The following is a 144,179-nucleotide window of genomic DNA, read 5'->3' as shown; positions in this document are numbered from 1 at the left end:
AAATGGAACTGGTCACACTTTAAAAGGATTGACGTATCTGCATAAAAGAATTACAATAATAAATAACCACACAGACACTTTATGTTTCATAAAATATATAATAAAATACAACAATCTCTAAAGTGTTCATCACCACAAACATACACTAGCACACATTGCATTCATATTAAATTATGTTTATGACATATTTAGATTTAAATTAATCAAATTACTGAATTAACAAGAATTAATTAGAATCCAGGTGAAAACCCACTTCGGTCAAAACCCCCTCGGTCAAAAACCCCTCGGTCAAAACCCCCTCCAGTCAAAACCCCCTGCAATAAATAGTCAGACGGTCAAAACCCCCTCTTATTATTATTGTTTGGTATTTATAGTGGTAAAGTTGGTATAATATTAACATAGATGAATAATTGTTTTAATCTCTTTTGAATAATTATCTGAAATATATTTATTTATGTTGTTATTTAGTGTATGTTACACTACATAGACTTTAGGCTTTCAGTGAAGCTACTCATAGACTTAGAATTGTAGTTTTTACAAAATGTTTGATCTTAGAGATAGATGTAATTGGGAAGCCTAGGAAAACTACTTATATAATATAATAGTATAATGAAAGAACTTGATAGTAATTTGCAATATAAGGAAAGAACATGATAGTAATTAGCAACAACAACAACAACAGCTTGATCTTGGCTAGCTACTGCAGGGATTAATGTAATTGGGAAGCCTTGAGAAATCCTTTAAATAATATAATGAAAGAATTTGATAGTAATTAACAATCTCTGTTACTTATGTGATCTTAGCTATTGAAGGGATCTTAGCTATTGATGGGATTAATGATTGAGCAGTTATTTTTGAACATGAAAGTAGAGTACATGCAGCAAATGTCACATGGGATACTACAAGAAAATGGTTAGGGTCTGGTCTATTAATCATTCATTCTGTGAACAACCATGTCTAAGCAGTCTAAGCTCTTGAATTTGTGCACAGCCCGCCGAGATGGTGCTAAGTCAATGGAGGATACTCTCAAAGGCATCGGACACTGCATCAGAAAAATGGAAATAGATCTAAATGCGATCTAATGGATTATGACTTATACAAAAGTCTATGCAATCAAATGTTATAATATGCAAGTGTGAATAAATATTTTGGGTATTAATTATTTTGTCATTTCTTATAATTATTTCCTAAATAAGGGGGTTTTGACTGGAGGGGGTTTTGACTGGAGGGGGTTTTGACTGAGGGGGTTTTGACCGAGGGGGTTTTGACCGGAGGGGGTTTTGACCGGTCACCATTAATTAATATTACACTGTACAGTTTATAAAATTATACAGAAATATATAATAATTACTTGTTATAAAGCATGATTTAGTCAATTACATTTACATTAAAGTAGGTGTTATTATAGTGTAGCCAAACAATAATTAACCTAACTATAACTAAGCTTAAATCTTCCCTGTGGATATCTTCAATAAATGAATCAACATGAAGTGTTAACTCCAGAAGAGCAAACTATAATGTGGATCACAATACCAGACGTAAACCAGTATTTAAGAAAGCAGAGAACTGTAATAAGCTATCAATTCATACAAGAACACTTTGCGCAGTGGCAATACCGTCGCAGAGAGCCTGGTAAATCGTTTCAAGTTTTTGCTTTTTTCGTTTTGCCTTTTGTGTATTTTCAGTTTGTTTTTGTGCCTCTTTGTCATCCCCGAACCAGTGCTATCCTTTTCCACCCAGGATGTCCGCAGTGGATCAGAGCAACAACAACAACGCACCTGCTCAGGCTGAGCCTGAAAGTGAGTACAACCACCCGTTATACTTACACGCCCCTGGGTTCACCCCACCCCTTACTGGGGAGGAGATCTGTAGGGCTCTGGGCTCCGTCGTAAGACACCTGATAGCGGCCGTACCCAAGGGGAGGAACACTTGGGAAATTCACCTGGACTCCCAAGAATTGAGAGACAAGCTAGAGCTGACCGGTCTCGCAGTCAGAGGACGCGAGTTTGAGATCCTGCCCCGTTTCCCTGGGGGCACGTGGGTTAGACTGAGGGGTCTGCCTCTCACCGTAGAGAACAGCTACATAAACGAGCTGCTGAAGAAATACGGCACTATTGTCGTAGGAGCAAGTTACTCTACGTGGCGTAACACCCACGTAAAGACGGGGGAAAGGACCCTAAAAATTGATATTTTAAGGGACATACCCACCAGACTACAAACGTGTGACCACGAATGGTTTACTGTGAAATACAGAAACCAACCAGAGCTGTGTTTCAGCTGTGGCAAGCCTGGCCACCATCGATGGGATTGCCCCAATAGACAATTTGAGTTTAAGGGTATCGATCAGGACGGGCAGGAGGGACAGGCCCAAGAGGACAGCACCCCCCTCCCACTCGCCCCAAACCAGGAGGAGAACTTGGTGATCGACACGTCAGAAACACCAGCGACGGCCCCATCAGAGGAGGAAGAAGAAGGAGAAAGAGAAAGTGAAGGAGAGGAAAGCAGGAGAGAAAGAAAGAGGAAAGAAAAGAAAGAAAAGAAGGAGAAAAAGAGGGATTTGTCATCCTCTGCGGAGGACGTGACACCGGAGAAAGCGTGCCACACGCTCCCTCCCCCAGCCCCTTCCAGGAGCAAGGGCCAGAAGTCCGCGAAGACCTAGGTCTAGCGGTCTCCACCCCACCCCCTCTTTCCTTACCGACTCGGGACTGCCCACGGACTGCGATTCACGAACACCCCCCTAAACCTAGCTTACGTTGACGACATGGACATGCCCCCGGACCACCCCTTTTGTGTCTTCGCAATGCGACCAGAGATAATAATAAGTGCATTCAGTTTGTGTGTTTTCAGTGTTTTCAGTGTTCCTTCTTGTGTTTCTGTGATGTTTCGTGTTCTGTGTTGTCTGTGTGTGTGTTTTTTCATCGTTGGAGTCATACTGTGTTCCACTGTGCAGTCGTGTGTAAATGTGTTGTTTCTATGTGTGACCAACCCAAACGTGCGCGAACCTATGTTGTGTGTTTTATATATTGTGTGTTTTCATGTGTTTTTTGTGTTACATCACGGACACGACCCCGGCCACCACCCCACCCTGCGGCCTGTAAGGCCAGGGCGAACGTTGGACTTGGTGTCCCCCGGGGTCCCCGAGACAGGACCCGTTGCGAAATGTATTGTGTATATGTATGTTCATGTTCTTTTATTGTTATATTTGTTTCATGTGTTGTCAAACTCTTGTCATAACCATTACTATTATTATTACCACTACTATCATTATATGCTTAAAAGCTGGCAGTTATCAGCACCCACTTGAAAATTGGCACACTAAACGTGAACGGCTTTGTGAATAATGACACAAAGCGAGCCCTTATTCTAGATTTATTAAATACCGAAAAAGTTGACATAATCTGTTTACAGGAAACTCATTTCAATGATAAAGATAATATCAAAAAACCTATTAAAAGAATTTAAGGGGAAATTTTATATCAATTCATGTAATGTCGGCCGAAAATGGGGGGTAGCTATTTTATTCAGAAAAGGTTTAGAAATAAAAGTAATTAATTCCCTTAAAGACGCGGAAGGGCGAGTTCTAAGTTTACTTTGCCAATTTAAAAGCCAGGTTTTTAACGTAGTTAATCTGTATTGTCCAGTGAACCCATGCCAAAGGGCTGAGTTCATTGCAAGCTGTGTAAATTACTTCTTCACAATGAATGACCAACGAACCGTGACTAACCGCATTCTGTGCGGCGACTTCAACTGTGTGGACAGCGTAACGCTTGACCGGACAGGCTCTAAGAAGCAGGAGCTTAGGGGCACTATAGGGGTTAAAGAATTAAATAACATTATAAACGAACATGCACTAACAGACGCATACAGATACTTATACCCAAACAGAACCTCTTACACATACCACAGTAAAGCTTATAAAACATACTCTCGCATCGACCGAATCTTAATCTCAGGGCAGTTTATTGCTGGCCTGAAAGAAGCTGGTGTAACTCAGTGCGTACATACTGATCACAAGCTTGTTTGGGCTGACTTTACCTTCGACAAAAACAACAACGGACCAGGACTATGGGCCTTTAACAATAGCATTCTGAAAGACAAAAACTACGCTAATTTAATAAATGATTTTTGGCAGACGTGGAAAACAAAAAAAGGGGATTATGAGGATCTGTTGTTATGGTGGGATTTGGGTAAAGTAAAAATAAAAACTCTGACCAAGGACTATTGTAAACGAAAACGCAGGACTGAAAGGACGTACATATATAACTTAAAACAAGACGAAATTTTCTTAACACAACTAGACGAGTTAGGACACTTGGATGATTACTCTGAATTATTAAATGTACAAAATAAAATTAAAAACTACGAACAAATACAATTACAGGGTGCTAGAATTAGGGCCAAGGTCGACGAAATAGAACAAGGTGAAAGATGCACGGCGTACTTTGTAAACCTTGAAAAACAAAAAGCCAATAACAAATCCATGGACTCCTTAATAACTGAAGACGGTAATTTAATTAACACACAACAAGAAATTTTAGAAGAAACTACTAAATTTTACAAAACTTTATACACTTCAGAAAAGACAGACGTCTCGGCACAAAACTATTTATTAAACAAAATGACAAAGACGTTAAACGATGAAGACAGAGATGCATGCGAAGGGGAAATAACTCTTAACGAAGTCTCATCAGCCATTAAATCTTTTGCCAATGATAAATCGCCTGGATGTGATGGATTGTCTGCAGAATTCTACCAGAATTTTTTCGGCCTTATTGGTAGTGATCTGGTAGAAGTAATTAATGATGCCTTTAGCAAAGAAAAATTAACCTTCACCATGAGGCGCGGTGTAATTGTTCTAATTTGGAAAGGCAATGAAAAACAACTTCTAAAAAATTGGCGCCCGATTTCGTTACTAAATTGCGACTACAAAATTATCACAAAAGTTCTGGCCAGTAGAATTCGAGATTTCTTACCAAAAATTATTCACCCAAATCAAAAATGTTCAGTAAAAGGCAGATCAATACATGACGGTGCGTCATTGATAAGGGACTTAATAGAATACGTTAATCGTGAAAATTTACCGGGGTTAATTCTTTCTCTAGATCAAACTAAAGCTTATGATAGAGTAGAGTGGGATTTTTTATTTAAAGTACTCAAAAAATTTAACTTTGGTCCAAATTTCATTAAAAATGATTAAGACTTGTTACACAGATATTTCATCTGCGGTAAAAGTCAATGGACATATTTCAAACTATTTTAACTTATCTCGGGGTATTAGACAGGGATGCCCGATCAGCACAGTTTTATATATTTTAGTAGCAGAAACTTTAGCGGAAGCTGTTCGGGAAGATACAAAAATTAATGGAATAAATCTACCTGATGGCTTCGTTAGCAAGTGGGTGGGATACTCAGACGACGGCAACGCGACCTTATCAGACCTAGACTCAGTTAAACGATTGTTTAAAGTTTTAAATATATACGAACGTGCTTCTGGAGCCAAAGTCAACCTTCAGAAAACCACTGGTTTCCTAATGGGGAGACTTAGGTACGAGACAGATACGCCTATTGATATAAGATGGACAAACAAAAAAAAATCAAAATTTTAGGGTTTTATTTTGGTAACGTAGATGTTTCAGCCGATAATTGGGAACCAAAAATTCAAAAAATCAAAACTATTTTAAACATTTGGAGTAATCGTAAATTAACCTTACATGGCAAAGTAGTAGCAGTAAATTCGCTTGCCACCAGCGGCATTTGGTACTTATCTAACGTTTTGGAATTACCGGAAAAATACGCTAAACAAATCGATAAAATTATTTTTGATTTTATTTGGAGTTACAAAAAACATTTTATATCAAAAGAGCAACTTCAACTACCTAAGGAGTTAGGCGGGTTGGGTGTCGTAAATATTCGGCTAAAAATCAAAGCACAAAGAATTAAATTTGTAAGTAGATTTTTAAGCCTAGAGGGCGATGGCCACTGGAAATCTTTAGCGGATCACTTTTTAGGCCAATACAAAAACTTAAATATTGAAAGACATGTTCTAAAATGTAAAATTATAAATAAAAAAGCTAATTTCATCTCAATGCCGAATATCTACAGGGAAATACTATTAACATGGAAGGACCTTGACATTACTAGAGACACTAACAGCTACCAACAGATAATTTATGAACCGATACACGAAAACCCCTTTATATCCAACAAAACATATACAAGTATACGTAGAGAAAGACTAAATTTAGTCAAAGACATTTGGGACGTGGGGACGAACGACTTTTTGGACTTCGCTGGTTGCTCAACTAGCGCGGTATTTTATCGCCAATTAAAAGACCTACAGGACAACTTTTCGCGGACATTATTATGGACGCTACAAAATGAAGACCCCTTTGATGGTGACTTAGACGCCATCTTTCGTATCAACGTAGGTGACACGAAAAAAGACGTGACAGACGCGAAAACTAAAGACATATACGCAGTCTTGTTATTAAGAACTTACAAAGATGCATCATTTAAAACCAGGTGGAATATAGCCTTTAATGAAACCATAAACTGGCAAAACATTTGGAAAACATTAAATTCAGGTTTCATTGAAAATCCCGACTATGATTTAATTTATAAAATGATTAGAAACGTAATTGCAGTCAGAAAACATCTATATGACTGGAAGATTGCGACCACTCCGGAGTGCCTTGTGTGCAACAGAGTGGACTCAGTCTTCCATGCCTTTTTTCACTGCAACAAAACAAAACTATTCATAAAGCAAATTGAACCGATCTTTAAAAAACTTTTTGGTAACAATTTCCGTCTGAATCCGTATGCCATGATTTTCGGCATAAAACATAAGCCTGGAGATTATGCATCGCAATTGGGAATTTTTCTCTGGAGTAAAGCGATAAGGGTAATATGGACAACCAGAAAATTACTAGAGGGAGATAAGCCATGTAATGAAATGGCTCTTTTCAAACATTTAATATATTCAAGGGTCGAAGTAGAATATTTCGCCGCCTTAGAGTGGCCAAACAGAAAAGAAAAATTCCTAAATCACTGGTGCTTCAAGGGGGTCATCGCATCGTGCAATGACGCCCTTGACATTACATATAAACTATGATAAAGATTGGTAAATTGCACAAACTGTAGAACAAAATAGACCTGGACCCCCCGGCTTGTAGCTTTGGAGGCCAGGTCCGTCAACCAGGTTAAGATATTATAAATACACACCACCTAAGTCACACACACTAATAATATAAAGAAAACAAAAACACAAACATGCACTAACTAAAATGTATATTATTTTGAAACAAGCACTGACACTCATATGTAGATTTTTATTGGCCACATTCAAGGAGAACCTGGTTTATTGTAAATAAGGAGGCTTTATGAAATAAATGGGGCACCCGGCATGTTCGGGACCTGCCTGAAATTTAAAAAAAAAAAAAAAATAAGCTATCAGTTCATACAAGAACACTAAAACCACATCAGCTTACACTGTACCCAAGCTAGAAACAATAGGACAGACGCGGCGCCTGGGTGATAGTGCTATTGTTACTAAGTTGTGCAAGGTGTCATACATGCTTGTGCGATTTGTAACAAGCCAGGATACCTGAAAAAACCGGCCTCGGTGGTGTCGTGGTTAAGCCATCGGACTACAGGCTGGTAGGTAGAGGGTTCGCAGCTCGGTACCGGCTCCAACCCAGAGCGAGTTCTTAAGGGCTCAATGGGTAGGTGTACGGCCACTACACCCTCTTCTTACCCTGTACTTACCATCCTGTAGTCCGATGGCTTAACCACGACGCCACCGAGGCCGGTGTCAGGATTAAGGACAGTTTCATTCACGACTATTTCGAGCGAAACGATTGTGGTCACGTGGTGTCAGTGAGATTTTAGCAAGGTTGGCGATATAAACACTAACGTTAGGAACACTGACATTGCTTGGTTTAAACAGTATTTGTTCGCAGATCATATTTGGGATTGGCCAATAGGCAAGTGCCTATATTAAGACCTCTCCCTACATTTAACAAACTCCGCCTGTTACCGACCACGGTCGGGCTGCTGGTGCTCCCTTGCACCCACAGTTTTGCAATGAGACAGGACATGAGAAAAAGGTGTGTCCACAGAGACAAAGACAAGGTGAGAGGGATGTATGCAGTGTTATTGCGAACAAAGACAGTGTGCAGAAACAACACAGAGAGAGAGAGAGAGAGAGAGAGAGAGAGAGAGAGAGAGAGAGAGAGAGAGAGAGAGAGAGAGAGAGAGAGAGAGAGAGAGAGGAGGGGGCGAAGACAAAAGAAAAGCAGTAGAGCGTGACAGCAGTGGACAAAGAGCAAACACACAACGCCGGCGGAAGGTAGTAGAGCGTGACATCAGCACAGATAGCGACACTTTTTTTTTTAGAAGAAATGTTTTATTTAACGACGTCTCGACACATTTTATTTACGGTTATATGGCGTCAGACATTTGGTTAGAGGAAACCCGCTGTCGCCACTTCATGGGCTACACTTTTCGATTAGCAGCAAGGGATCTTTTATATGCACCATCCCATAGACAGTATAGCAAATATCACGGTATTTGATATACCAGTCGTGGTGCACTGGCTGGGAGATAGCGACAAGGACAAAGATAATGGGGAACCGATACAGAGTGAGAGTGACACAGACACAGATGTGTTCACATCATCACGACCTGTGACATCGAAACGCAGCCAGTTGACGACAGAAACAACTAACACCCGTTGATTCAGGATGCCCCAGACAGCCCGTTTCAAAACGTTTCAGAACACAACGACTGAAGTCAGATGAGAGTGAGAGTGACAGTTCTAGCAGTGATAGTGGTCAGAGTATTTATTTATGCGGAATTAAAGGTACAAATGATGTTTTTAAAACAAACACAGGAAGAACAGTTACAGAAGAACTATTATCCTGTTCAATTATTTAGACCCAAAGTTTTTTTGCAAATGTTACGTTTATTTCCTATTCGATATTTGTTTTCTTTGCATTTACATGAAAACAAACGCAAACCCCGACAGGTTTTATATACAAATCATCATATAAAATGCACGTAGTTGACTTAATTCCACTTTTTAAAAATCTCTGTATGTTCGGAATGCACGTTATTTCTCCTATAAATAACTAAGGTCATTTGCATATCAAAAGCATCATTCTATAGTGCGTTTCAAACTAATGTTCGGTTCTATCGTCCTATCCGCACAAATCGTAGTATGACCTATATTTAAGAAAATATCTGTAAACATGAAGCAGGCGCGGATTCAGGTGGGGAGTTCAAGTGACAAAACCTCAGTTTGAAAAAAAAATATGTATCAAATATTATAATTATATTGCGGAATACACAAGCGCGCGCGCTGAAGGGAGATATATACATACAGAGAGAGAGAGAGAGAGAGAGAGAGAGAGAGAGAGAGAGAGAGAGAGAGAGAGAGAGAGAGAGAGAGAGAGAGAGAGAGAGAGAGAGAGCGAGAGAGAGAGACGTCATTATGTAACGACGCACTCAACATATTTTAATCTATGGTTATATGGTTATAGGGAGAGAGAGAGAAGAATATGGTATGCATGCGATTGGTGGAGGTGTGACCCTCTGCACAACCCCAACCCCACTTAAGGCTTCTTTTGTATATGGAGCGGGACGTAGCTCAGAGGTAAAGCGTTCGCTCATGGTAGGTCGACTGATCGATCCCACATGGTGGACCTATTGGGTTGTGTCTAGTTCCAGCCTGTGCACCACAACTGATGTATAAAGGCTGTGTTATGTGCTATCCTGTCTATGGGATGGTGCATATAAAACGTCCCTTATTGCTTATCGGAAACAGTGGCCCATGTGGCGGTAGCGAGTTTCTTTCTCACTGTCATAATGCTCCTTAACCGTTTTGTCTGACGCCACATAAACGTATATCAAATTTTGACGTCAAATTTCGTTATAGTGGTACTTTTTAGGAGTCTTAACCGAGAGGTTGGGATAAAATTTAACAGAAATAAAAGAATATCTTACGTGGGTCGTTAAAGGTTAATGTGGCCTGCTACACTTTTTGAGACGGGGCGTAAAATAAACTAGTCCAGTGGTAAAGAGATCGGTCGGTCTAGGAGTGATCCCTGTCGGTGCATCACGACTGGTATATCAAAGGACGTGGTATATACTACCCTGTCTGTGGGGTGGTGCATATAAAAGATCGCTTCTCGGCCTTTTGGACAGACTATCGGATTGCTGATATAGATTGGAGATAACAGTTGGGTATATTGTGAGTTGAAGTTTTATTGTGGACTTTCATTGATTGTAAAACACCTTGGTGTGAGATGTAGGCCTACATGGAGTCAGCCATTTTGGATTGTTGTGTGCGACTTCTGCCATTGAGGAGCGACTTTTGCAGACCGTTGAAGTGGTTGGAGGTGAGAGACGCTGTTGCAGATATGATACCTGAAAAGAACGTAAAATCTATTGGTCAAATGCAAGGTTATTGTGACTGGATAGTGGAATTCAGTGACTGATGTTTTAAGTGAATTCGTAAATGCGTGTCAATTAGTCGTAAACGAACGTGAGATCGTGATTGGCTCAGTCTTTCTGGCCGTTTTCGATACCAAGTATCGAATATTCGAAGGCCGTATACATTGGTTACCCGTCAGGATTCATTTCATTTCATTTCAACTTATTTTCGTGCTTATATTCAATTAAGGTTCAAGCACGCTGTCCTGGGCACATATGTAGTAGCATCATCGTTTTGCAATAAATGACAACTGCATTGTTTTGGGTTAAAGGCTCTTTAATGGCTGACAATAGATTCCATTTTTATATATCACCCTGTAACAATATAATTAAAATACAATATAACAATACATTCATTATGTATACATAAATCTCAGGATACACAATACATAATATTCCATCATTTAAATAATAGTATTTAACATGACATGACATATAAAAGTAATTAATACACAATACGTCTTATGATTATAACAGATATAGTTATAATACATACATACATAATATACATTATCACTCATATGTCCAAATAATGATTTAACATATGTCTCCATTATAACAAATTACAATACACAAGATATTCTCAATCATGTGAAATACATACATGTCCTGAAATAAGAATTATATTATAAAAATACATATGCAAATATATTACATACGAAGTATGTGACACCAGGGCAAATGGAACTGGTCACACGTAAAAGGATTGACGTATCTGCATAAAAGAATTACAATAATAAATAACCACGCAGACACTTTATGTTTCATAAAATATATAATAAAATACAACAATCTCTAAAGTGTTCATCACCACAAACATACACTAGCACACATTGCATTCATATTAAATTATGTTTATGACATATTTAGATTTAGATTAATCAAATTACTGAATTAAACAAGAATTAATATTACACTGTACAGTTTATAAAGTTATACAGAAATATATAATAATTACTTGTTATAAAGCATGATTTAGTCAATTACATTTACATTAACGTAGATGTTATTATAGTGTAGCCAAACAATAATTAACCTAACTATAACTAACCTTAAATCTTCCCTGTGGATATCTTCAATAAATGAATCAACATGAAGTGTTAACTCCAGAAGAGCAAACTATAATGTGGACCACAATACCAGACGTAAACCAGTATTTAAGAAAACAGTGAACTGTAATAAGCTATCAATTCATACAAGAACACTAAAACCACATCAGCTTACACTGTACCCAAGCTAGAAACAATAGGACAGACGCGGCGCCTGGGTGATAGTGCTATTGTTACTAAGTTGTGCAAGGTGTCATACATGCTTGTGCGATTTGTAACAAAAAGTAAAGTTTGTTTTATTTAACGACGCCACTAGAGCACATTGATTTTTGTATCTTATCATCGGCTATTGGACGTCAAACATATGGTCATTCTGACACTGTTTTTAGAGGAAACCCGCTGTCGCCACATAGGCTACTCTTTTTACGACAGGCAGCAAGGGATCTTTTATTTGCACTTCCCACAGGCAGGATAGCACAAACCATGGCCTTTGTTGAACCAGTTATGGATCACTGGTCGGTGCAAGTGGTTTACACCTACCCATTGAGCCTTGCGGAGCACTCACTCAGGGTTTGGAGTCGGTATCTGGATTAAAAATCCCATGCCTCGACTGGGATCCGAACGCAGTACCTACCAGCCTGTAGACCGATGGCCTGCCACGACGCCACCGGATTTGTAACAAGCCAGGATACCTGAAAAACCGGCCTCGGTGGTGTCGTGGTTAAGCCATCGGACTACAGGCTGGTAGGTAGAGGGTTCGCAGCTCGGTACCGGCTCCAACCCAGAGCGAGTTCTTAAGGGCTCAATGGGTAGGTGTACGGCCACTACACCCTCTTCTCTCTCTCACTAAACAACTAACAACTAACTCACTGTCCTGGACAGACAGCCCAGATAGCTGAGGTATGTGCCCAGGACAGCGTGCTTGAACCTTAATTGGATATAAGCACGAAAATAAGTTGTAATGAAATGAATGAATACCTGAAAATAGTAATCAACTTTGTCATTAAGAATAAAATAATTAAAGGTACACAATCTGTTGCAATTCATTACCTGTTTATGGAAATAAAATAATTAATTACATGAAAAGAAATAAAACCAATGCATTAATATAAAACAATAATTATATACAAATATCCACAAGTCAATATTATTACACATACCTCAGCTATCCAGGGCAGTGGGTTAGTTGTTAGTTGGTTAATGGTTAGTGAGAGAGAAGAGGGTGTAGTGGCCGTTGAGTCTTGCGGAGCACTCACTCAGGGTTTGGAGTCGGTATCTGGATTAAAAATCCCATGCCTCGACTGGGATCCGAACCCAGTACCTACCAGCCTGTAGACCGATGGCCTAACCACGCCACCACCGAGGCCGGTAATCGCCAGATAGTAAAGTATGACACTTGGGATTATAATACCGTAGTTCAGTATGTATGTATGTATGTATGTATGTATGCATGTATGCCCACAAATGACTGTCAGGTCAGATGTCGGGAATTAACGTGCTTATATCAATTTAATGTTCAAGCACGCTCGTTGGGGAGAGTGTTAGTAAAAAAACCAAATAAAAAAAAATAATAATAATAAAATTAAAAACGTTTATACAAATGATTAGATAAAAATACTAATTAATGGTTAAATAGGTGATTCTGTGATAAATGCTAACACTGTGATTGGCAGGTCAGAATTAATTAGTCATGTTGTTGATATTAATTAGTAACTTGCTTTTATATATCTGGCTCATGTATTATTACTGCAGGAAGTAAACATAATTAAGACCTATAGCTATTGGAATTACCTACTCAAACAGCTCAAGTCAGTCACGTGTACTAGAAGGCCCATAGGAATTTTATTGTAAAGTAAACATGACTCGGATAAGGGGGGCGAAGTAGGACACCTGCTGTGCTTAATAAACTCATATTTACACTTTTCTTCCATTTTGTTATCTTTTATATCTTTAAAAAAAAAAAAAAAAAAACTTTTTTTCCCTTGACTTTTTTTTCTTTGGACCTTTTTTTCCTACTGCTTCTTATACTGCTCTTCTGTACAAGACAATGCAGCTCGCAATACCCATTTAATGAACTGATGCCACACCGTGCAATATTCATGGGACAAGATTTTCTGTGTGTTGTAAGGAACAGAGAGCCACGGAGACAAAGACAAGGTGAGAGGGATGTATGCAGTGTTGTTACGAACAAAGACAGTGTGCAGAAACAACACACACAGAAAGAGAGAGAGAGAGAGAGAGAGAGAGAGAGAGAGAGAGAGAGAGAGAGAGAGAGAGAGAGAGAGAGAGAGAGAGAGAGAGAGAGAGAGAGGGTGGGGGGTGGGGGCGAAGTCAAAAGAAAAGCAGTAGAGCGTGACAGCAGTGGACAAAGTGCGAAAGGTAGTAGAGCGTGACATCAGCACAGGTAGCGACAAACAAACAAAATGTTTTATTTAACAACGGATTCAACACATTTTATTTACGGTTATATGGCGTCAGACATATGGTTAAGGACCACACACACAGATATTGAGAGAGGAAACCCCCTGTCGCCACTTCATGGGCTACTCTTTTCGATTAGCAGCAAGGGATCTTCTATATGGACCATCCCATAGACAGGATAGCACATACCACGGCATTTGATATACCAGTCGTGGTGCACTGGCTGGGAGATAGCGACAAGGACAAAAGACAATGGGAAATCGACACAGAGGAAGAGCGACACAAACACAGACGTGTTTTCATCATCATGACCAGCGACGTCGAAACGCAGCCAGTTGACAACAGAAACAACAACACCCGTTGATTCAGGATGCCCCAGACAGCCCATTTCCAAACGTTTCAGAATAACTGAAGTCAGACGAGAGTGAGAGTGACAGTTTTAGTAGTGATAGATCACAACGCGTATACTTACCGGTTCGTTCCGATGTACCTGTGAGGCGTGGTATGTGCTATCCTGTCTGTGGGAAAGTGCATATAAAATATCCCTTGCTGTTTTAGGTTAAATGTAGGGGGTTTTCTCTTATGACTATGTGTTAGAAATACCAAATGTTTGATATCCAATAGTCGATGACTATTTAATCAATATGCTCTAGTGGTGTCGTTAAGCAAAACAAACTTTAACTTTAAGTGGATATAAACACGAAAATAAAGTCAAATAAATTCCTAAAACATTGTTTTTCGTTTCACAGCACCACTAGAAGGAAGTGTTTTAGTTAACGACGCACTCAACACATTTTATTTACGGTTATATGGCGTCAGACATATGGTTAAGGACCACACAAATACTAAGAGAGAAAACCCGCTGTCGCCACTTCATGGCCTACTCTTTTCGATTAGCAGCAAGGGATCTTTTATATGCACCATTCCACAGACAGGATAGTACATACCACGGCCTTTGTTACACCAGTTGTGGAGCACTGACTGGAACGAGAAATAGCCTAATGGGTCCACCGACGGGGATCGATCCTGGACCGACCGCGCTTCAAGCGAACGCTTTACCACTGGACTACGTCACACAACACCACTAGAGCAAATTGATTTTATTAAATCAAGCCGTGTGTGCACAAATGTACGCGGCGAAGGGGTGGGGTGGGGTGGGAGGGGTCTAGACTGGCAAGTCATACTTCCTCGGAAAATATATTCACAAAAATAGGAAAATTTGCTTGAGCGTGTGTGTATGGGTGTCTACCCCAGAACTCCCCCCTCCACCCCACCCCTCCCACAGACAGGACAACACATACCACAGACTTTGATCTACCGGTGTAGTTGTTGTTGGGGTTTTTTGGGGGGTTGGGGGAGGGCATTAGTTGTGACGGGCAAAATCCCAATGGGTCCGCCGAGGTTGTTGGATTCTACGACCCCGAGCTCCTTAAGCGAGCGCTCTACCGACTGGGCGAAATCCCAGGCCAAGCTACAGGCTAACCTCTACAAGCTCCGCACTGACGAGTGATTATTCTAGGATCGATCCCCGTCGGTGGGTCCACTTAGCTATATCTCGTTCCAGTCAGTACAATAAAACTGGTATATCAAAGGCAGTGGTAAGTGCCACCCTGTCTGTGGATGGTGCATATAAAACATATCCCTTGTAACTAATTAATGGAAATTAGCGGGTTTCCTCTCTAAGACTACGTTTTTAAATTACCAAATGTTTGACATCCAATAGCCGATGATTAATAATTCAGTGTGCTCTAGTGGTGTCGTTAAGCAAACATTTTGCATCATGATCAAGACCATTCCCGCTGAAGGGCGTATGTAGTTATGTGAGGTGAAAATAGATGGCTACAGATCGCAGTTATCTCCCCATTACATTTTGGTTGACCGACCAGTCTGGATATATATCCGCGCAGTAGTCTGCTGTTAGACTGTGATTAGTTCATGGCAGACAGCTTTGAAGTGGCAACTATTAGACTGACGTTGACATGTGGAAAGCATGAAGTTTGCAAACATGTGCGACTGTTAACAATGAAGATTTTGTTCTGGTAATTCCAGCACATACAAATGCAGCACTTTTTAATGTAAAATGGGTGTACTCCGGCCAGGTTTAGTGGGTGTGTTTGTTTAAACCAATATCCTGGGAGAAAGAGCTGCATGACAGGGGTTGTCCTTTTCGGGGTATGTTGGCCTCAGGCAGGCAAATGTGCATAATAAAATTCCATGGACATACATTTAATAAAAATGCAATATATCCACTAACGCAGTGGTCAAAACACACATGAAACAAAAAATTAATTAACTTTTTAATTACTAACAGAAACATACTATAGTTTTTGATAATTTCTCTAAGATATAAATAAAGAATATCAAAATCTCTTCCGAAACCTGTTTTCTCTTTACATATGAAAGAAGCCTGTATTTAATTTCGCTATTATACTTATAATATATGCAGAAAATACTGACTATAACTGATATTTGTATTTGCCGTATAAGTTATAATTTGTGGGTGTTTTCAGTAATTACCAGCCTTTGATATTAACGAGAATTTGGCTTTTGACGCCAAATTTCGTTATAGTGGTACTTTTTAGGAGTCTTAACCGAGAGGTTAGGATAAAATTTAATAAAAATGAAAGAATATATATCTAGGTAATCTTTGAAGCTTTGTGCAGCCAGGTACAGTTCTGGTGACGGAACGTAAAATAAACTAGTTCAGTTGTAAAGAGATCGTTCCATGCGAGGTCTGTGATTGATTCCCGTCGGTTGGGCTATTTCTCGTTCCAGTCAGTGCGCCACGACTGGTATATCAAAGGCCGTGGTATGTACTACCCTGTCTGTGGGGTGGTGCATATAAAAGATGGCTTCTTGGCCTTTCGGACAGACGATCGGATTGCTGATATAGATTGGAGATACTAGCTAGGTATATTGTTAGTTGAAGTTTTATTGTTAACTTTAATTAATTGTAAAATACCTTCGTGTGAGATGTACATCGAGTCAGCCATTTTGGATTGTTGTGTGCGACTTCTGCCACTGAGGAGCGACTTTTGCAGACCGCTGACGTGGTTCTTGTTGAGAGACGCTGTTGTAGATGTGATACCTGAAAAGAACGTAAAATCTATGAGTCAAATGCAAGGTTATTGTGACTGGATAGTGGTATTCAGCGACTATGATGTTTTAAGTGAATTCGTAAATGCGTGTCAATAAGTCGTAAACGAACGTGTGATCGTGATTGGTTCAGTCTTTCTAGGCGTTTGCAGAACAGAACTTTATTACGCTCATGCCGTTACACAACGGCATTTGAGGAACATGATATATACTATTCAAAAGAAGAAACGCAAAACCACATTGTCGTAACATTTGGAGAATTGATTTAATTATTGAATGGTGAGTCCGATAATTACCAAATGTTGCAGGATTGTTCACACTTCACTCTAGTCCACTGTGAGTAAGTGATAGGACACACCACCAAGGTCAAGGTCATCTGGAGTCAATACCGGGTGTGGCCTCCGCGTGTGTTGACAACTGCCTGGCACCGCCTGCCCATTGAAGCAACCAGAGTACGGATGACGTCCCGGGGGATGGTGGCCCACTCGGCCTGCAAGGCTGCTGCCAGCTCGGGCAGGGTCTGGGGCTGTGGTTGTCGCTGTCGGAGGCGTCGGTCCAACTCGTCCCATAGATGCTCAGTTGGGTTCAAATCCGGTGATATCGATGGCCAAGGAAGGACATTAATGTTGTTGTTCTGTAGGAAAGCCGTTGTGAGACGTGCTGTGTGAGGCCTGGCATTGTCATGTTGGAACACTGCGTTGGCGTTGGCCATAACTGGAACGATGTGTGGCCGGAGGTTCTGGTCAATGTAGCCCTGTGCATTCAGGTTGCCCTGCACGTGGACCAGGTCAGTTCTGCCAGTGTGTGAGATGGCTGCCCACACCATGACACTACCCCCGCCGAATCTGTCCACTTCCTGCACGCAGTTTGCCGCATAACGTTCACCACGACGCCTATACACGCGACATCTTCCATCATGACGTCGGAGCAGAAATCGGGACTCGTCACTGAACCACACCTGTCTCCATCGCAGTTGAGGCCATTGTCGATGAATCTGGCACCACTGCAGTCGGAGTCGACAGTGTTGTGGTGTTAAGATGACACCTCGAACTGGACGTCTGGCACGAATTCCTACCTCACGTAGGCGGTTCCGTACGGTCTGGTCGGATATCCTGCGCAAACCTGGTATTGCTGCGGCTGTGGAGGTGGCAGTAGTTAATTGTTCCCGAAGGTGGCGTATCCGGAAGTAGCGGTCCTGCCCGGGGGTAGTGACCCGTGGTCGACCGATCTAGGGAGGTCACGTGTTGATCCATGTTGCTGGTAACGGTCCCACAGTCTGGAGATGGTGCTTGGGGACACATGGAATGCCCTGGCAACGGCCGTTCTGGATTCGCCTGCGTCTAGTCGGCCGATGGCATTGTTTCTCTGCGGTTCACTGAGACGTGGCATGTCCTGGATTGTCAACTGTCGGCCAGATATAGAGGCCAGGCAAGCGAACACCCTGCACTGTTATACTGTCGGTGTTCATGTTGCACGTGCAGACAACGCACGTGCAGTGGTGACATGGTTTGCACGTGGCTGCGTTTTTGCGAATATTCACATTTTGGAACTTTATTGTACAGTAGCTGCGTTTTATCGAATGTAACCGTGGGAATGTGTTTGGGACATGCAATGACCTTATATTCACAAAGCATGAACCGGTAGGAAACACAAAATCGGAGTTATAACCCATTTGTACCCTTTTGCGTTTCTTTTTTTGAAGAGTATATAAACTGTAGTGACAAGATTTTTTTTTTTTTTTTTTTTATATTTCAGGCAGGTCCCGAACATGCCGGGTGCCCCATTTATTTCATAAAGCCTCCTTATTTACAATAAACCAGGTTCTCCTTGAATGTGGCCAATAAAAATCTACATATGAGTGTCAGTGCTTGTTTCAAAATAATATACATTTTAGTTAGTGCATGTTTGTGTTTTTGTTTTCTTTATATTATTAAGTGTGTGTGACTTAGGTGGTGTGTATTTATAATATCTTAACCTGGTTGACGGACCTGGCCTCCAAAGCTACAAGCCGGGGGGTCCAGGTCTATTTTGTTCTACAGTTTGTGCAATTTACCAATCTTTATCATAGTTTATATGTAATGTCAAGGGCGTCATTGCACGATGCGATGACCCCCTTGAAGCACCAGTGATTTAGGAATTTTTCTTTTCTGTTTGGCCACTCTAAGGCGGCGAAATATTCTACTTCGACCTTGAATATATTAAATGTTTGAAAAGAGCCATTTCATTACATGGCTTATCTCCCTCTAGTAATTTTCTGGTTGTCCATATTACCCTTATCGCTTTACTCCAGAGAAAAATTCCCAATTGCGATGCATAATCTCCAGGCTTATGTTTTATGCCGAAAATCATGGCATACGGATTCAGACGGAAATTGTTACCAAAAAGTTTTTTAAAGATCGGTTCAATTTGCTTTATGAATAGTTTTGTTTTGTTGCAGTGAAAAAAGGCATGGAAGACTGAGTCCACTCTGTTGCACACAAGGCACTCCGGAGTGGTCGCAATCTTCCAGTCATATAGATGTTTTCTGACTGCAATTACGTTTCTAATCATTTTATAAATTAAATCATAGTCGGGATTTTCAATGAAACCTGAATTTAATGTTTTCCAAATGTTTTGCCAGTTTATGGTTTCATTAAAGGCTATATTCCACCTGGTTTTAAATGATGCATCTTTGTAAGTTCTTAATAACAAGACTGCGTATATGTCTTTAGTTTTCGCGTCTGTCACGTCTTTTTTCGTGTCACCTACGTTGATACGAAAGATGGCGTCTAAGTCACCATCAAAGGGGTCTTCATTTTGTAGCGTCCATAATAATGTCCGCGAAAAGTTGTCCTGTAGGTCTTTTAATTGGCGATAAAATACCGCGCTAGTTGAGCAACCAGCGAAGTCCAAAAAAGTCGTTCGTCCCCACGTCCCAAATGTCTTTGACTAAATTTAGTCTTTCTCTACGTATACTTGTATATGTTTTGTTGGATATAAAGGGGTTTTCGTGTATCGGTTCATAAATTATCTGTTGGTAGCTGGTAGTGTCTCTAGTAATGTCAAGGTCCTTCCATGTTAATAGTATTTCCCTGTAGATATTCGGCATTGAGATGAAATTAGCTTTTTATTTATAATTTTACATTTAGAACATGTCTTTCAATATTTAAGTTTTTGTATTGGCCTAAAAAGTGATCCGCTAAAGATTTCCAGTGGCCATCGCCCTCTAGGCTTAAAAATCTACTTACAAATTTAATTCTTTGTGCTTTGATTTTTAGCCGAATATTTACGACACCCAACCCGCCTAACTCCTTAGGTAGTTGAAGTTGCTCTTTTGATATAAAATGTTTTTTTGTAACTCCAAATAAAATCAAAAATAATTTTATCGATTTGTTTAGCGTATTTTTCCGGTAATTCCAAAACGTTAGATAAATACCAAATGCCGCTGGTGGCAAGCGAATTTACTGCTACTACTTTGCCATGTAAGGTTAATTTACGATTACTCCACATGTTTTAAAATAGTTTTGATTTTTTGAATTTTTGGTTCCCAATTTTCGGCTGAAACATCTACGTTACCAAAATAAAACCCTAAAATTTTGATTTTTTTCGTTTGTCCATCTTATATCAATAGGCGTATCTGTCTCGTACCTAAGTCTCCCCATTAGGAAACCAGTGGTTTTTCTGAAGGTTGACTTTGGCTCCAGAAGCACGTTCGTATATATTTAAAACTTTAAACAATCGTTTAACTGAGTCTAGGTCTGATAAGGTCGCGTTGCCGTCGTCTGAGTATCCCACCCACTTGCTAACGAAGCCATCAGGTAGATTTATTCCATTAATTTTTGTATCTTCCCGAACAGCTTCCGCTAAAGTTTCTGCTACTAAAATATATAAAACTGTGCTGATCGGGCATCCCTGTCTAATACCCCGAGATAAGTTAAAATAGTTTGAAATATGTCCATTGACTTTTACCGCAGATGAAATATCTGTGTAACAAGTCTTAATCATTTAATGAAATTTGGACCAAAGTTAAATTTTTTGAGTACTTTAAATAAAAAATCCCACTCTACTCTATCATAAGCTTTAGTTTGATCTAGAGAAAGAATTAACCCCGGTAAATTTTCACGATTAACGTATTCTATTAAGTCCCTTATCAATGACGCACCGTCATGTATTGATCTGCCTTTTACTGAACATTTTTGATTTGGGGTGAATAATTTTTGGTAAGAAATCTCGAATTCTACTGGCCAGAACTTTTGTGATAATTTTGTAGTCGCAATTTAGTAACGAAATCGGGCGCCAATTTTTTAGAAGTTGTTTTTCATTGCCTTTCCAAATTAGAAACAATTACACCGCGCCTCATGGTGAAGGTTAATTTTTTCTTTGCTAAAGGCATCATTAATTACTTCTACCAGGTCACTACCAATAAGGCCGAAAAAATTCTGGTAGAATTCTGCAGACAATCCATCACATCCAGGCGATTTATCATTGGCAAAAGATTTAATGGCTGATGAGACTTCGTTAAGAGTTATTTCCCCTTCGCATGCATCTCTGTCTTCATCGTTTAACGTCTTTGTCATTTTGTTTAATAAATAGTTTTGTGCCGAGACGTCTGTCTTTTCTGAAGTGTATAAAGTTTTGTAAAATTTAGTAGTTTCTTCTAAAATTTCTTGTTGTGTGTTAATTAAATTACCGTCTTCAGTTATTAAGGAGTCCATGGATTTGTTATTGGCTTTTTGTTTTTCAAGGTTTACAAAGTACGCCGTGCATCTTTCACCTTGTTCTATTTCGTCGACCTTGGCCCTAATTCTAGCACCCTGTAATTGTATTTGTTCGTAGTTTTTAATTTTATTTTGTACATTTAATAATTCAGAGTAATCATCCAAGTGTCCTAACTCGTCTAGTTGTGTTAAGAAATTTCGTCTTGTTTTAAGTTATATATGTACGTCCTTTCAGTCCTGCGTTTTCGTTTTCGTTTAATAGTCCTTGGTCAGAGTTTTTATTTTTACTTTACCCAAATCCCACCATAACAAAAACAGATCCTCATAATCCCCTTTTTTGTTTTCCACGTCTGCCAAAAATCATTTATTAAATTAGCGTAGTTTTTGTCTTTCAGAATGCTATTGTTAAAGGCCCATAGTCCTGGTCCGTTGTTGTTGTTTTGTCGAAGGTAAAGTCAGCCCAAACAAGCTTGTGATCAGTATGTACGCACTGAGTTACACCAGCTTCTTTCAGGCCAGCAATAAACTGCCCTGAGATTAAGATTCGGTCGATGCGAGAGTATGTTTTATAAGCTTTACTGTGGTATGTGTAAGAGGTTCTGTTTGGGTATAAGTATCTGTATGCGTCTGTTAGTGCATGTTCGTTTATAATGTTATTTAATTCTTTAACCCCTATAGTGCCCCTAAGCTCCTGCTTCTTAGAGCCTGTCCGGTCAAGCGTTACGCTGTCCACACAGTTGAAGTCGCCGCACAGAATGCGGTTAGTCACGGTTCGTTGGTCATTCATTGTGAAGAAGTAATTTACACAGCTTGCAATGAACTCAGCCCTTTGGCATGGGTTCACTGGACAATACAGATTAACTACGTTAAAAACCTGGCTTTTAAATTGGCAAAGTAAACTTAGAACTCGCCCTTCCGCGTCTTTAAGGGAATTAATTACTTTTATTTCTAAACCTTTTCTGAATAAAATAGCTACCCCCCATTTTCGGCCGACATTACATGAATTGATATAAAATTTCCCCTTAAATTCTTTTAATAGGTTTTTTGATATTATCTTTATCATTGAAATGAGTTTCCTGTAAACAGATTATGTCAACTTTTTCGGTATTTAATAAATCTAGAATAAGGGCTCGCTTTGTGTCATTATTCACAAAGCCGTTCACGTTTAGTGTGCCAATTTTCAAGTGGGTGCTGATAACTGCCAACTTTTAAGCATATAATGATAGTAGTGGTAATAATAATAGTAATGGTTATGACAAGAGTTTGACAACACATGAAACAAATATAACAATAAAAGAACATGGACATACATATACACAATACATTTCGCAACGGGTCCTGTCTCGGGGACCCCGGGGGGCACCAAGTCCAACGTTCGCCCTGGCCTTACAGGCCGCAGGGTGGGGTGGTGGCCGGGGTCGTGTCCGTGATGTAACACAAAAAACACATGAAAACACACAATATATAAAACACACAACATAGGTTCGCGCACGTTTGGGTTGGTCACACATAGAAACAACACATTTACACACGACTGCACAGTGGAACACAGTATGACTCCAACGATGAAAAAACACACACACAGACAACACAGAACACGAAACATCACAGAAACACAAAAAGGAACACTGAAAACACTGAAAACACACAAACTGAATGCACTTATTATTATCTCTGGTCGCATTGCGAAGACACAAAGGGGTGGTCCGGGGGCATGTCCATGTCGTCAACGTAAGCTAGGTTTAGGGGGGTGTTCGTGAATCGCAGTCCGTGGGCAGTCCCGAGTCGGTAAGGAAAGAGGGGGTGGGGTGGAGACCGCTAGACCTAGGTCTTCGCGGACTTCTGGCCCTTGCTCCTGGAAGGGGCTGGGGGAGGGAGCGTGTGGCACGCTTTCTCCGGTGTCACGTCCTCCGCAGAGGATGACAAATCCCTCTTTTTCTCCTTCTTTTCTTTCTTTTCTTTCCTCTTTCTTTCTCTCCTGCTTTCCTCTCCTTCACTTTCTCTTTCTCCTTCTTCTTCCTCCTCTGATGGGGCCGTCGCTGGTGTTTCTGACGTGTCGATCACCAAGTTCTCCTCCTGGTTTGGGGCGAGTGGGAGGGGGGTGCTGTCCTCTTGGGCCTGTCCCTCCTGCCCGTCCTGATCGATACCCTTAAACTCAAATTGTCTATTGGGGCAATCCCATCGATGGTGGCCAGGCTTGCCACAGCTGAAACACAGCTCTGGTTGGTTTCTGTATTTCACAGTAAACCATTCGTGGTCACACGTTTGTAGTCTGGTGGGTATGTCCCTTAAAATATCAATTTTTAGGGTCCTTTCCCCCGTCTTTACGTGGGTGTTACGCCACGTAGAGTAACTTGCTCCTACGACAATAGTGCCGTATTTCTTCAGCAGCTCGTTTATGTAGCTGTTCTCTACGGTGAGAGGCAGACCCCTCAGTCTAACCCACGTGCCCCCAGGGAAACGGGGCAGGATCTCAAACTCGCGTCCTCTGACTGCGAGACCGGTCAGCTCTAGCTTGTCTCTCAATTCTTGGGAGTCCAGGTGAATTTCCCAAGTGTTCCTCCCCTTGGGTACGGCCGCTATCAGGTGTCTTACGACGGAGCCCAGAGCCCTACAGATCTCCTCCCCAGTAAGGGGTGGGGTGAACCCAGGGGCGTGTAAGTATAACGGGTGGTTGTACTCACTTTCAGGCTCAGCCTGAGCAGGTGCGTTGTTGTTGTTGCTCTGATCCACTGCGGACATCCTGGGTGGAAAAGGATAGCACTGGTTCGGGGATGACAAAGAGGCACAAAAACAAACTGAAAATACACAAAAGGCAAAACGAAAAAAGCAAAAACTTGAAACGGTTTACCAGGCTCTCTGCTATGGTATTGCCACTGACAAGATAGGGTTTACAGGAGACAGTAGAACAATGATATTAATACAAATGCAATACAGTAATAGAGACAATCGTATAATACAAATACAATAGAATAATAAAGACAATAATAAAATACAATTAGAAAAAAGTAATGTAATGTCACATTATTGTAATTACTACCACAATGTGCTAATCAGATGCTCACACATATAATGTATACTTGGGTAGTGATAGAAATTGTAAATAATTATAGGCCAGTGTTCTTCTAGAGTACAATGGTATTAATACAAATGCAATACAGTAATAGAGACAATAGTATAATACAGATACAATAGAATAATAAAGGCAATAATAAAATACAATTAGAATAAAGAAATGTAATGTCACATTATTGTAATACTACCAACATGTGCTAACCAGACGCGCACACATATATATTTATACTTGGGTAGTGATAGACATTGTAAATAATTATACCGGCCTCGGTGCCGTCGTGGTTAGGCCATCGGTGAACAGGCTGGTAGGTACTGGGTCCGGATCCCAGTCGAGGCATGGGATTTTTAATCCAGATACCGACTCCAAACCCTGAGTGAGTGCTCCGCAAGGCTCAATGGGTAGGTGTAAACCACTTGCACCGACTAGTAATCTATAACTGGTTCAACAAAGGCCATGGTTTGTGCTATCCTGCCTGTGGGAAGCGCAAATAAAAGATCCCTTGCTGCTAATCGGAAAGAGTAGCCCATGAATTGGCGACAGCGGGTTTCCTCTCAAAATCTGTGTGGTCCTTAACCATATGCCTGATGCCATATAACCATAAATAAAATGTGTTAAGTACACTTCTTTGTAAATAATTATAGGCCAGTGTTCTTTTAGGGTTTACTGCATTTATCAATAATTTACATAATTTCTTGAGAACACTTATTTTGCTATTCGTCATTAGTTGTTTAAATTGCAACGTACTTGGTTTATTATAATAATATGGCTTAAGCAAATGTTTACGGGAGTTAGTGAAATAAGTACATGTGAATAAATAGTGAAATTCGACTCCAATGTCATTATTAGGGTCGGAACGTAACCCAGTGGTACAGCGTCCGCTCGATGCGCGGTCGGTGTGGGATCGATCCGCGTCAGTGGGCCCATTTGGCTATTTCTCGTTCCAGCCAGTGCACCACGACTGGTATATCAAAGTCCGTGGTATGTACTACCCTGTATGTGGGATGGTGCATATAAAAAAATCCCTTGCTGCTAATCGAAAAGAGTAGCCCATGAAGTGGCGACAGTGAGTTTCCTCTCTCAATATCTGTGTGGTCCTTAACCATATGTCTGACGTCATATAACCGTAAGTAAAATGTGTTGAGTGCGTCGTTAAATAAAACATTTCTTTCATTCCAATGTTATTATTGTTACATAATGTGCACGTTCGATCTTCTACTGGGTGGTTGTTCCAGCGTCCTGTTTCGATTGGTAAGTAGTGGTTAGATGTTCTAATATTTTTCTAATCTAAGGTTTTGTATAAATATAGTGTACGTTTTACCTCTTGATGATAACGCTATGTTACTATTCCATTGTTGTAATACAGTCGTTTTGTCTTAATTTTACTTGCTTAAGAAGTATTTTTATGGATGAAAAGTTCCGTGACATCCAAACATTTATCATGCCTAGCTGGTTAAATATATCTTCGACTATTTTTATCCATGAATAACTATATCCATTAACAGAAGAGTCGTGTAATATTAATTTATGCAGTAAAAACGATGCATTTGTTTGTTTACCAGATACGATACGCGCCCAAAACTTTATAATTCTTTGTTGAATAATTAATTTAAGGGGTCTTCTTCCTAGGACTCCATATAACATGAATAGCAGGGTGCTTTTTTTTACTGTTAGGGTGTGTCTTAAAGGAATACTAAAGCAAGGCTTTTGGACTGGTATGCATATTCAATGATACATAATGCATATTATTGCTGAATATCAAACAAGTATAACCGTATAGTTAATTAATAAAACGGTTAAGTATTTATGTATGTATGCCCACAAATGACTGTCAGGTCAGATGTCGGGAATTGACGTGCTTATATCAATTTAATGTCCAAGCACGCTCGTTGCGAGCACGATTTCTGACTAGAGCCAGAAACTGTACTCGGAACGAGAGGGGTGGGGGAGTGTTTAAAAAAAAGAGAGAGAAGGTTTTCAAAGTTAAAAACGTTTATACAGATGATTAGCTAAAAATATGTAATTGATGGTTAAATAAACTCTATTTACAAAGAAGTTAAAAGGGTTTAAATAAAGGGTTAAAAAAGGTTTCTACAATGATTACGTAACAAGTAGAATATTGACAATAACGTATGTCTGGTTAATGTGGTATTTATGTCGGAGGAGAGTAGAAGGGAAGGTCCGCCCCATTTGTAATTCATTTCCCTACGCCCTCCCAACCACCACCTCCACCATAATGTAAATGTTAGAAATTGGAGATTAAAACGGTTAAATGTGACGGCTGTTATATATAACGGGCCCAGCTATTTTGTACCATCCCAATGAATACACCCTCTGGCGAGCTGGTGGTTACGTAATACCTAACGTGGAGAACTGAAGAAACAAAACATACCTGATTTGTGCGGATGCATCGCAATGTCCTGTAATAATATCCATCCCAGTAACACAGCAACGTGTATATGTGGTTTATTTTTTAATACTAAATAAACCACCATTGTCAAAGTGTTGAAATAACTGTATTATGTTTTGTACATAAATTAACCCACGTACTGAAATAATAGTCGGAGTGTTTTCTTGGTTAATTGGTCTTTTCTTTCCGTGGCCTGTACCTGTGGTTCTTGATTCGACGGTCCCCAGACACACTAAAAAGACGTGCCTCTTTTATTAAGATCACAGGGTATTGTGTGATAACCTCAAATCGTAATGGGCATTATCAGCCGTCCTGCTTTATTACTGTAAGTAATTCTGTAAAAGCCTTGATTAAGTAGACTTTCCCATCTAAAATCACAAAACTGACCAATTACGTAGTCCCAAAGAAAAGAAAACTATCACTTGTGTATCGTGAGTGATTGTTTTTGCTCGAACGTATCCTACCAATAGGCCTAATAATATGTATTTTTTCTTTGGATTTTTTAAAAAAAAAATACTATAACTCCATTTCGTTATATTGATATAAATTGAAATACATTTAGTTAAATAGGTTATTATACTATCAAGTCATCTATGTTGTTTTACAAGTCAGGCTGATGAAAGCGAAGCGCCTTGTCGTAAATTAAAGCGTTTGTTTACACTGTGCATAGAGAAGTTGGACGGAGCTAATGTCACTTCGCCCCAAGCTATACCACCGGACGTCACAAAAACGAAACAAATGGCTGTCCCCAGTTGGCAGGAATAATCATTGGTTTTTTATTATTAACTCTACAATTACGCGGTTTTCATTTGTTAAAGTGTCAGTATGTGTTGGTGGCCCGGGTATGCATCTTAGTCCACCTTTAAGAATTTTATATGAATATTTTCAATGATATCGATGTTTTCGTAACCCCATAATTCGCATCCGTATAAGATAATCGGGAGTATAATGGAGTCAAATAGTTTTAATCTGCATAACAAGTATTGAATATTCGAAGGCCGTATACATTGGTTATCCGTCTGTATCAAGGACAGTTTCATTCACGTCTATTGTGGTCACGTGGTCTCAGTGAGTTTTAGCAAGGTTGGCGATATAAACCCTAACGTTAGGAACATTAACATTGCGTCCCTCCACTCCCCTTCCCCCACCTTTCCTGTCATGGACGGAGGAGCCGGCCAAGGCCGGCTCTTGTGCCCACGACAGGCGTGCGCTACAACAGCTTGTTCTGAATGTGCACGTAAAACCCTATGACATGACATGACATAACATTGCTTGTACAGAAGAGCAGTATAAGACTATACCACACCGTGCAACATTCATGGGACAAGATTTTCTGTGTGTTGTAAGGAACAGAGAGCCATTGCGTTTGTTTTTCAATGAGACAGGACATGAGAAAAAGGTGTGCCCACTGAGGGAAAGACAAGGTGAGAGGGTTATGGCCCGGGAAGTAGATAAACTTGTATAAATGGTCCTAAAATGAATTCTACGTCGCGGGACTTGTTGATGTGCACCAGTTAGGATCTATCTACGTCCCGGTACTCGTTAATTGCCCTTTTACCTGGTTGACGGTGTGTGCAGTCAAAAGGTAACAACGAACTAATTCTGGACCACAGTGCGGTTATTAGCACTAAGAATTCATGCTGGTTATGGAAGGAAATGTTTTATTTAGCGACGCACTCAGCACATTTTATTTACAGTTATATGGCGTCAGACATATGGTTAAGGACCATACAGATAGAGAGAAGAAACCCGCTGTCGCCACTTCATAAGCTACTCTTTTCGATTAGCAGCAAGGGATCTTTTATATGCACCCTCCCACAGACAGGATAGTACATACCACGGCCTTTGTTACACCAGTTGTGGAGCACTGGCTGGAACGAGAAATAGCCCAATAGGGCCACCGACGGGGATAGATCCTAAACCGACCGCGCATCAAGTGAGCGCTTTAGTCACTGGTTATGTTCAATCTGATTAAAATTAGCTCTACTGGTCTACCAGTAGATCTAATAGCATTGCGTGGACTCCCATGTCCAGGTGACATTTCATCTATAAATAACAATTTAAATATCGATCCATTACATTTCGCCTTTTATAGCGTTATTTGGGAGCATACACATTCTAAAAATATCGGGCGAGATTATTTATGCAATAGGCGAACTTGTTGGTCTGTTTCAACATTGAAAGAACAGGGGGAAAAGTGCAGTAATAAACTTTGGATTGTATACTAGTATAAATAGATTTTATGGCTATACCATCACAGTTTTGGGTGTTTTTTCCGTCTTGAAACGAATTTTATATAAACTTTTATATTGAAATTAGTTTCTGGCATACTTTGTAATAATTCAACCGAATCATTTCGTATACCCTCGGCATAACCTCGAATGTTTTCAAATTGTTTTCAAATCACTGGCATGATTTTGTAAGTAAGGTTTTGATTGGTCGAATGAAAGGTTAACTGGACATGAGTTCCAACGGGCTGCTGTTAGATCCACGTGTAATAGTGGAGTTAATTTAATTAGATTGTGGTTATGTTGTAGGCCTACGTATTACAAATAAATAAAATAAAATACATTTTAAAATGATATACAATAATATCGGCTCCAACCTAAGTTTTAACGGCTCTGGTGTAAATTTGTCTGTCCGTCCGTAGTCGGCATGCAGTGTTGTTACGAACAAAGACAGTGTGCAGAAACAAGAGAGAGACAAAGGTAAAGACAGTAAAGCGTGACAGCAGTGGACAAAGAGCGAACACTCAACGCCGGCGGAAGGTAGTAGAGCGTGTCATCAGCACAGATAGCGACAAAAAAAAGAGAGAAATGTTTTATTTAACGACGCATTCAACACATTTTATTTACGATTATATGGCGTCAGATATATAGTTAAGGACCACAGAGATAATGAGAGAGGAAACCCGCTGTCGTCACTTTATGGGCTATTCTTTTCGATTAGCAGCAAGGGATCTTTTATATGCACTATCCCACAAACAGGATAACACATACCACGGCCTTTGATATACCAGTCGTGGTGCACCGGCTGGAAAGAGAAATAGCCCAATGGCCCCACCGATGGGGATCGATCCTAGACCGACCGCGCATCAAGCGAACGCTTTACCACTGGGCTACGTGGCGCCCTCAACGCCAGAGGAATGCAGTAGAGCGTGACAGCAGCACAGACAGGGAGATGGACAAGAGAGCGACACAGACACAGACGTGTTTGAATCACAACCAGCAACGCCGAAACGCAGCCAGCTGACAATAAAGTCATATATCTGTGGAAAAAAAAAACCGTAGACCTATTTCTATGCAACATCGGTATCCGACAAGGACAAAATCTGTCGCCCGTCCTGTTTTCCCTTTATCTATATGATCTAGATAATTACTTAAAAAAACAAAATTGTGCTGGGGTATCCCTGGATACAGATGAAACGTTCTATAAAACAGCTCTTTACTTTTTTATGTTTATTATATGCTGACGATGCTGCGCTTCTCACATCAAACGCCTCTGGCTTACAACAATCTCTAAATGTCTTTTCACAATATTGCAATAAATGGAAACTTAAAGTAAATGCAAGTAAAACTAAAATAATAATTTTCAGTGGCACCAGTAATGTCTATAAGAAAGTTTTTACATTTGGAAATGATGTGCTTGAAAATGTAAAAGAATATAAATACCTAGGTCTTACTTTTACCAAACTAAATATATTTAATACAAGCAAAAAACCCCAGCTAACCTAAAAGGCAACAAAAGCAATGTACTTTGTTCTGTTTAAATCTAAAGACAATAACTTTTCAGTAGAATGCAAATTAAAACTATTTGACGGATGCGAAATGTGGGGTTACGAAAACATCGAAATCATTGAAACTATTCGTATAAAATTCTAAGACACACCCTACCAGTAAAAAAAAGGCACCCCGCTATTCATGTTATATGAAGAACTAGAAAATTAATTATTCAACAAAGAATTATAAGTTTTTGGGCGCGTATCGTATCTAGTAAACAAAACCAAATCATCGTTTTTACTGCATGAATTAATGTTACACGACTCTTCTGTTAATGGATATAGTTATAAATGGATAAAAATGGTTGAATATATATTTAACCAGCTAGGCATCAAAAATGTTTGGATGTCACGGAACTTTTCATCCATAAAAATACTTCTTAAGCAAGTAAAATTAAGACAAAACGACCAGTATTTACAACAATGGAATAGTAACATAGCTTTATCATCAAGAGGTAAAACGTACACTATATTTATAGAAAACCTTAGATTAGAAAAATATCTTATTATATTACCACAAACATTTTGGGCTATATTACTCAAATTTAGAACATCTAGCCACTACTTACCAGTCGAAATAGGACGCTGGAACAACACCCCAGTAAAAAATCGAACGTGCACATTATGTAAAAATAATGACATTGGAGACGAATTTCACTATTTATTCACATGTACTTATTTCACTAACTCCCGTAAACATTATTATTATAATAAACCAAGTACGTTGCAATTTAAACAACTAATGACGAATAGCAAAATAAGTGTTCTCAAGAAATTATGTAAATTAATAAAAGAAATTATTGGTAAATGCAGTAAACCCTAAAAGAACACTGGCCTATAATTATTTACAAAGAAATGTTTTATTTAACGACGCACTTAACACATTTTATTTATGGTTATATGGCGTCAGACATATGGTTAAGGACCACACAGATTTTGAGAGGAAACCCGCTGTCGCCACTACATGGGCTACTCTTTCTGATTAGCAGCAAGGGATCTTTTATTTGCGCTTCCCACAGGCAGGATAGCACAAACCATGGCCTTTGTTGAACCAGTTATAGATTACTAGTCGGTGCAAGTGGTTTACACCTACCCGTTGAGCCTTGCGGAGCACTCATTCAGGGTTTGGAGTCGGTATCTGGATTAAAAATCCCATGCCTCGACTGGGATCCGGACCCAGTACCTACCAGCCTGTTCACCGATGGCCTAACCACCTGGGGGGACTGCCTGTTAGTTACGGGAAGCTGTTAAGAGTACCGCGTCGCTTACACCGGATCACGGGTAACTGTGACTTTGGTGTATGGCGACGCGGTCAATCAGAAGAGGAAGGGAAGAGGGACAAGAAGGAGGAAACGTGCGCCAGGGTCAGCACAGGGGGGAACAAAGCTGGCGGCTCAACCGCCAAAGGCGGTCCCGTCTGCGTCGCCACCCCCACCCCCACGACCCTACAAGCCAGCTGTTTCAACGCAGACTGACCAGCTCGACGAGTCGACGCCAGTGTTGGACACCGCAATATGCGAGACTCCACGGCCGGCGTCTTCCGTTCCATCCCCTCCGCTTGTGTCCTCGTCGAGACCCCCACCCCCTGGGGACTCCGCAGCGACCAAGCCAGATGTTGGTGTTGCGAAACGGAAGGCCGTCACTCCTCCGAGTGACCAGCCGGCCAAAGCCCGGCCTTCCGCCTCCGCCCGAGGCAGGGACTTCTCCGCCTGGAGTCTCGCAGTGTCGAAGATAAAGGGCCAGCACTCGAAGTACTTAGTCGGGGACACACCACATACGGCCTCACTGCCGGGAGGCGTCATCGAAGGATCCTTCAAGCGCTTTCCAGACGGCACTGAGGTCGGGATCCACGACATGGAGCTAGGGGACGGGACGTTTGGACTTGTGGTGACGTCGCGCCGGGATGGACTCTACAGACAAGGAGTTCTCTTCAGAGAAATGGACAACAACACCGTCCATAGAGTCCTGAAGATCATCGCCGGCGCCATTACGTCCAGCTAGCCAAGACCTTGCTAGCCCACCGGTGGAGGAAACTGGTGCCGCAGTTCAACGCGAAGCACTTCATCTCGTCCCCGTAGTTGCCAACCGTTCCAAAGGCATAGTCGGACTTTAAACATTTTGGCCGGCATTCAAAATTTTATTCTATTTTATTTTTTAATTTAATTCTATTTATTTATTTTTTTTTTATTTGTAAACAGTCCGACGCACTTTATTTTGGCAGCCCGTCTAAAATGCTCAAATCACCTTAAAACCCTTTCGGTCGAGCACTCTAATTTTATTATTTGGACTTAATTTTTTGTCCAAACATGAGTAGTATGAAATTAGCTCATTTTGGGTTTAGGTCTTTGATCTAACAACTAAATTCGTATTCCAAATTCCGCCCACCTTAAATCCCCCCCCCCCCCCCCCCCCCCCCCCGGCCTGGACCATATAGATTGGACTTTAAACTTTTAGACCTCCGTTCAAAATTTTATGTCGAAATTACTTTCTTTTGTTTTAATATTATTAAATAGTCCGATCCACTCTTCTTTCTCTTATTTATTTTTGGACGGTCCTTCTAAAATGCTCCAAATTATATAAATATTCGGCCGAGCAGTCAATTCTTTTTTTTTTTGGCTTGTAATTTGTTTTTGTTTTTTTGTTTTTTTTAATTCTATTAACTTTTTTACTAATTTTTTTTCTTCAAAATTCTGCCCATTTTCAACTCTATCCCCCCCCCCCCCCCCCCCCCCATCCCGAGTCAGGCCACCGATCTTATCGGAGGTCGGACTTGGGATGGGCGTGTTCGAAACCCTAGTGGTATATGGGCACGTTAAACTAGTTATCTATCTATCTATCTATCAAATCACTGGCATGATTTTACAAGTAAGGTTTTGATTGGTCGAATGAAAGATCAACTGGACATAAACTACAACGGGCTGCTGTTAGATCCACATGTAATAGTGGAGCTAATTATAATTAGATTGGAACGAAAGTTTCAAAACAAACAGATGAAGGAATGTGTCAAAAGATGTGATCGACTGTTAAACCTAAAAACCGGACGTTAAGAACAACTGTGTCAAGGAATCCAAGAAGGATAAACGAGTGATTGGTTTCAAGAACAGTTTGCCAAAATAGACAGTGATTAAAAAAAAATTAATGTAAAACGTGTATACTTTACCGGTTCCATCCGTTCATGAGAGGCGCAGGGATGACTGAACTCACTGTTGTTTTTCTTTGTTATTTGTAAATAGACACAATAAAAATTTAAAACGAAAAAACCAAACAAAACCCAAACAGCCTTTGATATTAACGAGAATTTGGCTTTTGACACCAAATTTCGTTATAGTGGTAAATGTTTGGAGTCCTAACCGAGAAGTTGGGATAAAATTTAACAAAAATAAAAGAATATCTTCAGTGGATCGTTGAAGGTTCAGGTGCGGTATCAGGTAGTTTGGCCCACATTCCCGTTCACCCCGAGTGGTTTCACCCCCATACCAAGTCGTTTTTCCCTCTGAAAAGGGTCGTTTCGCTCTCGTGGGTTTTTGTTTTTTTGTTTTTCTTAAACGGGAATAAGGGCAAAACGACCCGGATTCGTTTGTGCGGCCTGCTACACGGGGCGGGAAGTAACAAACTAGTCCAGTGGTAAAGAGATCGTTCGATGCGCGGTCGGTCTGGCATTGATCCCCGTCGGTGGGCCCATTGGGCTATTTCTCGTTCCAGCCAGTGCACCACCCTGTCTGTGGGGTGGTACATATAAAAGATCTCTTGCTGCTAATTGAAAAAAGTAGCCCATGAAGTGGCGACAGCGGGTTTCCTCAATATCTATGTGGTCCTTAACGATATGTCTGACGCCATATAACCGTAAGGAGCGGAACGTAGCTTAGTGGTAAATCGCCCGCTCGATGTCCGGTCGGTCTGGGATCGATCCCCGTCGGTGGACCCATTGGGCTATTTTTTGTTTCAACTGCCGTTACAAAGGCCGTGGTATGTACTATCCTGTCTGTGGGATAGTGCACATAAAAGATCCCTTGCTGCTAATAGAAAAAGAGTAACCCATTAAGTGGTGACAGCGGGTTTCCTCTCTCAATATCTGTGTAGTCCTCAACCATATGTCCGACGCCATATAACCGTAAATAAAATGTGTTGTGGGCGTCGTTAAATAAAACATTTCCTTCCTTCCATATAACCGTAAATAAAATGTGTCGACTGCGTCGTTAAATGAAACATTTGTCTTTGGTTATATCACATATGAAACAAAACATTAATTATCGTTTTAATTACTAACAGACACATACCACAGTAAATAGAGAATATCATAATCTTTTCGAAACTTCTTTCCACTTTACATATTAGAGAAGCTGGTATTTAATTTTGCTATTTTAATAATAAAATATGCTTAAAATACTGACTATAACTGATATTTGTATTTGCCTTATAAGTTATAATTTTTGAATAGATTTAACAATTACCCGCCTTTGATATTAACGAGAATTTGGCTTTTGACGCCAAATTTCGTTATAGTGGTAAATTTTGGAATCCCAACTGAGAGGTTGGGATGAAATATAATAAAAATAAAAGAATATATTCAGTGGATCGATGACTGTTTTTGCGGTTCGCTACGCATTTGCGGGGCGGGACGTAGTCTAGTGTTAAAGAGATTCCTCGATGTACAGTCGGTCGGTGGGCCTATTGGGTATTTCTCGTTCCAGCCAGTGCACCACGACTGGTATATCAAAGACCGTAGTATGTAGCCGTAACTGTACGAGACAGGGAGGGGAGGCAACTAAAACGATATAGATATTCTAGCAAAATGAGCTGGCCTGAAACCTTTTCACCGCGTATTTCCATCATTCTACTCACAATGTTAGTTGTAATTCATGTAAAAATACACAGTGGTTCACTTGTAAACCTATATATCTGTCTGGCAGTACAGCTAATACGTAATAAATGTTGTTATCCAGATTATTACTTCTTCTCTTTTTTAATTCGAGCAAAAATTCAGCCTGTTCCCTTACAACAATAATTGTGGTCTATGGCCAAATTGTTTTTTTTTTTATGCCAACTCAGCAGGGCCGTAGCTAGTGGGTGGGTGGGTGGGGTGGGGGGGGGGGGGGGGGGGTGGGGGGCAAGAAAAAAATTCGGAAAACATTATTTTCTTAACCGTTTAAGGAGTTTTAGACTGTTAACTACCCAGTTGTCCCGCACCCCAACAAAAAAAGCCTAGCTACGGCCCTGCTCAGACATCAAGGCCCCGTTCCACGAAGCGATTTTAGGGCAAAGATCACCTTAAGTTCGTAAGGTAGTTATACACTGAATGTGATCTTAGTGATAAGATCGCTTCGTGGAATGTGGCCCCGGGCTAAAAATAACAGAAACTTAAAGAAAATCATGTTTTTAACAGTTTTAGGTATGCATCTGCCCCCCCCCCCCCCCCCCCCCCAACCTCCACCCCACACACAAAATCTTTACTTACGGCCCAGTACAATTTATCATAGGCATGCGGGCTCCCATTTTTGTAGGGGAGCAGGCTGGATTTTGCCCGAATTAAACGAATATGCCCGAATCTGGATAACAATATTTATTCATATTAGCATTACTACGAAATAGCTACCTGTAAATGTAGTGCTGCAAACGTCTTCGTTTTATTTAGCATATTTTGCCCGATATTTGAAGATTTTCTCCAGCACTAGGGGGCAGTTGTACCCCCTCCCCCCCCCCCCCCCCCCCGATCCCCCGTCTCATACGCATATGCATGTTATGTATTGTTCTTTAGTAATAAAATTATTGTATGTGATGTGATGTTACATTTGAAGGGTCCACATGTCACATTTTTGGCAAAGTGATATATTTTTTTAATTGTTAAAGTTAACAACTGCAATCGTGGACTATTTATACCTAAGAAACCATAATTTATCAACTTTTCACTGGTGTAGGAAGCGGGGAGGGGGGGGGGGGAGGGCAAGGGGACCCCACTTTTCAGATACTTTGCTTTATAATAGTGTAAAAGTGTGTAAATATAAAATTGTGCCCCCCGCCCCCACTTTTTGGCACCTTTCTACGCCACTGCTTTTAATGACCTACCATAATTATAGGTTTTTAATTTAGTGTGTGATTGTGACATTGACATACAAGACAGTCATAACACTATCTGTTTGGACATCATAGGTTATTCCACCGGCCTCGGTGGCGTCGTGGTAGGCCATCAGTCTACAGGCCGGTAGGTACTGGGTTCGGATCCCACTCGAGGCATGGGATTTTTAATCCAGATACCGACTCCAAACCCTGAGTGAGTGCTCCGCAAGGCTCAGTGGGTAGGTGTAAACCACTTGCACCGACCAGTGATCCATAACTGGTTCAACAAAGGCCATGGTTTGTGCTATCCTGCCTGTGGGAAGCGCAAATAAAAGATCCCTTGCTGCTAATCGGAAGAGTAGCCCATGTAGTGGCGACAGCGGGTTTCTTCTCAAAAACTGTGTGGTTCTTAAACATATGTCTGACGCCATATAACCGTAAATAAAATGTGTTGAGTGCGTCGTTAAATAAAACATTTCTTTCTTTGTCATAGGTTATTCCCGTGGACCCTTCCTTGTACTTGAGAATAAAAGCGCGCGAGGCAGGGTCAACTGCCCCCCCCCCCCCCATCCCCACCCCACCACCCCAGTGTTGGAGCAAAAATAATCACAACCCCCTACAAATATGAGAGTCCGTACACCTGTTTATGAAATGAATTGTGTGAACTTTGTTTAAAGGAAACATGTCACGAGACCATATTATAGCTCATTTTAAAAACAAAATGATATAAAAATAATATACAAATAAGTATATAACAATAAAATACGCGTAGTTAACTTAAAATGAAGAAATTACGCCAATCAGTATCAAAGTACGATTTATGCATATTTATTTGTGAGCGTTCGGAAAAAAAGGGAAGTGACGTCAGAGCCGCTGAAGGAAACGTCAATGATTAATTAAATATGGCATATACAAACATAGGATTTGGCATGAGGATACATCTCAGTACGATGTATTTAAATATGTTTAAACAAAATAATAAAATAATTTAAATAATGATTTTAATCTTCACAAAAACGTTCCTCATCGCCCACAGCCCCAAAGTAACACGAAGTTCAATACAAAATAAACCACTACTGTCGGTGTCGAAATAGCTATTATGTTTCATCCACGGGCTGACTTGAGAATCGGAGTGTTGTTTTAGTTAATTGGTCCTTTCTTTCTGTGGCCTGCACATGTGATTCCTGATTGGCAGGTGTATGTTGCAGGGTATCGACCAGGTAAGTGATTTACCGGCCTCGGTGGCGTCGTGGCAGGCCATCGGTCTACAGGCTGGTAGGTACTGGGTTCGGATCCCAGTCGAGGCATGGGATTTTTAATCGAGATACCGACTCCAAACCCTGAGTGAGTGCTCCGCAAGGCTCAATGGGTAGGTGTAAACCACTTGCACCGACCAGTGATCCATAACTGGTTCAACAAAGGCCATGGTTTGTGCTATCCTGCCTGTGGGAAGCGCAAATAAAAGATCCCTTGCTGCCTGTCGTAAAAAGAGTAGCCTATGTGGCGACAGCGGGTTTCCTCTAAAAACAGTGTCAGAATGACCATATGTTTGACGTCCAATAGCCGATGATAAGATAAAAAATCAATGTGCTCTAGCGGCGTCGTTAAATAAAACAAACTTTACTTTTTTAGGTAAGTGATTACCACTGTCTAGACATACGTACAAAATACTTGCCAGTTTTTTAAGATCACATGGTATTGTGGCGTAACCTGTCGCGACTATAGTACAATGTTAATGGACATTATCAGCCGCCCTGCTTCATTACTGTAAATAATGCTGTAAAGCCTTTGATTAAGTAAATCTAAAATTACAAAACTGACCAATTACGTAGTACCAAAGAAACGAAAATGATCACATGGGTATCGTGAGTGGTCGTTTTTACTCTAACGCACCCTACCAATAATAATATGCTGCTTTTTTTTAAGAGAGAAAAATACTATAACCCCATTTCGTTTTGTTGATACAAATTGAAATATATTTAGTTAAAAAGTTGATTATACTCTCAAGTCATTTATGTTGTTTTACAAGTCAGGTTAATTAAAGTGAAGCGCCTTGTAAATCAGAGCGTTTGTTTACACTGTGCATACAGATTTCATTATGTACAGCCCGAACATGAAAAATGCGATATTTTCGAAAAAAAAAAAAAAAAATGTTTGTCCTACATTTATATTTCTTACATATCTTTGTTTAAAAACCGTAGTTTTGTGCACCCATATTTAAAATTCTTTTCTGTTTTCCTTTTTTGTAAAATTTTATCCCAACCTCTCGGTTAGGATTCCAAATATTTTCCACTATAACGGAATAAGGCGTCAAAAGCCAAATTCTCGTTAATATCAAAGGCCGGTAATTGCTGAAACAGTTTCAAAAATTATTACTTATAAGGAAATTACAATTATCAGTTATAGTCAGTATTTTAAGCATATTTTATGATTATAATAGCAAAATTAAATACCAGTTTCTTTATATATGTAATGTCAAACAGCTTCGGAAGAGATGCAGATATTCTTTATTTATATCTTAGATAAATTATTGACATTTGTGGTATGTTTCTGTTAGCAAGAAAGAGTTAATTAATTTTTGGTCTGATGTGTGATTTGACCACAGCCTCAGCTTGTATAGGATATTTGTACAAGTTTCACACACTTTCGCCTTTGATTTGAACAATGCCTCAGTTTGTATAGGATATTTATACAGGGTTGTTTTTATTTTATTTATTTACTGTTTTTGTTTTGGTGACGCTGGATGGTTTTGTTTTGTGTTTTCGTAAGGCTGGGAATTTATTATCATTAAAAAAAAAAATTGGGGGTGGGGGTGGGGGAAGTAGATCCAGGTAGGGTGGTCTGTACAGTGTGCTGTGGCCAGCGAAATTTTAAGGTCGAGTCATGCTACCTCGGAAATATATTAAAAAGAAAACATCAACAACAAAACAGCCTGGTCTTGGGGTAGGGGAGAACCCTTTTCTGCTTAAGGACACATATTCAATCACCACCTCCGCAAACCCGCCATCACCCCCACTAAATTAAAATGTACTCCCATTGACAAGTGCGCATGTGCGACTCACATAGTCATATTCAAGGTTCCAATGTACCAAATCAATTCTTATTATCGATAATGTTAACGTTTACTAATACAACTTTTTATACTGGGTAAGCAGTGTATCAACAGTACAAACCCAGGCAGTACACCAATAAAACGTGTGGCACCTCACATCTAATTAATTTATGGTGTGTTTTTTTTTTTTTTTTTAGCAACCTACATTTTTATTTATTATTATTATTATTATTATTATTATTATTATTATCATTAATATTATCATTAATATCATTATTGTTGGGGTGGGTGGGTTGTTTTTTTTTTTTTTTGGGGGGGGGGGGGGTGGGGGGTGGAATGGTTGATTTGACGCTTATAACAAATACAAGTGTATTTATTTATTGGCAATGGAAAATAGTGTTTTCATAAATAATCAATGTCATTTCGACCCGCAACTGTTAACAGTTTACTGCGTAAATATTTCACGGTGCACCTCGAACTTTGAGATACAACTTTCTTCTTTGGTACAATGCAGGGCCTGAGGTAACCAGTCAATTTGTACCATAGTCATTTCGTACCTAATTTTACTATTTCGTACCCAAGTCATTTCGTACCTTAGTCATTTCGTACCATAGTTATTTGGTCATTTCGTACCCAAGTCATTTCGTACCATGGTTATTTCGTACCATGTGTGTTTGGTCATTTCGTACCTTGGTCATTTCGTACCAAAGTCATTTCGTACCTCAATCATTTATTGTGCAGCTTAGTTGAATGATAGATAGTAAAATGTCGAATTAATAGTTTAAAAAATAAATATTAGGTTAATGCAACCATATTGAAGCCCCACCCTTTAATAAAGAAAGAAAGTAAGAAAAAAAAGATGATATAATACTTTCATCTCCTCACGTTTCCGTTCATCATTATATTAATGGGACATTCCGGAGTTTGCTGTATTATAAGATGTTTCTAACTAATAAAATATTTCTACGATTAAACTTACATATTAAATATATTTTCTTGTTTAGAATATCAGTGTCTGTATATTCAGTGTGTTTCTGGTCGTCTTAATATTTGTAAGAAGCCCAAACTGGATTTTGTCTTCAAATAATTCCATACGTACGAAAAAAAAATATTTTAGGAAATAAAATCAAATTTAACCTAGTACAAATATTAGAACGATCAGAAACACGTTTAATATACAGCCACTAATATGTTATGCAGAAAAATATAGTTGGTATGTAATTACAATCATTAAACAGTCTCTGTTAGTCGATAACAACTTTAAAATTGCAGCAAACTCAGGAATGTCCCCTTAATTACCAACGAGCACCATGTGTTAGAATAACATATCAAGATCTTCTAAGACAAGCCGATCTCAGAAAAACCTTAATTACTCATGAAGACCGTGTGTTACAAGGCATGTTTACACTTCAACGTTTATTCGTCAACAATAAAATTAAGCAGTGGCATACCATGGCAAAAATAAGATACCGAGTACGAAATGACTATGGTACGAAATGACCAAACATTATGGTACGAGATGGTAAAAAGTAGGTACGAAATGGCTATGGTACGAAATGACTGTGGTACGAAATGAACAAAGCACTATGGTACGAAATGACCATAAACTATGGTACGAAATGGATGGTACGAAATTACTAGTAACCGGGCCTGATACTAGATGAAATAAAATTGCATACATTTTTAGCCGATATGAAACAAATTTTTTTTCCACAACCAACACACTCACATTTATAACCAATCAGGACTTGTGGTGTTAACTTCTCTATTAAAAGTTCGCTGCATCTCGAACTTTGACCCAGCTGGAAATTTTTGGTTTAGTGCTACCTATAGGGTTACGCTTCATATTAGATTATCCACGATTCATAGTGGTCGGCCATGTTGGTAGGCTGAACATAACATCAAAGCTATAAATTTTGTCGAATGTATCGTCCTGAACCAATGTAATGCCGACTACTTGTGGCATTGTTAGTTGTAATGCACGCCACGGGAGAGATAATAAACGGTTTTTTAGGCTTCCTAGCATAATCACGCGTCAGGGTGAAAAAACTCAAGAGAAAAGTGAAAGACGAAGGAGGCTTTGGCTTCGCTCTATAAACCGGTCAGACCTAGGAGAGAAAACATTGGACCATTTGAGAGTTTGTTCTGATCATTTTATATCTGGTAAGTTGTAATTATGTTCAAAACTTTGTTCAACCAATAATTATAATACAATTGCAAACAATTTTAATGCGAGCCTCTGGCGGGCATAATACATTAGGGTTACGCGTCATACTAGATTACCCACGATCCATAGCGGTCGGCCATGTTGGAAGGCTAACAAAGCGTCAACACCTAATAATAGCTAGGCCTAGTTGTCGAATCTTTTTGTTAGTTTTCATTCGTCCTAAACCAACATAATGCCGACTACTTGTGGCATTGTCAGTTGTAATGTCCGCTACGGGAGTGACAATAAAGGATTTATTTTTATTAAAGGCTTCCTAGCATTATCACGCGTCAGAGTGAAGAAACTAACGAAAAAAGTGAAAGACAAGGCGGCTTTGGTTTCAGCTATAAACCGATTGGACCTAGGACATGTCCTATTGATTTATCTTATAATAAATACTGAGTTCAAACCCAGTTTTTGATAAAATTGTGTTTGTGTGTTGTGCCCTTACAAATGTGTACCCATCAGTTGTTACATTTGACTGAAGAATGGAAATCCCATCACACACCTGTAAATATGTTTTATTACTATTAGGACAGTTACAATTGGCATCTGAATACCCCTGGAAAAAAATACATTCATAACAGATTCACTTGAAAAATAATTATTTCCAAAAAGAACTCTATATATTAACAAAAATAATCCTCCAAACATGTTTGCAGTCACTGTTGAAAATATTGGTAATTTTCAGGCATTGATTAGTGAATAACCCTAGCTGCACTGTAGCCCGAGTACTCTGACTGTAAGAGAGCTAGACAGACATTTGGACAGTTATACGCTCTCATTACAGTCAGAGATCAACCTATGTATATTTTTGGCAATTCCTGACAACCAAAAAGTTGGCAAAGATTCCCGCTCTAATACCACACCAATCCTATGTTTGACGTCAAATACCTTTACATCGATCATTTTCGAGTTAACTGATAAAAAAAAAATCCACATATTAATCACTAATACACATACTACAGAAAGAAATCTGACAGCACCTACATTCAGCTACGCTTCGTGATACTCCGTCGCCATAATTACAAAGCTCGGCGATCTATTTCAAGACGTAGATCACATGATTGCACACTGGGCGATTCCGCCTTGTGCAGCAGTTACAGGGGCCGTCTCATACCAAGCGACGTTACAACATGGATTAGTTTCTTTTTGTGTTTCTGCGATGGGATGTGCATGCTGTAAAGAACGTTTCGAGGATAAAAGTGGATGGTTGTGTAGAACAGGAATTTGTACACATTCAAAGGTGAACCAATGCACCAGAACTGGTCAGTGGCCGTGGTATGTGCTGTCCAGCCTGTGGGAAAGTACATATAAAAGATCCATTGCTAATGTAGCGGGTTTCATCTCCAATACTCATGTCAGAGTTACCAAATGTTTGACATCCAATAGCTAGTGATTAATAAATCAATGTGCTCTAGTGGTGTCGTTGAACAAAACATTTCAATATTTTTTAGTTTGATCTGAATAGCAAAACAACTATAATTATTTTGCAAGATAAGTTTTAAAGATCGAATGAGCTATGCACCGATTCAGTTTTGATTTTGCAGTAACAAGCATTGCCATCCGTCCCCTTAACGCCTCGGAATACATCGTATGATACCCCATCCCCTCAAGAGCGTTACGCAATTGTTGGAAAAAAAACCCACACACACTACTACTGTACTAGTGACTAATTCATAAAAAATAAAATAATCAAATTAAATTACTACTTACTTTATCTTTCATAAGAGGAGGCAATACGTAGCACATACTTTTGCCGTATTCTGTCGATAACACCCCAAATGTATCCTTCAAATTCAAAATGGAATCAATAATCTGTAACTGTTTTGGTTTAATGACGTAATTCAATCCAAATTCATCCAAAACGGCATTGGCCAACTCTTCCATGTTGTAACGTCGCTTGGTATGAGACCAGTGTGCGATCACGTGATCTTCGTCTCGAAATAGATCGCCGAGCTTTGTAATTATGGCAACGGAGTATCACAAAGCGTAGCTGAATGTGGGTGCTGTCGGATTTCTTTCTGTAGTATGTGTATTAGTGATTAATATGTGGATTTTTTTTTTTATCAGTTAACTCGAAAATGATCGATGTAAAGGTATTTGACGTCAAACATAGGATTGGTGTGGTATTAAAGCGGGAATCTTTGCCAACTTTTTGGTTGTCAGGAATTGCCAAAAAAAAACATAGGTTGATCTCTGACTGTAATGAGATCGTATAACTGTTCAAATGTCCGTCTAGCTCTCTTACAGTCAGAGTACTCGGGCGGGGAGGGGCGAAACATGTTAATGAACTAGGTAATGGTGCAAGAAATATTGGTCGCCTGTGTTCTACCTAGTACTTGTGCATAATTTTTTTTAAATATTACCACATGAGTGTTCCAAAACCTGCCCAGTTTTGGAACAGTTTAAAAAAAAAAAAAAAAAATGTCCTTCACCAAAAAGTAAAAATTTCATTATATTCATTTAATAAACACCATTCAAAATACACCACTAGAGCATATTGTTTATTAATCACCGGCTATTGGATGTCAAACATTTGGTAATTTTTACAAAGTCTTAGAAAGGAAACCCACTACTTTTTTCAAGTAGCAAGAAACGTACAAAATCAACACTTATCTGTTTATCCTGACAAGTGTAAATCTACTGGGGGGGGGGGGGGGGGGGGGGGGGGGGGGGGGGGGAGATAAAATGTACCTCTGTGTATTGTTCAATGCATCTTCATTTCGAGCAATCAAAACCGATGTCCATGTACTTGAATAAAACAAACCAGTTATTTGGACAGGTGACAATATTGTGCTTATTTCTATTGCTGGCAAGGAATATTTTATATGTACCATCCTAGAGACAGGATAGCACATACCACATCCTTGTGGTGCACTGGCTGGAATACGGAATAGCCCAATGTGCCCACAGACAGGGATCGATCCCACACTAGACAAGCACTTTACCACTGGACTACATCCCAGACCCTATATAACAAAAGTAATGACACCTATATAGGTGCTGACAAAATAACTAATCGCAAAAAAAAAGTGTTGTTAAATTATAATCATCATAACTGAATTTAACTCTTTTTTTTTCTTCTCACTTTTTGACTGTGTACACGTTTCGCCCTCCCAGGGCTCATCAGTGCAGCTTGGGTTTCTTATCAATTAGTATTGATAAGAAAATTGCAGACGTGTTTTTTGGTGAGTTAGTCATACTTTGTAATAAGTACACGTATAGTTCACATAGTTTTATAATTAAATTCAATGTTCATAAATCCATCACCAGTGATACTAAATACCTGTACATGTGTACAGTAGTTTGTATTTGAAAAGTTATTTTCTTTTAGTTTTATTAGCACATTTCACTTTCTTCACTGCCACTCCCTTCCTATAGTCAATACAATACCACTTTCCAGTGGGTGCTTTAATTCCACACAAGAAAAATGAAACCATTCAAACGGCTTGTGGAGAGAGTGCTGAATTGCATGTGATCATTGGTGAATCATTAGCAGAATCATCGCAAATACCATATAGTGCTGGATCTTCATCTAATTTGTCAAGAAGCTGTGACCTGATTGGTTCGAAATCTATGCCAGTTTCAACATTAATCACTTCTAACTCTGTGACAGTAATGTCCTTAACGAGTAACTTGCAGTGAGTAATTATTTCAGACTTGGATGCAGACTGAAAGGATAACAGGATATTTGGGTTAGAGTCCCTTTGGAATATAGCATTCATTGTACTCTCTTGTTACAGCCAAGCATGCTGGTTTTTCACCTTAATTGCACTGAAAAATACATCCCACTCTACTGATGTGGCCCCATGAATTTCCTTTTTTTAATGAGCTGTTGATTCTGTTGCTTTTTTCGGTGGAGGCTGATCTACCTGCTCATCCAGCCGGGGTTTTTTTAAGTTCTTGAAGTGAAGTTAATGTTTTTAAGTGGTGCATAGTCAACAGAAGTGATGCAGGCAACATTCAATAGGCTGGTTTCTGTGTCACAGTGCTGCTTTCCCGTAACCTCACACTGGCTTCAATATAAAATAACGTGGATGCCACATGAGAAAATGATGCGCCAAGTCCTTCTTTACAATTACAATGGACACAAAGAACTTTATCAGCTTTACCGAAAATAATCCACGAATAAAGCGATGTGTCACTAAGTCATTGTGAATGCATCACCCTTGCACGTATCACATGGACTGAATCATGGATGTAAACACCAACATCCCTCACCCAACCACACACAAAACGGTCATATGCATCCAAACTTTTATAATTCTGTAATATAATAAGTCCTTCAGCGTATAAAAAGGGCTTGGCTAAAAATCAGGTAATTTATCAGATCTGTGCACGTAAATGTCGGATAGAACTGGGGGTCCTGAAGCCATTTTCCACAGGCAATTTTGTACGAATCCTGCTTCCAAATATATCAAGTTTTTTCCATATCTGCTCTTTGCCGTCTTATCCTGTGTATCAAAATAATCCTGCATGTTATCAAAATAATCCAGTGTCTACTAACAGTTAAAAAAAAAAATATTTAAAAGGAGTTAAGTTATAAATCTAACTGCGAAGCTCGTATTTGTATACAACAGTGAAACGCTATTGTTTGCCTTCCACAATGGCCGGCCGCACAGAGGTATGGGTAATATTGCTATTCTTAGCACATATCGCGGAACCCTCTATTGACGATACCGAAATACACGAGGGTAATAATCTCTTTATCATATAAGCTCAAACTTAATACATGTTTTTTAAACTGTACACGCAACTTTAATTCCAGTCTGCCATTACTAGATATTCAAATGACGTAAGAATATGTGACGCGGTGTATTTTTGAATGGAAATGATGTCAAACTCGAATGACGTCATTTTGGATGTCCTTACATCAAAATAAAGTTATGCCTACGTTTTTAGTTTTCTGAACACTGGACAGCTTTCAGTGTCAAACTGCCATTGAAATGTAGGTTTGCTTAAATATCAATAAACCTAGTGCCGAGACCTCGACTAATTTACATCTAATTTGCAAAGTTATCAAATTCTTAAACTAATTTGATTGCACTGAAAATGTAAGATATTATATGATTATATATATATATATATAAACACCATCAACGTCCCAAACTGCGTTCACCTAATGACAAAAACACGAATACGATATTTGAGGAAATACTATTCTACATTTTTCAGCTACAATACGTGAAAAAAAAAATTGCAATCAAGTAACGTAAAAAATCAACAATGTGGATGTAAAACAAATCCATTCTAATAAATAAAAGTGAAACACCCTCCGTTAAAAAGGAAAGGGTACGACGTTTCTAACTGCGTTCAGGTGCATGCGTTTTCAAAAAGTATCTTCCTGCGCATGTGCGGTTCATCATTTTCCATTTTTACGGCAACTACATGAAAAAATATATGTTTCTTCATTATGCACAGTTGCCGAACACTTAATTTATTAATTGTTTTAAAGGAAAACTTCAATTTATCAAGCTTTCTGGTCCGGTCCGAGTTTTATCAACACACATCGCTCAAACTTGATGTCAATACTGATAGGCATTACGTTCATACCTGCGAATAGTTTATAAAATATCATTTTCTTTAATGAATTGATTCGAAATTAACACAATTTATATACTCAAAATTATTTACAACTGTTATGAATGGATTATGAATACTATTCACTACAATAGAGGCACAAAAATGTGGCATATCTTTTGCAGATCGAATATAATAATTGAAATTGTTTTCTAACAGCAGGGGTCTTAAAAATCGGAAAAATTAAATACTTCGGTCTTGTTGATCTGGCACGTGAGAGGTCATGTGATACGCACCGAATATTAATTAATCTTTCTCCATTTTAAGTCAATTTTTACGAGTCATGTGGACCTGATATCGGTAATTCTAAGGAATAAACAAAAACGACTTGGTAAAATTAATGGTTTTAGGGGTTTATAAAGTTTTGTATTTAGATACTTACTTTTCTCAACTTATTGTTTATAAAAATGTTCCTGAACTATGAAGAAAAACCTCATAAATGAACGACATGCCGATGACAACAAATCGGATGCTGATTGCGCGAACTGTGCACGAGAAAACAAAGTGAACGGAATTTGAAACATAACGCAGTTAGGGATGTTGACTATATATAGCCTATAATATACTGTTCTGAGTATTGCTATAGCCTATAATATACTGTTCTGAGTATTGCTATAGCCTATAATATACTGTTCTGAGTACTATTGTATATTTGAGTATTGCTATAGCCTATAGTCCTAACTTTGTAATTTAATCATGTTCATAGATAATTTTTAAAAACAAAAGTTCTCTTTATTCTGGTACAAAATCAATAATGAATTTTATTAAAATGACATTTTGTTTTAAATTTAACACCAAAAACAGACAGCGGTAAACACAAACTCTTTAAAGGCGCTCAATCACCGATTTAGTGGGCCTTATTTCTCTAAATATGGATTATAAATGGAAATTACATTCATTTGGAATACCAAACCTAGTTACTGTATGATCCAAAACATTTTGATTGAACTACGATCGAGGGAATTCCATGATCGAGGGAATTCCATGACACGCTTCATGTTTTAAATTTGGAAGTCTTGTGAAAAGTCATAAAAATACGGCAAAACAGACTCGTAGTGATGAGGCTGTATATACAACAACCGTATAATATATTTTATAATTTTATATAAACAACAACCGCGTTGTATAGAGACTTGGTAAATGAGGGCCGGCTATATAATAAAATAATAATAAAAAAATATTATTTCATGATGAAAATAACTGAATATGCTGAAATAAAATAATATACAGTTTGAACATGAACTCACCATTTATTATTATCATTATTATTATTATTATTATTATTATCCTCAGGCGCGTGTGCATGGAATTTAGCAGGGGAGAGAGTCTAGCTGGTTACAACGCTATAGTGCTTGGTTCGAAACGTATAACATGTTTTCCAGCGTCACAAATGTGGCATACAACCAGCCAGTCGTTTTTTTTCATTAAACGTTTGCAAATTATTTTGACTGATTCGCAAAGTGGTTTAATGTACAGCATAAAAAACAACAAAAGAAAACAAAAAAAAACGCCAAAAAACCCCCAGTATAGGGGCCTACTGTCGCTTGTTTTGGCGTACAAAGGTTGGCTTAATTATTACTTAATTCAGTTCTACATGCAGGAAGAAGTTCAGCCTGCCGTTTGTGTGTGTGTGCACGCACATTATTAATCTTGCATTTTTATAGACACCCCCCCCCCACCCCCCGATAAAAATACTGCCCCCGCCACCCAAAAATGTAGTAGTAGACTAATAATAATAATAATAATAATAATAATAATACTATATTATTATTATTACATGTATTATAATGTTGGTAAAATCACGTCGCGGTGGGGGCTGTTGTTACAGAAATATTACATAAATTTAGAGGGGACCTGGGAGTGGTCTCAGTGTTACTGGTATAAAAAAAAAATGTATTTTGAGTTTTATTACCCCTTGAAATTTTATTTGTGGTAAAATCAACTTTAATTTTTTTTTTATTACGTAAGGAATGAATGAATGGAATGAATGAATGTTTAACGACACCCCTTATTACGTAAGGAGCCTCAAAATTGCAATGGGAGAAAAATTATTAAGTTCAAGTCCTGTTGTTAGTTTGTGTACTGTCCGAAGTTAGTTTCTCTTTCAGATAATTACCTCAGCAGCTGATAATTTGTAATTTTTATTTTTATTTATTTATTTATTTATTATTATTAATTTTTTGTTATTACTGTAGGGGCAATATTACGTTGTTCGAAGATTCATATACCCCCCTGTCCCCCTGTTGAGAAAACGCACTGTTTGTACAGTAATTAGTATGTATTCCTTCTATTCCAGATGGTTCAGTAATATGGATCAATCAAATACTTATTACGTTGTTCGAAGATTCATATACCCCCCCTGTCCCCCTGTTGAGAAAACGCACTGTTTGTACAGTAATTAGTATGTATTCCTTCTATTCCAGATGGTTCAGTAATATGGATCAATCAAATACTTATTGTCTATATACATTTTTGCTGTAAATATAGCCAGCCTCCGCTAACGAAGGCTATATACATGGCCGTCGTATATAGTCACATCGTATATAAACGCCGTCTAGTTCAGAGTATTCTTTCAAAATGTAACAATTCCTATCCCAAGTCTACTGTTATGGCATATTTTGGTCTCACTACACAGATCTTACATGAGTCTATACAAATATGTTCATATACTTACCATTTGTGACACCCAATAGCCGATATGTATTTTTGTGCTGGGGTGTCGTTAAACAAACATTCAATCAATCAATCAATCACTACACAGATCACTTCCGGGTGAGAGTTCATTCATCACGGTCCACTATAGTTCCTAATTGTGACACATGTTATGGTTCATATATTCACTTCTAGGAAATGGTGAAGAATTAAAACAATATGTATGTTTAATGGCAAGCCGCCTGGCTGTATTTTGCCCATGTTATTTTGTAATATTGTGCATCGACCTTTTGGGACATAGGTATACAGTGCAAGTGACAACCGGAGTGAATCGGTTAATGAACCACCTGTTCTTCGCTTGAAGTTGGGCAATTTAACATGGGTTTCAATGGCAGATGACATCTGTGTAGTGAGACCATAATGTAAAACATGAAATTACTGTTTATCCCCAAAAATATATGTTTAGCAAGCCAAAATTAAAATGTACTAGTGTAGCATCCTTATAAAATGTAATTACATAGATGTGGATTTGAGCCAAGCCTATTTGGGTAAATATTGCAAACATGTCAATTTTATTTATTTTTATTATTTTTATTTTATTTTTATTTTTTAGGGGTGTGTGTCAAAATGTATATTCTAGTATTCTTACATGCAATAAATAAATTGATCTGAGTGTCTAACACTGAGTTTCTCATTGTAAAAAGTCAAAATTCAAGATCACAAGGTCAATATCCAAATTCACCCTAATTTCTGTGATTTTGTGTATAATAAATTTTTTCGAATGTACAGTCATGGTGACAAACAGTTTTGATGGTATTGTGAATATATAACATAGTATTCTACTATGAAAGTAGAATTGGTATTTGCCATTAATAATAATAATTATGTGGATCTTCATGCTGATATGTACAGAAAAAAACTGGATTTCAACACTTCATTATGAAACAGTTGTTGTCCATTGCAACAATTGATGAAAACTAATATTTTTAATGAACTAACTAGATAATTAGCTTCTTTATATGTTCCCCATATCAGAACTACCAACAAGGTCATACATTACCATAGTGGCTGCTTGATTGATGGCCATCTATTGTGTGGACGACCAAGGAGTAACAATGTGATATGAAGTTTTATTGGATGGTATGGTGCATCTATCTTTGGTGTATTGGTTAGAGTTAATAAGTTACACGGCTCTAGTATAGCTTGTCATGGTGTAAATGACCCAAATTATCAAATTGACTTCAAACCAAGTTTGACAAAATCTGTCACTAGACTTTACGGTCTCACTACACAGATCACTTCCGGGTGAGAGTTCATTCATTCATCACGGTCCTATAGTTACTAATTGTGACACATGTTATGGTTCACATATTCACTTCTAGGAAATGGTGAAGAATTAAAACAATATGTATGTTTAATGGTAAGCCTTCTGGCTGTATTTTGCCCATGTTATTTTGTAATATTGTGCATCAACCTTTTGGGACATAGGTATGTATGTTTAATGGTAAGCCCTCTGGCTGTATTTTGCCCATGTTATTTTGTAATATTGTGCATCAACCTTTTGGGACATAGGTATACAGAGCAAGTGACAACCGGAGTGAATCGGTTAATGAACCACCTGTTCGGACCGGTACTACAGCCAGATGCGGTCATATAGCAAAAAACTGAGACTGAAATGTTCTCAATTTTGGAGTGAAAATGAATGCTCCAAATAGCCATTATTCTTCTCTGAATTATGGACCGTTGACATAATTCAATTATTTTTATAAAATATCAATAATAAGTGGAATATACTGGTTATGTAGATGGTTTAATAAAGTACTTTTAGGTACAAATCCAATGTATAAATTGTCATATAATACTTTGTTGGGTCAATAATTAGGTCAGCCATCCGTGACAGAGCGCCTTTAAACTACACGATGTTGGTTTGTAAGTGTCAAGTTATCCAGGGCTAACTCTGGCTCTCGCAAAATGTGAATTTTATTTTAATTTGGTGAAATAATTACATGTAATAATTGACATTTTAAAGAAAATAACTGTTGATTTCTGCAATTTTTGAAGTTTATAATAGACAATTTGGCGAATATATGCTCACCCAAAGCTAGCCCTGTCATCCAATAGTATTGTTCATTGGACCAATCCATGATCATTTTTCAGTGAGAAATTATTTTTATTTTTCCTGTTATGGGTAATACATCTATTTAGAGAATAACTAACGAGCTACAAGGAATTATGAATTATCTGTCCCGAGTGAATGAATGTAAACCCGAGCCTTTGGCGAGGATTTTACAACATTCATTCATGAAGGAAAGATAATTTGTGACTCCTTGTAGCAAGTTGATTATTCTCTTTATTACCCATTGTCAATTTTAACTGATTTTTAATGTAAAAAATCCTCTGCAGTCTACAACAAAGCCATCAGCCATTACGTCATATAGTATTTTATTACCCATACGGGCTCAAATATACAGGGTAATATTTTTTCGATCTCTGCACAGTGTGCAGATTGCTTCTACAGCCACTGATTGGCTGGCTTAAAAATCACAATGTTTGGTTGGTTGCTTGTCATGGCCGGATTACACATACGTTATACGTCATGAGTCAGATTACACATACGTTATACGTCAGATTATACGTCATGAGTCAGATTACACATACGTTATACGATATACAAAGATTTACAAAAACAAATGGACTCGCTTGTTTCGTAAACATGAAATGGTATATTTTCATAACCAGCGGCTTTAGTAATATATAAAAATAATTATTTTCAAATGCAAATACAGTCGTATTATTTTGTACTGTAAACATTTGGCTGTAAGAAGAATGCCGTTATGCTATGACGTCACTTACATTACGTCAGGTAATGTGCGTAAGATTATATGACGTAATGGCTGATGGCTTTGTTGTAGACTGCAGAGGAATCTTTACATTAAAAATCAGTTAAAATTGACAATGGGTAATAAAGAGAATAACCAACTCGCTACGAGGAGTTACGAATTATCTGTCCCTCGTGAATGAATGTAAAACCCTCGGGTTTACAACATTCATTCACTCGGGACAGATAATTCATAATTCCTCGTAGCTCGTTAGTTATTCTCTAATGTAAGTGACGTCATAGCATAACTGTTCTTTTTACAGCTAAATGTTTGCAGTACAAAATAATACAACTGTATTTGCATTTGAAAATAATTATTTTTATATATTACTAAAGCTGCTGTTTATGAAAATATACCATTTAATGTTTACGAAACAAATGAGTCCATTTGTTTTTGTAAATCTTTGTAGATCGTATAAGGTATGTGTAATCTGACTCATGAATGGAAACATTATATGAATGAAAGTGAAGTTCCGGCCATGGCAAGCAACCAACCAAACGTCGTGATTTTTAAGCCAGCCAATCAGTGGCTGTAGAAGCAATCTGCACACTGTGCAGAGATCGAAAAAATATTACCCTGTATATTTGAGCCCATATGGGTAATAAATATATATATATTTAAGAATTGACCGCAATTATTTTTTGGTTCATGCAAGTATGAACCGAAAAAACTATGTACGATAAATTGTTATAATACAAAAGTGTGCACATCATTTTTGTCGGTTCATACTTGGATGAACCGAAAAATAATTGCGGTAAATTCTTATAATTGAATTTATATGCATACTTTAACAATACATAACTGAATTTATTTTGTTTAGCTTTATAAATACGCCTGTAGTATTGTTTTTGTAAACTTCATTGATACTTATGTCGCGTAAGAATGCAAATGTTCATTCACTATTATTTGAATCAGGTGATTTGTTTTGTAAATGACATCATTTCCTCTAGCTTTTGTGCATTTTTACTGATCATATATTTATATTGGAAGAAATTGTCCTATTTGTGTTTAGTTTATATTTTATGAATGTGAATGTGGACATTATTGGGGGCCCCAATTGAATGAGCGCCAAAGGCGCGAGGTATTTCGGGGGGGGGACAAAATTCAAAGGTTATTTGCCTGTTACTGTAACTCTCGCAGTTAATCTCGATCTGTTAGTCTCGCTACAACGTTTACATTCAGTCGAGATGTAAAGGTTATCCCCCCCCCCCCAAAAAAAAAAGAGCCAAAATTATTGCTGGCCACCCACCCACCCCCGTGCTACGGGCCTGTAATTTTCGCCAACAGCTGTAGAACATTGCTTACAAGTAAGTTAACAAGCGTGAAGTATACTACATTATTTCTTTGGCCACCGACCAAGTCTCATGTCATGATTAGTGAAGATTTTTGTTTTTTTAAACCAGTGCGTATAGATCTACATCATACATGTCTACTCTGCTATAGCATTTTCCATTAATTTATTGTATACATTTTTTTGTATTGCTATTGTAGCTTTCACGTTTGTTTTCTGCAATATCTAAATATTATTGCCTGAATAATCCGGCTTGTTGCACTAAAGTAGTACGAGCCAGTGGGGGGGGGGGGGGGGGGGGGGTGTAGTAGGTGTGGCTTACATTTTTCGGTTCATTGAGATATGAACAAAACAAAAGGAAGCACCTCTGGGCCAATCAGATTGTCATAAAGTGTATACACGCAAAGAAAATTTAATTTATATATATGTGTGTGTGTGTGTGTGCCTATGAACATTTAGCTAGTTATAGGCAGTATAGGCCTATGTTTTAAGAGACCTATGGTACTAAAAATTAAATTTCAATTTCAAAGATATCTGGTATCATTATTATATTCAAGTGATCATGGATATGTATCAACCCAAAAAAGCTTCCTTAAAAGACCCTAAACATTCATTTATTTGTTTATTTTTAAAACATTTGGCAAGTGATAAACACAAAGTTTTTCATTTATACAGGGCTTCTAGATTATGGTAGCCCCACTCCCATGGCTAGTGATATTCATTGTTGGGCTAGCAAATAACTACTATTACCATGCCCAACGGCTAGTGAATTATTTTTGGTCAAATGTTACAGTTAAAGTCTTTTAAGAATATCCATCCCCCACCCTCAACACCCCCAGTGTTAGTTTTTTAAGAATATCCATCCCCCACCCTCAACACCCCCAGTGTTAGTTTTTTAAGAATATCCATCCCCCACCCTCAACCCCCCCAGTGTTAGTTTTTTAAGAATATCCATCCCCCACCCTCAACACCCCCAGTGTTAGTTTTTTAAGAATATCCATCCCCCACCCTCAACACCCCCAGTGTTAGTTTTTTAAGAATATCCATCCCCCACCCTCAACACCCCCAGTGTTAGTTTTTTAAAGCTATGTCTCTCTCTTTAGATGTTATATCCGACTATTACTATTAATTAGTAAAATTGTATTAACTTAAAGTAAAGTACGGCTGGTGAATTTTTAATTGTGGCTAGTAAATGTTTAAAACCACTAATCCCATGGCTAGTCGATTTTATAACAATTCTAGAAGTCCTGATTTATATATTAATTTTTACTCCTTTTTTTTCTGTTTAGGAAATCCATCAACTCTGTATGATGACACAAATCCAGACTGGATTCCAACCATCAATCTGGGATATGAACACACAACCGATCACGGTCAAAGATACACTCGCATTCAAAACAGAAAGGAGACGAAGCGGATGAAGGAAGCGGCCATGACCCTTGTTTCTCTGAGTTTGTCACTCGCAGAAGGCACAAATTATACACGTCCAAATTCTACTCCCAAGTTGAGCGAGAAAATAACAGAACTCTCAGATTCAGAAAAATTGAAAGGGGCACTGTCACAAATTTCTGAACTGAAGGTAGAAAATGAAAAATTGATTACCATATGAGTGGTGTGTGCTGCCCAGTCCTGGAACAGTTTAAAAAAAAAAAAAATTATATTCATTTAATAAACACCATTCAAAATGGAGGTTTTTTTTTTTTTTGTTGGGGGCTCCCTCGTCCTTCATGTTGTATCAGCAGGTTTCTTCTGTTACATCTCTCACAAATGTCCAACATATAATAGGAATATTTGGATAACCGATGTACAGAGGACAAAGCAGTACCTACCAATGGATTACTATAAATGAAATTTTTTTTTACTTGAGTACTCACCAGGCAACATATCAAGTATTAATTAATACGGCTGCAAAACATTAAGATGCATGAAAGAATTTTAAATACCCAGGCCCGTACGCAGAAATTTATATGGGGTGGGGCATAATCGACGGCCGGAGTTGCTAGGAGGGTCCGGGGGCATGTCTCTCCCCCCCCCCACCCCCGCCCCCGAATTTTTTTTAAATCTAGAATGCAGGAGATGCATTTTCCTGCATTCTGGGAAGTAAATTTGAAATGTTTCTTTGCCTCGGTTCACATCGTGGGACTATTTTAACTTTTTATACACATCAACGGATGGACCTGGGCACCCCCCCCCCCCTTCCCCTGATACCAACCTCTATTTTTTTTCGTTATCTGTGTAGCAAAGTAAAGTTTGTTTTGTTTAACAACACGTGTTAGTATGTGTGTGTGATAAAGGAATGTCAATGAATACCATAAAGCTACACATTAGTGGTTAAACTTTTAATTTTTGTTTGTTTTTTGTTGTTGTTTTTGTCGGTGGTGATGGTGGTGTTGCGTTTGCTAAACGAACTGGGGGGGGGGGGGGGCACTTATATAGATTGTTCCCCGGCATTGAAAAGTGAGGGGGACACGTCCCCCCTGTCCCCCACCGATCGACGCCCATGCTCATGTGAACTAAGCAAATGTCAATTGGTCATACGATTCGGACATCGCAAAAGCAATAAACGCGATGCACCGCGGGTGAGGTTTTTTACAGTCGTGATTACAAACGAGTATAATTTGTAATAAGTACACGTGTATATATAGTCGACATAGTTTTATAATTAATTCAGTGTTCATAAATCCATCATCAGTGATGGTAAATACCTGTACATGTTGTGTACAGCAGTTTGTATGGTAAATACCTGTACATGTTGTGTACAGCAGTTTGTATGGTAAATACCTGTACATGTTGTGTACAGCAGTTTGTATTTGAACCGTTATTTTCTTTTATTAGCTTGTTTCACTTTCTTCACTGCCACTCCCTTCCTACAGTCCATACAATACCACTTTCCAGTGCGCGCTTTCTTCACTGCCACTCCCTTCCTACAGTCCATACGATACCACTTTCCAGTGCGCGCTTTCTTCACTGCCACTCCCTTCCTACAGTCCATACGATACCACTTTCCAGTGCGCGCTTTCTTCACTGCCACTCCCTTCCTACAGTCCATACGATACCACTTTCCAGTGCGCGCTTTCTTCACTGCCACTCCCTTCCTACAGTCCATACAATACCACTTTCCAGTGTGCGCTTTCTTCACTGCCACTCCCTTCCTACAGTCGATATAATACCACTTTCCAGTGCACGCTTTCTTCACTGCCACTCTCTACCTACAGTCGATACAATACCACTTTCCAGTGCGCGCTTTCTTCACTGCCATTCCCTACCTACAGTCGATACAATACCACTTTCCAGTGCGCGCTTTCTTCACTGCCACTCCCTTCCTACAGTCAATACAATACCACTTTCCAGTGCGCGCTTTCTTTAATTTCATACAAGAAAAATAAAACCATTCAAATGGCTTCTAGCTGGGGACACTCCACTGAATCGCTTGCGATCATTCGCAGTGGCGAATCCAGAAAATCCATGGGTGGGTGGGTGGGTGGGGGGGGGGGGTGTGGTGGGGGGGGGGGGCAATGACATGAGGCGGAATGCCAATGGAACTTTGGGGAAGGTTTGGAGGGGATCGTAAAAAAAATGAAAATTAATATATAATAAAATTATAACTGTCGCAAAATTTAGAGGGAGGGTGTGTGCCCCTGCCAAATCCCCCGATCCACCTCTGATTCGTGAATCATTTGCATCATCATCACAAATACAATATAGTGCTGGATCTTCATCTGATTTGTCAACTGTCAAGCACCAGAAGTTGATGGATCAGTCGACAGTTCTGGTACACTGGCTTCGAGCAAAGTACTCCAAGGTTCTTCATTTTCCACATTAAAACTTGTGTCAAGTGACTGCACAGCAGTTGATACTTTTTTGGATGCTTTTTTTCTTCTCGCCAACTGTTTACTTTTGTCGACCTCGTTAGTGGTATCTGTCAAGGTAGTACCTTTTCTGCTGAAAAGCTGACCCACAAGTTCTGGCAATATGACATGGGTAAAAATCTCTGTTGACTTGGTTTCCCAAAGCTCCAGACTAAAAAAAGAGAAAGAAATGTTTTATTTAACGTGCACTCGACACATTTTTATTTACGGTTATATGGCGTCAGACATATGGTTAAAGGGACACACCCTAGTTACGTTTATTTGTTAACCATTACGGCGTTGTTTTTCGCTATTAAACCCCATTTTTCACAAATAAAATTGCACTTTACTTACATTTTATTATTTAGAATGCACATTTCCATTCACCTGAAGTGCTTTTTGGTAATCCTGATGTTTGTAAAACCACGAAATGCATTTTTTGCATTTTTTCACAAAACGTTTTGTCGAGAAAAAACCGTTAAGCAAGCGAGGTCCAATCTATTTTTAATGTCACAGACGTTGGTATATCACGTGACCGTTATCATTTTGGTTCGGTTTTCTCGTGCACGGTTCGCGCAATCAACATCCGATTTGTTGTTGTTCATTTGTGAGATTTTTCTTCACAGTTCGTGAACATTTTCAGAAACAATAAAGTTCAGACAAGTAAGTGTCTCAATACGAAACGTTACAAACCCTTAAAACCAATAATTTTGCTAAGTCTTACGATATCTGGAGAGGGGATACAATCAGGACAGAACAGTTGGAACATGTCCAGGAGAGGTGAAACGAACGCACCCCAAGTCTGTGAAATTTGTCGTGACGTAGGCATTGTTATGCTTCTACCGGTGACATCAGAATACTAACTTTCAAAATTATTTCAAGCAATTGGGACATGGGGATTCCCATGGTATTTATCGATATAAAACCTGCTTTTTCACTCCATTTGATAAAAACGTGATCTAAGTGCGTTACAGGTTTGTAGATTAACCAAATTATAATTTATTTTCGCTGGATGGAACTAGGGTGTGCGGCTTTAAGGACCACACAGAGTTTGAGAGGAAACCCACTGTCGCCACTACATGGGCTACTTTTTCCGATTAGCAGCAAGGGATCTTTTATTTGCGCTTCCCACAGGCAGGATAGCACAAACCATGGCCTTTGTTGAACCAGTTATGGATCACTGGTCGGTGCAAGTGGTTTACAACTACCCATTGAGCCTTGCGGAGCACTCACTTAGGGTTTGGAGTCGGTATCTGGATTAAAAATCCCATGCCTCGACTAGGATCCGAACCCAGTACCTACCAGCCTGTAGACCGATGGCCTAACCACTACGCCACCGAGGCTAGTACCAGATTATAAAGTCACAGTAATCAAAATTACAAACCTGCAACTGTGACTGCACTTGGTATAAATGTGAATGGTTTCTTTTCAGCTGAAGACTCGTCCACGTCCCTTTTCTAAGGGAATACATCCTGAAACATCTCGCGAAATGCGATTTTAAGCTACGCCCTTTTTCATAAGCCACGCCCCATGTCACAAACCAGTCCGCAGGAAATAAACATAAATATGAACGAGTAGGTCTAATTCCCTAGTAAATTATGTCGAATATTGATCTGTGTTATTGTAACGAGCATTTAATAAAATATTAAGTAATACAAATCAGTTTTATAACTGAGCGTTTTTCAATGTTTTTTTTTTTCTTCTAATCTGTACTTCCGATGTTTTGACGTACCTACGTAGTGACGTACATACGGTAGTCCGATATACCTGCCGTCAACTCGGCAACTGATTTTATGACATGTACCGAACTACAAACAACGCTGTAAAGTTAATCGTTTGTAAACGTGACACAATATTAATAATACGTGAATAATATAATATATCGCATATAGTTTGTTTTTTGTTGGGGGTGGGGGGGGGGGGGGGGGGGGGGGGGGGGGGGGGGGGGGGGGGGGGGTAACGTCTGTATCAGATATGTAAACATGAATATATACTGAACAAAAAAAGAAACTTCCGATTTGTACATATAGTATTTGTTATGTTAAAGAATTCATTGTGTAATGAAATTATATAGGTAGTATTAGCCTTGAGCTGTATTATCAGGATTCATGAATTTTATCGATTATTTTTGCACTGTTTATCGTCAACAACGTGAAATTCAATTTGCACGTGCATGCATGGTTTGACATGTCCCGTGTAGTATTCGGTCAATTTGTTTTACTTGTCTTACTGACATTGTTGTCAAGTGAATGAAAACGCTTCAAAATTTGTAACCAAATTAACGTTTTTTTACATTGTAGCATTTTTATTATGCCAAGAATACCCAATAATTTACGCGAACGGGCGTTTTGCATGCTTGATGCTGGCATGTCGACAGAAGACGTTGCAAGGCATGTTGGGAGTTCTAGTCGAGCAATACGAAATCTTCGCGTAAGATTTCGAACGACAGGAAGCACCAACGACTTGCCACGTAGTGGACGTCCGCGTGTTACAACGCGTGGTTAAGACCGCTATATTATGAACACGCATTTGCGCATTCGATTCCAAACTGCCACTGCTACTGCTGCTAACGCACCTGGGCTTCATAATAACCGAATCAGTGGGCAAACTGTTCGTAATCGTCTGCGGGGGGAGAACGGTTTACATGCACGACGTCCTTACGTCGGATGAGTTTTAACGCAACGTCATCGTCTAAATCGTCTTAATTGGGCACGTGAACACACTCGTTGGATACGGCGACGCTGGAATACCGTTCTTTTTTCGGATGAATCCAGATTTTCTTTACAACGTGGTGATGGCAGGGTGCGCGTCTACCGTAGGAGAAATGAACGCTATGCTGACTGTTGTGTTCTTGAACGAGATCGTTTCGGGGGTGGGGGGTTCTGTCATGGTCTGGGCAGACATTGCCCATGGTTATGGTTCACCACTAGTCGTCATTGATGGCAATTTAAATGCTCAACGTTACCGCGATGACATTCTCGCTCATCACGTCATTCCTCTGTTCCATAACAACGCCAACATCTCGATTTTTCAGCATGATAATGCCACCTCTCATACAGCTAGAGACACTGTAAATTTTCTTAGGACAAATAACATTGATTTCATTGATGACTGGCCCGCTAAAAGTCCTGATCTCAACCCCATCGAGCATGTCTGGGATAGTCTGGACAGACGATTGAGGCGTCGTCCCAACCCACCCGCTAACGTCAACGAACTTCGTCAAGCGCTCATTCAGGAATGGAACAATATTCCACAGGCAGAAATCAACACTTTAGTCAATTCTATGCGCCTGCGAGGCACTGCAGTTGTCAATTCAAGAGGTGGTCATACCCGTTGTTAAGTGGGGTTTTTTTTTTTAAACCCCTACCACACTTGGTCAAAATTTCTCCCAGTTTCTGTTAACCTATGGCCACGATTTTTGCACCAAACGATTCATCACGGAACACTCTTTAAACGCATATATAACAATTATTCCCCCGGTTTGTTTTCATCAAGTTATGTCCAAGCAAAGTTAGCGGAAGTTTCTTATTTTGTTCAGTATATATATATATACAGTATATGTAAAAATGAATATATAATCGTGGGGGTTAATTAATAATCTACCACCTACAGGTACGGTGAGGGTTAAATGAACTAACAATGAGGTACATGATATTTGGCTAATGTCAGGGCTTTAGATTGCACCAAAGCTGTACATGTACAATATGCTGCTGGGGTAAATTTTGCAAAAATGATAAACTTCAGATTTCAATTTTATCAGGGTAGATTTTCCATTTTATATGTAATGTTAATTTCAGCTAAATAAATGCCTTCTTATGCAGACACTGAAAATTAAATATGAATATGATGGATTAATCCATTATCTAAATGATCAGGGTATATTTACAATTTGTTATTTGTAATTTTTATTTTTATTTTTGTAAAAGTGGGGCGGGATATAGCCCAGTGGATTAAGCATTTGCTTGATGTGAGGTAAGTCTGGGATCAATTCCATTGGGCTATTTCTTGTTCCAGCCAGTGCTCCACAACTGGTGTAACAAAGGCCGTGGTATCTACTATCCTGTCTGTGGGATGGTGCATATAAAAGATCCCTTCCTGTCTGACACCATATAGCCAGAAATAAAAATGTGTTGAGTGCATCGTTAAATGAAACATTTCCTTCCTTCCTTTATTTTTGTAAAAATATACCGGGTATGTGAATAACCTTACTGTATGTTTCCTATCCGTGCTAGGAATAGTTGTAGGAAAATGAGACACTTAAGAATTTAATAGGCTGTATTTTAGAGTACCTTAACCACCAACAGTACAAGATCATCCACTTAGGGTACTTTTTCCTTAGACCGGCCTTGGTGGCGTCGTGGTAGGCCATCGGTCTACAGGCTGGTAGATACTGGGTTCGGATCCCAGTCGAGGCATGGGATTTTTAATCCAGATACCGACTCCAAACCCTGAGCGAGTGCTCCGCAAGGCTCAGTGGGTAGGTGTAAACCACTTGCACCGACCAGTGATCCATAACTGATTCAACAAAGACCATGGTTTGTGCTATCCTGCCTGTGGGAAGCACACATAAAAGATCCCTTGCTGCTAATCGGAAAGAGTAGCCCATGTAGTGGCGACAGCGGGTTTCCTCTCAAAATTTGTGTGGTCCTTAACCATATGTCTGACGCCATATAACCGTAAATAAAATGTGTTGAGTAGTGCATCGTTAAATAAAACATTTCTTTCTTTCTTTCTTTTTCCTTAATATGGTATATTAATTTATGTATTTGTTAGCTATTGTATATTTCAGATAAGTAAACACTTTATGTAGACACCAATAATTAAATATGTATATCCATTATCTAACTAATAAGGGTAGATTTTCAAATTATAACAAGTTATTATTTTTTTCTATTTTTATTATTACCATTTTTTAATATTTGTGAATAAACGTACTTTATGTTTACTATCAGTACTAGGGATAGTTCTAGGAAAATGAGACACTTAAGATTTCAATAGGGTGGATTTTATGGTACCAAACTACCGAGGGTACAAGATCATCTACCGAAGGTACTTTTCCCAAATATGGTATATTAGATTACTTATTTGTTAGCTAATATATATTTCAGCTAAGTAAACACCTTCTTATATAAACACTAATAATTAAGTATGTATATGATGGATTAATCCATTATCTAAATGATCAGGGTAGGTTTCCAAATTATAAGAAATTATTATTATTATTATTATTATTATTATTATTATTATTTGTTTTAAATATATGTGAATAACCTTACTGTATGTTTACTATCAGTGCTAAGGATAGTTTTAGGAAATTGAGACACTTAAGATTTCAATAGGGTAGATTTTAAAGTACCTAACTACCGACGATACAATATCATCCACCGAGTGTAGGCCTACTTTTTCCTTAATATGGTATATTAATTTAAGTATTTGTTAGCTATTGATTTCTCGTTCCAGCACGACTGGCATATCAAAGGCTGTGGTATGTACTACCCTGTCTGTGGGATGGTACATATAAAAGATCTCTTGCTGCTAATCGAAAAGAGTAGCCCATGTAGTGGCGACAGCGGGTTTCCTCTCAAAATCTGTGTGGTCCTTAACCATATGTCTGATGCCATATAACCGTAAATAAAATGTGTTGAGTAGTGCATCGTTAAATAAAACATTTCTTTCTTTCTTTCTTTTTCCTTAAAGGGACACGCCCTAGTTACGGCTAGTTGTTAACCATTACGGCGTTGTATTTCGCTATTAAACCCATTTTTTTCACAAATAAAATTGCCCTTTACTTACATTTTATTATTTAGAATACACATTTCCATTCACCTGAAGTGTTTTTTGGTAATCCTGGTAATCCTGATGTTTGTAAAACCACGAAATGCATTTTTTTTATTTCTTAAAATGCCGCGCGCACTCGAGAAAAAACCGTTAAGCAAGCGAGGTCCAATCTATTTTTAGAGGGAATCTTCCTGTGTAAACGTCACAGACGTTGGTATACCACGTGACCGTTATCATTTTGGTTCGGTTTGTTTTCTCGTGCACGGTTCGCGCAATCGACATCCGATTTGTTGTCGTTTGCTTGTTGTTCATTTGTGAGATATTTCTTCACAGTTCGTGAACATTTTCAGTAACAATAAAGTTCAGACAAGTAAGTGTCTCAATACAAAACGTTACAAACCCTTAAAACCAATAATTTTGCTATCTTACGATATCTGGAGAGGGGATACAACCAGGACAGAACAGTTGGAACATGTCCAGGAGAGGTGAAAGGAACGCACCCCAAGTCTGTGATATTTGTCGTGACGTAGGCATTGTTGTGCTTCGAGCAACATCTACCGGTGACATCAGAATACTAACTTTCAAAATTATTTCAAGCAATTGGGACATGGGGATTCCCATGGTATTTATCGATATAAAACCTGCTTTTTCACTCCATTTGATAAAAACGTGATCTAAGTGCGTTACAGGTTTGTAGATTAACCAAATTATAATTTATTTTCGCTGGATGGAACTAGGGTGTGCGGCTTTAAGGACCACACAGAGTTTGAGAGGAAACCCACTGTCGCCACTACATGGGCTACTCTTTCCGATTAGCAGCAAGGGATCTTTTATTTGCGCTTCCCACAGGCAGGATAGCACAAACCATGGCCTTTGTTGAACCAGTTATGGATCACTGGTCGGTGCAAGTGGTTTACAACTACCCAATGAGCCTTGCGGAGCACTCACTTAGGGTTTGGAGTCGGTATCTGGATTAAAAATCCCATGCCTCGACTAGGATCCGAACCCAGTACCTACCAGCCTGTAGACCGATGGCCTAACCACTACGCCACCGAGGCTAGTACCAGATTATAAAGTCACAGTAATCAAAATTACAAACCTGCAACTGTGACTGCACTTGGTATAAATGTGAATGGTTTCTTTTCAGCTGAAGACTCGTCAACGTCCCTTTTCTAAGGGAATACATCCTGAAACATCTCGCGAAATGCGATTTTAAGCTACGCCCTTTTTCATAAGCCACGCCCCATGTCACAAACCAGTCTGCGGGAAATAAACATAAATATGAACGAGTAGGTCTAATTCCCTAGTAAATTATGTCGAATATTGATCTGTGTTATTGTAACGAGCATTTAATAAAATATTAAGTAATACAAATCAGTTTTATAACTGAGCGTTTTTCAATGTTTTTTTTTTTTCTTCTAATCTGGGTACTTCCGATGTTTTGACGTACCTACGTAGTGACGTACATACGGTAGTCCGATATACCTGCCGTCAACTCGGCAACTGATTTTATGACATGTACCGAACTACAAACAACGCTGTAAAGTTAATCGTTTGTAAACGTGACACAATATTAATAATACGTGAATAATATAATATATCGCATAGTTTGTTTTTGTTTTGTTGGGGGGGGGGGGGGGGGGGGTAACGTCTGTATCAGATATGTAAACATGAATATATACTGAACAAAAAAAGAAACTTCCGATTTGTACATATAGTATTTGTTGTGTTAAAGAATTCATTGTGTAATGAAATTATATAGGTAGTATTAGCCTTGAGCTGTATTATCAGGATTCATGAATTTTATCGATTATTTTTGCACTGTTAATCGTCGACAACGTGAAATTCAATTTGCACGTGCATGCATGGTTTGACATGTCCCGTGTAGTATTCGGTCAATATGTTTTACTTGTCTTACTGACATTGTTGTCAAGTGAATGAAAACGCTTCAAAATTTGTAACCAAATTAACGTTTTTTTACATTGTAGCATTTTTATTATGCCAAGAATACCCAATAATTTACGCGAACGGGCGTTTTGCATGCTTGATGCTGGCATGTCGACAGAAGACGTTGCAAGGCATGTTGGGAGTTCTAGTCGAGCAATACGAAATCTTCGCGTAAGATTTCGAACGACAGGAAGCACCAACGACTTGCCACGTAGTGGACGTCCGCGTGTTACAACGCGTGGTTAAGACCGCTATATTATGAACACGCATTTGCGCATTCGATTCCAAACTGCCACTGCTACTGCTGCTAACGCACCTGGGCTTCATAATAACCGAATCAGTGGGCAAACTGTTCGTAATCGTCTGCGGGAGAACGGTTTACATGCACGACGTCCTTACGTCGGATGAGTTTTAACGCAACGTCATCGTCTAAATCGTCTTAATTGGGCACGTGTACACACTCGTTGGATACGGCGACGCTGGAATACCGTTCTTTTTTCGGATGAATCCAGATTTTCTTTACAACGTGGTGATGGCAGGGTGCGCGTCTACCGTAGGAGAAATGAACGCTATGCTGACTGTTGTGTTCTTGAACGAGATCGTTTCGGGGGTGGGGGGTTCTGTCATGGTCTGGGCAGACATTGCCCATGGTTATGGTTCACCACTAGTCGTCATTGATGGCAATTTAAATGCTCAACGTTACCGCGATGACATTCTCGCTCATCACGTCATTCCTCTGTTCCATAACAACGCCAACATCTCGATTTTTCAGCATGATAATGCCACCTCTCATACAGCTAGAGACACTGTAAATTTTCTTAGGACAAATAACATTGATTTCATTGATGACTGGCCCGCTAAAAGTCCTGATCTCAACCCCATCGAGCATGTCTGGGATAGTCTGGACAGACGATTGAGGCGTCGTCCCAACCCACCCGCTAACGTCAACGAACTTCGTCAAGCGCTCATTCAGGAATGGAACAATATTCCACAGGCAGAAATCAACACTTTAGTCAATTCTATGCGCCTGCGATGCACTGCAGTTGTCAATTCAAGAGGTGGTCATACCCGTTGTTAAGTGGGTTTTTTTTTTTTAAACCCCTACCACACTTGGTCAAAATTTCTCCCAGTTTCTGTTAACCTATGGCCACGATTTTTGCACCAAACGATTCATCACGGAACACTCTTTAAACGCATATATAACAATTATTCCCCCGGTTTGTTTTCATCAAGTTATGTCCAAGCAAAGTTAGCGGAAGTTTCTTATTTTGTTCAGTATATATATATACAGTATATGTAAAAATGAATATATAATCGTGGGTTAATTAATAATCTACCACCTACAGGTACGGTGAGGGTTAAATGAACTAACAATGAGGTACATGATATTTGGCTAATGTCAGGGCTTTAGATTGCACCAAAGCTGTACATGTACAATATATGCTGGGGTAAATTTTGCAAAAATGATAAACTTCAGATTTCAATTTTATCAGGGTAGATTTTCCATTTTATATGTAATGTTAATTTCAGCTAAATAAATGCCTTCTTATGCAGACACTGAAAATTAAATATGAATATGATGGATTAATCCATTATCTAAATGATCAGGGTATATTTACAATTTGTTATTTGTAATTTTTATTTTTTATTTTTGTAAAAGTGGGGCGGGATATAGCCCAGTGGATTAAGCATTTGCTTGATGTGAGGTAAGTCTGGGATCAATTCCATTGGGCTATTTCTTGTTCCAGCCAGTGCTCCACAACTGGTGTAACAAAGGCCGTGGTATCTACTATCCTGTCTGTGGGATGGTGCATATAAAAGATCCCTTCCTGTCTGACACCATATAGCCAGAAATAAAAATGTGTTGAGTGCATCGTTAAATGAAACATTTCCTTCCTTCCTTTATTTTTGTAAAAATATACCGGGTATGTGAATAACCTTACTGTATGTTTCCTGTCCGTGCTAGGAATAGTTGTAGGAAAATGAGACACTTAAGAATTTAATAGGCTGTATTTTAGAGTACCTTAACCACCAACAGTACAAGATCATCCACTTAGGGTACTTTTTCCTTAGACCGGCCTTGGTGGCGTCGTGGTAGGCCATCGGTCTACAGGATGGTAGATACTGGGTTCGGATCCCAGTCGAGGCATGGGATTTTTAATCCAGATACCGACTCCAAACCCTGAGCGAGTGCTCCGCAAGGCTCAATGGGTAGGTGTAAACCACTTGCACCGACCAGTGATCCATAACTGGTTCAACAAAGACCATGGTTTGTGCTATCCTGCCTGTGGGAAGCACACATAAAAGATCCCTTGCTGCTAATCGGAAAGAGTAGCCCATGTAGTGGCGACAGCGGGTTTCCTCTCAAAATTTGTGAACTTGCTCTGGGCTGGAGCCGGTACGGGGTTGCGAACCATGTACCTACCAGCCTGTAGTCCGATGGCTTAACCACTGTGCCATGGAGGCCAGTTACACACACTCACACAGACACGTATGTATGTGTGTGTGTGTGTGTGTGTGTGTGTGTGTGTGTATGTATGTATGTATGTATATGTATATTCAAGGTAAATGAACTTTCAGTGGTACTTTATTCAAATCTATTTAATACAAATCATATTTATAAAAATAAAGAAACAGAAATCTACTCTGATCACTTAGATAATTGATTAATTTTGTGTCTACAAAAGTAGATTTTTACTTTGAGGAAATACACATTAGCCAAGAAGTGTGTAATTTGTTAACTGCATCAGTTGATGACTTCATGTGTACTTGGTAGTGAGATAATATATTTATAATCCAACCTACTGAAATCTTAAATTTATCATTTTCCAAAAACCTACCGTAACTAATGTTGTGTTGTTATTATTTTTATTTAGGACTATTGTTATTACAAACAATTATAATTAAAAGTAGTGGACAACATTTTTCTAATCGTTTTGACCTGTTTCTTGCCGTCAGTTCGTGTTGACATCCCCATCTAGTTGCTGCAGTAGAGAAGTTCGCCTCAACTGGATAGCAAATGGATCTCAACAAGCTCATAGATGGCTTCTTATTTGAGGTACTACAAACTGGCTTCATTAGAGAAGTTTTTGCATTTACCATAGTTTGACATCCAATAGCCGATGTATTTTTCGTGCTGGGGTGTCGTTAAACATTCATTCATTCATTCGAAAAGCTGTGACCCAGCCGGTCCGAAATCTATGCCACAGTTTAAGGACCACACATATTGAGAGGAAACCCGCTGTCGCCACTTCATAGGCTACTCTTTTCGATTAGCAGCAAGGGATCTTTTTTATATGTACCATCCCACAGACAGGGTAGTACATACCACGGCCTTTGATATACCAGTCGTGGTGCACTGGCTGGAACGAGAAATAGCCCAATGAGCCCACCGACGGGGATCGATCTCAGACCGACCGCGCATCGAGCGGACGCTTTATCACTAGGCTATGTGCCGCCCCTAAGTTCTTTCTGATGATGATGATGCTAACTAGTTTAACGTGCCCATATACCACTAGGGTTTCGAACACGCCCATCCCAAGTCCGACCTCCGATAAGATCGGTGGCCTGACTCGGGATGGGGGGGGGGGGGGGGGGGGAGTGTGTGAAAATGGGCAGAATTTAGAAAATAGCAATTAGTAAAAAAGTTAATAGAATAAAAAAAGAAAAGAAAAAAGGTTACAAGCCAAAAATAAAAAGAATTGACTGCTCAGCCGAATATTTATATAATTTGGAGCATTTTAGAAGGACAGTCCAAAATTAAATAAGAGAAAGAAGAGAGGATCGGACTATTTAATAATATTTTTAAAAAGAAGTAATTTCGACATAAAATTTTGAACGCAGATCTAAAAGTTTAAAGTCTGATCGATATGTCCACGCGAGTGGCCTCGTTAAGGCCGTTTGGGTGCACAGCTTAAAGGGACGAGATGGGTTGCATCCCGTCAAGAAAACCCCTAGATTGACAGTCGATAGACGTTGAAGGTGTAGTGCTGTGCTGAAATACAGATCTTGAGAAGCCGGATCCGTCTGAACGAGAGAGAGTATCAGACTAGGGTATAGTCCAGTCGTCATGGTTTGGTATAGTGGTGCGGACGGGCCCGACTCCGGAGGATACGAGATGGTATCACTATAAAGCAAGGTAAAGTCTAGAAAAAGAGTAGTACAGGCTCGGACATGTAGAGACTAAACGCGAACAACCGTGGCGTTCTGCAGAATGGCCGTCATACGAGTCACGAAAAAACCCAAGTCGACAGTCAGACGGAGAAATGACGTGGAGGCAAGGAATCTCGCTAAAAAAGAATCCAACCTGGTGGTGCAGGCTGTCGAAACGAGAAGCGTTCCAGCGTTCAATCAGTTCCAACGGCCGCATACATCCCAGTACAAAACGTCATTTCGCTGACAAAAACAACGAAATGAAGGACCCCCAAGTCGAGCACACGAAAGCACCTGCAGTGTGCACAATGCGAAACCAACACGTCTTACCGCGTGGAGCTCCAGACTGGGAATCTTTCTTTCTGAAGTGAAGTGAATGTTTTTAAGTGGTGCATAGTCAACAGAAGTTCGTGATGCAGGCAACATCCAGTAAACTGGTTTCTGTGTCACAGTGCTGCTTTCCCTTAACCTCACACTGGCTTCAGTATAAAACAACTTTGGATGCCACATGAAAACCATCTTCATAAATAAAGGCTAATATTCGTTCCTCGTATTCAGCCTTGATACATGTCGTCAAGAAATCGTGCCAGAAAATGCTTAAATTTCATTGGATGCGATGAGATCTGATTGCAACGAATTGCAACGCTCCTTATAGATTCCCTTGTTATTGTAAACAAAGATGGCAGCGTCAGCGTCCGGCGGTTAATTTTTGATATTGCTTTCAAGATTGTCACATGTTACCGATGCTGTGATTGGTCAGCGATGTCATCGTGTTAGGGACATAATCGGTGTTACAAATTTTCTTCCAATAGAGGGCGCTAGTAGTGGATATCAGTAATCTTGACTACATGTATCAAGGCTGAATACGAGGAACGAATATTAGCCTTGATTTATGAAGATGCATGAAAACATGATTCGCGAAGCCCTGCTTTACAATTACAATGGGCACAAAGAACTTTACCAGCTTTATCGAAAATAATCCACGAATAAAGCGATGTGTCACTAAGCCGTTGTGAATGCGTTACTCTTGCACGTAGGGGCGAGCCATAGCCCAGTGGTACAGCGCTCGCTTGATGCGCTGTCGGTTTGGGATCGATCCCAGTCAGTGGGCCCATTGCGCTATTTCTCGCTCCAGTCAGTGCACCACGACTGGTACATCAACGGTCGTGGTATGTGCTATCATGTCTATGGGATGGTGCATATAAAAGATCCCATGCTGCTAATCGAAAAGAGTAGCCCATGACGTGGCGACAGCGGGTTTCCTCTCTCAATATCTCTGTGGTACTTAACCATATGTCTGACGCCATATAACCGTAAATAAAATGTGTTGAGTGCGTCGTTAAATAAAACATTTCATTCCTTCGTTCCACTCTTGCACGTATCACATGGACTGAATCGCAGATGTAAACACGAACATCCCTCACCCAACAAAACACAAAACGGTCATATCCATCCAAACTTTTATAATTCTGGAAGTCCTTCAGCGTATAAAAAAGGCTTGGCCGAAGAATCGGGTAATTTACCAGATCTGGATACGTAAATGACGGATACAACTGGGGGTCCTGATGCCATTTTCCACCGGCGATTGTGTACGGATCCTGCTTCTCAATATTGTATATAATCCAGGGTTGTTTTCTTTGTTTACATATCTGCTCTTTACCGTCTCATCCAGTGTATCAAAATAATTCTGCATGTTATCAAAATGATGCAGTGTTTACTAACAGTAAAAAAAAATATTTAAAAGGAGTTAAGTTGTAAATCTAGCTGCGAAGCCCGTATTTCACAACGAGCGTGTGAGAGAGTATTTTTAACATGCCCATATACCACTAAGGTTTCAGGCATGTCTGTCGCGGGCCAAGTCTGAATAGCCAGTGGCTTGGTCCAGGACAGAATACAAATAGTCGGGCAGAATAAGGGTTATACCTTGAACTAGGGTACATACGATGTTTTATGATGGTTTTAAGTGATTTAGGGTCTCCTGATTCAGAAACTGCATGATAACACTTTGTCATCATTGAGCAAATTTTGTGACGGTCATTTTAAAAGCACCACCCCAGGCTGAAAAAATACTGGGTTTTTTTCTGTTAGGCCCATTGCGTTATGCTATAATGTTTTATTTGTACACGATTATTAGAAGACCCATACCTATTTGGATACCTTTTACAAATACTAAAGAAAAATAAAACAAAACAAACAACAACAACACTATAGCAACATTTCAAGGGCGTTTGCCGACGGCCATTTTGGTTTTCAAAATGGCCGCCATTTAAACATTTCTTTTTACAATATTACTGCACCCAGGCAAATAAAACAATTGTTTTAAGTTATATACAGGTAGGTGGGCATGCTTTCACTACATAAGCAAGACTATTTCTAATCTGTATTGTTCAATATGAAAATGGTAACAGTTTGGGTGGAGGATTTTCACAGGAGAAAGTTAAAAATAACAGATTTAAAAATAAAAATCCCAATTTAATCTAATTTACACCTTGCAAGGAACATGATATTTTGGCATAGTTTTTAAAATTAAATATTGATTTTATTTTAACTAATGTCTATAATATACTTTAAAAAGTATTGCCATGCATTTATGCCAGAGTAATAGTCTATACTTATATTAAAGGGATTGGACTATCCTCAGTTTGTAGCCGTTTCAAAACGTTTTCGACAAATAAATTATTAATGCATTATTAAAATTAAAATTATCTCGATAATCCATGTATTTCTGGACATTATAATGTTTTGTATCTCAATATCTATTTTTGCCTAAAATCATTTCAAAGGTAAACATAATTTTTTACAACGGCCAAACGAAATTAAAAAAAAATTGCAACCAAAGGTCATTCCAAATGTATTTATTCATATAATGTTTTATATAAAACAATTTAAGGTAAAATAGTGTTTAAAAGCACCTGAAAAAGCAGGATGTGTGTTTATTTGTTGGGGCAGGCTGCACGGATCTGGATACCAACGTTTATTTATATTTGCATTACTGCCAAACAGAGTACAAGTAATATTGTGGTTAAAATTATGGAAATACATGGTGGACACATTTCAGGCTAGCTCATTCTGCCCGAATACCCCTATTGTTTTTGCCTGAATTTGATGGGTTTTCTCCAGCACAAGGTGGGCAATTAAATACGGTACAGATTAAATAACTTTGTTAACAATAGGGACGTTTTCCTCTAAATAATCTGATATTTTAAAAATACTTATGGTTCCTTGCTTGAAATATCGTTCAGTGCACATCCCTGAGCTGATTCAGAGGTACTTTCATTTAAGGAAGCTGTATAAAGGTTTTAAGCGTATGGCTCTATACATTCGCAACTTTCGTAACCTCTTTTGGAATCTGTGAAGAAATACTGTTATCGTCTTTTATATGCTAATGGAAGATTCGTAATCATCATGTTACATACACTCTGTCAATCTTCATACTGGTTATGTGGATTACTGGAACCAATTTTCGTGAAAAAAAGTTTGGTTTAAATGGTGAAGTCTCTTTAAAATAACCACTCAATTTGAATTGACTGCCTCCTACTTTGAGACATATTTTACGGTGAAATGTGATATTCATGTATGAAACCGGCCTCGGTGGCGTCGTAGTTAGACCATCGGTCTACAGGCTGGTAGGTACTGGGTTCGGATCCCTGTCGAGGCATGGGATTTTTAATCCAGATACCGACTCCAAACCCTGAGTGAATGCACCAACTAGTGATCCATAACTGGTTCAACAAAGGCCATGGTTTGTGCAGTCCTGCCTGTGGGAAGCGCAAATAAAAGATCCCTTGCTGCTAATCGGAAAGAGTAGCCCATGTAGTGGCGACAGCGGGTTTCCCCTCAAAATATGTGTGGTCCGTAACCATATTTCTGACGCCATATAACCGTAAATAAAATGTGTTGAGTGCGTCGTTAAATAAAACATTTCTTTCTTTCATGTATGAATGACATTACTGTCATTTTCATCATGCATAGTTTGAGGCTTGTTGCACGTCCTATGCCATATATTTGCAGACAATGCTGCAAGTTTACTCTGCTGTTTAACATGAGCAGTTATCCCTCATTGAATGAATGAATGAATGAATGTTTAACGACACCCCAGCACGAACAATACATCAGCTATTGGGTGTCAAACTGTGGTAATGCAAACAAATAAGGTGATGATCAACATCAATATAAAAATTCAAGATTTAAATAAAAACAGTGTAAAGAACTGTGCAAAAATACAAATATCACAGATAGATACTGACTTTTACTCAGAATTTCAATTTGTGCTGTATTGGCCATTCTCAAAGAGAATGTTACACCCCTGCACCACGGTGAGGTTACAGCACGTGCAGGGGCAGTTATTCCTGAAGCAAGCATTTGTAGCAGTGCATGCACGTGTCATTACTTCCGTAAGCTCTGGTGGACCACTGCATACACGCCAGTACAATGACTGGGTATGTTGTTTATAATTTCGGATATATTCACATTCAGTTCTGGTGATCGGCAGCTTTTCACAGCATGCCTTGTGTCACGGGGATTCTATAATACCCGTAACTGAATAAAACACGATTGTCCAAATATCTCTCCTAACTGTATATCTATTAGATCTCTCTGTAACAGGCGGTATATACCCGCTTTGGCTCGTCTCTAGGTATGATCAGAGATACGATCTTATATAAAGTATATATTATTATAGCACGTTTAGTTCACTAGAAAACACAACAAAAACACAATACACTTTGGAATCTGTATTAACCTACGCTGACAAATGTACAGCCGCAGTAGTTAATTAATAACAACAATAATAATAACCCAGAACTGGTCAATTAATTAGTTAATCTCTAGGTGTCTAGTTTACACAATATGCTAATCACTTCACCGTGACACAACACCCACACGTGTGATAATTGAGAAACGCTTCTAGGGGAACTTAATTAATAAAGGAATTACAACACTATTCCTAACTGGTTAATTTTTAATTAACCCTTAACTACTCATTCAGTAACCTTGTAACACAGAATTAATACTGGTATGTATCACAATAAAGACAATAACCTACAGTTTACCTAGGTCTTCTAGGATGACTGGCTAAGCTTTATATTACCAAATACTCGTATAATGTTAGAACAAAAAGTCTACGATTTACTTCGTCAGATGACCGAAGACACTGTCTAAAGAATATTGGTATAATACAGTATTAAAATATTTAAAGTCACATCAATCACATCAAGGTTATACAACAGAGCACATATAATATTTACCAAAGTCCTGTCTGAACTAATATAGATCGTTCAGTGGACGGACAGCGATCCCCTGGAGCCTTCCTATCGTTTCTCCTCGATATCTAAAAAAAACTCGCTATTTATTATAAAACAGAATATCGCCTGGGGGTACAAGGCGGTCCTCCCCCTATCAAGTGATATATCCCCAACTCCCAGAGACGCATTTTTCTCTTTGATCGCCAGACTTACTGACGCCTTGGTCGCCAAAATCACGGTCGCCGAAACCGCACTCGCAGAGGTATTACGTAACTACTGGCCACATGGCCTCCACACCTGCTCTGGGTGTGTATCAGACGACCGTCGCGCAAAGGTATTACGTAACAAGTTGCCCATCTGGGCTTAAGTGCAATTTGGAACTGCACACGGCCTCTAAAACAATTCATATCGCCTCAGGCGAAAACAAAATTAAGAGCATGTACCGTCACACCTTGTAAATTTGCTAGCTTAATGTGCTCAGCCAGAGCAGGATAAGTAGGAGACTGACCTTTGATTCTACTACTTGGGAAGAGGATATATTTCAAGTGTTTCATACAAATGTTACATTGTTTCGTTTTGTATAGCAAACTACCAAATCGTTGTTGTTCATGTATACCGCGATGTACCTTCAGACCAACGCTGTGTTTCAACAGTACTGATACAGCCCTTAATAAATAGGCAGCTGTCTGTGTTACATCATGTGATGTCATATACTGCAAGTACCTGGACAGATTGGTCTCCTAAGTGTTGTTCGATGTTTTCAGCTGTGGCAGTAATGTTAATCACTTGACCGTAGGCTTTTGTTTTGTAAATTTGAACAAAATATTGCCACTTCCAGCAGAAGAATACCAGCAATGCAAATATATTAGTATCGTCAGACACCACTTTCTGTGTGTGTTTTTTTTGTCTTGGTGACAAATCTCTCCAGTTCCTTGCAATGCATGCTGTTATAGGATGTGACACCATCACCTACTACATATATATCAGTAATGTTGAAGCATGATGTTGGTCTGGAGGTACTGGGAGAACAAGACGTAAACTTTCATGACCTGATCACAGCTGAACAGCGGGTTGCTATACAAGACGAAACTTCGCCTCTTCCAATTGCTAATGACGTCATTGTCTATTTGATCCCGGAAAAAGAATGTAATTAACCAATCACAATACCGAACACACTCCAGTCAGTTTACAATAGCAATACAAATGACCCCGCCCTCTACCAACCCTGGTTCTCTCTTGCATCTGCCATTGTAGGCGGTCCCTCCTCCAACACACCCCAAACCCATTCCCTGTCCTGGACGGAGGAGCCGGCTTGGGCCGGCCCCTGCATCCATGGCAGGCATGCGCTACAACAGCTTGCTGTGAATGTGAACGTTAAACCCTATGACTTGCCCTGACCTGATCAGGATCTGAAAAAAAAGAAGAAAGAAATGTTTTATTTAACGACGCACTCAACACATTTTATTTACGGTTATATGGCGTTAGACATATGGTTAAGGACCACACAGATTTTGAGAGGAAACCCGCTGTCGCCACTTCATGGGCTACTCTTTCCGATTAGCAGCAAGGGATCTTTTATTTGCGCTTCCCACAGGCAGGATAGCACAAACCATGGCCTTTGTTGAACCAGTTATGGATCACTGGTCGGTGCAAGTGGTTTACACCTACCCATTGAGCCTTGCGGAGCACTCACTCGGGATTTGGAGTCTGTATCTGGATTAAAAATCCCATGCTACGACTGGGATCCGAACCCAGTACCTACCAGCCTGTAGACCGATAGCCTAACCACGACGCCACCGAGGCCGGTAGGATGTGAAACAACTACTTGCGATCGAATGTGCGAAGCGCACACAATTTTAGGGGATTTCGAACAACCACAGTCATGTACCAAACTGTTGTTATTTAAAGACAGTACTAGAGCATTGATTTATTAATCATAGGCTATTGGACGTCAAACATTTGGTAATTTTGACATATAGTCTCAGAGACGAAACCCGCTACATTTTTCCATAGATAGCAAGGGATCTTTTATATGCACCGTCCTACAGACAGGATAGCACATACCACGGCCTTTGATGTACCAATCGTGGTGCACTGGCTGGAATGAGAAATAGCCCAATGAGACCACCGACGGGAATCGATCCTACACCGACCGCACATCAAGCGAGCGCTTTACCACTGGGCTACATGTCTCTGGATAGCCATTGACTTGCTCCGTTACAGAAAAAATTAAAGGGACAATTTTGAAATTTACATCCAAAACCTAAATAGTGGCCTTTAAAATTTTGATGCGCATCTCTAATTAATATAATTAATTTAAAAAAAATTCTACTCATTAAATTTGATCGCTAGATTAGATCGGGCGGTCAAAAAGAAATTAGATAGATAGATAACTAGTTTATCGTGTTCATATACCACTAGGGTTTCGAACACGCCCATCGGTGGCCTGACTGGGATGGAGGGGTTGAAAATGGATCGAATTTTGAAAATAGCAATGTGTGTGTGTTGACGTAGGCGGAATTTGGAATACGAAGTTAGTAGTTAGGTCAAAGACCGAAAGGAAAATGAGCTACAAAAATTTAAGTCCAAACAATAAAATTAGAGTGCTCGACCGAAAAGGTTTTAAGGTGATTTGAGCAATTTAGACGGGCTGCCAAAATAAACTTCGTCGGACTGTTAAATTTAAAAAAAAAAACCCCATAAAATGTTGAACTGCGGCCGAAATGTTTTAAGTCCAACTAAGCCCCAAAAAGGAGGTGCCTGTCCCGGAAATGGTCATTGGCGAAGTTAGAGGCTTAGGTCTCACTACACAGATCACTTCCGGGTGACAGTTCATTGATCACGGTCCACTATAGTTCCTAATTGGGACACATGTTATGGGTCACATATTCACTTCTAGCAAATGGTGAAGAATTAAAACAATATGTATGCCTTCTGGCTGTATTTTGCCCATGTTATTTTGTAATATTGTGCATCGACCTTTTGGGACATGGGTATATAGCGCAAGTGACAGCCGGAGTGAATCGGTTAATGAACCACCTATTCGGACCGGTACTACAGCCAGATGCGGTCATATAGCAAAAAACTGAGACGGAAATGTTCTCAATTTTGGAGTGAAAATAAATGCTTATATAATGTATGTTTGCAATGGTGTATGTTGTTAGTGCCAACGAGAACCCGTTCTATGGGCAATCTTCGCTTGAAGTTGGGCAGTTTAACATGGGTTTCAATGGCAGATGACATCTGTGTAGTGAGACCTTAGTCCGGGGTGGGCGTGCCTGAACCTCTGTGGATATGGGCACGTAAATAGAGTTCCCATTCCCATTGCCTGTCCTAAAAGAGGGTGCGCAGCGGAACTCATGGCGAGTTGATAGGATGATCGGCTCGGAACCTCGGGAAGAAGTGCGGCAGGTCGATGTAACACTCTCCCCGAAATAGTGCTGAGTATTCTTCCGGAAGTATCAGCTTGATAATCCGATGGATGATTGGATTATCCATGTCTGCCCTTCAGCAAGCGTTGCCGGTACATACCGTTCCGCTCCGCAGTCAGGTAGAAGGTTCGACTTCCCTCGACATACTGGAACTGGTACCGCCCTTGACCAGATGGTGTTGGTCTCCAGCTCTTTGGGACGAAGGGGCCTGGTAGTTGAGAGGTCGCAGTGAACTCCCCCTTCACACACTCGCGGTACCGTCCAGGAAGCTTGTTACGGGCGATCTGCCAAGTCGTGGGCTGTGTGTCCTGGACCGGCACCTTCCTCTTCTTGGCTCCATAGCAGCTGTCGCAACAACTTGTGGAGGTGCCGGTGGACTGGTTGGTGTGGACATCACTCTTCCGGTCTCCATCGGCGAGGTTCTGCAGGGGGAGGGACCATCACTGCCGGTTTAGCCGACAGCTTTAGCCGCCCTCTCCCCCCCCACCCCACCCCCCTTTTCGGTCCTGGCGTCTGCTGCTTCCGAGTAGTGGGGGTAGTCATGACGTATGTCGTAGTGACGTCATAACCCACGTTTTAAAATCTTGTCAGTCGCAATCAAGAGCAATCAGCCAATCAAAATGTTTCTTGCGCTTTATTGCATGATGTTTGTATTATCGTAATATTCAGCTCTTGTAGAAATGTAGTTCTTACTGGACGGCACATAGAAATCAAATAGCAACGGCACAAGTCAATAAAATTACTTGCTTCTTTATTGTTGGATTTGAACCACTGGCTGTAACGATAAGGTAAATATTTTATAAGTTATAGTTGTTACTCCACATAGATTGTCAGTGGCGGATCCAGAAAATCCATTTGGGGGTGGGGGGGGGGGGGTGGGGAGGGCAATGACATGAGGCGGAATGTCAAGGGAACGTTGGGGGAGGTTTGGAGAGGGATCGTAAAAAGAAAAGAAAATTAATATAGCTATACAGTACAGGTAGTATGCGTACCGGGATTAATATGTTTTACATTTCAGGTGTTTCAAGTGCAGGTAGGATGTGTACCAGCATTGATATGTTTTACATTAATATGTTTTACATTGTTATGTTTTACATTACAGGTGTTTCAAGTGCAGGTAGTATGTGCACCAGCATTGATATGTTTTACATTTCAGGTGTTTCAAGTGCAGATAGTGTGTGTATCAGCAATGATATGTTTTACATTTCAGGTAGTATGTGTACGAGCATTGATATGTTTTACATTTCAGGTGTTTCAAGTACAGGTAGTATGTGTATCAGCATTGATATGTTTTACATTGCAGGTGTTTCAAGTGCAGGTAGTATGTGTACCAGCATTGGTATGTTTTACATTTCAGGTGTTTCAAGTACATGTAGTATGTGTACCAGCATTGATATGTTTTACATTTCAGGTAGTATGTGTAACAGTATTGATATGTTTTACATTTCAGGTGTTTCAAGTACAGGTAGTATGTGTACCAGCATTGGTATGTTTTACATTTCAGGTGTTTCAAGTACATGTAGTGTGTGTACCAGCATTGATATGTTTTACATTTCAGGTAGTATGTGTAACAGCATTGATATGTTTTACATTTCAGATGTTTCAAGTGCAGGTAGTGTGTACCAGCATTGATATATTTTACATTTCAGGTGTTTCAAGAGCATGTAGTATGTGTACCATCATTGATATGTTTTACATTTCAAGTGTTTCAAGTGCATGTAGTATGTGCACCAGCATTGATATGTTTTACATTTCAGGTAGTATGTGTACCAGCATTGATATGTTTTACATTTCAGGTAGTATGTGTACCAGCATTGATATGCTTTACATTTCAGATGTTTCAAGTGCAGGTAGTATGTGTACCAACACTGATATGTTTTACATTTCAGGTGTTTCAAGTTCAGGTAGTGTGTACCAGCATTGATATATTTTACATTTCAGGTGTTTCAAGTGCTGGTAGTATGTGCACCGGCATTGATATGTTTCACATTTCAGGTAGTATGTGTACCAGCATTGATATGTTTCACATTTCAGGTAGTATGTGTACCAGCATTAATATGTTTTACATTTCAGGTGTTTCACGTTCAGGTAGTATGTGTACCAGCATTGCTATGTTTTACATTTTAGGTGTTTCAAGTGCAGGTAGTATGTGTACCAGCATTGATATGTTTTACATTTCAGGTGTTTCAAGTGCAGATAGTATGTGTACCATCATTCATATGCTTTACATTTCAGGTAGTATGTGTACCAGCATTGATATGTTTTACATTTCAGGTATTTCAAGTACAGGTAGTATTGCACCAGCATTGGTATGTTTTACATTTCAGGTGTTTCAAGTGCAGGTAGAGTGTACCATCATTGATATATTTTACATTTCAGGTGTTTCAAGTGCTGGTAGTATGTGCACCAGCATTGATATGTTTTACATGTCAGGTAATATGTGTACCAGCATTAATATGTTTTACATTTCAGGTGTTTTACATTTCAGGTAGTATGTGTACCAGAATTGATATGTTTTACATTTCAGGTGTTTCACATTCAGGTAGTATGTGTACCAGCATTGATATGTTTTACAGTTCAGGTCTTTCAAGTGCAGGTAGTATGTGTACCATCATTGATATGTTTTACATTTCAGGTAGTATCTGTATCAGCATTGATATGTTTTACATTACAGGTGTTTCACAGGTGTATCAACACTGATATGTTTTACATTTCAGGTCTTTCAAGTGCAGGTAGTATGTGTACCAGCATTGATATGTTTTACATTTCAGGTGTTTCAAGTGCAGGTAGTATGTGTACCAGGATTGATACGTTTTACATTTCAGGTGTTTCAAGTACAGGTAGTATGTGTACCAGCATTGATATGTTTTACATTTCAGGTGTTTCAAGTGCAGGTAGTATGTGTACCAGCATTGATATGTTTTACATTTCAGGTGTTTCAAGTGCAGGTGGTATGGGTACCAGCATGAAATTTATTCTATGCACCCTGGTCGTCTGTGGATCCGTGGCAGTTCTAGGACAATTGCCCGGTAACACCTTTTTTTTTGGACAGACATTTACATTTTACAAATCGTATTATATCCATTATCATTAAGAATAAAAATAGCAGGTGAAAATTAAATTATAGGCGGCCATTAATCAGACCAGGGCCGATATTTATAAAGATTCTCAAGTGCTTAAGAATTCTTAAATATAAGAAAATTCTTAGAATGCCTGAGAAATACTCTTTAAGTTTAAGAATTTTTAAATAATTCTCAGAATGCCTAAGAATTTATCTTAAATGTCAGAATTGCTCTCAGATTATTCTCAAAGTTAAAAAAAACTTAAGAGACATATAGAGGACTCCTAACATTGGTTAAGAATTCTTATCTCAAACAAAATGGCTGCCGCTGCTGCATTTGGGGGACGCCGCCAGCGAATATTTAGGGACAGAAAGGACTTTTTTGCAATTTATACCGACGAAGAACTTCTAAAACGTTTTCGTTTAGATCAAGGTGGTATTTTGTTTGTTACGGACTTGGTCAGGGACGCCGTATCACCATCTACCTGCCGAAACAAGGCCATCTCGGCAGAATTAAAAATTGTCTGTACGTTACGGTATCTGGCAACAGGTAAAATGCAATTATGTAATGGCGATGACTTTGGACTTTCCCAGCCAAGCATCAGTAAGGTTATTACGGAAACGTTAAACGCCTTAACGACGCCAGTTATAATTCGACGTTTTATAACCTTTCCTCTCAACCATCATGAGGTGCGAATGAATGAAGCCGTATTTTTGCAAATTGCTGGATTTCCTGGCGTTGTCGGGGTTATCGACGGTACTCACGTCCGTATCCAGGCTCCACACAAAGACGAGCCTGAGTTTGTCAATAGGAAGCACTTCCACAGCCTGAATGTACAAGTAATTTTTGATGCCGAGTACAAGCTGATGGACGTGGTAGCCAAGTGGCCCGGGTCAACTCACGACGCACGGATTCTGCATGAGAGTGGCATAAAGCAAATGTTTGACCGGCGTCTCGTTCCCGGAGGATGTCATCTGCTAGGCGACAGCGGGTACCCATGTAAAACATGGCTCCTGACACCCTTCCTGAGACCTCAACCTGGCGACCAGTCACGCTATAACAGGTATCACAATTACATCCCCTTTACAACTATGTAGGATTGTTGAATGTTTCACACTACTATTCATTTCCATTTCGTTCTTATTAAGTGAATTTAAATATAACTACATGGAAACTACAGTTTACAAACATCACAAGATTGTTAGTAAATGTATTTGCTATACGAGGAATTAAATTACATTACAAAGAAAAATCATACACAGGTGGTCCACAAAATGCATCTGACACATTTTATTCACTTGGCAGAAATCATTGCATACAAAATCAACCTTTGCTTATATATTTTACTTTTAAAAAGATGCTCAATAAATTATACTGAACGAGTAATTAAATGTATTAATGTCATGCATTTGTAGGGCACACAAAAGAACCAGAAGTGTGGTGGAACGAGGAATTGGCCAGATGAAGAGGCGATTCCATGTTCTCCATGGAGAAATCCGCTTAACACCTGCCAAGACTTGCAAAGTAATTCTCGCATGCTCGGTTCTACATAACATTTGTAAAGCCCGTAACATCCAGATGCCACCAGATGAAGCTGGTGATTACCCTGACGATGATGAAGAGGAGAGAGACGAAGAAACGGAAGCCGCAGGAGCACCCAATCCACAAGGACATGGCCTGCGACATCGTCTTCAGTTCACCAACATTCACTTCCATGGTACTTAATCAGAGTAAAATAATATGATATATATATATGTTTTTTAATATGACGGCCACTTGTGGGGCCGGCCAAAATTGGACGTCATATCCAGGTCCGAATAAATGTCAACAAAAATTTACAATTTTATTGTTATGCTAGAAATCTTTAATAAAAACTAAACAAATACACTGTACATCCAAATTTACGCTTACCCTCTGTACTAGCGTTAACGCGATCGGCTTACGAATTTTAGGTGCCATTTTTAGAAACAAATGTCAGAAATAAACAGCAACAGTATTTAATAATAATAACCTCAAGAGCTGACACGTTGTTTTCGGTAACAAGACTCAACAACTGCTTTTAATGATTACCTTCGATTACATCTCAAGGTGAAAACACCTGTTAATTGTCGAATACGAGCATGCGCCACTAACTACACTGGTCTACTAATTGCCGCCAGTTACCCGTCTTCAGCACTTGTCACAAGATTAAAGGATTTTTTTTCTTATCAAAGCTAACCTGGAACAATTCATGGAACACCGAACAACACCAAACATCTAACATGTTAATTTCTATATTAAAGAAGCAACCACAAAAGTGGCCGGCATGAGACTAAATGATACTGCAATGTATTCATCATATTGTGTTTACAGTTATGACCTTTGACATGACGTGACCTGACACAACAGATCACTAATGCTTAATAAACAGCCAATCAAATAAATACATAACGGTTGCTACATATTGTAATCCTATAGCACCGCTCATGTTGTTATGTTCGTGGGTGGGTTTTTTTTAAAGTGAACATGATCGCTGATATTCCGGCTGAGAACCGGCTTTCAATTCAACATTTATCACGGTAACTGCTGCATCCATTTCTTTACAATGCATTTTTATGGCCGCGACAACAGGTTCATTTTCGCCTTTTAGTTCGAAAATTGTGACCGGTAGCCGCGTTGAGCAGGTGGTTGACATACAAAGTTAAAACACATAGTAAAATACGTTGGGGAACCTCAACATGGCTGTCATAGACAGGTGGCCGCCATACAGTAAACTGAAACATTGAATTGTTTAGCTTATATGCAGATTTTTCTAACGCCTGGCAAAACTGTACCCGTCCATACATTTAAAGAGAATCATTGTTTTCGTGATAATTTATAATATGTTTCTATTCTTCACTTTTTTAATTTTTTTTAATTTTCAACATTAAATATTGTTTCTGCAACTCTAGAACATCTATTTTCAATTGTCTATATCTTCTTTTCGTTATCCTATCGTCTGCATCATCGTCTATCCCACAGGGAACTGATTCCAAGATGACGGTTGCTGGTGGGTGGTTCATGGTGGAAGAGGTGGAGGGTGTGACGGTTGAACTCTGAGGCACCACACTGAAACAGATGCATACATATGTTTGACAAAGTTCGTTTACAAGGAGAGAGGTTACCCCTGGCAATGTACGGTATTGTTCATTTGATAGTCCCAGAGGGTTAAACCATAACATATCTGCTCTGCAGGGCAAGTTAACATTTGTTTACTTTTTTTGTACATGCATGTTTGTTACTTACTTTTAATGTTATCAAAGCGTGTTACTAGTAATTTATTTTAAATACATATGCTGGGTAGGCGTTTCCATAGGCTTGTATCATTTTCATGCGATTATAGTTATCATCTTATTTGTTTTCATTACTTCTTTTGCAATTTCATTATAAACATAACAATTTATTTAATTTTTGTTCAAAGGTTTTATTATATTGGGAGGGGGTGGGGGCGGGGGTATGGTTAGGCTCTGGGAACGCTGTATTGATTTGGGATGATGTGGTTAGTGTAGTGCTATTCTCTGAAAATAATGTATTTAGTGAAATAAAGAAATAAACAAGTTCATTATTATTGTTATTGCTATTGTACCTTGTGCCTAAATCAATGACCTGAATCAATGACGAATCAAGGCCACCGTCAACCCCACTTATGGAAACATTGGAATGCCCCAAAACATCGTAAACTGCTTCAGCAATACCACTCAGGTTCATCACGGGACCGCCTCCTGCAACAACAATAAAAAAGCAGAACAAATATTACTATAGAAATGAATTTTTAAAATACAATAATTCCACGTATAGTATTTGACCATACAATTGCCCATTTTTACAAGATTTGCTTTTGTACATAAAAATTAGTCTATGTGTAAGAAAATATGAAGAAAAAAATGGAATTCCCCCTAAGGGACAGCAGCTTTGAACGAACCTATTTTAATGAACAAATATATCTAATATTTTACAAATACCCTTTCATTTCCAGAGGGCCCCCCCCCCACCCCACCACTACATCCATGCATGTCTTTGGGCCATCAATGTCCAGTGGCGGATCCATGATTTTCTATAGGGGGGGGGGTGCGCAGATGTGCCGTAGATGCGATTTCCTGCAATCTTGACAGTAAAATATAACGTAAAAAATAAAAGGTCTGCAGCGAATAAGGGGGGGGGGGCGTGCGGACCGTGCCCCCCACCCGGATCCGCCATTGATGTCTTCTACTGCCTGCATTATAAAAAAATCTGATCATGGTACGAAATTACTAGGGCACGAAATAAGTAGGGTACGAATTCATATCAGGTACAAAATGAACCTGGTACGAAATGTTTCCATGTGGTGTTGTTACATTTGATTGTCAGTAAATCACCAATATCTGTTTTACAAAATGAGACGATCCTGTGAGTTCATTCTTGTGACCACCACAGGGGGGATTTGACACTTCAAGTGATGACCGAATTGTTGGACCATGTACCCTGAAAGTCTTAAACAAGAACGTTGTTCTTTTTCCCGCCATCTTTCACTTTTCATACGGAATCGACTGACATGCTTTCGCTGTTTTTGTAGTTGTTGAAATGTGATGGGGGGGGGGGGGGGGGGGGAAATTTTAACCATATTCAAGGAATGTACGTGTTGCTACTGCCTCTGGATGTTTCCTAATTATTGTAAGTATCCTACTGTAAATAAATATTATTGTCTTAAAATTTGAATATACATGTACATGTCATAATACTATTTACAAATTAGCTTCATGCAATGATATTTATTTAAAATATTTTAATACAATATTTAAAATATTTCTTAAATAATTATAATGACACACAGTAGCCAATGTTAATTCTTGTGCTGGGTTGATTTACAGTCATCCATTCCCCCGAAATGACAGAACCGGCGTTAGCTATTTTTAACTCCATCTGCCATTATGACATAGTCTATGATTTAAGATGTCATAGATTTAAGCTCCGCCTACTGCCTACAGAACCGAATCGATTAAATTTACATTAAATTAATATAAAAAGTATAACATGAATTGAACACAAAATGTGTATTTTGTACATTCAAATGTTAGTATTAGTAAACATTTATATATTACATTTAAAAAGAAACATTTTATTTGGGCAATGAATAAGTATTTCATGTTATAAAAGTACCGGAGGTTCATTATTCGTGCCACAAATGGAAATGGCTTTTTGCTAAGCAATCCAATTTTAAAAATTACTGAACAATCCTTAACTTTTTTCGTATGGCCTACATTGGTCATTTCCTTGTTTTTGTAATGGGCTCGTAAGGGGCACGGAAAGACAACTCCCTAAGTTGTGTCACGGGGACTTTTCTCGAACTTTTAAAAAATATTTCTACATTTTATGCAATTTGGTGTTTTGTTTCTGGAGTGTGTAAATCAAAGAGAAATGGCTACTTTGTGAGTTTACTAAATCGTTCTTATTTATTTTGTTATTTTGAGTAGGAATCGTGCTTAGGGGCACGAAAATTAGGCACACCACTGTCTACCGAAATAACTTACCTGTGCCTTGCATGTGTGTCTTTTGCGTAGAAATTTCTTTTCGTGATCTACACTGGACGTTATACCACCGTTTCTCACAGTCTTCCGATGTTCGTAGCACGGAAGGGAATGCGGCGTTTATTTCTTCGGTGACTGCCAACCATGCTTCCTTCTTCTTCTTGCTTGTCACGCCTGCTCCAAATTTACCTCTTATTATGTCTTTCCTTTCGTCCACCAAACGAACTAAGCTTAACGTTTCGTCTTCGGTCCAGTTAGGTTTCCGTTTGGGTTTGCTGGACTCCATTACGATGACACTGACAGATGCACGTCTGCTTGTTTTGACACGTGGCGCTAAATATAGACGGGCTTTCCCCTAACTACGAAGGGAATTCCATCTGAGAATTTTCTCAAAGTCAAATTTAAGACTTAACTAAAAGTTGTCTCAGAAAATGTTTAAAAGTAAATTTAAGAATATTTTTTCCACTCAGAGTACTTTTAAGGTGTTAAGAATTTTTTGAGAATATTCTGAAAAAAATCTGAAAATCTTTATAAATACAGCCCCAGGCCTGGTGCCTATAACACCTTTAGAGTCTAGACTCAAGACTAACAGAGTCTGAGACAGTAACGTCATGGCAACGTCATACAAATTGTATGCGTATGATGTCATTAGAAATTAGATTCTGGGCCCATATTTTAGAAGCCATCTTAGCGTACGCATCCCCCACCCCCACCCCCCACCCCCATAGTCTGCCGAGGTCCATCCGTAGATGTGTAAAAAAAAAAAAAAAATAGTCCGACGATGTGACAAATTTACTTTTCAGAATGCAGGAAAATGCTTTTCCTGCATTCTAGATTTAAAAAGATTTCGGGGGGCATGCCCCCGGACCCCTCTAGCAACTCCGGCCCTTTGGACCGTCGATTACGCCCCCCCCCCCCCCATATAAATTTCTGCGTACGGGCCTGGATATAGCTCGCCAGTTTTGTAAACTCGAAATATTTTGCCGTCAAAACTTTAAAACAGTGTATTGCAACCGCGGGCCCCCGACGGTGAACAATGGGTGTTTACAAGCGCGGGCCCCGACGGTGAACAATGAGTGTTTACAAGCGCGGGGCCCCGACGGTGAACAATGAGTGTTTACAAGCGCGGGGCCCCGACGGTGAACAATGAGTCTTTACAAGCGCGGGCCCCGACGGTGAACAATGAGTGTTTACAAGCGCGGGGCCCCGACGGTGAACAATGAGTGTTTACAAGCGCGGGCCCCGACGGTGAACAATGAGTGTTTACAAGCGCGGGCCCCCGACGGTGAACAATGGGTGTTTACAAGCGCGGGCCCCGACGGTGAACAATGAGTGTTTACAAGCGCGGGCCCCGACGGTGAACAATGAGTGTTTACAAGCGCGGGCCCCCGACGGTGAACAATGAGTGTTTACAAGCGCGGGCCCCCGACGGTGAACAATGGGTGTTTACAAGCGCGGGGCCCCGACGGTGAACAATGAGTCTTTACAAGCGCGGGCCCCGACGGTGAACAATGAGTGTTTACAAGCGCGGGGCCCCGACGGTGAACAATGAGTGTTTAATTAATGTTTATGTGGATCGAGTAGGCTACACAAGGGTACTGGTTAGGGTCCTTCCCAGAACATTTAAATACCATCTTCTTACTATTACAGTTTTATTCTACGACTCGTCAACTAACTAAATATTTTACAATCTTACAGGTGCAGACCCTAGTTTCAACCCGTAACAAGGGACGCTAAGATTGCTTAAGTTACAAACCTGTAACACATTTGGATAAAGTTACAAAAGAGTAAAACAAGTTTGTGACGTTCCATAGTTTGACACCCAGTAGCCGATGTATTTTTCGTGCTGGGGTGTCGTTAATAATATGTCGAGGAATCTTAGCTAATCTCGTTTTATTTTGCGAAAGAACATATCACTCGACCGCTACGCGGTCTCGTGGTATATATTCTTGCGCAAAATAAACTCGTGCAATAAATAGGAAGCGAAAACAACGTATGTGAAGTTATGTATATTTATTATTATTATTATTATTATTATTATTCACAGAAAGGTGTGACAATCATATGTATGGAGAGAATTGTCAATACGATTGTCGTTGTAAGGACCAAGCGGAATTGTGTAACAAGGTTACCGGAGCCTGTGTATCTGGTTGTCCAGAAGGTTATACTGCGGTCAATTGTACAGGTAAGACTATTTATTTTAAAGTGACACAATATAATTTTACCAAATTTCCGCGTTTATACGATTTCCTCACTTCTGATTGGCCGACGTCGAAAAACCCCTCAATGTTAACCTTCGATAAAGCAGGAGCGTAGGCTGGTGTGTGTGTGTGTGTGTGTGTGTGTGTGTGTGTGTGTGTGTGTGTGTGTGTGTGTGTGTGTTTATAAATATGGAGTTTCGGGTGGTGCAAAAACAAAATAGATAAAGGTCTACTTGGTTCATACTTGAACCCCCCCCCCCCCCCCCCCCCCCCCCGAGGTACAGATCACGCTACGCCCATGTGTGTCCATTCGCTTGCGCATACATTTTATAAAAGGGTGGGGACTAAACTCTGGCTAGTGAAATTTATGAGGGTTAAGACACGCTTCACCGCAAAAGTATTGAAAAAAGACAACATTTGCTTGATCAAGGGGAGGGTTCGACTGTCGTAAACCCACCCTCTGCACAAACTCCTGTCTTTGTTATTATATAAAATCTGTTTGTCATTTTTTAAAATGAATGTATCATTTTTTTAAATGAATTTATCGATGTACAACTGTCACATTGCATTTAAGAATTAAACGTTATATTTTTGACGTTCATGCGATGATAAACACCAAAACCGTTTTACACACTGTATGAATGGTGTAGCGCGTTAGCCCGTCAAAATATAACGTTCAATTTTTATAATTCCAAATGCATTAATATTGCCATTATACAGAACTATATTAAAAAACCCAATCGAACTCTATTCCACAATGATTTACAACTGTATCAATACACAAATAAGGGAATTCCCTTAGAAAGTTACATTCGGTTTTTTTCGTCAAATCTCCGATTCATTATAATGATTTAGGTTTTATAAATTTTAATTAAAGGTTAATTAGTAAAAAGTGAATGTGAACACTGACTTTTAAGCGATAAAGTGTTTTAAGTGTTATTGTGTGTGGATTTCAGAGGACGTTTGTGATTGTGTGATATTATTCTCGGAAAGAACAGGTCGCGTAATTGTCAACGAAGGAGTATGTGTTTTCGCGCGTGTACGTTGTCGATTTGGTGTTTTTGTAAAATGTGACAGAGCTGCGCTTAAGTATTTTTACTGGTAGAATGATGTATATACATGTTAAAAAAGGTCTCAGGTTAGCACAGTTTGCCAGAATATTTCCTTCACATTTTCCCCCGAATTTGAGGATTTACTCCTGTACTAGACGTGTCCCAATACAAAATATTAATTAGAATATAAGTCAAATACAAGAAGTGCATGACTTGTACATTTAGTAGTATGGTGAGAAAAATGATAATAATAAAAATAATAATAATAATAATAATAATAATAATAATGTAGATGATTATAACAGTCATATTACAACAAAGGCCAAGTCAACAAAAAAATTGTTTCCTGCTACATGCCCCTCCCCCCCACCCCTCCAAAATAAATAAAATAAATAAATAAATAAATAAAATAAAATAAATATATATAATACGAAAAAAATAGGGTACTGTATTTGATGAATAATATTCCAGATTATTATTTTAAAAGATGTTTCTTTGTGTTACAATACATATTCTAAGCAGAACGATTAATTATTTTCTAGACTAAAAAGGTCCAAATTTTGTTATCTCGCCTTCATGTAAAATTCTTTAATCTCATTGGTTGTTTGCCGTTGGACAAATCCCTTATACCCCTGTGGGCGGAGCCACATTCTCTTATACCCCGTCTGTAATTTCAACAGTTTCCAGTCACCCCAGTTAATGCTAAAGCAATGATTAGATTATAAATAACATTGATAATCAATCAAGTATACATAATTAATTTTATTTTTACTATAAAATACATTATTTCAATACTTTTAAAAGCTGCAATGTTGAACTCGGCCACCCAATTACGGTCGTGGTGTTATTGTATTAATGCGCGATTAGCAACAGTCGTCTGCTACCAATGTAAACAGAACATGGCTGTCAAACAATTTGCAACGCACTCTGCCGTTGAAATTGAAGCATGCAGACAATTTCGTATTATAAACATTTGAAGTTAAAAACTCGTTTATCGATGGAAGTATTTTTCGTCACTGGCAAGTGGTTTCGTTCGCGTCCGCGTGGTACGGCTCCGTTAATAAATTGTTAACAATTATTGTCTGGCGTTATACCGGCCTCGGTGGCGCAGTGGTTAAGCCATCGAACTACAGGCTGGTAGGTACAGGGTTCGCAGCCCGGTACCGGCTCCAACCCAGAGTGAGTTCTTAAGGGCTTAATGGGTAGGTGTAAGGCCACTACACCCTCTTCTCTCTCACTAACTACTAACGAACTAACAACTAACCCACTGTCCTTGACAGACATACCAGATAGCTGAGGTGTGTGCCCAAAATAGGCTGCTTGAACCTTAGTTGGATATAAGCATGGAAATAGGTTGAAATGAAAATCTGGCGTTATTTTGATTATTTGTCTATATGGTTTAACATGTCGGCAAGATAAATTCGTTGTCGAAGCATCTCTCGGGGTATATGGCTTTTTATGTACCCTCTGTATGCTCTTTTACCCCGAGCCGAAGGCTCGATATCGCTTATTTCGCACCCTGCTCTATATAGTTACCAGTTATTATCAAACTTATGTACCGAGTGAAATAATGTTCAGTTGCCAAACGAAAATTATTTCATGAGGGACATAAATTTGACAATAACTGGTACCGAGTTTGTTATTCTATTTATTACCTCAGCTATTTTTTCTTCTTCTCTAAACGCCTTTATTTTCAACACACATGCACGCACATGTATAGAAACGATGTAAACCAATTTAGCCTACACACTGTTCTGAGTATTGCTATAACTTTGTATTGTATTCACGTTCACAGATAATTTTCAAAAACAAATATTATCTTCATTCTGCTAAAAATCTATAATGAATTGCATTAAAATGACATTTTGTTATAAATTTTACACTGAAAACAGAGTCGTGAACGGAAACTCTTTAAACTACATGACGTCATTTTGTGTTTGCCAAATCATGATGACGTCATATTTAGTACCGACAAGGTCATTGGTTTGTAAGCGTCAAATCGTCCAATAGCACCTTCTTACACACCCGTGTAGGAGATCACTGTTGTGTATTAAAATCGTATACAACGTATGGAGATCGTTTCTGAGAGGTCATGACCCAGTGTAGTGTTATTGTAAGGAGATGTAAAGTGACGTCATTGGAATATCGACGTCATTCAAATTCAAAATTAGCTGTATTATTACAATGCTTCCTTCGCCACATTAAAACGCTCACTTTTCGTCAATTTCATTTTCCGAGTGGTTGGTAAATGTTTTAGAGTGCTCTATTTTTTTTAAAAAGAAAACGGATATGTTAGCACAGTAGTGATTTGGTTATGACGTGGTATGTATGCTTAAATCCAAGTATCCATACGTCATGACCCAGTTCTGTAACAACGTAATTTAGTTCATTATATTGTTTACATTTTCATTGTTTCGAGGTATGTAAGAAATATAATACTACATTCGTGTCCGTTTGATACCATTTATCTTACATCTCGTTGTTTAAAAACGTATCCAACGAGCGTAAGATTTAGTTTTTAAATAACTGGTTGTAAGATAAATGATATCAAATGGAAACTCATGTAGTGTTCTCTATGTACGTTACTCCAATGCAGAATATTTCTCACTGAGACACTATGGAAAATATGACCGCTGGGGTAATAATGACATTTATAATCCATTAAAGGCTTCTGTAGGACATATCGCTGGCACTATAATCTTGATTGGTCGAATTTTTATCACAAGATAATGTTTTCTTACGTCACTGTGTTTGTTTCAGCGCTAAACCTACCATTAGTGACGTCACGCCACTCCCGTTCTGCTAGTTAACGAGTCTACCGCTGACATTCAACCCACATTACTGACATTGTTTACAGCTGTCGTAAATGAAAAGAATGATAATGGATGATAGAAAGAATACCCCCCTCGTGACTTGTAATATCATAAGACACACAGTTCAAGATATTCAGGGAAATATAACCAGTATGACCCACGTGTGTCATAATGATTTCACGTGCACAGCGAATGGTGTAATTTTGTGAAGCGACTTATCAAAATTTCGGAAAATGACGTCGTTTTGTGGTCTCTTTTTAGTTACGTTTGAAACGTTTTGATATGGTCCTAGCTTGTTATTCATGAAAATAATATTTGGAATAATGTGGACATAATAATAAAGAAATTATTACACTCGCGCACAGCGAATGACGTGATTTTGTGAAGCTTGCACTCGCTTGTGAATCGTACTGATGTTTACGAAACTCGTGTCAGGATTCATGTATTACCCTCGCTCTCGCTCGAGCGGGTAATACAATAATTCTGACACTCGTTTCGTAAAATCAGTACGACACACAAGCTCGTATAATAATCTCTATTTATCCTATAACTTACCTATGATATCTATGTCATAAACCCATGTGATAATTTTAGTGTATTAACCCGGTTCGTAATGGTATGCAAATTTGCAAGGTCTCTAGGTAATGTGTTGCTGTGGATGGGTCATTTGCTTACAAGCCAATAAGATGTGTACCTGAGAGTAACATTTTCAAAGATTTAGTTAAAATGCGTGCCTTCGAACTAATTTGTGCTAATCGTGATGACGTCATATTACCGATAGCGGCGACTTTAGTACTATGATTTACTGAAAACTGAATTAAAATGTTATTTTAGAAGTGTTATTGGATAAATAGAATTCTCTACTCGTGTTTTTTTTTTTTAATATGTAAAATATCAATCTCGTCTAATTAATCGGTCTTTGTCTCGGCAGAAGCTCGACAAATACCGATTAACATAGACTTGGTTGATATTTTCCATATTAAAAATACTCGTGAGGAATCCTCTATGGATATTATGTGTAAGTTATAGGATACATTATTTGATCCTTTTCCAGTTTTATTTACGATGCGTTGACGGTACTCATGCAATATTACTTGATAAACAGTTCGTCTTCTGTGTCTGGGTTATATAGTCCTATCTGGGCATAGAACATTGAAGTGTTATTAACACAATGCCTACCTGAGAATATTTCTATACTCTTGAGGAGGAGGGTATAAACAGGGCCGTAGCTAGGATTGTTTTTGTGTTTTTTGTGTGTGGTTTTTGTGTTTTTTTTTTTTTTTTGGGGGGGGGGGGGGGCGGGGCAACTGAGTAGTTAAAGTCTAAAACTCCTTAAACAGTTAAGAAGAGAATTTTCTTTAAGTTTCTATAATGCTTTCCGGATTTTTTTCGGGACGGGGGGGGGGGGGGGGGGGCTGATAAACATATGCCAATTTTATGTTGTTGCTGTTTTTTTTTGTTTTCATTGAAGTACCATGTTCTGGCCAAACGTACGGCTCTGACTGCAAGATGAGATGTAACTGTAAAGACCCAGAAGAAACGTGCGATTTGAAGATAGGAACGTGTTATTCTGGCTGTTATAAGCAGTTTATGGGAAAAGCTTGTCAATGTAAGACCTTAGTTTGAATTTACACAATAAAATGTGAGTCATTTTCTTTTCATTTCAACTTAGTTTCGTGCGTATATCAAATTAAGGTTCAAGCACGCTGTCCTGGGCACACACCTCAGCTCTCTGGGATGTCTGTCCAGGACAGTGGGCTACTTGTTTAATGGTTAGTGAGAGAGACGAGGGTGTAGTGGCCTTACACTTACCCACTGTGTTCTTAAAATCTTGCTCTGGGTTGGAGCCGGGGTAAACGGAATGCAAGTCCGTAGGAACAGTTGTCTGACCGGACTTAATCTCCTAGGAATGCAGGTCCTAGGTCTAATATACCTAGGAATGCAAGTCCGTAGGAACAGTTGTCTGCCCGGACTTAATCTCCTAGGAATGCAGGTCCTAGGTCTAATATACCTAGGAATGCAAGTCCGTAGGAACAGTTGTCTGCCCGGACTTAATCTCCTAGGAATGCAGGTCCTAGGTCTAATATACCTAGGAATGCAAGTCCGTAGGAACAGTTGTCTGCCCGGACTTAATCTCCTAGGAATGCAGGTCCTAGGTCTAATATACCTAGGAATGCAAGTCCGTAGGAACAGTTGTCTGCCCGGACTTAATCTCCTAGGAATGCAGGTCCTAGGTCTAATATACCTAGGAATGCAAGTCCGTAGGAACAGTTGTCTGACCGGACTTAATCTCCTAGGAATGCAGGTCCTAGGTCTAATATACCTAGGAATGCAAGTCCGTAGGAACAGTTGTCTGACCGGACTTAATCTCCTAGGAATGCAGGTCCTAGGTCTAATATACCTAGGAATGCAAGTCCGTAGGAACAGTTGTCTGACCGGACTTAATCTCCTAGGAATGCAGGTCCTAGGTCTAATATACCTAGGAATGCAAGTCCGTAGGAACAGTTGTCTGCCCGGACTTAATCTCCTAGGAATGCAGGTCCTAGGTCTAATATACCTAGGAATGCAAGTCCGTAGGAACAGTTGTCTGCCCGGACTTAATCTCCTAGGAATGCAGGTCCTAGGTCTAATATACCTAGGAATGCAAGTCCGTAGGAACAGTTGTCTGCCCGGACTTAATCTCCTAGGAATGCAGGTCCTAGGTCTAATATACCTAGGAATGCAAGTCCGTAGGAACAGTTGTCTGACCGGACTTAATCTCCTAGGAATGCAGGTCCTAGGTCTAATATACCTAGGAATGCAAGTCCGTAGGAACAGTTGTCTGACCGGACTTAATCTCCTAGGAATGCAGGTCCTAGGTCTAATATACCTAGGAATGCAAGTCCGTAGGAACAGTTGTCTGACCGGACTTAATCTCCTAGGAATGCAGGTCCTAGGTCTAATATACCTAGGAATGCATGTCCTAGGACTTACGTTCCTTACAAATACTGGTCTGACTGCCAGGATATCAAGTCCGGGCCGGACTTGCATTCCTGGCCAATCAAAATTTAAGTCCGGTCGTACACATAAAAATTAAATTATAAATGTAAACAAAACGAAAAACAGTTTCCGTTTTGGTTTATGCCCTATGATATACCAACACAATTATCTGTTAGACATTATATACTAGTATTTGATAATAATAATAATAATAATAATAATAATAATAATAATTTACCTGTAAAATTGTGATATTTGCGTTATATACATTATCTTATTATATAATTTTAAGTTTGTACCTTTTTGTCAATAATGTTGCAGGCGCGTGTACATAGGGTGTGGGGTGGGGTGGCGTGTTCTAAACACCCCTCTTCAAAACAAATGTCTAGACCTCTCCCCTGCATAGCTTACTGAACATGTGCCTGCTTTGTCAATTTTGCTCATTTTCAAAAATTAATTTGCTCTAACATATGACATATCAGACTCTAGCCTCTATGATATCTTAGTTCCAACAAACCATACCATCGATAAAAAAATATGTTAAATGGTTTTCATTAATGTTTATCAATTAATAGAAATATCAATGACTAAGAGTGGGTTTTAGTAGGCAGTGGGCTACTACACCGACTAAAACAAAACAGTAACCCCTGAACAATTATCATAATGTCAACTCATATCTTATGCTTTTTATGGTCAAAACTGCCATTAGGCAGTCGGTTATAATTGTTTTAATTGTTCATCAATAAAAGTCAAATTTCCATGCTTATTATTCCTGTTATTTTATATTGTAGTAACTGGTCATTATAGTACTAGTTATAAGTACTAACTACTAGAACTAAGTTCAGTTTTTAAAGTTTTATTTCAGGGATTTTCAGGAATCATATATATGTAATAAACGAACTATCGGAAATACATTCCAGAGGACTAGGACTACTAGGATTGAAAGTCCTGTGGACAAGGAGTACCAGGAATAAAAGTCCCACGGACTTCCATTCCTCGGAATGCACGTCCCACAGACTTAAATTCCTAGGGATACAGGTCCCACAGACTAGGATTCCGAGGAATGGAAGTCCGATCGGACAAAAATTAAGAAAATCACAATTAATCAGATTGTGACTTACCGTCAAAATATAGACATATTATTAAAAATTATGTTGGTGTATATAGGAATTGTCTTTTGTTTTTCACCAAAGTTTTTTTTGTTACCAGTTTTCATATGTATATATTTTTTAAACAATTTTGGGCTACATAAGGGGGGGGGGGGGGGGTATATTTCTTCGTGCTGAACACATAGACAATATAGCCTACTTTATATCTGTAGTTGCATTATATATTTTTGAAAAAAGCAAGATATTCGTCCTACTTCAGTATGCTAACAAAAATCTAAGACGACTACAAAAATTCACTCAGGTGTCTGATCCACAAGTCTATGACGTAAAAAAAATAATTAAGTTGATACTCAAACTTAAAAAATATTTTTGACATGGAGTTTCGAACCCACAATAATCTTAAGAAACTGGTACACTTATCCATCACACTACGAGGGAAAGCTGCCAAAACCTCACTTTTTTTCTCGTGTCTTTCTGGCAGCTCGTGCAAATTGCAGAGTATAATAAACGGACATCTAATTTGCCGGACTAGTATTTCTGTCACTGCTGTAGAAGGAATTTAAGTCCGGTAGGAATACAAGTCCTAGGATAAAAACAACTTAAAAATAAACCAGGAATGAAAGTCCGGGTAGGACTATGGTTCCCAAGCTATGGAGGTCCGATAGGACTACTGTTTCTACGGACCTGCGTTCCTTTTACAGGTACCGGGCTGCGAACCCTGTACCTACCAGCTAAACCACTGCGCCACCGAGACTGTTAATGTAAGTGGAATTACATGTCTTCATAGTGAGGATGTTAAATAGTTGTTTTACATTTCATTGTGACGAAAACATGCGAAAACGTGCGAAAACGTGCGAAAAAATAAACAGCACCCATTTTTTTCAAGATGACGTATGTTCCTGAATGAAGGAAATGTTTTATTTTACGACGCACTCAACACATTTTATTTACGGTTATATGGCGTCAGACATATGGTTAAGGACCACAGATATTGAGAGAGAAAACCCGCTGTCGGCACTTCATGGGCTACTCTTTTCGATTAGCAGCAAGGGATCGTTTATATGCGCCCTCCCACAGACAGGATAACACATACCCCGACCTTTAATATACCAGTCGTGGTGCACTGGCTGGAGCGAGAAATAGCCCAATGGGCCCACCGACCGCGCATCGAGCGAGCGCTGTACCACTGGGTCATGTCCCGCCCCCTTCCTGAATGAAACATTCATAACTCAGTGACTATACCAGCTAGGAATGTGTTTTTGGTGTCAAACGCTTTGCTGTTTTTCTGTTTCTTTCTTTTTGTGCTTTTTTTAGTGTGTGTGTGTGTGTGTGTGTGTGTGTGTGTGTGTGTGTGTGTGTGTGTTTTGTGTTTTTTTGAGTGGGTTATACTATTTTTGAGGTGAATATATTACCCAGATTTAGGAACATGAAGACAAATAATGGGTTATTTCATTTAAAAAATGTCGAAAAATGGTCCTCCCTTTTACACAAACCCCTTATACCCGACCCCTTTCCATGGCCACTGCACTATAGCTAATTACGCTACCAAGGAATTCTACTTTCCTCTGAAACAGCTTAAATGTCTGGGGTTTAAACATCAGCCCATACTCACAGAATCTTAAAAGGTGACCATCAGTTCTTCATCACTTTGACTTGCCCATGCCATTTTTGAGTGGCTCGATTTTTTTAGAAAGGTATTGTAGTGTAACCAAATTGTGGTGCAGGGGTGAAACATTCTCGATGAGAATGGTTAATACAGTACAACTCCCCTTTTAAGGGCCATCTTGTTTGCCGTGAGGTGCATCCTGTGAAGATGGATTGTGGGATCTTCGTGGTTGAGTTGGGGTATACCTGCAGGTGGGACTTGTGACAGTGCATCACTTTGGCATGGATTTCAAATAGACGGGTGGTCAGGAATGTCCGACCTGATCAATCGGCTGATCACGCCAAGCTCGAGAGCAAACGACTTTTGTTTTGTTTAAATTTCCAAGGACAAACATTGCTTGACTAACCATATTCATTTGGCTTGTCTCGGCGCGTTGGCGGGACAATTGGGTTATTTGGGTTTTTTTTAATGCCCAAGTATATCAACCATGTATCATTGGCATAGCTGTCTGCTGGTTATCCGCAGCACCATGTCCCCTAGGGCCTCCACGAGTACTCGTAAGTAAGTATATGGCAAAATGACGTAAAAATAGTATTAAATGAGAGTGCTCTTTTTTGCACGGGTACCCCGAGTCCTGTGAATGGACTCGAGTCTTGCTACACTCGGCCCGTGCCCGAGTACTCGAGTACTCGTGGAGACCATAATGTCCCCTTGTCGGACTTCGTGTTGGGTGGGGACATGGTTGATGAATCGTGATTGGTTGATGAATCATGGTGGGTGGGGACATGGTTGATGAATTGTGGTGGGTGGGGACATGGATGATGAATCGTGGTGGGTGGGGACATGGTTGATGAATCGTGGTGGGTGGGGACATGGGATGATGAATCGTGGTGGGTGGGGACATGGTTGATGAATCGTGGTGGGTGGGGACATGGATGATGAATCGTGGTGGGTGGGGACATGGGATGATGAATCGTGGTGGGTGGGGACATGGTTGATGAATCGTGGTGGGTGGGGACATGGTTGATGAATTGTAATAACTAAAGTATGGATAGAATTAAATCACTTACTGCAGGACTTCTAGATTATGGTAGCCCCACTCCCATGGCTAGTGATATTCAATGTTGGGCTAGTAAATAACTACTATTGCCATGGCAGACAGGGCTTCTAGATTATGGTAGCCCCACTCCCATGGCTAGTGATATTCAGTGTTGGGCTAGTAAATAACTACTATTGCCATGGCAGACAGGGCTTCTAGATTATGGTAGCCCCACTCCCATGGCTAGTGATATTCAGTGTTGGGCTAGTAAATAACTACTATTGCCATGGCAGACAGGGCTTCTAGATTATGGTAGCCCCACTCCCATGGCTAGTGATATTCAATGTTGGGCTAGTAAATAACTACTATTGCCATGGCAGACAGGGCTTCTAGATTATGGTAGCCCCACTCCCATGGCTAGTGATATTCAGTGTTGGGCTAGTAAATAACTACTATTGCCATGGCAGACAGGGCTTCTAGATTATGGTAGCCCCACTCCCATGGCTAGTGATATTCAGTGTTGGGCTAGTAAATAACTACTATTGCCATGGCAGACAGGGCTTCTAGATTATGGTAGCCCCACTCCCATGGCTAGTGATATTCAATGTTGGGCTAGTAAATAACTACTATTGCCATGGCAGACAGGGCTTCTAGATTATGGTAGCCCCACTCCCATGGCTAGTGATATTCAGTGTTGGGCTAGTAAATAACTACTATTGCCATGGCAGACAGGGCTTCTAGATTATGGTAGCCCCACTCCCATGGCTAGTGATATTCAGTGTTGGGCTAGTAAATAACTACTATTGCCATGGCAGACAGGGCTTCTAGATTATGGCAGCCCCACTCCCATGGCTAGTGATATTCAGTGTTGGGCTAGTAAATAACTACTATTGCCATGCCCGACAGGGCTTCTAGATTATGGTAGCCCCACTCCCATGGCTAGTGATATTCAATGTTGGGCTGGTAAATAACTACTATTGCCATGCCCGACGAGGCTTCTAGATTATGGTAGCCCCACTCCCATGGCTAGTGATATTCAGTGTTGGGCTAGTAAATAACTACTATTGCCATGCCCGACGGCTAGTAAAAAAAAAGTCAAATATTGCAGTTAAGTTTATTTTGTCAGTATGAATAGCCTGACCCCACCCCAACCCCCAATGTTAGTAGCCTTAAGCTTAGGTGATATATCTGATTATTACTATAATTTAGTAAAATTGTATTAACGTAAAGTAAAGTAAGGCTAGTGAATTTTTAATTGTGGCTAGTAAATATATAAAATCACTGATCCCATGGCTAGTGGATTTTATAAAAATTCTAGAAGCCCTGCTTTCTGACTGTGATGGGACTCTAAAAAGTGTACAACTTTCGATCCCGATCAGCAATATTTATTAAACTTTGGCTGATATTGGTGATGACGATATGCCGATCACAAAGACCACCAGCAAAGCCAAAGATAAATCCCATACTTGATGGAAAATAAAGTCATCCAGTGGAACTGTCGTTGGCTTAGCTTAGGCCCAAGTTTAATGAATTACGGCTTCTAATTCAAAAGTATAATCCTCTTGCAGTATGCAGGGAACCTTCCTGAAAGATAGTGACAGTCTTAACATTAGAGGATTTAATCTCTACCATAAATATCATGAAAGTGAAAATGGAGCGTCTGGGGCCGTTTCCGTGCTTGTAAATGAAAATATTCCCCAGAGTAAAGTCACATTAAATACAAACGTACAAGATGTGGCTGTTAAAGTCATGGCTCATAAGACAATTACTCTATGTTCAGTTTATTTACCCCTCGAAACAATTGTAATGTTTACCCTAGGGACGTTCAAGATCTTCTCGATCAACTCCCTACTCTGTTTGTTATCATGGGATATTTTAATGTTCACCACACTTTCTGGGGATGCAATTGCATATATAATAGAGATAAACAATTAGAGAACATAATTCTCAAAAATGACTTAATATTATTTAATGATAAAAGTCATACATACTTTCTTCCTGAAAGTGTTTTTATTCACTAAATAGATCTTCTTTCAGCACACATACATGTGTATACTGTTGACAAATATACCTGGTGCGGCCATGTTCAATTTATACAAATTAAGTCACTTCCCCCACCTACACCAATGCACATTTTTGAGATGTTGTCTAGGATCGCTTTGAGAATAAATTACAACAAAAATAAATTATGTTGCAATTTGTTCTAGGTTAGGCCTTTTTTAACCTTAGATTGACTGGACTATCAGCATGCAAGTCTTACTTGCAAATTCTAGATCCTATACACATACTCAAACTCTAATGACGTCACACGCATACAATTTGTATGGCGTTGCCATGACATTTACGTCTCAGACTCTATTAGAGTCTCGAGTCTAGACTCTAAAAGTTTTATAAGCACAAGACTAGGGACTTGGTGCTTTCATGACATTCCAGTGGAAAGAAGAAAGGAACTGTTTTATTTAACGACGCACTCAACACATTTTATTTTACGGTTATATGGCGTCGGACATATGGTTAAGGACCACACAGATATTAAGAGAGGAAACCCGCTGTCGCCACTTCATGAGCTACTCTTTTTCGATTAGCAGCAATGGATCTTTTATATGCACCATCCCACAGACAGGATTGCTCATACCACGGCCTTTGATATACCAGTTGTGGTGCACTGGCTGGAGCGACAAATAACCCAATGGGCCCACCGACGGGGATCGATCCCAGATTGACCGCACATCAAGCGAACGCTTTACCACTGGGCTACGTCCCGCCCCTTCCCGTGAAGAGCTTGAATGTCGATGCACACGAACCTAGTTTGGATGCTAGACGTGCAAAGCTTTCTCTGCAGTATGCTGAAGATTAAATCAATGCCAAACATCCTGCACATAATGCAGTCTTTGATAACAATTATATAAAGTTATTTGATGCGTAGCCGAATGCCATCCGATCATTTGGTCTTCGCATTAAAAAGCTTTTTATCAGTTTCCAACATGGATTTAACCGGCATTTTGGAAACACCGTCATATATATATATATTTTTTTTTTCCACCTTGGTGTATCAAACCACCAAAAATTGTATTCGATTGTGTGCATTTAAAGAAAGATCGCACAGATGCAGTTATTTATAAACAACATTTCATGGAAACCGTGAATACATCACTGTTTACACAGACAGATCGCGGGATGGGACTTATGTGGCTTCTGCTACGGTTTTTCAATCAGACACAATAATGTCCATGACATTGCCCGATTCGGCATCAATCTTTACTGCTGAAATTTGGGCAGTTGTTAAAACTCTGGAACAGATTAAGGATTCATGTGCATCCAAATACATTATTTTTTACAGACTCACTTTCGTGTCTCCAAGCTCTACAGTACATGGAATTGGAGCATCCATTAGTTGGGATGGTGCTATGAAAGTGTGTCTTTTTATCCATTGCTAATTAAGATATTATATTTTGTTGGTTACCCAGCCATATTGGCGTTAAGGGCAATGGAAAGACAGATTTTGATCCATGTCGGTGTTGGTGTCCCCTACACCAATTTTAAATATCATATTAACTAATATATATTTTCGACTTGGCAAAATGATTGGGACGATTCGGCCGCGAACAAGTTTCATTCTGTCAAGCCAGTCCTGGGAGAGTGGCAGTCTTGCTACAGGCGGTGCAGGAAGGATGAAGTGGTCTTGTGCTGTGCCTGCATCGGCCATACCTATTTAACGCATTCATTTTGATTTGGCAAGATGATTGGGACGGTTCAGTTGCGAACAAGCTTCGTTATGTCAAGCCAGTCCTGGGAGTGGCAGTCATCCTACAGGTGGTGCAGGAAAGATGAAGTGGTCTTGTGCCGTGCCCGCATCGAACATACATACCGTAAATCCTTGAATTGATGTCTAGGCTTCTATTGGGGGGGGGGGGGGGGGGGTTTCCGCGTCGCTCCAAGACCAGGAATCTTTTCAAGGCAGGTCTCTATACAAGACAGACTTCTTTTTTCTTTTTTTTTGCGTCGCTCCAAGACCCGTCCTCTTTTCAAGGCAGGTATCTATCTATACAAGGCAGGCTTCTGGGGGGTTTTCACGTCGCTCCAAGACAAGAAATCTTTTCAAGGCAGGGAAGTGGGTGGGGTATGTGCGTGTGTGTGTGTGTGTGTGTGGGGGGGGGGGTCACATCGCTCCAAGACCAGGCCTCTTTTCAAGGTAGGTCTCAATACAAGCCAGGCATCTGAGGGTTTTTCACGAATCTTTTCAAGGTAGGTCTCAATACAAGCCAGGCATCTGAGGGTTTTTCACGTCGCTCCAAGACCAGGAATCTTTTCAAGGTAGGTCTCAATACAAGCCAGGCATCTGAGGGTTTTTCACGTCGCTCCAAGACCAGGAATCTTTTCAAGGTAGGTCTCAATACAAGCCAGGCATCTGAGGGTTTTTCACGTCGCTCCAAGACCAGGAATCTTTTCAAAGTAGGACTCAATACAAGCCAGGCATCTTAGGGTTTTTTCACGTCGCTCCAAGACCAGGAATCTTTTCAAGGTAGGTCTCAATACAAGCCAGGCATCTGAGGGTTTTTCACGTCGCTCCAAGACCAGGAATCTTTTCAAGGCAGGTCTCTGTACAAGGCAGGCTTCTATTTTTTTTTTAATTTTTTAATGCAAACTTGTAACATCTTCTAATGTAGGCTTGCACACCTAGCTTCTTCTTTCCTGTTACTCCCACTATGTGTTTATGTTTGCGTTTGACGTTGGGCAACGTGAGTGAGGAATATAATACGACCATTAACCTGACAAAGCTACAGAGGTAGCAGAGGTTGGCCTTTGTAGAAGGCAGGCTTCTGTTCAAGGCACGCCTCTATTTTCTCGTGATGCTCTAGGACCCGGCCTCTAATCGAGGCAGGCTTCTATTCAAGACAGGCCTATATCCAACAATTTACGGTACTTGACGCAGTCATTTATTTTAAAGAAGGACACTCTTCCTCAGTGTGAACATTGTCAGTGTACACTGACTGTGCGCCACATTGTGGTGGAGTGTAAATATTATCATCCATTAAAGGCTGACACTATAATTTGCGATATTCTCCTAGGAGATATCGCTTCTGATAATCTTGATTGGTCAAATTTTAATCACAAGACAATATTTTGTTACGTCACTGTGCATGTTTCAGCGCTAAACCTATCATTAGTGACGTCACGCCACCCACATTACTGACATTGTTTACAATTGTCGCAAATACAAATAATGATAATGAATGATAAAAGGAATACCCCCTCCTCTCCCCTCGTGTCTTGTAATATCACAAGTTATCAGCACTCGTTGATAAAAGTATAAAACTCCTCGGCAAGCGTCGGTTTTCATACTTTTATCAACTCGTGCTGATAAATTATGATATCACAAGACACGAGGGGAGTATCCTCTATCTGAAGCGGACGAGAAATGTTTTCGAATCTTTTAAATTCCACCCATAATTAATTTTAAAGTTTTTAAAACTCAAAACAAAGTTATAAAAATATACTTACCTTGATATGTGTAGTGTATTATACTTTCCCCCACAACTCTTTACACTGTGGTTTTACACTGCTTTTACATAATTATATAAATAATATTTCCATATACTTACCTTTTCTGACACCCAGTAGCCGATGTATATTTGTGTGCTGGGGTGTCATTAAACATTCATTCATTCATTCATTCATTCATTCATTCATGGGCAACCAGGGTTTACCACGATGACAAAATTCCGAGAACGCATCTGGTATGCTGTCAAATAGTCTTACGTATGGTGTTTTTGTTAGTATCTTAATTCCGGACTTCCATTTTATTTAAATGTCAATATAAATAATAATAAAAAAATATTCTAACTTTAGATGAAAATGATGTTATTGTTATTATTTTATTATTATTTCGTGCCATTATAATACGCAGCAATGAACACCCACCCTCCCCAAATTCGACCATGTGTCTTGTCGCCTGCTCTTCTAGTCTGTGTTCCTAAAATGACACAAACAGGTTCATCAGAAATGATTGTAATAATAATTTTTGCTTAGAATTTTTTTTATTATTATTATTATTATTATTATTATTATTATTTATTTGTTTTTGGAGGGTGGGGTGGGGTGGGGGGGGGGGGGTAATAAAATTGATAACAAATACAAGCTGGAAATGACTATCGATTTTTAAACAGTTTTAAAGAACATTAAATACTTTAAAATATCGCTTTTTTGTGCTTTTTTTTAAAGACTCACGAAATTAATAATTACCTTTTGTAAACGAATATTATTTTATGTAGCTACAACAACAATTAAGTGAAAATATGTTTGTAAAAGTTACAAACTTGTAGACCTTCCCCATTAAAACGTGGTTTTTGTCCAAAATTAAACTGGTGAATTCCTCTAAATAAATCAATATGAGGTTTGAACACTATATCACAAATGTCAATTCCACTCATATCCATACGTTTTGCAACAGAAATTATCAGTATAATTGTGTTTAATACATCCTGTATTACAAATATACCGACGGCAGTACGTATTCGGTTTGCCAGGACAATTAACCTTGCAGTTCGGTATCCAAGGGGAGCAAACTTTGCACCCTTGAGCATTGATGCTATATCTCAATTAGCAAAACGTTGTTAACGTGGACCACTTTGGCCCATACAACTCACTTACTAACATCAAACTATTTGCCAAGCTGATGTAAAATGGGATGCACTGCACTTTCCTTGTCTTGACTACTGTAGTGGAGGCCATCGTGGAGTTAAACGGTGCTGCAATGCCTTAAAGGGACATTCCTGACTTTAAAGCTAATAAAATAGACAGTAATATGGATTAGTAAACTCACCTGTAATACATTTGTCTAAAAAAACATCAATGAAAAGTGCGAAATTGAAATACTTACATAGAACAATACTTTCGGGATTCCCCATGACACGATTATTTGAAATCCTCGCGGAAAGGTGAAGGTCAGAGGTCGCAGTGATGACGAGATCACAAATTTCCCACAATGCAATATTCAACATGGCTTCGGTGAGTACACGTTTTTGGGATGCAGTCGATTCGTCCACTGGACAATTTGTCCACGGACGATTCGTCCACTGAAAATTCGTCCACTGAGGAACTCGAGACGATTCGTCCACTACAAAAAATCAGTTCCGGACGATTCGTCCACTGGGTTTTTATTTCCTCAGTACATTGCCATGGGTGAAAGTTTTCCGGCATATGCCGGATTTTCCGATTTTTCTGGGTCTCTAAGGGTCGTTTTTCCAAATCGTGTAAATCCGTTGAGATTTTCATAGGGGGGTGGGTAGGGGTTATGGCCCAACTTCTCCGATTGTTGATAGATAATTACTCCAAAGTTCAACAAAAAGTTCGATTCTAGAACCTAGTTTTAGCAATGATTCAATCCGAGAAAGTTCCCCGATCTAGCAGATGCACATTTCAGTAAGTGCGCGGTTTTGTTTTTGTTGTTTTGTTGTTGTTGTTTTTTGGGGGGTGGGGGTGGGGGGTGGGGGGGGGGGGGAGTTTACGGAGATCGCCGATCCTTTCATCCGATTCCGACAAAACTGACTCATTGCGATCACCAGTCAACGGAAACACAAAATCTCAGTCCGTGAAACGAGATCCGGAAAGTTGAATCAAGTCGCGTCTAAAACAACACACTTTATTTGAATGACATTTGTTGTTTTGTTGAATTGTTTTTTAATGTACATTTAATTATATTGGAATTGAAGACAACGAGTTTTTATTTTATTTCGAGGTTATTAGGCATATGGGGATAACATGTGACGAGGGAGGGTACAGTGGATATAATGTACGCCATTGAAGGAGAACATGACATGGGGGGGGGGGGGGGGGGGGGGTGTAATAAAGTCTTCCGACGCGGAGGCTTGCATTACCTATTTACCACATCGTGACATGCGAGATAATGTACGAGCGAGTGGACGAATCGTCATTGGACGAATCGTTCGGGGCATGATAATGAATACCAACAGTTAATAAAAAATGGATATTAATGTTGAATTCTAACTCTGTTTTACTTTTTTGGTTATAGTATACCACAAAATAATGTTAAGAAACGATTACAATGTCAAAGAAATAACTATTAATATGTATGAAAAAAATGCAGTCATCGAGTGGACCAATCGTCCGTGGACGAATTGTCCAGTGGACGAACCGTATGGAAAGCACGTTTTTAATGTTATTTTTTTTTTTAATATTGACGTTTTGCATTGATTACCAACGACTTTCCATTTGTTTCCTACAAGTCGGTAGTATTACAATTATTTTTTTCGTTAAACTAAGCGATACGAATGGACGCATTTTAAAAGAAACAAGTAGAAATGATGCCGATAACAATTCCAAGATTTCATAATAATGTTCTTTTTTTTCTTCTTTTTGATCTTGTCTCTTTTCTATTGCCTTCGGCTTGGCAAGCCTTCTGATCGTTCTAGCATTTAGGGTTAGGGTCACTTGTACTTATAGCTATAGAGATCTACAGATGTTGGAAAGATCGGAACTTTGTCCATTAGTCGCCCCAACCCAAGCATTATACTCATAATACTGTGATGGTGCAATTTTATGGGTATCTGGTCGTTTCGGCCGGTTGCTAGTCACTTCGTACCTTGGTCCTTTCGTACCATAATCATTTCTTAGCTTGGTTCTTTTGTACCATAGTCATTTCGTACCTAATTTGGTCCTTTCGTACCACTGCAAAATTGAAAGTCATATCGTACCCAATCTAATTAGGTATATAAGATGCAAACATCACCTGCAACTGACTTTATAAATCATTAAATATTTAATTTTGTCCCTAAAAAAAGATCAAGTCATTTCGTACCATACACTGAAACAAATTTGTTGTTAATTTAAGGGCTTTTCTGATCAGCAAAAACAAGAAACATATTGTCATTGTGTATAAGTAATAAACATGAGCAATTGGATGATTTGGTAATCGGTAGGGTAGTCAATGTTTTCAGTGGTTGTTATTGTTTATTTCTAAGTAATAATAAGTAATATTCGACCATTTCAGCTGGTAACTGAAAACAATTGTTCATATTTATTTATTTATTTATTATTATTAGCATATTTATTAATTATGAATGTGAAAAAAGCACACTTTGGTCAATTGGAGCCAATTTCAGAAAACATCGAAGTTGGCCATTAGTAGTACATACCAAATACGGCTCTTGTCAGGTAAAATGGAAATAACAGTTGACAGGTGTTATGGTAAATCAATAACGATATGCTGCACAATAATGTGTTCTGATTTTCAAACTGTCAAAGTAAATTTAAAAAACAAAACAAAAAAACACTGCTTTTATGCTATGGTCGATTCGTTTTTTATATACTGGTATGAAATGACTATGGTATGGAAAGACTTCTCACAATGGTACGAAATAACTAAGGTACGAAATGACTTTTTGCAATGGTACGAAATGACTACGGTACGAAATGACCAGGCAGCATGGTATTTACATGTGCTCTACGTCACAAAAAGGTCACGTGATGCGCTTCAAATGCATGACAAGTCGAAGGGAATCCGCCGTCTAAAAATAGACTTTATTTGACGGTTGAAGGGAAAAATAAATTGATACGTACGAAAAAATATTTGGCAAAAATGCATATTGAGCTACTACGAACATTTGGGGGACCAAAAACACATTGGATATACAGATATGGATATTCTGGACAAGGAAATGTAAGTAAATTGTCATTCTAACAATTAAAAAAGGTTTTATTAGCCGGAAACTTTATAGCATTGCAACAAAGTCAGGAATGTCCCTTTAATCAGCTTGTGGTAGTTCAAAATTATTTTCTTGATCCCTAAAACACCACTACAGACATCAGCAGTTTTGTCATAGGTGATAAAATACTCTAAATATTGCCAGTTGTGTGTTTCGTCAGCCATCTTGGACGCTGTTGAATATTTCAAAATGCTCGAGGGTGTAAAGTTTGCACCCCACAAGTGGGCAGTGCATCACTCTCTCTTTGAACAGGCGTAATGTTGTAACTTTCTTTGTGCATATTCTTGTTCCCAGCAGTCCACGTATTAATAATGTAGATATATTATGTTCTAAATATATCCTTTGCGTATTTTAAATATTTACGTACGTCGTTAATAGAATGAAGTGTGTGTGTGTGTGTGTGTGTGTGAGAGAGAGAGAGAGAGAGAGAGAGAGAGAGAGAGAGAGAGAGAGAGAGAGAGAGAGAGAGAGAGAAAACACACACACACAGACAGACAGACAGACAGACAGACAGACAGAGATAACAGACCGACAGACAGACAAAGGGTGGATGGGTAGGTGGAAGTCGGTATTGTGTTGTTTTATTATTTTTATTATGTACACAATCCATGTCTTACCATTCGCATGTGTTTTAATTGTAAACAAGGGGCTGGGAATACTTTTTGTTTTTTTAAAGAAAAGTTTGCACCTCTCGGGTCCTCAATCAACACCTTCCAAAGATGAAAACCCCCTTAAAAAACAATTATTGGCAATGAAAGGTTCAGCCCAAAATGAGGGTTTGGTAAACAAACTCACTCCTAAGTCAGTGACATCAGAAAGAGGAAGAAAAAATAGAAGATTAAATTATACCACGGCCTTTGTTACACCAGTTGTGACGAGCACTGGCTGGAACGAGAAATTGCCCAATGGGCCCACTGACGGGGATCGATCCTAGATCGATCGCGCATCAGGCGAGCGCTGTACTAGTGAGCTACGTCGCGCCCTTCTGTATGATGAACCGGCCTCGGTGGCGTCGTTGTTAGGACATCGGTCTACAGGCTGGTAGATTCTGGGTTCGGATCCCAGTCGAGGCATGGGATTTTTAATCCAGATACCGACTCCAAACCTTGAGAGTGCTCCGCAAGGCTCAATGGGTAGGTGTAAACCACTTGCACCGACCAGTGATCCATAACTGGTTCAACAAAGGCCATGGTTTGTGCTATCCTGCCTGTGGGAAGCGCAAATAAAAGATCCCTTGCTGCCTGTCGTAAAAGAGTAGCCTATGTGGCGACAGCGGGTTTCCTCTAAAAAAAAAAACAGTGTGAGAATGACCATATGTTTGACCTCCAATAGCCGATGATAAGATAAAAAAATCAATGTGCTCTAGTGGCGTCGTTAAATAAAACAAACTTTACTTTTTCTTTATGTTGAAGTTCAGATTTATTTCGAACATCAGTGCGTAATAGTTACTACTTCATAAACATGTGGGCGGGATATGGCCCTGCTTTCTTCAGTGAGTGGTTCTTTCGTGTATATATCAGAGGCGGATCTAGGGGGAACCAGGAGCCCGACCCCCACTAACTTTGCGACATCTATATATTTTATTATATATTAATTTTAATTTTGTTTACGGTCCCCCTCCAAACCTCCCCAAAGTTGTCATTGCCCCTCCCCCCCAGTGGATTATCTAGATCCGCCACTGTATATGTGTGAGTTTTTGTGTTTATTTAGTATTATTTTTATTTTATATTTATGTATATGTGCAATATTAAAGGGACACAGCCTAGTTTCAACCCGTGAAAATTAACACCAAGTTTAGTTAATCTACAAACCTGTAACAGATTTGGATAAAGTTACAATTGAGTGACACACGTGCGTTTTTTAAAATATGAGAAATGCATTTTGTGATATTAAAAACACCAGGATGACCAAAACCACTTCTAATGTACGGAAATGGATAATCTAAAAAATAAAATCTAAATGAAGTATGATTTCAGTTACCAAAAACGGCTCTAATAGTCAAAAACACGCCTTAGTGTTTAAAAACTAGGGTATGTCCCTTTAAGTTTAAGTATGTCCCTGGCGTCACAGGATCGAACCACGTATGTGGACCCATTTAACTGAGTTTTCCCCCCGTTCCAACCAGTGCACCACAACTGATCAAAAATTGAGTTATGTGCCTTCCTGTCTGGGAAAGTGCATAAGGAAAAAGTGTAGCTGGTTTCCCCTGACGATTACGAGTCAGAATTACCTGTGTTTGACATCCATCAGCCAATGATTAATTAATCAATGTGCTCTAGTGGTGTTGCTAAACAAAACAAACTTTCATACACGTCTAATTTGTGTCCGTATTATATCAGTTGCACGGAAAATTGCTGTGTCCAATTCATTTCTTTTCTTTTAATTATCTTGGGATCCATACATTTACACGAGACAGAGAAAAAAGTCTAAACATATTCATTTGCATTTTTTTTTATTTCCCCCCGTTAAAACAGGGTGTGCTAATTTCTGCTATGGTGACAAGTGTCAACACAAGTGTAAGTGTAAATTTAAGGTGGAAGTGTGTGACAAGAACGACGGACACTGCTCTTCGTGTCCGTTCGGATGGGGTGGAGCTAGCTGTAACGGTAAGATTCTTCAGTTTAAATTTACACAATAAAATGTACCGGCAGATAATAATTTTATTATCTTACACACGTGGTTGTTAACACATGTACGTGCGTTAACAATTTCAAGGCATACGACTGGCTCCTCCATTGGTGATGACCAGGTCACCAGTGCCATACGTCCAATGAAAAACTACACGATGGAAATCAATTAGACTGTGACGTATAATTGACCTTCTGACTACTGCAGGCGAGATATCTCGCCTGACGCCACGCCAGTCGACATACTATACACTGTATACAGTGCATTCCCCAATTCATAGGGCGAGACGTAACCCAGTGGTAAAGCGCTCGCTCGATGCGCGGTCGGTCTGGGGTCGATCCCCGCCGGTGGGCCCATTGGGCTATTTCTCGTTCCAGCCACTGCACCACGACTGGCATATCAAAGGCCGTGATATGCACTACCCTGTCTGTGGGATGGTGCATATAAAAGATCCCTTGCGGCTACTCGAAAAGAGTAGCCCATGAAGTGGCGACAGCGGGTTTTCTCTCTCAATATCTGTGTGGTCCTTAACGATATGTCTGACGCCATACAAACGTAAATAAAATGTGTTGAGTGCGTAGTTAAATAAAACATTTCTTTCCTTTAATTTAAAGGCATATGGTCACAGACTATTGACCTATTTAATGGTTAACAAAGTATTACCTGAACAAATATAATTTGATTTGTCCCTAAATGTACTTTATTCAACCTTCTTCATAACCACCATACTCCATTTATTAATGACATTTTGTAAAAATAATTGAATTATGGCAACGGTCCATAATTCAAAAACTAAAATTGCCGAGAGGGATAACATGGATTTCACTCCATCATGGTTAAGTTTAGGTGATGCCATAGCTAGATTTGCTTTCCAACAGTTAATGTAATTTTTACTTATTATCCATTTTTAAAGAAATAAGGTCCTTAAATCTGTGACAGTATGCCTTTACACAATAAAATGTACCGCTAGATAATAATTTTATTATCTTACACACGGTCGTTGGTGACAACACCATGCGTTATTTTTGGTTACACGTGGTTGTTAACACATGTACGTGCGTTAACAATTCCAGGTGATGACCAGGTCACCAATGCCATACGTCCAATGAAAAACTACACGATGGAAATCTATTAGACTGTGACATATAGTTAACCTGACCATTCATGTGTCTGTGACGCGTAAGTCAGCTACAAGTGCAATGGCTGTAAATAACTTTTAATCCATTTTTTTGTTGTTTTTTTTGCTTAAAACCTGGGTGTTTTTTTTTAAGATATGTAAGAAATAGAATAATGCATTCGTATCCGTTAGATAACATTTATCTCACACCTCTTGTTTAAAAACGTATAAAACGTAATAAAACAACTCGTTGTGAGATAAATGACATCTAACGGCCACTAATGTATTATTGTCTATATAGTCCTGTTTCAGGCAATAAATATACATAACGTCACATACGTTGTTTTCGCTTCCTATTTATTGCACGTTTTAGAGGCATTTTACTGACTTGGTCGGGGGTCTATTATAAACAAAGATTGACCTTTATTTGACATTAGTATTTATAATGATAATGTGAATGTGAACATGTAAAATGTGTCAGTGGGAATGGACCCTCCTTCATTGAGGACATTTATTCACCATATTTAGATTTTTTTTTTTTTTTTAAACAAACAAATTGCACCTACTCACCACCTGTTAAAACACATTTTTACATACATTTTGATCTGCACCTGACACTAATACTCCTTATATTGCAATAGACTAATACTCCTTATATTGCAATAGACTAATACTCCTTATATTGCAATAGACTAATACTCCTTATATTGAAAAATAGACTAATACTCCTTATATTGAAAAATAGACTAATACTCCTTATATTGCAATAGACTAATACTCCTTATATTGCAATAGACTAATACTCCTTATATTGCAATGTATTAAAGGGACATTCCTGAGTTTGCTGCATTCTAAGATGTTTTCGACTATTAAAATATTTCTACGATTAAACTTACATATTAAATATATTTTGTTTAGAATATCAGTGTCTGTATATTCAATGAGTTTCTAGTCGTCTTAATATTTGTAAGAAGCCCAAACTGGATTTTGTCTTCAAATAATTTCGTACGTAAGAAAAAATAATATTTTAGGAAATAAAATGAAACTTCACCTAGTACAAATACTAGAACGATCCGAAACACGTTTAATATACAGCCACTAATATTTGTGCAGAAAAATATATTTGATATGTAATTACAATCGTTAAAAAGTATCTTCTAGTCGATAACATCTGAAAAATTGTAGCAAACTCAGGAATGTCCCTTTAATGGGATGGTTACCTTGATGAAAAACACTAGAAAGTTTAGATACACCCCCCCCCCCCCCCCCCCCCCCCAGGTGGTACTGGTAACCCCCTCTAGCCCATAGACTAATATTCCTTATAGCCGGATGGGGTAAACATATAAATATAGTTTTATTATTTTTATTATTTTTATTTTTTTAAAACCCCATATTTATCTGTATTTTGTGTTTGTCTTTCATGAAAACAGAATGTGCTGAAGGATTTACTGGACCTAACTGTACTGGTAAGATGCTTTCATTTAATATAAATACAAAAACAAGATTCATTAAAGGGACAACCCTACTTTTTAAACACTACAGCATATTTTTCACTATTAGAGCCGTTTATGATCGCTGACATCAAACATTACTTATATTTTATTGTTTAGATTATCCAATTACGTAAAACCGAAGAGTTTCTGGTCATCCGAGTTGGTGTTTGTATCACACAAACAATTGAATTTTTTCATATTTTTAAAAACGCACGTGCGTCTGAGAAGTAGCGGTTTATTGATTCGAGTTCTAGTCTATTTTTAAGGATGTTTTCTATTTTAACGTCACATACTCTTCTATCACTCTATTGTAACTTTATCTAAATGAGTTACAGCTTTATAAATTAACTAAACTTAGTGTCCATTTTTACGGGTTAAAACTAGGGTCTGCGCTTTTAACTTCTCTGCCATAAAAACTATAATTAAAGAAAAGTTGGAAACAAAACAATGTATTTCACTTAACAATCATAATTATGAAGATCTTAAAAATCAATGCGAGCGGTGGTATAATTTACTTCAAACATCATAAAAGCTTATTAAATCTATCAAATACTGAGATATATTTATTTCTAAAAAACCTTTCTACTCCTTTACACACCTTAATAACACTTTTATTTATTGATGTTAATTCCGTACATGACATCTTTTCCTTTTCTTTTGCTTTCCTTTTTTGGCACCAGGTGATACATTAAAACAAAAACTAATCAACAAAAAACAAAACAAAAAACAAAAAACCCAAAAAAACCCAAACATGAACAACAAAAAAACAACAAAGTATTTTTATTTTGTTTATGTGTGTATATACATAATATGTGTTGATTATGTCTATTCGTATGTATATATTTTGCCATTTATATGTGTGTGTATAAAAAAGATGTATATCATATGTAATACCAAAACTATTGTGAGACACTGGGCTCAGGGCACCCGAACCTATATTCTGGGGACAATAAAATATATTTTTAAAAAAGATTTTTTTTTTTTTTTTTAAATGCTAAAAAATAAATTTTAAGTTTATTTTTTTTTTTTTTTTTTTTTTTTTTTTTTTTGTTCGGGGTGGGTGGTGGTCCTGCGTGAGAATTAATATATTATCCAAATTGTTTCATTGTTATTTAATGGAGCCAGTCAGGGTTTTAGCTCTCTCTAATTTGGGCACAATACTTTTTTTTTTGTCTGTTCTGAGAAAGGCAAGTATATTTGTTTTTATATAGTGCAGTTATGGTATTAAAAGCTGTAGAAGGGTTGTAGGTATTCAGAAATGCATTTCAAGTTATTAACTAATTAAAGCGAAACATTTCACTGGTTATGTTCGTACTTAACTTGAACATGATTATTTCAAGCTCCTGTATCTGGAGCACATCGTTTATCATCTTACAGTTTGTACAATCTCAAGCCCTACCGGTTGACGTTCTTTGAATCGGTAGCACGTCGTTTATCATCTTACAGTGTGTACAATCTCAAGCCCTACCGGTTGACGTTCTTTGAAACGGTAGCACATCGTTTATCATCTTACAGTTTGTACAATCTCAAGCCCTACCGGTTGACGTTCTTTGAAACGGTAGCACATCGTTTATCATCTTACAGTTTGTACAATCTCAAGCCCTACCGGTTGACGTTCTTTGAAACGGTAGCACATCGTTTATCATCTTACAGTTTGTACAATCTCAAGCCCTACCGGTTGACGTTCTTTGAATCGGTAGCACATCGTTTATCATCGTACAGTGTGTACAATCTCAAGCCCTACCGGTTGACGTTCTTTGAATCGGTAGCACATCGTTTATCATCTTACAGTTTGTACAATCTCAAGCCCTACCGGTTGACGTTCTTTGAATCGGTAGCACATCGTTTATCATCGTACAGTGTGTACAATCTCAAGCCCTACCGGTTGACGTTCTTTGAATCGGTAGCACATCGTTTATCATCTTACAGTTTGTACAATCTCAAGCCCTACCGGTTGACGTTCTTTGAATCGGTAGCACATCGTTTATCATCTTACAGTGTGTACAATCTCAAGCCCTACCGGTTGACGTTCTTTGAAACGGTAGCACATCGTTTATCATCGTACAGTGTGTACAATCTCAAGCCCTACCGGTTGACGTTCTTTGAATCGGTAGCACGTCGTTTATCATCGTACAGTGTGTACAATCTCAAGCCCTACCGGTTGACGTTCTTTGAATCGGTAGCACATCGTTTATCATCTTACAGTTTGTACAATCTCAAGCCCTACCGGTTGACGTTCTTTGAAACGGTAGCACGTCGTTTATCATCTTACAGTTTGTACAATCTCAAGCCCTACCGGTTGACGTTCTTTGAATCGGTAGCACGTCGTTTATCATCGTACAGTCAACACAATCTCAAGCCCTACCGGTTGACGTTCTTTGAATCGGTAGCACGTCGTTTATCATCGTACAGTGTGTACAATCTCAAGCCCTACCGGTTGACGTTCTTTGAATCGGTAGCACATCGTTTATCATCTTACAGTTTGTACAATCTCAAGCCCTACCGGTTGACGTTCTTTGAATCGGTAGCACATCGTTTATCATCGTACAGTGTGTACAATCTCAAGCCCTACCGGTTGACGTTCTTTGAATCGGTAGCACGTCGTTTATCATCGTACAGTGTGTACAATCTCAAGCCCTACCGGTTGACGTTCTTTGAATCGGTAGCACGTCGTTTATCATCGTACAGTTTGTACAATCTCAAGCCCTACCGGTTGACGTTCTTTGAATCGGTAGCACGTCGTTTATCATCGTACAGTTTGTACAATCTCAAGCCCTACCGGTTGACGTTCTTTGAATCGGTAGCACATCGTTTATCATCGTACAGTTTGTACAATCTCAAGCCCTACCGGTTGACGTTCTTTGAATCGGTAGCACATCGTTTATCATCGTACAGTGTGTACAATCTCAAACCCTACCGGTTGACGTTCTTTGAATCGGTAGCGGGCGGGGCCAATGTTGGTGCTATTGAATGTTTAATATCCCGTAGGATTAAGGCAAAAAGAAAAGTAGTGCGCAATTTCTTGAAGGAATTTTGGCGCATAACGGTTCATCAATAGAAAAAAAGAAGAAAGAAATGTTTTATTTAACGACGCACTCAAACATTTTAATTACGGTTATATGGCGTCAGACATATGGTTAAGAACCACACAGATATTGAGACAGGAAACCCACTGTCGCCATTTCATGGGCTACTCTTTCCGATTAGCGGCAAGGAATCTTTTATATGCACCATCCCACAGACAGGATAGCAATACCACGGCCTTTGATATACCAGTCGTGGTGCACTGACTGACGAGAAATAGCCCAATGGGCCCACCGACGGGAATCGATCCCAGACCGACCGCGCATCGAGCGAGCGCTGTACCACTGGGCTAGGTCCCGGCCCTGGTTCATCAAAAGAAGTGTGTACAGGAGACATGCAGCGAGTAGCTTATTGGAGTTAAGTGGATGGATAAACGTATTGGTACTTCCTAGCGGCACTTGAGACACCTGGGACCGCTGGTTCTTTCCTGCAGACCGGCCTCGGTGGTGTCGCGGTTAAGCCATCGGACATAAAAGGCCGGCTCTTGTACCCATGACAGGTTTTCGCTACAACAGCTTGTTCTGAATGTGCACGTAAAACCCTATGACCTGACCTGACCTGACATGGGCGTCGATCGGTGGGTGACAGGGGGGACGCGTCCCCCTCACTTTTCAACGCCGGGGGACAATCTATATAAATGTCTCCCCCCCCACCCCCCGCACTTTTTCCTTTATCACACACACACACTAACACGCCCCCCCCCCCCCCCATTTTTAAAGCCGGATTGACGCGCCCATGGTAGGTACAAGGTTCGCAGGTAGGTACAAGGTTTAACGAATCAGTGTGTAGGTGTAAGACCACTACGCCCTCTTCTCTATCACTAACCATTAACCAACTAACAACTAACCCACTGTCCTGGACTGACAGCCTAGATAGCTGAGGTGTGTACCCAGCACAGCGTGCTTGATCTTTAACTGGATACAAGCACGAAAATAAGTTGAAATGAAATTAAAATTTCCTGTATAAAACACACATGATGTGGGCACAATTATTCTGAATAGAAAATATTACTGGTAGTAAATCTTAAGTCACAGATGAATTTTACTTATAGAATGCAGGAAATTGCATCTCAGGATATCTATTTTTCAAACCTTTACGGGATAACGTATCCCCGAACCCCCTAGAAACTTTGCTTTGTGCCTTCGATCTCAGTCAGTCAGTGACTCAATATTTAAATGACTCCACCTTTACACATTCCTACTCGCGACAGCGAAGAATGCGGTTGTGTTCAGCGAACGTCGAGGTATTACGGTGACAATAGACCGTAGAGCCCGAGCAGTAGTAGGTCGGACTCTAGATGGGCGTGTTCGAAACCCTAGTGGTATATGGGCACGTTAAACTACTTATCTGTCTGTCTGTCTACATGCTTCCGCCGTGTCTCCAGTGAGTAGCTTAATGGAGTTTTTAAGTGGATGATGAATAAACATATGAAAAAAATGAATAAACCAGAACGACAAAATCGTTATGTATTTTAAAACAGTCGATTTCAATTTCACAATGTTTACGTACTGTGCAATTTAATTTGATGTTATAAGTTCATCTTTCAATATATTCCAGCAAATGGATACTGTTTATAGACGCCATATGTTCTAAAAACACACACACACACACACACACACACACACACACACACACACACACACACACTATATTGGCTTTACTTTTCACAGCCTGTCGATACACGCCCTTGGTAAACTCAACATCACTGCGCATGCGCACACGTGTACGAGTTCAGCTGACCCGATATCTGAAAATGCTCTCTCTCTCTCTCTCTCTCTCTCTCTCTCTCTCTCTCTCTCTCTCTCTCTCTCTCTCTCTCTCTCTTTTATAACCTAATGTACAATTGTTACAATTTTTACAATTTTTCAAGCTCTGCCCAATGAAATATTCAGAACTAAGCAATTTTACAAAAACGTACTAGGTCACGTGATCTGATAATCACAAAATTATGACCACTTTTGGCCACCAAACCAGGTCTTAGGATTATAAACACGTGTAATAAGCTTCCAAATGAACTACGACGTTGACACGTGACGTTTCGGAACAGTTTTCCAAAAATAAAACTAGAAAAGGTCAGAAAAATTTGTTTTTTTCATGAATGTGCTTTAATAATAATAATCCCCAAAACAAACTTTTATGTAGCAAATGTATAATTTTCAAGATTATTGGAATTAAAAGGTTATTTACCATCATTTTGAAACCTTTGCTGATCATAAAAAAGTAAACATTTGGAAATGTGGATCACGTGTCGTCATTTTCCCCCAAAGCGTGACCACATTTGGCCACATCAGAAATCTCGACAGAATAAGCTTTCAAATGTGCTATAATACAGCCATATGACCTTTGGGGGCGTTAAACCGAACATAAGTGGCCATCGCCCTGCCTGAAATATTCTTCTTTTTAATTATTATTATTATTATTATTTATTTTATTTATTTATTTATTTTTTGGAGGGGGGGGGGGGGAGGGGGCTCCACTTTGCATTTCATACTCATGAGAAGAATGGAATAACGATACATGCTATTTTTTTTTCACATTAACACAGATTGTGCAGATACGTATTACGGCACACGTTGTAGCAGATGTAACTGTAAACATATAGACGAAGTTTGTGACAAGAAGACGGGAAACTGTTCTGAATCGGGCTGTAGGCCACGCAGGACCAGAGAAGCTTGCACTGGTACGATAGGAAGAAAGGAAGGAAATGGTTTATTTAACGACGCACTCAACGCATTTTATTGGTAAGATAGATGCCTGCCTCGGTTTTAGTCCCACGACTAAATACAATTTCGATCTGGCAGAATTTTTTTGTTTGTTTTGTTATGGGTGTGAGTGCGGAGGGGGGGGGGGGGGGAGGGGTGAGTGGGGGGGACATATTAATATTTTATTCAAACGTGTTCGAGATTTAGTAATGCTGTATAGTATTGTTTGGGGTTTTGGGGCGTTTTTTATCCTCTAGCAGATCATTAAAGTGCGCTTGTTAAATTGAAGTCCTGCCACATGTTTATTATATGGCTGTCCAGTTCTTACCTACATGTTTATAATATGGCTGTCCAGTTCTTACCTACATGTTTATAATATGGCTGTCCAGTTCTTACCTACATGTTATAATATGGCTGTCCAGTTCTTACCTACATGTTTATAATATGGCTGTCCAGTTCTTACCTACATGTTATAATATGGCTGTCCAGTTCTTACCTACATGTTTATAATATGGCTGTCCAGTTCTTACCTACATGTTTATAATATGGCTGTCCAGTTCTTACCTACATGTTATAATATGGCTGTCCAGTTCTTACCTACATGTTTATAACATGGCTGTCCAGTTCTTACCTACATGTTATAATATGGCTGTCCAGTTCTTACCTACATGTTATAATATGGCTGTCCAGTTCTTACCTACATGTTTATAATATGGCTGTCCAGTTCTTACCTACATGTTTATAACATGGCTGTCCAGTTCTTACCTACATGTTATAATATGGCTGTCCAGTTCTTACCTACATGTTATAATATGGCTGTCCAGTTCTTACCTACATGTTTATAATATGGCTGTCCAGTTCTTACCTACATGTTTATAATATGGCTGTCCAGTTCTTACCTATATGTTATAATATGGCTGTCCAGTTCTTACCTACATGTTTATAATATGGCTGTCCAGTTCTTACCTACATGTTATAATATGGCTGTCCAGTTCTTACCTACATGTTTATAATATGGCTGTCCAGTTCTTACCTACATGTTATAATATGGCTGTCCAGTTCTTACCTACATGTTATAACATGGCTGTCCAGTTCTTACCTACATGTTATAATATGGCTGTCCAGTTCTTACCTACATGTTTATAATATGGCTGTCCAGTTCTTACCTACATGTTATATTATGGCTGTCCAGTTCTTACCTACATGTTTATAATATGGCTGTCCAGTTCTTACCTACATGTTATAACATGGCTGTCCAGTTCTTACCTACATGTTTATAATATGGCTGTCCAGTTCTTACCTACATGTTATATTATGGCTGTCCAGTTCTTACCTACATGTTTATAATATGGCTGTCCAGTTCTTACCTACATGTTATAACATGGCTGTCCAGTTCTTACCTACATGTTTATAATATGGCTGTCCAGTTCTTACCTACATGTTTATAATATGGCTGTCCAGTTCTTACCTACATGTTATAATATGGCTGTCCAGTTCTTACCTACATGTTTATAATATGGCTGTCCAGTTCTTACCTACATGTTATAATATGGCTGTCCAGTTCTTACCTACATGTTATAACATGGCTGTCCAGTTCTTACCTACATGTTTATAATATGGCTGTCCAGTTCTTACCTACATGTTATAATATGGCTGTCCAGTTCTTACCTACATGTTATAATATGGCTGTCCAGTTCTTACCTACATGTTATAATATGGCTGTCCAGTTCTTACCTACATGTTTATAATATGGCTGTCCAGTTCTTACCTACATGTTATATTATGGCTGTCCAGTTCTTACCTACATGTTTATAATATGGCTGTCCAGTTCTTACCTACATGTTATAACATGGCTGTCCAGTTCTTACCTACATGTTTATAATATGGCTGTCCAGTTCTTACCTACATGTTATATTATGGCTGTCCAGTTCTTACCTACATGTTTATAATATGGCTGTCCAGTTCTTACCTACATGTTATAACATGGCTGTCCAGTTCTTACCTACATGTTTATAATATGGCTGTCCAGTTCTTACCTACATGTTTATAATATGGCTGTCCAGTTCTTACCTACATGTTATAATATGGCTGTCCAGTTCTTACCTACATGTTTATAATATGGCTGTCCAGTTCTTACCTACATGTTATAATATGGCTGTCCAGTTCTTACCTACATGTTATAACATGGCTGTCCAGTTCTTACCTACATGTTTATAATATGGCTGTCCAGTTCTTACCTACATGTTTATAATATGGCTGTCCAGTTCTTACCTACATGTTATAATATGGCTGTCCAGTTCTTACCTACATGTTTATAATATGGCTGTCCAGTTCTTACCTACATGTTTATAACATGGCTGTCCAGTTCTTACCTACATGTTTATAATATGGCTGTCCAGTTCTTACCTACATGACATCAGGGAGCAATCTTAAAGGGACATTCCTGAGTTTGCTGCATTGTAAGATAATAAAATATCTCTACGATTAAACTTACATATTCAATATATGTTCTTGTTTAGAATATCAGTGTCTGTATATTCAATGTGTTTTTGGTCGTGTTAATATTTGTAAGATATTTAGGAAATAAAATGAAATTTAACCTAGTACAAATATTAGAACGATCGGAAACACGTTAATATACAGCCACTAATATTTTATGCAGAAAAATGTATTTGATATGTAATTACAATCGTTAAAAAGTCTCTGTTAGTCAATACTGAAACATTGCAGCAAACTCAGGAATGTCCCTTTAATAAACAAACATTATAATGCGATTCATGCGTTTTCTTTTCTTTTTTATTATTAAACTAATGATAAAATATTTTATTATGTTATTTTTTAAAATTATTTTGTTGTTGTTGTCCATTTTGCATTTCATACTCATGAGAAGAATCGAATAATCATATATGATGTTTGTTTGTCATTAAAACAGAATGTAAAGATTTGTATTATGGCCGCGAATGTAAGAGATGTAACTGTAAAAATCCGGAAGCAGTTTGTAACAAGTGGTCGGGCAGCTGTCCGCCTGAATCCGGCTGTAACGAACACTGGACCGGCAAGGCCTGTGATGGTAAGTAAAATGACACGGTTTCAGTCACACGTCTAAATACAATTTACATCTGGCAGTAAATGCAATTTCTATATCTTTCTTTCTTGTTTTTGTTGTTGTTGTTGTTGTTTTTATTAGTTTTTTTTTTTTATATAAGGTGGGGGAAGACATTAATATTTTACCCAAACTTGTTCCGAGCTTAAATTAGTAATGCTGCATTGTATTGATTTTGGCGGGTTTTTTTTTTTTTCCTCAAGCAGATTATTAAAGTACATTTGTTAAATTGAAGTCTTGCTACATTTGTATAATATGTCTGTCCAGTTCCTACCTACATGACACCAGGGGCCCTATTTTCGAAGCCATGTTAGCGCTACGAAATCGTAAAACCGTCGTAGGTTGTGACGTCACTACAGCGCACGCCATAGTGACGTCATAGCTTACGATAATTTCACGATTTCGTACGCTAAGATAGCTTCGAAAATATGGGCCCAGGACCCGCGCTTATAAAACCTTTAGAGTCCAGACTCAATCTCTAATGACGTCACACGTTGTCATGACAATAGTGTCTCAGACACTAGTAGAGTTTCCAGTCTAGACTAAAGGTTTTAGAAGCACCAGGCCAGGGTCCATATTTTCGAAGCAGTCTTAGCCAACGAAATCGCAAAGACCATCATAAACCATGACGTCACTATGGCGTGTGCTGTACATAATGACGTCACAACCTACGATGGTTTTACGACTTCGTAGCACTAAGATGAAAATGTCTTGGAAAATATAGTCCCAGATAAGTACATGCATTCAGATCAGGAGGAGGGGCGGGACGTAGCCGAGGGGTAAAGCTTTCACTTGATACGCGGTCAGTCTAGGATAGATCCCCGTCGGTGGACCCAGTGCACCACGACTGGTATATCAATGGCCGTGGTATGCGCTGCCCTGTATGTGGGAAAGTGCATATAATAGAGCCCTTGCTGGCATAGGCCAACAGGCTGCTATTTTCGTAGAGGGGTAGGCTAATTACTGTCAAATAGCTACATAGGGTTGCAAACGAATCGCCGTGCATTTTTACACGAATTACAACTTATATTGTGGGTAGAATGGTGGAAATACATGGTGAAAAGTGTTCATTCCAGTTCATTTTGCCCGAATTTTCTATCTTTTTTTTTTTTTTACCCAAATTTGATGATTTTCTCCAGGACTGGGGGGGGGGGGGGGGGCAGTTGCCTCCCCTGCTCCCCCTCCCCCGTCTCGTACGCGCGTATCCTGTTTTTTGTAGCTGGGCAGTCTGGCGTATGCCCGAATTAAACAAAACTGCCCGAATCTGGATAACAACATTTATTCATATTAGTATTAATTATTATCAAACAGCTATATAGGGTTGGAAACAAATCACTACGCATTTTTACACGGATTACAACTAATTTTGAGGGTAGAATGATGGAGGAAATACATGGTAAAAAGGTCTTAGGTTAGCACATTTTGCCCGAATATTTCTATCATTTTTGCCCGAATTTGTTAATATAGTTCGCCTATCCTGTCGAAAACACGTAACGCCATGATATATTTCTTCGGATGGAACTTTTCCAGAAAATTTACTTCAGTCTTGGCCATACATGTTGACTTTTAAAATAAATATGAATACAAATTATCTTTAATTATTTTATTATTTTATTTAATTATTAAATTAAAATTTGTTTAATAATTCTGCTGTGCAAACATACCTGACAAAGCGATCCTCCAAAACCCACAAAAACAAAATGAATGACAGGATATTGTGTCATCAATATTTAGCTTCGTATTCAATTCGTTTTAGATAAAACAATTTTATCGTAATTGCATTGCATATCCCTTTTTTTTATAGGTACAGTTGTTTAAATGACATTTTTTATTTTTGAAATACGATCAGATGCATTGCTAATCATCAAAAGTAAATAACAAGAAACGACACAAAGGGAGATAATTTATCATAATGAAAAGTTCAGTGTTTAATCATCTATCAGGTGAACCGAACATATACATTGGAACACTTAATACATTGGAACACTTAATACATTGGTCCGTGTTTTGAAAACCCTTTACAAATAAAGACTGTTAACTCTTTGTCTTGTGGCACTACCATGACTACAATCAGTTTAACATAAACGAAGGTTCCAACTATGACTTCCTGTCAAATAGGACCTTACATGTGTGGCAACTGAGTAGGTATTATACAGTAGGGCCCACTGAACTAGATTATGTTTGTTTGTTAATTTCTTGTTGGTTTTGGTTGTTGTTGCCGTTTCTGTTGCTGCCAGAACAAATTAGCAATACAATTATATGATTCTCGTCCCTTGGCCATGAAACTAAAAAAAAATATGGCGAGGGGGTAGGGGTGATGATCTGATGAAGGCCATGTTTAATTTTGACATACAAGACATGAGGGTAAGGTATTTTAGTCAGTTCTGTTGAATTCATTGGGTGCGACAACACGGGATTAGCAACTTAAATCAAATATTTGTGTCCTGGGAGCTAAGATTTTGGAAAAAAAAATTCTCGATGGCGGCCATTTTAAAAATTAAGATTACAGGCAGAATTGTGGTCAATTCGCTTTTATATGAAACACAGCGAAACCTCTCAAAACCATACCCTGTGTAAACCGGAATCCCCCCAAACCGGACATTTGTTCACGGTTAGGTTGGCAGTGTGCACAGTTTGGAAGTGTTTTTACCTGGTACTGCCAATGTTTGAGCTACTATAATTTATTATTTTTATTATTATTTTATTTTATTCTTTTAGTCCATGCTCATGGGAATAATGGGATAAATACATTGATATGTATGTTGTTTTCTTTCTCTTTTATTCAACCAGTGTGTGAAGATTATTGGTGTAGCACAAACTGTTCGAAGACATGCACCTGTACAGGTAAGAAGGAAGTCTGTGACAAGGAGAGTGAGAAATGTGCTACTGGCTGTCCAGAGGGCTGGAGCTCCCTTGCTTGTGATAGTAATATTATTTGGCCTCTGTCTTGTGCAGAGATACGACTTTGATCATGGAATACGGGTTTGTCATTGAGATTAGATTACACTTTCACAATAAATCTGAACAACAAAACGAGGCCGTCTCTCTGCACAAAGTAGAGTCGAAATGGCAGTTTGGCCAAAATAGTGGTTGATTTCAGGAATATCTACCTATAGTCCGTCCCATCCTTCTACAAAAGTGGGGGATTTTTTTTTTAAATAATTTCGGTTTGGTATGACGTAAGAAGAAAAGGAAACGTTTTTTGGAAATAACCAAAAAGTGACAATTTTTGTGTTATTAAAAAAATATTTGGTTTAGAAATAAATAAAACTGTAATACATACCATAGTAAGAAAGCAACGCTTGCTACATTTTAGTTTTATGGACTGGTATAGACGGGTTTTTCCGATTGTCGCCCAGCAGTTTATGACGTTGTCGATAGATGGCGTAACCGTACAGCCGCCATTAAGGGAGTGAAATTCACGCAACAATAACATGTGATGGCATTGCAGCTGGGTGCAATTTCAGTCTTTATGACTTTTTAACCAGTCTCTCGGATAATTCAACCTCATTTAATGATTGTATATTCATATCAATGTCGGTGGAAATCTGTGAATGATTAAAAACATAAATAATAAAGCACCTATACACGCCAATACAAAAGCATAGCGAATAAATTAAATACACGCAAGTGTAAATAATTTTGATGATTATTAAGTGAAACTTTACTGAATGCATCCTAAAATATAGAAAAGTATTTCAATTATGTACGTTTGTAGAAAACGTGGTGTACCATTTAAAAAAGAAAGAAAGACTGACCTTGGATCTCGACTAGATGTCAACGTTTAGCTGTTACTATTATTAGCTCTGGGATATTCCAGATGTGATCACTTGGGGTTGAAGTGGGGCGCAGTTAACACTGCCAAATATTTTTTTTTTTTTTTTTTTTTTTTATATACATACGAGTTATTATGGTGTTAAATGTGTCGATAAAATGATAAATAAATAATTTACTGACGTAACACGCATGCATGCATGCCACGCCGAATATCGCACAACCCATTTCGTCGGAATTTTTATTTTCATTTTTTTATTTTATTAATAATAATAATAATAATAATAATAAATAATCAATAAATAAAAATAAAAATATATTAATTAATTTATTTATCTGTTATTATTTTATAATTATAATATATATTTTTTAAATTATTATCTTTTGTTTGTTGGAATTTTTTTTAAATTAAATTAAACATCCACAATATACAACATTAAATTACCCCGAAAATGCGCCTCTGCTTAGTCATAACATTTTCTATACAGGGCCTACTAGCTAATTACAAACAGAACCCCTTTTATCTGATACCCTCGTCCGCTGAGGTTAAGATATTGTTTTAAAGTTCAATATATTAGGCTATACAAGTGTCCAGGAAAATTATATTTGCTTGCATAAGTTTAACTTATTCGTTATGCTTTAATATATTCGCGTGTATATATACATGCTTTATTATTTACGTTTTTAATGGTTAATACACTTCCACCAACTCTGATATGAATATACTGGTTTTGCTTTCACAAAATGTACTAAAATGGTAATAAATACTGAAAATGCACCCAGATGCAATGCCTTCACATGTTATTATTGTGCGAGTTGAAAATGGGCAGAATTTTGATTTTGAAAATAGCAATTAGTGAGAGAAAAAAAAGTTAATAGAATTCAAAATAAATAAATAAAAAGTTACAAGCCAAAAATAAAAAGAATTGACTGCTCGGTCGAATATTTATATAATTTGGAGCATTTTAGGACAGTCCAAAAATAAATAACAGAAAGAAGAGAGGATCGGACTATTTAATAATATTTGTAAAAAAAAGAAGTAATTTCGACATAAAATTTTGAACGAAGGTCTAAAAGTTTAAAGTCTGATCTATATGTCCACGTGAGTGGCCTCGTTAAGGCCGTTCTTGAGGAGGTTGGCGCCTACGGAGACGAGATGAACTGCTTGCCGTTGAAGTGTGGCACAACAGGGGTGGATCCAGGAATTTTAGCGGGGGGGGGGGGGGGGGTCCAGTCTTGAGCCTTTTAAGGGCCCCCCCTCGATAGGACATTTTCATATTTGAAGATAGCTTTAGATGGATTTGAAGTATATTCCCGTTATCAAAATCCTGCTTGTTGGTCACGAGCAGTGGGGGGGGGGGGGGGGGGGGGGGTCGAGGGGGTCCGCGTCTGCACAAGTTTCCTCCACCTGTGACCTAGCAGGGTTTTTGCTAGCTCGACGTAATGGACGCCGGCGATGATATTGAGTACTCTGTGGACGGTGTTGTTGTCCATATCCATGACAAGGATTCCTTGTCTGTACAGACCCTCCCGGGACGTCGTCACCACTAGGCAGAGCGTCCCATCTCGTAAGTCCGTATCGTGGATGGCCACCTCACTGCCGTCGGGGAAGCGCTTGAAACTTCCCTCTTGGATACCTCCCGGCAGTGAGCCCACGTGTGGTGTATCACCAACCAAGTACTTAGAGTACTGGCTCTTGATCTTGCTGACAGCGAGACTCCATGCGGCAAAGACCCTGCCTCGGCCAGAGGCGGAAGGCCGTGCCTTGGCTGGCTGGTCGTTTCGCAACACCAAATTCCTTGTTCGTCTCAACGGAGTTCCCCATGGATTGGGGTCTCGACGGAGTCAAACGTGAAGGTGAAGGAACGGGAGACGCCGGCCGTGGAGTCTCGCACATGGCAATGTTCAGCTTCTCTTCTGGCGTCGACTCGTCAGACTTCGCTTGCTGGGTTTCCTCAGCTGGCTTGGCTGGCTTGTCCGGTCGGGCTGGGGGCGACGACGCAGAAGGGACCGCCGCTGGCGGTTGAGCCGCCAGCTTTGTTCCCCCCTGTGCCGCCCCTGGCGCACGTTTCCTCTTCCTCGGTCCTCTTCTCTTCTTTTGTGGAGCAGGTGGCCGTACACCAAAGTCACGGTTGCCCGTGATCCGGTGTACGCGACGCGGTACTCTATCAGCGTCCCATACGAGGCAATTATTTGTACAATGCAGGAAATTGCATTTCAGGACAAATAATTTTCAAAATTTTATGGAGTGTTATCCCCAACCACCACCCCCCTCATCCCGCTCCGAACCCCCTAGAAATTTTGCTTTGCGCCCTCGATCTCAGTCAGCACCCCCCACACACACATCCCCAATGTCTATTTGATTCCCCCGTGCGTGCTAAGTAGTAATATGTTTTACATTTCAGTTGTTGTTGTTGTTTCAAGCACAGGTTTTATGAGTACCAGCATGGAGTTTATTCCCTTCACCCTGGCCGTCGTCTGTGGATCCCTGACAGTTCTAGGACCATTCTCCGGTAACGGAATTACAATCCACGACTTTTTTTAGACAGATGTTACCCGGGTCGGATGACCATAGTCCTACCATTAGAAAGAACACACTATCTTCAATATATAACTTTTAATGGCGACGCAACACTCGAACAAAATGTTTCTAGGAGGTATTATTGCCAAATGAAACATATATACCTTAATTACAACAAGCATGGTTGTACCACATCAAAATGGTTGTGCTTTATGAAAATGTGTAAATGTGTTATTGTAACTGAATAAACAATAATTACAATACACAATAACTTCTTGTTGTTTTGTATTAAAATGGTCTTATTTTGTGGCTTTACACAAATATGTCAACTATTAAATGCAATTACATAGAGGATAATGCATGAGTGGCCGTTAGATACCATTTATCTCACAACGAGTTGTTTTAAAATGTATCTAACGGGCGAAAGCGAGTTTGATACGCTTTTAAACAACGAATTGTGACATAAATGGTATCTAGCGAACACGAATGTATTATTTTATTCCTTACATATCCTACAAAACCATGTTTTAAGGAAATTTTTACATCTTTTTCGACTGAAAATTATTTACAGCCGTTGCACTTGTAGCTAACTTACACGTCAGAGACATATTATTATCAGGTTAACTATACGTCACAGTGTAATCGATTTCCACCGCGCTGGGTTTTTATATTTATTGGACGTATGGCATTGGCGAGCTGGTCATCACCTAAGAGCAGCCAGTCGTATGTCTTGAAATTGTTAACAAAAATGACACATGATGTTCTCACCAACCTGTGTTTAAGAAAATTTATATAACAACATTACACATAGTAAGTTCCTGTTCAAAAACTTATGTACATTATCCAGACTTCAGTGACTTAATTACCTACAGTAACTCGTTCTTGTAATGTGTTATTACAGTGCTGTCACTCCATACACAGTCTATGTCCATATGCGACCATCGTTTACTAGATATACACCATTTAACAAACTATTTCTTGTATGCATTAAGCTCCAGTCCGTTTTAACCAGAGGCGGATCTAGGAGGGCAGGGGCCGCCCTCACCCCTATATTTTGCGACAGTTATAATTTAATTTTTTTTTACGATCCCCTCCAAACCTCCCCCAAAGTTCCATTGGCATTCCGCATCATGTCATTGCCAATAACTGCCTACAAAATGTTATCATTACATAGGTGGATAATCTTAGTATATGTGTATGTAATTTCGTGTTGAAATGTCAACTGATTTTAATAATATTACTAGAAATGTATACTAGTTAATGCTGGACGTTATTTTCATAATTTATAAAAAAAAAACCCAAAAAACCAACAACCGTTGATGGTAGAATGTGCATTTGACCCTATTTTTCAGATAAACATTTGCTGACTACTTAATGTTTTCTTTAAATCAAGCAGTATGGTTAATAAATCACATCATAGACTTAAATTAAAAGAAAAATATTAATCCTTAATTAAAGGTATCGTAATTAGTAATTACAGAAGCGTATATTGAAATTTGCAGCTGTTGCCATGGTAACTGTCACGGGGATTCTATAACACCCGTAACTGAATAAAACACGATTGTCCAAATATCTCTCCTAACTGTATATCTATTAGATCTCTCTGTAACGGGCGGTTATACCCTAATGTGGCTCGTCTAGGTATGACCAGAGATAAGATCTTATATAAAGTATATATTATTATAGCACGTTTAGTTCACTAGAAAACACAAGAAAAACACAATACACTTTGGAATCTGTATTAACCTATGCTGACAAATGTACTGCCGCAGTAGTTAATTAATAACAACAATAATAACAACCCAGAACTGATCACTTAATTAGTTAATCTCTAGGTGTCTAGTTTACACAATATGCTAATCACTTCACCGTGACACAACACCCACACGTGTGATAATTGAGAAACGCTAACAAACACACGTGCGATAATGGAGAAACGCTTCCAGGGGAACTTAATTAATAAAGGAATTACAACACTATTCCTAACTGGTTAATTTTTAATTAACCCTAACTACTCATTCAATAACCTTGTAATACAGAATTAATACTGGTACCTATCACAATAAAGACAATAACCTACAGTTTACCTAGGTCCTCTAGGATGACTGGCTAAGCTTTATATATATATATATATATATATATATATATATATATATATATATATATATATATATATATATATATATATATCAGAACGGTGAGCCTACAGATTACTGCGTCAGATGACCGGCAGCACCGTCTATATAATATTGGTATAATACAGTATTAAAATATTTAAAGTCACATCAATCACATCAAGGTTATACACAGAGCAGAAAATATATATTTACCAAAGTCCCGTCTGAACTAATATAGATCATTCAGTGGACGACGACCGTTCCCCTGGATACCACCAAATGTCTCTCCTCGATATCTCTAAAATCCTAGTTATTTATTCAAAACTCTCAGAGACAGCGAATATCGCCTGTGGGTACATCGCGGCACCGAATCCCTACAAGTGCTATTTCCACCGCGACCAAGCGGTATTTTTTCTTCTTCTCAGATCGTCAGACTTAATGTCGCCAGTTCACTAGAGATTCCATGGTCGCGCGGAGGTATTACGTAACTACTGGCCACATGGCCTCCGCAGCTGGCTGGGTGTGTATTAAAAACAGCTCGATGACCGTCGCGCAAAGGTATCACGTAACAAGTTGTCCATCTGGGCTTAAGTGCAATTTGGAACTGCACACGGCCTTCTAAAACAATTAATATCGCCACAGGCGAAAGAAATTAAGAGAATGTACCGTCACACACCCCCCTCCCCCCCCCCCCCCCCCCCCCCCACACCTCAAAAAGGATATTTCCTCTACTCTAGGAATAGGGAAATATACTACATTAAAACAAACGTGCGTTAACCGACGCATCCGGGCATTTATAACACATGTAATAATAAGGTGACTACCAGTAATCACACTGAGTCTCTGAGTCCCTGGTATACAAATAAAATATATATAAACAAAACAGAAATCAAGAATGTCAACACATTATCATAACGTTCAACTTCGGGACAGGGCATCAGCGATTACATTGGATGTGCCCTTGATATGTTCAATGGTAATTGGGTATTCCTGCAGAAGAAGACTCCATCTCAAAACTCTCTGGTTGGTGGCTTTCATTCTGTGAATGAAGGTAATCGGATTATGATCAGTAAAGACCACCACTTGATGCACTGCCGATTTCACGTAGATCTGAAAATGCTTCAGAGCTTGTACCATGGCCAAAGCTTCCTTCTCTATAGTGGAATAGTTCACCTGGTGTTTGTCAAACTTTTTGGAGAAGAAACTTACAGGATGGTCCAGTCCATTTTCGTCTTCCTGGAACAGCACGGCTCCAGCTCCCACGTCACTGTCATCCACAGCTAGCTTGAACGGCATTCGGTAGTCAGGTGCTGCCATCACGGGAGACGAGTAGCGCATCTGCTTGAGACGGTTGAATGACTTCTCGCATTCACCTGACCACTGGAACTTCGTTTCTTTCTTTTTCAGTGTCGCACGTTTTCCAGGTTTTCTCCGATAGGCATGCTTTCGAATCGGTGTAGCGTTGGGTTCCAAGCGCACATCTTGGCTTAAGGTATTGGTAACCGTTGGAAGGTTCTGACAAATGGAAACATTGTCTTGTTTCAACGTAGTCAACTTTGCTCGCTGGGGCCTCAAGTCTGCTAGAATCTAGCCGTTGGCCAATTTTCTCTCTGCAGTCTTGACGTCACATTTCGGCTGACAACACTGACTAGTCAAATCATTTCCCAACAAAACTCCTATGTTTTCAACAGGCAAGTCCTTCACAACACCCATAATGACTGGTCCCGTCACAAACTTCGAACACAAGAAAACGTTACGTAACCGGACAACCATTTTTTCTCCAGTAACCGAGGTTAAGGCCAAACTACGTCCTGTATCTGAATTCTTAATACCAGCTAAACACTCCGACGTGATCAGCGACTGACTACAGCCTGTATCTCGATAGATTGATATTGCCTTAGGACTCAATTCTTGTTTCACATCACAAACCATACCAGTGGACACATACGGGTTTACTTTCTCTGCCAAGGGACTAACCATTAACTCTCTTGCTAACGGAGCTGACCTCACTTAACCGACCACTTGCGTTTTTCTCAACTCGCTATACCGTAAACGATAATCCTCAGGTGGAAATTCATACGCCCTCAACACTGCCGCCTTAACTAGGTCGTACTGACTTGCTCGCTCATCACTCATTGAATTATAAGGTACACTAGCCTTCCCCTTAAACTTAAACACGGCTAACAATGTCCACTTAGACTGCGGCCAATTTAGCTGCTTAGCGGCCCGTTCAAAAAGTTGAAAGAACACATCTACCTCCTGGTCATCAAATACAGGCACTGATCTATAAGCCTCCGACATGTTAAAACCATTTCCTGCCTCTCGTCTAACTTCTTCAGTATTCAACGTTAACTCATGTTCCACGTTTAATTTTTCTAACTGGAATTCTCTATCCCTCTCTTCTCTTTCTCTCTCTCTCTCTCTCTCTCTCTCTCTCTCTCTCTCTCTCTCTCTCTCTATCTCTCTCTCTCTCTCCCCCCTCTCTTCTCTTTCTCCATGTCTATCTTCTCTATCTCTCTTCTCTTTATCTCTCTCTCTATCCCTCTCTCTATCTTCTCTATCTCTATTTTCTTTCTCTCTATCCCTCTCTTCTCTTTCTCTCTCCCTCTCTCCCTCTCTCTATCTTCTTCTCTCTCTCTTCTTCTTTCTCTCTCTCACTCTCTCTCTCTCTCTTCTCTCTCTCTCTCTCTCTCTCTCTCTCTCTCTCTCTCTCTCTCTCTCTCTCTCTCTCTCTCTCTCTCTCTCTCCCTCTCTCTCTCTATCTAATGCACGTTCTTCTCTTTCGTACTCAAGCTTTTTAAAAGCTAATTGTTGTTCCACACTTAACTCATTTATCTCTATCTCTGGAACAATCTCACTGTCTTCCATAACAGGACTATCACCAAAAACTTCCTGGATAATAATTGTCCTTATATCTCCTAAGGTTTTAGCTGATGTTAAATCAATTTCTCGCTTACCCGCGATTTCAACTAACTCGGCCTTACGTGCTCGCTTAATCTCCACTACACTGAGCGTAGGCCTATCCAACAAATTCTTATCCATGTTTAGATATGACGCACTTATTATTAATTAATTTTCTAGTGAACAACGTTGCTACTTCTAGTAAATTTGTAAAAATAATTTATAAAGCCCCCATTTACAAACAATACTTTTTTAAATATGCGTGTCCCGTTTCAGATCCGGGACGAGCGCCTCAATTTTCTACTCCTGTCACGGGGATTCTATAACACCCGTTACTGAATAAAACACGATTGTCCAAATATCTCTCCTAACTGTATATCTATTAGATCTCTCTGTAACGGGCGGGTATACCCTAATGTGGCTCGTCTAGGTATGATCAGAGATAAGATCTTATATAAAGTATATATTATTATAGCACGTTTAGTTCACTAGAAAACACAACAAAAACACAATACACTTTGGAATCTGTATTAACCTACGCTGACAAATGTACTGCCGCAGTAGTTAATTAATAACAACAATAATAACAACCCAGAACTGATCACTTAATTAGTTAATCTCTAGGTGTCTAGTTTACACAATATGCTAATCACTTCACCGTGTCACAACACCCACACGTGTGATAATTGAGAAACGCTAACACACACACGTGCGATAATGGAGAAACGCTTCCATGGGAACTTAATTAATAAAGGAATTACAACACTATTCCTAACTGGTTAATTTTTAATTAACCCTAACTACTCATTCAATAACCTTGTAATACAGAATTAATACTGGTACCTATCACAATAAAGACAATAACCTACAGTTTACCTAGGTCCTCTAGGATGACTGGCTAAGCTTTATATATATATATATCAGATCGGTGAGCCTACAGATTACTGCGTCAGATGACCGGCAGCACCGTCTATATAATATTGGTATAATACAGTATTAAAATATTTAAAGTCACATCAATCACATCAAGGTTATACACAGAGCAGAAAATATATATTTACCAAAGTCCCGTCTGAACTAATATAGATCGTTCAGTGGACGACGACCGTTCCCCTGGATACCACCAAATGTCTCTCCTCGATATCTCTAAAATCCTAGCTATTTATTCAAAACTCTCAGAGACAGCGAATATCGCCTGGGGGTACATCGCGGCACCGAATCCCTACAAGTGCTATTTCCACCGCGACCAAGCGGTATTTGTTTTCTCAGATCGTCAGACTTAATGTCGCCAGTTCGCTAGAGATTCCATGGTCGCGCGGAGGTATTACATAACTACTGGCCACATGGCCTCCGCATCTGGCTGGGTGTGTATTAGAAGCAGCTCGATGACCGTCGCGCAAAGGTATCACGTAACAAGTTGTCCATCTGGGCTTAAGTGCAATTTGGAACTGCACACGGCCTTCTAAAACAATTAATATCGCCACAGGCGAAAGAAATTAAGAGCATGTACCGTCACAGTAACGTAAATAAAATAACCGTCTACAAAATGCTACCTTTACGTAGGTGGATCATTATGGTATATAATGTGTATAATTTCATGCTGAAATGTCCACAGATTTTAATAACATTACTAGAAATGTATAAAAGGATAAAATGCTTTAAATTTGGCAAAAATAATGCGACAGGATAAGGGTTAATATTTCTAATATATGGTACGTTCCTCGAGACTGACTCGGTTTAACAGTTAGCATGTTGTTCAGTACTGTATCGCCAGTTACTATTCAAATTTCACATATCGCTTCACAATAATGAATGTAAAGGCATACTGTCACGGATTTAAGGAAATTATTGCTCTAAAAATATAATTTTAAAATGGGTAATAACTAAAAATTACATTAATTGTTAGAAACCAAATCTAGCTATCGCATCACTTTAACTGAACCATGATGGAATGAAATCCATGTCAACCCTCTCGGCAATTTTAGGTTTTGAATTATAGACCATTGCCATAATTCAATTATTTCTACAAAATACAGTTATAAATGGAAAGAAAGAAATGTTTTATTTAACGACACACTCAATACATTTTATTTACGGTTATATGGCGTCAGACATATGATTACGGTCCACACAGTTTTTGAGAGGAAACCCGCTGTCGCCACTACGTGGGCTACTCTTTCCGATTAGCAGCAAGGAATCTTTTATTTGCGCTTCCCACAGGCAGAATAGCACAAACCATGGTCTTTGTTGAACAAATTATGGATCACTTGTCGGTGCAAGTGGTTTACACCTACCCTCTGAACCTTGCGGAGCACTCACTCAGGGTTTTGAGTCGGTATCTGGATTAAAAATCCCATGCCTCGACTGGGATCCGAACCCAGTACCTACCAGCCTGTAGACCGATGGCCTAACCACGACGCCACCGAGGCCGGTTTAATAAATGGAGTATGGTGGTTATGAAGATGGTTGAATAAAGTACATTTAGGGACAAATCAAATATGTTTTGTTCATGTAATACTTTGTCTGTGGTCTGTGACAATATGCCTTTAAAACCAAAAGTCCTGGTCCCCTATCGTTCACGTCTAGCTTGCAGTCGGTCCAAACGAGTCGGTGATCCGTGAAACCACACAGTATCAGCCCCGTTGATTTCAGGTATTGTCCGAAATAAACATCTTGTCAGTGCGCGAGTAGGTTTTGTGTGTTCGGCTGTAATGCGTGTAGGAGTGTCCGTCTGGGTTCAGGTATCGGTACGAGTCGTGCAGTTCATAATTCCGACAGACTGTGTTAAATTGTGTAACCCCAAAGGTGCCCCTTATCGCTGAGACCTATGCTCCAGTCCGGTAACTGTGTACATCATCTATACAATTAAAGTCGCCACAAAAAATGCGCTCGTCACGGGTCGTTGATCATGGTCCGTCACGAAATACTTGTAACAAACACACCTCTTGTTACTGGATCAGCAGGCGCATATACACTGACTATATTAACTACTGATTTATCTCACATTTGGCACAGTAAACTTAGAATGCTTCCATTATTAGCTTTACAAGTTTTTAGAACTGATAAATCTAAACCCTATTTGAATAAGATTGCAACCCCCCCCCCCCGCTGAAGCAAATGGTCCGCTTTCAGAAATACTTATTTAAATTGCTCACCCTTCTAAACTGGTCTCGAAATGAAAACCAAAAAGTGATTATATTTAAATCAGTTATTTATTGAAATATACTTTTCATACACACAAAGATTACAAAAAGAAGAGAAGTCTTTATGGTCAGATTAGAAACTTACAATATCATCAGAAAATATGCTTGACAAGATTTAATTCAAAAATAATTTGTATACAAATCCACAGCTCATATTTGTAAATCTTAGTAACAGCATAAAATGACATTAAAATAGTCTGAAGAATCACACTTCAAAACCTCATAACCAGCATCTACTAGGACTATATCTAAACTTATACTGTCTGAAATCATTTGGTAGATACATGACACTTGAAAATCTTATAACCAGCAGTCAAAATAGAGAGAGAGAGAGAGAGAGAGAGAGAGAGAGAGAGAGAGAGAGAGAGAGAGAGAGAGAGAGAGAGAGAGAGACTAGTTTTGCAGGCATCACATTTCAATATCTAAATTTCTTTTTAATCCCTTAAGTATATATTAACACACACACACAGACGGACACACACACACACACACACACACACACACACACACACACACACACAGAGAGGCACACATAAATACACGTGTGTGTGTGTGTGTATATATATATATATATATATATATATATATATATATATATATATACATATATATATATATACTTCAACAAAGTAGGGGAACCTGAAATATTAATGTTAATATCAACCAACATAAACTAGTTATACTGTGTCTGAAATAATTTGGTAGATACATCATACTTGAAATTTTTATGAACAGCATAAACTAGGACTATGTCTAAACTTGGACTGTGACTAAAATCCTTTGCAGACACATCACACTTTAAAATCTTACACTGTTATAGCCAACATAAACTATGTTTTAGCTCGCACCATATCTATGACATTGTATAGACACATCACATTTGAAAAATTTATAAACAGCAGAAACTAGTATTTTGTCTAAAATTATACTGTCCAAAATCATTTGGCAGACACATCACATTTCAAATATTTTACACTGTTATAACCAACATAACCTGTTTCAGCTCGTACCATATCTATGACATTGTATAGACACATTTGACAATCTCATAACCACAAAGAACTGTGTTTAAGTTCGCATTTTCTCATAAACCTCTTGAAAACACGTCACATTTGAAAATGTTAAAAATATCAAATAACAATTAGCTGGTACTGTGACTAAATATTTTTGCAGCTACGTGTTTCAATATATAAATTTCGTTTTAATCCCTCAATATATATATATATATATACACATGTATTTTAGTGGTTTTAAGTCAGTACATCACACTATACGACAGTCCCACCCACACACACCATCCATCTATCCCACTCACCAGCCCCACACATTATACAAAAAACCCAACAATATATATATACTGAACAAAAAAAGAACCTTCCGATTTGTACATATAGTATTTGTTGTGTTAAAGAATTCATTGTGTAATGAAATTATATAGGTAGTATTAGCCTTGAGCTGTATTATCAGGATTCATGAATTTTATCAATTATTTTTGCACTGTTAATCGTCGACAACGTGAAATCCAATTTGCACGTGCATGCATGGTTCGACATGTCCCGTGTAGTATTCGGTCAAAGTGAACGAAAACGCTTCAAAATGTGTAAAAAAATTAACGTTTTTTACATTGTAGCATTTTTAGTATGCCAAGAATACCCAATAATTTACGCGAACGGGCGATTGGCATGCTTGATGCTGGCATGTCGACAGAAGACGTTGCAAGGCATGATGCGAGTTCTAGTTGAGCGATAGGAAATCTTCGCGTAAGATTTCGAACGACAGGAAGCACCAACGACTTGCCACGTCGTGGACGTCCGCGTGTTACAACGCGTGGTCAAGACCGCTATATCATGAACACGCATTTGCGCAATCGATTCCAAACTGCCACTGCTACTGCTGCTAACACACCTGGGCTTCATAATAACCGAATCAGTGGGCAAACTGTTCGTAATCGTCTGCGGGAGAACGGTTTACATGCACGACGTCCTTACGTCGGATGCGTTTTAACGCAACGTCATCGTCTAAATCGTCTTAATTGGGCACGTGTACACACTCGTTGGATACGGCGACGCTGGAATACCGTTCTTTTTTCGGACGAATCCAGATTTTCTTTACAACGTGGTGATGGCAGGGTGCGCGTCTACCGTAGGAGAAATGAACGCTATGCTGACTGTTGTGTTCTTGAACGAGATCGTTTCGGGGGTGGGGGTTTGTCATGGTCTGGGCAGCCATTGCCCATGGTTATCGTTCACCACTAGTCGTCATTGATGGCAATTTAAATGCTCAACGTTACCGCGATGGCATTCTCGCTCATCGCGTCATTCCTCTGTTCCATAACAACGCCAACATCTCGATTTTTCAGCATGATAATGCCACCTCTCATACAGCTAGAGCCACTGTACATTTTCTTAGGACAAATAACATTGATTTCATTGATGACTGGCCCGCTAAAAGTCCTGATCTCAACCCCATCGAGCATGTCTGGGATAGTCTGGACAGACGATTGAGGCGTCGTCTCAACCCACCCGCGAACGTCAACGAACTTCGTCAAGCGCTCATTCAGGAATGGAACAATATTTCACAGGCAGAAATCAACACTTTAGTCAATTCTATGCGCCTGCGATGCACTGCAGTGGTCAATTCAAGAGGTGGTCATAGGCCGTTATTAAGTGGGGTTTTTTTTAAAACCCATACCACACTTGGTCAAAATTTCTCCCAGTTTCTGTTAACCTATGGCCATGATTTTTGCACCAAACGATGCATCATGGAACACTCTTTAAACGCATATATAACAATTATTCCCCCGGTTTGTTTTCATCAAGTTATGTTCAAGCAAAGTTATCGGAAGTTTCTTATTTTGATCAATATATATATATATATATATATATATATATATATATATATATATATATATATATATATATATAAATGAATTAACAGATATGTTGCTTTAGCTAATAACCATGAGAGAAACATTTTGGGCACATGTCACACTAGAACTGTTTATTACCTATGTGAACAAACATATGATGATTAACCTGCTATTTAGCACACACATTTAACTCTTAATAATAGCGTGAACCAAAATATTTGAAATTCTTATCACCAGTGTGAATCTTCATATGTTGTTTCAAGTTGGTATTCCTTGGGAAACATTTTGCACATATCTCACATTTGAAACTCTTAACACCTGTATGAACTAACATATGTTGTTTCAAGGTGGCATTTTGTGAGAAACATTTCGCACATACCTCACACTTGAAACTCTTAACACCAGTGTGGATGTCCATATGTCGTTTCAATTTGCCATTGCTTGAGAAACATTTTGCACATACCTCACATCTGAAATTCTTAACACCAGTGTGAACCAACATATGTTGTTTCAAGGTGTTATTTTGTGAGAAACACTTTGCACATACTTCACATTTAAAATTCTTTACACCAGTGTGAACCAACATATGTTGTTTCAAGTGGCTATTTTGTGAGAAACATTTTGCACATACCTCACATTTGAAATTCTTAACACCATTGTGAATGTCCATATGTTGTTTCAATTTGTCATTGTTTGAGAAACATTTTGCACATACTTCACATCTGAAATTCTTAACAACAGTGTGAACCAATATATGTCGTTTCAAGTCGCTATTTTGTGAGAAACATTTTGCACATATCTCACATTTGAATTTCTTAACACCAGTATGAACCAACATGTGTCGTTGCAAGTCACTATTTTGTGAGAAACATTTTGCACATACCTCACATTTGAAATTCTTAACAGAAGTGTGAACTAACATATGATGTTTTAAGATTGTATTTAGTGAGAAACATTTTGCACATACCTCACATCTGAAATTCTTCACACCATTGTGAATGTTCATATGTTCTTGCAAGTGGCCATTTCGTGAGAAACATTTTGCACATACCTCACATTTGAAATTTTTAACACCAGTATGAACCAACATATGTTGTTTCAAGTGGGTAATTTGTGAGAAACATTTTACACATACCTCACATTTGAAATTCCTAACACCTGTGTGAACTAACATATGTTGTTTCAAGATTGCATTTAGTGAGAAACATTTTGCACATACCTTACATTTGAAATTCTTAACACCTGTGTGAATCAACATGTGTCGTTTCAAGTCGGTATTGTGTGTGAAAAGTTTTGCACATACCTCACATTTGAAATTCTTAACACCAGTGTGAACTAACATATGTCGTTTTAAGTCAACATTTTGTGAGAAATATTTTGCACATACTTCACATTTGAGTGGCCTAAGACAAGTATGAAGCACCGTGTTGCTTTTTAAGGATTGTGTTTGTGATAAACGCTTTGCACACACCTCACACTTCAAAGGCATAACACCCGTATGTGCATTCAAGAGGGAACTATGTAGGAATGATTTTGCATACACATCACATTTGAAATTCTTAACTCCAATGTGAATTAATATATGCTTTTTCAAGTGTCTTTTCTCAAGAAAACACTTTCTGCACACCTCACACTGATATGGTCGTTCACCAATGTGGATCCTCATATGCTGCTTAATTCGACACTTGTAAGAGAAACACTTTAAGCACATCCCACATTGGAAAGGCTTCTCCCAAGAAGATGCTGACGTTTGTTCTTCCAGATGATGGATGTTTTGACAATGTTTTGAAGAGACCTCACGTTCGACATATCTATCATCACTCCTAGACATTTTTTTCTCTTTTAAGACAGAGTACCTTCAAGGTTTTGATCTGATTCACAACATCTTGTTTCTTTATCAGCCTCTCTGAAACCAACCCGGAATGAAAACTGTCTTGTCTCCCAAGTTTTTGGATGAACAGAAGTACTGAAACAGAACCAGTAAATGGATAAATGAAACAATCTATGACTTGGAATTTTGACTTGTTACGACTGTAAAGGTTCTCTTATCCCTGTTAATTTCGACTTGTTATGACTGTAAACGCTCTCTTTTCCCTGTTAATTTTGACTTGTTACGACTATAAAGGCTCTCTTTTCCCTGTTAATTTTGACTTGTTACGACTGTAAACGCTCTCTTTTCCCTGTTAATTCTGACTTGTTACGACTGTAAAGGCTCTCTTTTCCCTGTTAATTTTGACTTGTTACGACTGTAAACGCTCTCTTTTCCCTGTTAATTTTGACTTGTTACGACTGTAAAGGCTCTCTTTTCCCTGTTAATTTTGACTTGTTACGACTGTAAACGCTCTCTTTTCCCTGTTAATTCTGACTTGTTACGACTGTAAAGGCTCTCTTATCCCTGTTAATTTCGACTTGTTACGACTGTAAACGC

General features: G+C 39.1%; 5 protein-coding genes across 6 annotated transcripts in view; 3 read left to right on the top strand and 2 right to left on the bottom strand.

The window, feature by feature from the left end:
- Positions 1–41,983: 41,983 nt before the first annotated feature.
- LOC121373261 lies at positions 41,984–57,075 on the top strand. Of its 2 annotated transcripts, none has more exons than XM_041499782.1 (2): positions 41,984–42,284; positions 56,022–57,075. In XM_041499782.1, the coding sequence occupies exons 1-2, from the start codon at positions 42,068–42,070 to the stop codon at positions 56,339–56,341; spliced, it is 537 nt and encodes a 178-aa protein (XP_041355716.1). In that variant the 5' UTR covers positions 41,984–42,067; the 3' UTR covers positions 56,342–57,075. The 2 variants fall into 2 exon arrangements, with proteins under 2 accessions (XP_041355716.1, XP_041355717.1); XM_041499783.1 differs by lacking the exon at positions 41,984–42,284 and adding an exon at positions 53,470–53,521.
- Positions 57,076–79,711: 22,636 nt separating this feature from the next.
- LOC121373695 (multiple epidermal growth factor-like domains protein 10) lies at positions 79,712–130,929 on the top strand. Its single transcript, XM_041500423.1, has 9 exons — positions 79,712–79,919; positions 89,763–89,900; positions 95,250–95,390; positions 112,714–112,845; positions 115,415–115,450; positions 121,107–121,302; positions 124,196–124,333; positions 127,157–127,210; positions 130,546–130,929. Coding segments are annotated over exons 2-7 (627 nt in total). The 5' UTR covers positions 79,712–79,919; positions 89,763–89,779; the 3' UTR covers positions 124,197–124,333; positions 127,157–127,210; positions 130,546–130,929.
- LOC121373514 (putative nuclease HARBI1) lies at positions 82,889–84,936 on the top strand. Its single transcript, XM_041500186.1, has 2 exons — positions 82,889–83,256; positions 83,609–84,936. The coding sequence occupies exons 1-2, from the start codon at positions 82,889–82,891 to the stop codon at positions 83,916–83,918; spliced, it is 678 nt and encodes a 225-aa protein (XP_041356120.1). The 3' UTR covers positions 83,919–84,936.
- On the bottom strand, positions 85,076–88,207 carry LOC121373513. The gene is made up of 3 exons (XM_041500185.1): positions 87,719–88,207; positions 85,798–85,933; positions 85,076–85,280 (listed from the first exon to the last, which is right to left on the bottom strand). The coding sequence occupies exons 1-3, from the start codon at positions 87,999–88,001 to the stop codon at positions 85,076–85,078; spliced, it is 624 nt and encodes a 207-aa protein (XP_041356119.1). The 5' UTR covers positions 88,002–88,207.
- Positions 130,930–141,843: 10,914 nt separating the features above from the next.
- LOC121373690 (zinc finger protein 665-like) overlaps positions 141,844–144,179 on the bottom strand; it is a 12,712-nt gene continuing 10,376 nt past the window's right edge. Inside the window, exon 2 of the mRNA XM_041500418.1 lies at positions 141,844–143,717. Within this exon, the coding sequence (XP_041356352.1) occupies positions 141,945–143,582 (1,638 nt within the window). The 5' untranslated portion in view covers positions 143,583–143,717 and the 3' untranslated portion in view covers positions 141,844–141,944. The remainder of the gene's footprint in view (positions 143,718–144,179) is intronic.

This window comes from Gigantopelta aegis, chromosome 5 (genome assembly GCF_016097555.1).
Source record: "Gigantopelta aegis isolate Gae_Host chromosome 5, Gae_host_genome, whole genome shotgun sequence".
In the NCBI taxonomy this organism is placed as follows: Eukaryota; Metazoa; Mollusca; class Gastropoda; order Neomphalida; family Peltospiridae; genus Gigantopelta; species Gigantopelta aegis.
Note: the sequence above shows the minus strand (reverse complement) of the source record. Positions and strands in the feature narration are given on the sequence as shown.

Excerpts from the sequence above, each read along its gene's own strand:
- LOC121373514 (XM_041500186.1), top strand. The coding sequence starts at position 82,889 with ATGAATGAAGCCGTATTTTTGCAAATTGCTGGATTTCCTGGCGTTGTC. Across the intron at positions 83,257-83,608 it reads GACCAGTCACGCTATAACAG|GGCACACAAAAGAACCAGAA; the intron begins GTATCACAATTA and ends ATGCATTTGTAG.
- LOC121373261 (XM_041499782.1), top strand. The coding sequence starts at position 42,068 with ATGCCGACTACTTGTGGCATTGTTAGTTGTAATGCACGCCACGGGAGA. Across the intron at positions 42,285-56,021 it reads TTCTGATCATTTTATATCTG|GAAATCCATCAACTCTGTAT; the intron begins GTAAGTTGTAAT and ends TTTTCTGTTTAG.
- LOC121373513 (XM_041500185.1), bottom strand. The coding sequence starts at position 88,001 with ATGGAGTCCAGCAAACCCAAACGGAAACCTAACTGGACCGAAGACGAA. Across the intron at positions 85,934-87,718 it reads GACACACATGCAAGGCACAG|GAGGCGGTCCCGTGATGAAC; the intron begins GTAAGTTATTTC and ends TTGTTGTTGCAG. Across the intron at positions 85,281-85,797 it reads GTCATTGATTTAGGCACAAG|TGTGGTGCCTCAGAGTTCAA; the intron begins GTACAATAGCAA and ends CATCTGTTTCAG.
- LOC121373695 (XM_041500423.1), top strand. The coding sequence starts at position 89,780 with ATGTATGGAGAGAATTGTCAATACGATTGTCGTTGTAAGGACCAAGCG. Across the intron at positions 112,846-115,414 it reads GGGTGGAGCTAGCTGTAACG|AATGTGCTGAAGGATTTACT; the intron begins GTAAGATTCTTC and ends TCATGAAAACAG. Across the intron at positions 115,451-121,106 it reads TACTGGACCTAACTGTACTG|ATTGTGCAGATACGTATTAC; the intron begins GTAAGATGCTTT and ends ACATTAACACAG.